The sequence below is a fragment of the Macaca mulatta genome, chromosome 11 (genome assembly GCF_049350105.2).
Source record: "Macaca mulatta isolate MMU2019108-1 chromosome 11, T2T-MMU8v2.0, whole genome shotgun sequence".
Taxonomy (NCBI): Eukaryota; Metazoa; Chordata; class Mammalia; order Primates; family Cercopithecidae; genus Macaca; species Macaca mulatta.
The window spans coordinates 35,632,954-35,777,132 of NC_133416.1; the positions used below are offsets into that span (position 1 = coordinate 35,632,954).

At 36.5% G+C, this 144,179-nt stretch overlaps 1 protein-coding gene and 1 pseudogene across 1 annotated transcript; one reads left to right on the forward strand and one right to left on the reverse strand.

Annotated features, from left to right (window-relative positions):
* Positions 1 to 15,157: 15,157 nt before the first annotated feature.
* On the reverse strand, positions 15,158 to 81,887 carry SYT10 (synaptotagmin 10). The gene is made up of 7 exons (XM_015151419.3): positions 81,051 to 81,887; positions 68,246 to 68,603; positions 50,996 to 51,563; positions 27,333 to 27,453; positions 24,515 to 24,686; positions 21,973 to 22,102; positions 15,158 to 19,096 (listed from the first exon to the last, which is right to left on the reverse strand). The coding sequence occupies exons 1-7, from the start codon at positions 81,199 to 81,201 to the stop codon at positions 19,025 to 19,027; spliced, it is 1,572 nt and encodes a 523-aa protein (XP_015006905.2). The 5' UTR covers positions 81,202 to 81,887; the 3' UTR covers positions 15,158 to 19,024.
* A 14,682-nt stretch (positions 81,888 to 96,569) lies between these two features.
* On the forward strand, positions 96,570 to 97,746 carry LOC100429742 (hsc70-interacting protein pseudogene; annotated as a pseudogene).
* The last annotated feature ends 46,433 nt before the right edge of the window (positions 97,747 to 144,179 follow it).

The window sequence follows — 144,179 nt, forward strand, 5'->3', positions numbered from 1 at the left end:
TAAAATGAGTTAGGGAGGATTCCCTCTTTTTCTATTGATTGGAATAGTTTCAGAAGGAATGGTACCAACTCCTCCTTGTACCTCTGGTAGAATTCAGCTGTGAATCCATCTGGTCCTGGACTTTTTTTGGTTGGTAGGCTATTAATTATTGCCTCAATTTCAGAGACTGCTTTTGGTCTATTCAGGGATTCAACTTCTTCCTGGTTTAGTCTTGGAAGCGTGTATGTGTCCAGGAAATTATCCATTTCTTCTAGATTTTCTAGTTTATTTGCGTACAGGTGTTTATAGTATTTGCTGATGGTAGTTTGTATTTCTGTGGGGTCGGTGGTGATGTCCCCTTTATCATTTTTTATTGCGTCTATTTGATTCTTCTCTCTTTTGTTCTTTATTAGTCTTGTTAGCGGTCTGTCAATTTTGTTGATCTTTTCAAAAAACCAACTCCTAGATTCATTGATTTTTTGGAGGGTTTTTTGTGTCTCTATCTCCTTCAGTTCTGCTCTGATCTTAGTTATTTCTTGCCTTCTGCTAGCTTTTGAATGCATTTGCTCTTGCTTCTCTAGTTCTTTTAATTGTGATGTTAAAGTGTCAATTTTAGATCTTTCCTGCTTTCTCTTGTGGGCATTTCGTGCTATAAGTTTCCCTCTACACACAGCTTTAAATGTGTCCCAGAGATTCTGGTATGTTGTATCTTTGTTCTCATTGGTTTCAAAAAACATCTTTATTTCTGCCTTCATTTCGTTATGTACCCAGTAGTCATTCAGGAGCAGGTTGTTCAGTTTCCATGTAGTTGAGCGGTTTTGATTGAGTTTCTTAGTCCTGAGTTCTAGTTTGATTGCACTGTGGTCTGAGAGACAGTTTGTTATAATTTCTGTTCTTGTACATTTGCTGAGGAGTGCTTTACTTCCAATTATGTGGTGAATTTTAGAATAAGTGGTATGTGGTGCTGAGAAGAATGTATATTCTGTTGATTTGGGGTGGAGAGTTCTATAGATGTCTATTAGGTCTGCTTGCTGCAGAGATGAGTTCAATTCCTGGATATCCTTGTTAACTTTCTGTCTCGTTGATCTGTCTAATGTTGACAGTGGAGTGTTGAAGTCTCCCATTATTATTGTATGGGAGTCTAAGTCTCTTTGTAAGTGTCTAAGGACTTGCTTTATGGGTGCTCCTGTATTGGGTGCATATATATTTAGGATAGTTAGCTCTTCCTATTGAATTGATCCCTTTACCATTATGTAATGGCCTTCTTTGTCTCTTTTAATCTTTGATGGTTTAAAGTCTGTTTTATCAGAGACTAGTCTTGCAACCCCTGCTTTTTTTGTTCTCCATTTGCTTGGTAAATCTTCCTCCATCCCTTTATTTTGAGCCTATGTATGTCTCTGCATGTGAGATGGGTCTCCTGAATACAGCAGACTGATGGCTCTTGACTCTTTATCCAGTTTGCCAGTCTGTGTATTTTAATTGGAGCATTTAGTCCATTTACATTTAAGGTTAAGATTGTTATGTGTAACTTGATCCTGCCATTATGATATTAACTGGTTATTTTGCTCGTTCATTGATGCAGTTTCTTCCTAGCCTCAATGGTCTTTACATTTTGGCAAGTTTTTGCAATGGCTGGTACCGGTTTTTCCTTTCCATGCTTAGTGCTTCCTTCAGGGTCTCTTGTAACGCAGGCCTAGTGGTGACAAAATCTCTAAGCATTTGCTTATCTGTAAAGGATTTTATTTCTCCTTCACTTATGAAACTTAGTTTGGCTGGATATGAAATTCTGGGTTGAAAATTCTTTTCTTTAAGAATGTTGAATATTGGCCCCCACTCTCTTCTGGCTTGGAGAGTTTCTGCCAAGAGATCTGCTGTTAGTCTGATGGGCTTCCCTTTGTGGGTAACCCGACCTTTCTCTCTGGCTGCCCTTAAGATTTTTTCCTTCATTTCAACTTTGGTGAATCTGGCAATTATGTGTCTTGGAGTTGCTCTTCTCGAGGAGTATCTTTGTGGCGTTCTCTGTATTTCCTGGATTTGAATGTTGGCCTGCCCTACTAGGTTGGGGAAGTTCTCCTGGATGATATCCTGAAGAGTGTTTTCCAACTTGGTTCCATTTTCCCCATCACTTTCAGGCACCCCAATCAGACGTAGATTTGGTCTTTTTACATAATCCCATACTTCTTGCAGGCTTTGTTCATTTCTTTTTCTTCTTTTTTCTTTTGGTTTCTCTTCTCGCTTCATTTCGTTCATTTGATCCTCAATCACTGATAGTCTTTCTTCCAGTTGATGGAGTCGGTTACTGAAGCTTGTGCATTTGTCCCGTATTTCTCGTGTCATGGTTTTCATCTCTTTCATTTCGTTTATGACCTTCTCTGCATTAATTACTCTAGCCATCAATTCTTCCACTTTTTTTGCAAGATTTTTAGTTTCTTTGCGCTGGGTACATAATTCCTCCTTTAGCTCTGAGAAGTTTGATGGACTGAAGCCTTCTTCTCTCATCTCGTCAAAGTCATTCTCCGTCCAGCTTTGATCCGTTGCTGGCGATGAGCTGCGCTCCTTTGCCAGGGGAGATGCGCTCTTATTTTTTGAATTTCCAGCTTTTCTGCCCTGCTTTTTCCCCATCTTTGTGGTTTTTATCTGCTGCTGGTCTTTGATGATGATGGTGACGTACTGATGGGGTTTTGGTGCAGGTGTCCTTCCTGTTTGATAGTTTTCCTTCTAACAGTCAAGACCCTCAGCTGTAGGTCTATTGGAGATTGCTTGAGTTCCACTCCAGACCCTGTTTGCCTGGGTGTCAGCAGCAGAGGCTCAGTTGAAAATGCAGAAATCAGTGGTCTTCTGTGTCGCTCGCGCTGGGAGTTGGAGACTGGAGCTGTTCGTATTTGGCCATCTTGCTCCGCCCCCCTCTTTTCTCATTTTATTGAATAACTTCTTCAAGTATCTTGCATTTAGCATATGGGTATGCTATACTGTGAAAACTTGAACATTTAAAAATGTATTTTCTTATTCGTATAGTTGAATGCAAATTTAGCCTTGCGTAGAGTTCTTTTGCTGAAACTCATTTTTACAACACAATAACAACAAAAATAACATTGAAAAACTTCAGAATATGTGACATTAAATACATTAGAAATTAATGTAATTAAGGATTGATTGCCAATTTCATGATAGAACTTTACTAATAATTACAATTATATAATTACAATTAAAATTAAAATATCTAATCACTTACAACAGGTTAAACAAATAGAATACACCTGAAATTAATAGCAAACCATGTTTATATTTAAGAAAGACCAGATGTGGTGGCTCAAGCCTGTGATCCCAGCACTTTGGGAGGCCAAGGCTGGGGGATTGCTTGAGCCCAGGAGTTTGAGACCAGCCTGGGCAATATAGTAAGACCACATCTCTACAATTTTTTTTTTTTTTTTAATTAATAAGGCATAATGACAACTGCCTGAAGTCCCAGTTACTTGGGAGGCTGAGGCAGAAGTGAAGTTGTGATTGTGTCACTGCACTCCAGCCTGAGCAACACAGCAAGACTCTGTCTCAAAAGAAAAACAGATAGTGTATTTTATTGTGAATACTCTCCATAAAAGGATAATTTTTTCAATGTATTAGTTCATAAGATGTTCCTACAAAATTGTGCAAATTCAAAATAGGATTATAAGGATTAGAATGCCGTATGACATCGGTAACTATATCCTTGTTGGCTTATTTATTAGTTTCTGGTGGAAATACAGATGTACAAATAAATGACAGCTGTCACTTCAGGTAAGATAGCTGAATATCAAAATTTATTTAAAAAGAGATTCTTAAATTTTATTGTTGTTGAAAAGGGAGATGCAAACAGTATCAGTAGTTTCTTAGAATGAATCTTTAACAAATCAACATTCATTTGAAATAAAATCTGTGCTTATATTTACGGCATTTACATAGGTTTACTTAGTAGGGATGTAGAAAATACATCCATACTAAACAATTGATTGAACAGTGGTGAGGCTTCGTAAGGAGTAAAATAATTCCAAAATGTTCCAGACTTTAATTTTTTTTTTTTTTTTTTTTTGAGACAGAGTTTCACTACTATTGCCCAGGCTGGAGTGCAATGGTGCAATCTCTGCTCACCACAACCTCTGCCTCCCGGGTTCAAGCGATTCTCCTGCCTCAGCCTCCCAAGTAGCTGGGATTACAGGCATGCGCCACCACGCCTGGTTAATTTTGTATTTTTAGTGGAGACGGGGTTTCTCCTTTTATATAACACTATGCATCTGAGATATGGCAGGCATTTTGTTTCCCAAAATATTTGTGAAAAAGGTAAATGTGTACCATGTAGGAAATGACATCGTTTGTTGAAAACACATATCGAATTGTATATCGTGGATTACATAAAACAATGTTGCAAAAATGAAGCTTGGCTAACTATTGGAATGGTTTGCTGAAATTGGTTTTCAGATTTGAATTTCATGTTATCATTGAAACTTCTATATCACATGTGAAGGGTTTGTAATTTTGCCGTAAAAGTGCCAAAGTAAAAGTAATGTCATTCCCTTCTTTCTTTCCAAAAGTAGAAGCATTAAAGAGAAGCAAACACACTTAGGAGAGTAAGGAGAAGTTTTGCAAAATCAAAAACCAAAACCCCAACAATCCAAAAGGTAAACATAAAATTCTGATATATTTCAAAGTTACAAGAATTATAAATAACAAAATGAAAATTTTAAAATTAAATATTTTGTAAGATTACTTATAAACAATGTTATGTAAAATAATAATACTCTTCCCAATCTCTACTCCACTGTCAGTCTTCATGTGTCAGCTTTTGACCAGCAATGTTTCTACCACCACTCTTTCTTTCCTTTCCCCACAGTCTCTATTATTATTATTATTATTGTTATTATTATTATTTTTGAGACAGAGTCTCGCTCTGTCGCCCAGGCTAGAGTGCAGTGGCGTGATCTCGGCTCACTGCAAGCTCCGCCTCCCTGGTTCACGCCATTCTCCTGCCTCAGCCTCCCAAGTAGCTGGGTCTACAGGTGCCTGCCACCACACCCGGCTAATTTTTTGTATTTTTAGTAGAGACGGGGTTTCACCGTGTTAGCCAGGATGGTCTCGATCTCCTGACCTCATGATCCACCCGCCTCAACCTCCCAAAGTGCTGGGGTTACAGGAGTGAGCCACTGTGCCCGGCCAGTCTATGTAATTATTAAGACTGTAGTGGTAAATGAAAATGGACCAGGTAAATTTTAAAGGAAATATGAATAGGGGGTAGATAGGAACAGTCAGAGAATTAACATGGATGTAGTTTGCCTTTATCTGGGTTGAGTGAGATTTTAGAGATCAATGCCTGTTCATTTTTGCATTTATCATTTTAAGCAGTAAAATTACATATTTTTCTCTCTCCTTTTTATTATTCTATTTTATTTTATTTTATTTTTTTTGAGATGGAGTCTTTCTCTGTCGCCTAGGCTGGAGTACGGTGGTGTGATCTCGGCTCACTGCAGCCTCCGCCTCCTGGGTTCAAGCGATTCTCCTTCCTCAGCCTCCTGAGTAGCTGAGACTATGAGTGCATGCCATCATGCCCAGCTAATTTTTGTATTTTTAGTAGAGACAGGGTTTCACCATGTTGGCCAGGATGGTCTTGATCTCTTGACCTTGTGATCTGCCTGCCTCAGCCTCTCAAAGTGCTGGGTTTACAGGAGTGAAACACCGCGCCTGGCCCATTTTTTCTCTCTTTAACAGAATTAATTAACTACATTTGATTCACTGATCCAGTTTTGTAAACTGAGATGTGATACATAAAATATAACAAGCTAGATGTTAATTATGTTAAAAATGGACCTCAAGTTTATAGAATTGTGTTCATCATAATGTTTGGTTTGTAGACAAATTATTTTCATTGGTCCATGTGAAAAAGAAAGTCCTGTTTTATTTTATGTATGCAGATAAGCGTGTATGTATGTATTTGTTAATATAAAGAGCGACCATGAACTCAAACCTTAATAATTAACCGTACTGTGGCACACACCTGTTATCCCAGCTACTTGGGAGGCTGAGGCACAAAGAATCATTTGAGTTTGGTAGGCTGAGGTTGCAGTGAGCCGATCATGCCACTGCCCTCCAGCCTGGGTGACAAAGCGAGAATCTGTCTCATAATAATAATAATAATAATAATGATAATAATCTAGACCATTCTAGTTATTTGTATGAATATATTTATTCATCTTCATTCTATCATTCTAGGTACCACCTCCCAATAAACTCTGACCTTAATTTTATGTCTATCATTTTCTTGCTCTGTTTTTGATAACAGCATTATTCAAATATAATTCATATAGCAAACAATTTAGCCACATATATATGTGTTTTCATATATATATACTATATATAATTAGTGTTGTATTCACATGGTTATACAACCATCACCACAATCAATTTTAGAACATTTTTATCAATTCAGAAGGTAATGCTATATCCTTTGCAGTCATCCTCAATCTTCTCATCTACTATAGCCCCAGGCAACCACAAATCTACATTCTGTCTCAATGGATTTGTCTATTTTGTACATGTTATTTCATATAAATACAATCCTAAAAATGTGTTGTCTTTGGTAACCAGTTTCTTTCACCTAGCATAATGTTTTCGAGCTTTGCATGTTATGGCATGTCCCAGTATTTTATTCTAAATAATATAGTCCATTGCATGAATATACCATATTTCAGTTATCCATTTATCAATTGTTGGGCATGTAGATCGTTTCCTCTTTTTTGACTATTATCAATAATGAAGGTATGAATATTCATGTACACCAGGAGTCCCCAACCCCCAGGGTACAGACTGGTACCAATTCATGGCCTATTAGGAACCAGGTGCACAGCAGGAGGTAAGTAGCAGGCAAATGAACATTACTGCCTGAGCTCTGCTTCCTGTCAGATCAGTGGCAGCATTAGATTCTCATAGGAGCTCAAACCTTATTGTTAACTGCACGTGTGAGGGATCTAGGTTTCAACCTCCTTATGAGAGTCTAATGCCTGATGATCTGAGGTGATACAGTTTTATCCTGAAACCATTCCCACCCCAGTCTGTGGAAATATTGTTTTTCACAAAACCAGTCCCTGGTGCCAAAAAGGTTAGGGACTGCTGATGTACACTTTCTTTGGTGGACATATGTTTTTATTTCTCTAAGGTATATATTTAGGAGTGGAATTGCTGGTCATATGTAATTTTATGTGTAACTTTCCTACCAACAATTTATGAGGTTTCAAATTTCCCCATATAGATGGCAATGCTTGTTATTATCTGTCTTTTTAATTATAGGCATTTTAGTGGTTGTGAAGTAGTTACTTATTGTGGTTTTGATTTCCCTGGTGACTAATGATGCTGAACATCTTTTCATGTGCTTATTGGTCTTTTGTATCTCTTTTTGGAGAAATGTCTTTTCAGATCTCTTACCCATTTTAAAATTGGATTCTTTGTCTTTCTATTATTGAACTACAGGTGTTCTTTGTATGACTTATATATAATTTCTCCCATTTGGTGGGATGTATTTTCACTTACTTGATGGTGTCCTTTGAACCACAAATGATTTTAATTTTAATGAAATCCAATTTATCTATTATTTCTTTGAAATTATTGCCAAGTCCAAGGTCATGAAGATTTATGCTTATGTATTCTTCTAAGAGTTTCATAATTTTAGTTTTTATATTTAGGACTTTGAATCACTTTGAGTGAATTATTGTTTACGGTGTGAGGTAGGGGTCCAACTTCATTCATTTCGATGTGAATATCTAATTATCCTAACACCATTTGTTGAAAAGATTATTGTTTTCCAATTTCATTGTTTGACACCCTTGTTAAAAAACGATTGACCATAAATGTGAAAGTTTTTCCTGAATTCTCAATTTGCTTCCATTGATTTATCATCTATTCTTGTTCTATTATCAGTCTTTATTCTCTTGCTCTTTTGAATTAGTTTATATGTAGTTTTTGCTTGCAGTGACACAGTATTCTTTAGCAACTTAAAAAAATTTGTGTAAAGGTATAACTATACATATTCTTTAAGGTGAGTGTTTTCAGTCACCATTTTCTAAGATTTATTAAGAGTTTAAATTAAGGCCAGGCACATTGGCTCACAACTGTAATCCCAGCACTCTGAAAGGCCGAGGTGTGCAGATCACTTGAGGTCAGGAGTTTGAGACCAGCCTGGCCAACATGGAGTAACCCCATCTCTACTAAAAATACAAAAACTTAGCTGGGTGTGTTGGTGAGAACCTGTAATCCCAGCTACTCAGGAGGCTGAGGCAAGAGAATTGCTTGAACCCAGAAGGCAGAAGTTGTGGTGAGCCGGAATTGCGCCACTGCTCTCCAGCCTGGGTGTCAGAGTGAGACTCCGTCTAAAAAAAAAAAAAAAGAGTTTAAATTAAGATTTATCCATATTGTAGGTAGAAATAATTAGGTGATTCCACTATTGTTTAATATTTTGTTGCTGAATATACCATACTTTCTTTATCCATTGCGCTTTTTATTGGCATGTGAGTCATTTCTTCTCTCCCTTCATTGATTTTGTGTGGTTTTCCTATTAAAATTTGGTATGTATCTCCTAATCCACATGGTTGAAGGTTTCTCTGGGTATAGACTTAGGAGTGGAATTACTCCATCCCATATATGTGAAAGTTTAATAGATACTTCCAAATTGTTTTCTTAATATCACTCTCCTAATAGAAATGTATTAGAAAGTCTATTGGTTTACCACCTTTTTGGAGTTAGTGTTGTGAGACTTTGTGACATTGTCAATTAATATTATATATTGTTCTCATTATAACCCTGATTTACATTTTCTTGATTATTAATGAGATGGAGTACTTCTTTATGTGTTTACTGCCCATAAGTATTCCCTCCTCCATTAAAACCTTTCATGCTTTTGCTCACTTTATACTGGATTACTTAAGCTCTTCTTATTGATTTGTAAGATTTGTTTACATAACATGCTATGGACTGCTTATTAGTTATATGAGTTGTTAATATCTTATCCTCAATTTGTAGTTTGTTTTCACCCTTTTTTGTTTTTTAATTTTTTTAGAAATGGGGGTCTAGATCTGTTGCCCAGGCTGGAGTACAGTGGCATCATCATAGCTCACTGCATCCTTCAACTCCTGGGCTCAAGCAATCCTCTCCTCAGCCTCCTGAGTAGCTGGGACTATAGGCCTAAACCACCACATCTGGTTGCTTTTTTACTCTAAATGTTTGTTTTGATAATGACAAGTTGTTTATTTAATGTAACAGTATTCATCAGTCTTTTGCAATGTAGAGCACATTTCATGTCTTAAGAAACCATTTCCTCTTTCTAAATTATTTATACTTTACAATATAATTTTGAGAATTTTCATTTGACATTTGAATGCCACGCAAAGTTGAATTTAGTATGTAGACTGAAAAGAGGATCCGTGTTTATATTTTTCCCATTTTTAAAACTTGCAGTTATTAAATAGTTCCATTGTTTTCTCACAGCTTAATATGTCCCCTCTGCTATATTAATTTCCATATCTATGTGGCATGTTTTTACTCTCTTTATTTTGTCAGTTTGCCTAAGTTCATACTGTACCACACTGTTTTGACGACTGTAACTTCAGGAGAAGACATGATTTTTTTTTTTTTTTTTTTAGGTGAAATCTCAACTCCTCTTCTTCCTTTTCAGCAGAATATCTGTTCATAGACCTTTACTTTTCCATATGCCATTTAAGAATCAGCTTATTAGGTTCCATTAAAACAAAAACAAACAAACAGAAATCTTGTTGCAGTTTTGATTAGAGTTGCTTTGAAACTCTGAGTTCTTTGTGGTCCATCTGGAGGAAATTTAAATCTTTACTTTTGTTTGTTTCTATAATTGTCTTTGCTCAGTTCTAAGAAACTAGAAACTTTTGGCCAGGTTTACCTACTCCAAGGTCATGAAGATATCCTGCTTTGTCATCCAGAAGATTTATAGGTTTAAGATATCCATTTAAGTGTGATGTAGATGAAATTAATTTTTATGTATCATATGAGGTAGGGGTCAAATTTTATTTTCTTATGGATTTCCAGTTGTTCCACTATTGCTCATTTTCTTTTAAAGATCCATATAGGGTTTTTGAGTAAAGATATGGGATGCTCAGAGATGCATTTTCTGGAGATGGAGCTGTATAGTGGAGAGTGAGTGGCCTTTAGGAGAATCTAGACATTTTTAAACCAAATAGCATGAGTTATAAAATTCAGAAAAGAGGTTTCATAGCCTCAGCTATGGTAGTGGCAACGGGAGAGGTTTTTTTTCTTTTTTCTGAAGATGATTAACAGGAGTCTATAGAACTTGAACCTATTGTCTAGGCTCCTTCTCTACTCTTCATTGGTTTTTTTCTTTTTCTTTTTTTTTGGTCAGCTCAGGGTCAATTTGGCATTTACTCCCTTCTTAGCCACTTCATCTGCACAAACACCTATCTTACGGCTTTTAAAAATATCCCATCCATGGGTTTTTCCTATTAATGACAGGAATGAAGTTGGTGCAAAAACTAGTACCTACTATTTGCAGAATATTTTACATATTACAAGATGGCACATACATTAACTAAGTGGTAGGTCAGACAGAAATTACTAATCTCAATTTATAGATGAGTAAAGTAAGTGTTAATGAGGTTTATATAACTTTCATCAGTGATTTATCTAAAGAGGCAAAATACCTTTAAGTCTTATTTTGTTTCATAGTATGAAGGCAACCAGAAAAGCAACAGGTCACAAAATGTGCATGTAGTTGGAGGATCAAAGACCTAGATTTGAGGCCCCATTCCACAGTCTACTACAATACGTTGAACAATCTCTCCTTTAATTCTCAACTCTAGCTTTCAATTTTAGCTTCTGGTTGAGTTAACTTTGTACCTATTAGTGCTACTTATATCTTATTATTTACTAATTAGAGGTGGTTAGAGTTGTGTGTTCCTGGAAGCACCATTTACATAGACTACAGGCTGTTTTATTCCTCCTGGGGTTGTGCAATTTTGTGGCCTGTTTGTGCCTTGTGTTCTTTGTATGATTTCTATCTATTAGCTCTTTCACTTTCTGGCTTGAGTTTCTGTTACTGACTCAGGTCTAGCTTCCCATTTAAGGTAAGTTTTTTACTCATGTATGTTCTAAAATTAATTAAAAAATTAGTTGCTCATGAAAATGCACACGATCTAATCAGACTCACTAAACGCATTCATAGTGGGAATTCATTTCTCTTCACATAATTTATACTCATAGCTGGAACTTGAATGACTTTTTTTCACTTGGAGAACTTTTTTTTTTAATTCTAACTATAGCATGAAAATGGAAACTTCTTGTCAAGTGTCCTATTTGTGCTTTCTATTTAGATTTTTGGTTTTATTCTCTGTGGACGTTACTGGATACAACTTTACCCCATTCTGTGTACGAGTGGATAGAATCAAAACTATTCAAATTTAGCACAACAATGGATTTTTAAACAATAGCATAAATAATGGATTATTTTTTTCTGCTTCTTTCAGACACACTGGTGGAAATCATCCTGGAAACTGTCAAGATAAGAACTTGTGCTTTTCAAGAGAACTTTTGTTTAAACTTTGCTTTACATTTCCTCATACATATATTTAATATGTATTTTTTATTTATATATAGTATAAATGTCCTTTATAGAGTATAACCTAATATTTTGACATCTACTTTGAAGAATGATTAGTTTGAGATATGCTTATATGAAAAATTTATCTGCTTTCAAAAATGAAATAAAAACCTTTAAAAATAAATAAGGAAGAAAATCCCAATGGAAGAATGGGAAAAGACTTAATGAAATCCAAATTGCCAATAATTGTGTAAAATATGACCTATCCCACCGGAAAAAAAGGAAATAGAAATTAAAACATTTTTTCATGTTCAAATTGGCAGATTCAAATAATAATGCCAATTGTGGATGAGGGTACCTGGAAGCTCTCATATATTGTTAGTGGGAACACACATTTTAAACCAGTGGGAATATGAACACTTCCTGGGGAGAAATTTGGGAACACTACCAAGAAAATCTTTAAAAGTGGCAATCTGGCTCCTTTTCTAAAGCAGTAACTTAGATTTCACTCAGGCTCATCATACTGCTTGGATATACGGATTTAAACAAGGCCAGACAGGTCAGGTCATTGAGTTTTTATCCTGCATCATTCTGGGAAGAGGCATATATATATACACATACACACACACACACACACACACACATACACACACACACACACACACACATATATATATATATTTTTTTTTTAGGCGGAGTTTCACTCTTTGCTCTTGTTGCCCAGGCTTGAGTATAGTGGCGCAATCTTGGCCCACTGCAACCTCTGCCTCCTGGGTTCAAGTGATTCTCCTTCCTCAGCCTCCTGAGTAGTTGGGACTACAGGTGCCCACCACCATGCCTGCCTAATTTTTTTTATTTTTTATAGAGACAGGGTTTCACCATGTTGGTCAGGCTGGTCTTGAACTCCTGACTTCAGGTGATCCACCTGCCTCAGCCTCCCAACGTGCTGGGATTACAGGCATGAGCCAACACGCCTGGCCATATATATATATATATTAATAAACAATGACTCTAGGTATAGAACATCTGATTTGCCAACAGTTATGATTTTCTTTGAGTCAGTGCCCTGTTTACTGTCTAAAACTAGTAGCTACGCCTATATTCTTGATGAAAATATTTTGAAAATTGGAGGCAAAGCAGAAGCAGACAAATGATCCAGCAAAATATCTGATACACCCCAACTGCTGAATCACCTGCTAAGGTATTTCTAGGGGCTTGGGATTTTTTTTGGAAGGTAAAACAAATTTAGCTGGCATTTACGGCTTTTAACACGTGACTCATGATTGTTTCATTGCTTCTTAGTGGAAATAATAAAAAATTTAAATGAATAATTTTGTGATAAAAATGACATATATTGCAGAAGACCTTTAACATATATTCAATGCCTGAATTATTGGATTATTGATAAACATATCATTCTGCACTACTAATGAATGCCACAAATAATGTCTATTAGAGAAAACCTTAATAATATAAAGGTCACAAAATTAAATCTGGAAAATATATTTTCTATAAACACAGACAAAGATAATTTATAATCACTTTATTTCTTTTGCAAAGTACATATGAAACAGAGTAAAATTATATTTCAAATGCTTTCCATTTTCTTTTACAAAAGTAATCATAAACTGTATACTTCATAAGAGCTTTGAGGTTTAATTGTTACATAATTCATCTGAACCTGACAAATATAGTCACACATTCTAAAGAAGACATTGTAAAAATACTGCATTGTGTAACATCTTTTAAAGGTGGTTGCAAAAATTTGTTCTAAGTAATACAATTATATGCTGTCAAGTTTCACAAATGACTGTTTACAATGTACAAAAGCCAGAAACACGAATTTCAATGGATTTTAACATTTCTGTTCTATAATACGGAAATCAAAGATACTGATTTGAACAATGGCCAAGTATCAAATCACAAAATTCAGCTGAAAAGTCACCTAACGAACAAGGACTAAAGGTACAAAAAATCAGATATAATGGATCCAAATAATTTGATGTTATAAGTGAAATGACGGATTTTAGTGGTTCCTGGCAGTTTAGAATAATTGATAATTGGCAACATCTTGGACTATTCGTTAGTGGACTCATCACATTTACAATGTGAGGCAGTTCTTTTCGACTTTGACTTCTTCATCCTGAAATAAAGGTTTCGCTTCATTGTCCATAATTCTCCATATTTTGCAGGTGAACCCGATCACTTCTTTCAGTCGGAAAGGTCAATAACAAGCTACTGTGAATGACACCTTTTGGGCTGGACATTTTGTCAATAAAACAAACTATAAATGCAAATATTTTGTATATTAGAGTTGGTCTACCTGTTTATTTATACAGTGATAAAATTTATGAAGCTATTCACACTGGAGATTACTATGTTGTTTAAGTGGAAAACTTCCAGGGTATTTTTAAAGAAAAACAAAAATTACAATGAAACTCACAAAATGATCTATATAAATATAAATAGAACAAATCATGCAATTTTTATACAGAATAATTCAATGACCAGTTTGTAAATAACCTAGGGATTATAGGTTGTTTTGGGTTCACAAACTTTATTCTATGGAAAAATCATAGCCAAATATAATTCATATATTGATGCTCAGATTAGGAAAATTAAACAAAAAATTTTGAAAGGGTTGATGAAATAAACAGCTAATGCATTAACCTTCCAATATTGAGATTTATTTCTCTTAACACTTTTGGCTTATATCTATAATATTCATTAATATCTAATAAATTATTTTTGAGGGAACAAAAACGTGAAATTGAATAACTGAAATCCACTACTCTGTGCAGTAAATAAGGGGATCTGTATACATACAACCGATTACACTTACAGCGAAATTTCAGGAGAAAATGGCTTACTTTTACTCTCTGGTGACAAGATAAGGCATAACTTTGCTTTTTGGAGAGGGTTCTCATGGTCCAGGTGAGTTTAGAAGAAATTATTGTCAGTTTGAGATAAAAATATTTCCATACAAATGTATCTATCAATAGCAAGTCATTTCTAGTTTCGCAGTATAGTATCATCCTAATCAATTCCTCCAGGCAGGAGTGTATTTAAATCATTTCAGGCATGAAAAAGGCTACCCTTTCTCTTAAACATTGTCTACTTATTTTTCAGTCACCACTTTTAGTATTCAAAATGTTTGCATTCAATAAACTGTTAAGTCCCACTTCCACTTCAGCCTTTAATTGAGTGCTTTATTTTTTTAAGTCTCTGTAGCATGATGTCATGCCACCAAATTATACCCTGGTTTCTTATGTTCAAGATGAACAGGGTGAGAGGGAAAATAACTTTTTACTTTGATGAAAAGACACTTGAACTGTGTATTAATTAACTGCCACTGTTCAAATACACATCTTTTTGGTTAACTGTTAATGGTAGATGACAACTAATTACTAATACATCTTTTATTAAATTACCATTCACTTTAATTAACAGAATATTGAGTACATATATAGAAGTCTTTTAACAAAACATAAAATTCTTACCTAAAAGGGTATCACTGAATAATGTATTGGAAACAACATTTAGTTTAATTAACTGTTTCTCATAGAAAATACAAGCTCATTCTTTTCTTTGAAATAACGGGTCTTTACAGCAGGTTCAGATGAATGGTATCCTGACCCATGTCACTGAGTTAACAATTAAATGCTCTGTCATAGGTTTTTTGGGAACAATGTTAAATTATATACATTTCTCTAAAAGTTAAAACACATACCTCTTTTGATTTTGCATCTCAATATCATATTTCCATATGCTTTAGTTTCTTTTCTCAACTATCATGTAATTATTTTACTTTCATTCTTTGAATCATGTCTCATTGACAGCAATATATTTTTAGCCTAAAGTTTATAAAAATTTAGATCAAGTAGAGTACCTCAAAACAACCAGAGCAGCTTCAAAAACAAGTGAAGAAAACTCTGCATTTTCTTTTTATTTAGTAGAGGTCAAATGACGCTCTCAAATCCTTAACAACTCCGGGTATTCTTTATTATCAGGCAATTAAATTACCTGGTAAGTATTACAACTAAGGTGGCAAAAAAAAAAATCAGACTAAATTCTACAAAAATATACATTCTTAAATAATTTCAAGTACTCTTTTTGAGGAGCTAAAGAAATTACCACATGTTCAATGTTAAGATTTTGTGTCCCTTTATTTGTAATAGTCTTTGGCTCTTTTGGTAACTGATCCTCAAATAAGGTATATTTTGTTTTATGGATAGTGAAAGTTGACCACAGGGTTGGAAGTCTGGCTTTTTCAATTTTTAGTAATTAATCATTAAATGAATTCTTTAGGAGATTGATACCTCTATATTGAGTTGCAAAAATTTATAATAATAAACATCAGAGGAGAATAAACACAGTTGGGAATGTCAATGAAATATCACCACCAAATAGGTTCAAATATATTTGCTTTTATTTATCAAAAACCTGAGTCAGTATTGATCAGTTGTGATCTCCCTGCAGTAACTACAACGTGCACACACTTCCCAAAACTGCATCAGAAAGTGAGTGCTTGGCTCTGCTTTCCTGTCTTTATTCCCCTAGCACTAGTCTTAATGATATTTGTTGCTGAACTGTGAATATATTCAATATGGAAATGTTTACATGTTAAATGAAGTATCAGAAACACAGGGTTGGCCTGATAAAAACAATTGTTGGGAAAAATATTATTAGGAAACCAGTGTGAAGAAAACAATGTTTTGAGTTTTATGAAAAGATATACTCCACAAACATGAATGTTCTTTTCATATTCAATTTCCTCATCCCCGTGATTGCCTGGTGAATCAGGTAAAAACAACAACACATCCCTCCCCTAAAACTAAAAAGAATATCAGTGTTGTTATGCTAATGAATCAACCCTTACTCTTTTTTTCCCTAGACTTATATTTGGTAAGTCCCTGAAGAAGTCCCTGAAATTAGATATTCATTATATACCTGAACTGCAACTTCATAATGTGTCAGTACTGTCATTAAAATGTGATGTCCCACACAAATGAGAGGAGATTTGTAATATCAACTTATTTTAAATACTGAAACTAAAAATATTTCATCTTCACTTACAAGCAGAAAGATGGTAAGTTATGTGTATATGAATGTGTGGGCTGTAGAGAGTGAGGGTGTGTTGTATTAAAAGTGTTAGGATTACATTTTAATAATATGAACTGTCATTTTTAACAATCATGCCTTATTAATCTGAGCATAAACCTACCTCCTGAATTACATGAAAGATCAGTTGTGGTGAATTTCCTCTTCTTAATCTCTTTCTCAGGATTAACACATATCCTTGCATGATGAGTTTATTCTAACTTCAAGGAAACATTTAAAAAATTATTTTAAAAACTTATTTTAATCTACAATTCCCATATTAGAGTCTTCTGATTGGCCAATGGGTTCACATTTTTTCATCACAAGCATTGGCTTTTTCTCCTTAGGAAGTAAAGAAAAGCGAGTTTCTAAGAATCAACAAAAAGTCCTTCAAATATGTTTTTGGGTGAAAAGAATTATACTCACTTAGGAAATGTAATTGTTAATTTACTTTAAGCTTCAGTTATATCTAGTAATAAAACAATTGTCTCTAAAAATGTCATTCTATTAATAGTATAACTTTGTCTTCCCATTTGAAAAGTTTTATTTCCCAATAAAACAAATAATTTCAAAATGCAAGTGTCATCTTTCATTTTACCTATAGCAAATAATCCTTTTAGGCTTGACAAGGTAGCCAAGTGTTTCCAAACAGCTTTCTTCTATTATTTTAAATGAGAAAATGTTAGCTAGGAGTACCTGTTTTCCCTTAGGGTGGTATAAGCATTCTTGAAAAATCTGAGGCAGAACTATGTTTGCCTTTAAAATGTTAATGTGCAAAATATTTACCTCTTAATTAATAGTAATGCCATCACTACAAGAGATGTCAACAAAATGTTAATGCTTTTAAAACTTTTTTTAATATTTAGAAACAATGGGATTTTACAAAAATAAAAATTTCATAACCGCTGATAAAATTTTCTCATCCAGGTAAATATGTTTTTATTTTCTTGCCTTTTTTAAAAAAACCATCAATTTTGAAATAAGCTTGAAATATATACTATCCACACCACACATCTCAAAAGTAAGGATGGGGTAATTTAGTATAGATACTTTCCAACAGGGCCTGAAAATGGGACAAAATATGTTGACCTGATTTAAAAGAAAGTTCTGTTTTGTAAAAACATTTGCATAGTTTTTACATGTAGTGGCCTGAACCTTGATCCTTATGAAGGCAAATGCCTTTCATGCAAGGACTGGAGGCCTGGGCCTTTAGAATTAATGTGTTTATTATTATTAAGCGTTGAAGGTGTATTATTAATATTTATGGTATATTTCTATATTTTGCTGAAAATAAATCATCTTTTCTTTATGAAAGTACCCAATTCCAATGATTAGCTTCTGACTGGGTTTAAGAGTCACCATTACCGTGTACAATCTAAACGATGATGAACACAGACAGTGTTGTTGTTCCTTTGGTGTCTGTTAGTATGGTCTATCCGAAATACAGGATCTATATGATAGCTTCAAGTCACAAAAAATACATGTCACAGTACTTGAGAACCTTACAAACACTTAAAAAATGAACTTCTGATTCTGTTCACTTAGAAATACTAATGCTACATTTGAGGTGAAGATTATTCGAATTAAAAAAATATCAGTTAAACAGTGCAACAGATATTTGAGCTAATGTTACAGTAAAACAGTATAAAATGGTAGCCACAATGGCTCAGCCTCCATTTTTCAGCCAATAAGCATTACTTCTTAAATTTATATTCAAAATGATTCTTTAAATTTACAGCTTTGTCTGTGTGTTTTAAAGAACAAGCTTGAGAGACAAAGTTTTGAGTTTAGCAGAGCCAAACCTCACCAAGAAAGTAATTTTCTGGGAATGTAAGAAAGTATTATCAGATAAGTAACATTAATTTGATTGTGCAAGGATTTGTTGTGTAAGTTAAGTTCAAAATCTCCTTTTAAGTTTATATAGAACCACATGCACAATTAGAAATGAACACAGTATAACAAAATCAAACCCATACATATGTGACATCTGCTACTTTATACAATAGCAGCATAAACTATATTTAATTTTAGATAAATATGAACTGTTTAAAAAACCATTTCTTTGCTTATGTAAAGAATTACAACATAGTAAAACACTCTGTGCTAACAGGCATTTGACGCGAAGGATAAAATGCCTTATGCAACTAAGGACTATATGTATTCAAGTAAAATGTATTGATGTTCAAAGTTAAAAAATCAACAATAAAAGTAAATTAAAAAGTGCACATCAAGTTCGTTGATTACTATGGATATATTTTAAATGAGGAAATCAAACCTTCCACTTTTTTTTTCTGATTCAATGAGCACATGATCCTAGGTTCTTAATACCATGGTCTTATTTTGGAGGCATTATGGTGTGGAAGGTGGTTTAGGAGAAGGGCAGGATCCTTGACTATCAAAACTGGTCGCCCGGCCAGGTAACTGAAAGACAATAATTTCATAACATATGATCTAGTACAGAAACAGAATACAGTGGTTAATCATTGCTCCCTTTTAGTAGTGAATATTCAACCATAATATGTGAATCTCTGAAGAAAAGAAATACATAACTCCCTTTGGCCTTCAGAACTTACCTTCTCTGCTACCATGAAGGGACATGGATGTCTCATAGAATGTAGGCAGAGCATGGTACACAGACGTACATGGAGCAGCCCTGTGTAGACAACTATTTACAACTGCAGAATAATTTCAAATTTTACAACAGGGTTTTAGCTTTTTTCCTACAAAAAATAAATGGTTTACTTTAGTAAAGTAAAGCCCGGCTAATTTTCGTATTTTTAGTAGAGACAGGGTTTCACCATGTTGGCCAGGCTGGTTTACTTTAGTGAGGGGCAATTTCTAGGAAAGAGCAGTAAGAGACTAAACACAAGAGAACTGAAGTAAACACAAGATACTGCATTCCACTTGCTCTAAGGCAGGAGGTGATCATGGGGGCAGTTAATGAGATGAGAACTGCATTTGGCAGATGGGAGCCCCAAGTGACAGCGATACTTTCGCACAATCCTTCAATGCCTATGTGTATTTAAAAAGTTTAATTACAACAAAATGAATGATTATCTAGATAAAAGGAACCCGATTTTCTTTTTCTTTTCTTTTTTTTTTTTGAGATGGAGTCTCACTCTTGTCGCCCAGGCTGGAGTGCAGTGGTGTATCTTGGCTCACTGCAACCTCTGCCTCCTTGGTTTAAGTGATTCTCCTGTGTCAGCATCCCAAGTAGCTTGGATTACAGGCACCTGACACCAAGCCTGGTTAATTTTTGTATTTTTAGTACAGACGGGGTTTCACCATGTTGGCCAGGCTGGTCTTGAACTCCTGACCTCAAGCGATCCACCCGCCTTGGCCTCCCAAAGTGCTGGGATTACAGGCATGAGCCACCGCGACGGTGGAGGAACCCGATTTTCTACATGATACTTTAGTCTTTGTTGTACCAATGGACACAACTCTCAAATAACTCTTCCCTTCTCATATTTATGCCTTCTGTGACAACAACATATATAATTACATACTTATTTTTCTTATAATGCACAATCCAGCTAGTTCTTAGGTCCCTAGTCCATATATTCTGTTTGACCAATGAATATAGAAACAGGGGTTAAAAGGAGCTATTTTGCTGGAGAATGTATATTTACACAATCTTGTTCTCAATAACTATCTGGGATCTTTTTCTGATGACTATATTGTAGCTTATCTTCCTGTATATTCTATTATGACAAAAAAAGTGTCCACACACTCCCAAACACAAATATGTGCCTATTACAGAATCCCCCTTCATCAGAGAAATGTAAAGCTGCTTATTAAGCACTAATAAATAATTACTATGCCTTGGTCATAAAGCACCTTTCTCTCATTCCTTAAGAGTTCTTGCTCACATTATCTCATTTCTCCCTGCATCATCCCTGTGCAGCCTGTAGAGGCATGCAGTTCTATTTTTGTGAAACATGGAGAAGTGTAGTTGGGGGCGGAGTAAACAGCCTGCTCAGAAGTAGACAGCCAGAGAAACAAAATTAGAATCCACCTCTCCACTCAGAGTGAGTTCCTGCCCAACATGGCTTTACTCTCCTTTTTAGATTTTTAGAATTAATGTTCACTTTTCACACGAAAAGATGAGAATCAGGAAAAGAATACTAATCATACAATAAGCAGTAAAGTGTACTTTAGGCAACATTCACCGTTTGAAACAAATAATAACTTTCTAAGATGTGAGCTACTCAGAGAAGACACGTCTACACTTATGAAGTTCTAGGGGAAAACACCAAGTGACTGGGTATCTCTCTCTCTCTGTGTGTGTGTGTGTGTGTGTGTGTGTAGATGCATTTGTGTGTGTGTGTGTCTATCTTTTATGATTTATACTGAATTATGAAGTCAGATAAAGACTTGACACATTCACATATAAACAGATACTGACGACGACAGTTCACCTGTGTGAACATGCAATGCTCATTCGGTGTTCATCCTATTTCCCTTACAATGGCCTTAGTAACACAGCCGGGGTTGCGTTTTTTTTGTGACCAAACTGAGATTAGAACCTGGTCCCACTGATACTTAGTCAATTATACTGCACAGTCTCTCCCATTCAATCCAGTCCCTAGTGCTGGAACAGGAAGCACTAAGCACTTAATATTCAGCATTTCTTTAGTTTTACTCTGAGTTTACCACTATTTCAGAGTCAGAGCAGAAACACAGAGGGTAAAGCAACTTGCCTGAGGTTTTACAATAAGCAGTCACACAGCAGAGCCAAGCCTTGAACTCGACTAAACTGACACCTCAATATTTTTAAAACCTGTGGGCAGTTTTACTTCCTGATCAGAGTTGAGGGAGACATATCTTCCCCGTTACGCAGAAAAGTTATATTAGGTGACAGCACTTTTATTTAGGGATTGTGGAAAACTCTGGGTAAGGTGACTGTTTCTTACAGAAGAGAAGGACAAAAATGCAGTTTCCAGTTAGTAATAAACTTACTAGATTGCTCCAGCATTCACAGATGTAAGTTTTCAGACTATGCAAAAAAAAAAAAAAAAAAAAAAAAAAAAAAACAAAAAACTAAAAACAACTTGCAAATGGCTTACTGTCCAAAAGAATATGAAGCCCAGAAAATGTAGTGTTTTTTAAAATCCAAGAAGGCACAGAGAACTTTGAATATTAAATGTTAGAGAATGTGGGACAAAAGCAAGAACAATCTTTTCTATTTTTTTTAAACAGGATGAATACATAAAATATCAGATAAAGGTTAGCAGATAAATACTATGTAAGTAAAAGAGACAACAAAAAGAGCAGATGTAAGGAACTCACAAACTTACCTCCAGCAAGGGGTGCCAGTGTGTTATTGGTTTTCGATGATAGGCCAGCATTTCATTCCAGTGGTCTCGCCCAAGACCCTCAGCATCCAGTCCTGTTCTGCATACTCCTATGACCTCATTGTGTCCTACCCTATGATTTGTGGAATATTATACTTTCATTTCCAACATTCAAAGATAAAGGGAGCTTCATAAATCTTGGTAGAATTTTAAACATATGATTAAAACATTAGATTCTATAATTTTGCAGATTATACTACTTCAGACCGAAAGAAATCTCTTAAGTAAATCAACATTTACTAAACAGTATCAACATTCAAAAAATGAATGTGTATAAGAGGCACACACAAACCATTTCAGTGCTTTGTAGTTTAAGCATATTTCATCATAATAAAAATGGCATGAATGAGAAATACCAGTAGGTCTTTAGCTATATGAGTGTCTTTCTTGCAAACAGTCTTATTTAATATAAGTGATGTGAAGCAAATCTTGTTCTTTCCACGAGGCTTAATGTTTTATAACGATGTTTAGATTTCTCACCAAGAAATACAGTACCAATTTTCTTTAATTGGCTCTAAATGATATGTCAGTGGGTTACCACTTGTATTACAATTAAATAGGGCAGGATTATGTTCAGTTGCATGGCATGTGATTTATTTTTGCATAACAGAAAACATACTGGACAACATTTGTGTTTTCTATTCAGGTCCTGCTTTCACAGCAATGAATCAAGATGATAATAATGACAGTTAATATTTTTGAGAGCTTATTATGTGTCAGTGTTCTAAGTAGTTTAAATGTACTGACCCACTTCATTCTCCCACCATGACCATGAATATCATTATTATCATTCTCTCGTTTTACAAATAAACTAAATGCCCAGAAGGTTAGGAGCTGGCCTGACTTTACAACCTTAGTAAGAGGCAGAGACAGGAGCTGAATCAAATGAGTTGTTGACTGAAGAGCACATGTGGTTAAGCTGCTTCTCAAGAATGGAATGTCATTGGAAGGAGCTTTCAATTTTGACAGACATCTCCAAAGATACTTCTGAGATGATTTTAGAACAATTTCATTACTTTTTTCCCATCACTGATGTAGATATGTATATGTAGTATTATTTTCTTTAATATGAAATTTCCCCAACAAGCATGTTTTTAGGTACAAAAATTTTGTCTTCCTGTGCATATCTTGTTAGCATCCATTTCCATAAAACTGCCCAAGTGACAAATGCTCAGTTGCATCTACCTGCACTTACTGCTGTGAGAAATCAATGGAGGTAACTGGCAAAGCAGAATGGGGCTCCTGACAAAAACATCTGCAGCTTTTTTAGGTTTGAAATTCCAACTACTTCAAGAGTTCTCTCTCTTTCTAAATAGTAGTCACAAGTGAACTTTTAAAAAATTATACATTTTTTAAAAATTATAATTTAAATTTTAAATTATAAATGTTCTAATAGATGGTGCTTGCAAATGTTATTTTTCAGTGTTTTTTCCCCCTAGCTCTAAGCCAGAGCTGAGCACATTAATTTCTCTCAGTTATAGGGTCCTGGTGATGATACTATAAAATGGACACTTCGTGTTTGTTTGTGTGTTTTAGAACAAAATAAATGTACTAAGCTACTCTTTATGCGCTGATAATTTTGTAGGTTAAAAACATAAGTATTCATTTCCAAAAATTGTATAAATCTAAAAGGCAAAATAATAAGAGGAAGTATACAGTAAGGCCCAAATAAGAGACACAAACTGTTGATAGGACAAGAGTTCAGAGGAAGAAGAGGATTGGTCAACAAAGCAAGACTTACAGAGGTGCTGACATAAGCAAGGATGTGGGGTGTTGATGGGACAAGATACACGAAGCTGGAGGACAGTCCAGGCAATGGGGAGAGTGGGAGGGCAAAGGTAAGAGCTGCAGTGGGAAGGATCTTCAGAGCTGCATAGGGGAGGCTGCAATGTTTTCGTGAAAGCAGGAGTGACTCAAACTGTGTGATCTGGAAGCACTATCCATAAAGCAATGCTTTAAGATTAATGTGAAGCCATCAAAGCTGTATCCTTATGGCTACTATTCACTTGCCACTCTTATTCCTCATTGTTTACAGTTCTATAGGATGCTTAAGTTTTACAAATAGGAAAAGTGATTCTCAAAGTGATTATGTAACATGTCCTCTCATGCGGCTAGTTAATGAGAGAGCTCGGGTAAGCACCATGATATTCATATTCCAGCCTAGTTGGTAAAACAAATTCTGTTGATTACAATCTCTGTTGTTACTGTAAAAAGACTCCACAATAGTGCTTTCCTGAATATGTTCTATATCACTTCTGGACCCATTCTTTCACCAGTCCCAGGTGAATTTTAATTTAAAGATGAATTCTTTTGGAAATGAAAATCCAGAACTCTAACACAGAAAACAACGAATTTTGAAGGAATCAATATTCCCTCCTCCAATTTAAATTAAAACCGTTGTAGCAGTAAATGACCTGAAAAGCTGAGTTTGGCTTGTGCATGACTACACGTGGCTGCCGTTCAGTGAGTAGAGAGATACACATACCTATCGTAATCCATGACTGCAATGGAGAGGCTGACCTGGTCCACGTTCTCTGGAGGGATGTCAAAAATAATGGCCTCATTGTACACAGGGTTTAGAGTGTTTTTCTTTGTAGTTGTTTTCCTCTTTTTTAATCTTCGACCTTCACACATCAGGGACACTTTGACATAAGGATCTAGGAATAAGAAGATAACTTTATTAGAATAAAAGTAATAGTCCAAAGTATGAATAAAACTGCAGTTTATTTTTACTAAATAAGACATACAGTACTAAGGCCTATGTTAAGACTTTTAGTATTACCAATTTTAAATTTGTCTCCAAAAAAATAATAATTCTAGTAAGGTTAGTTTCTTTCAAAATGGTCTAGAGTAAGAAGATCAAAACTTGGGAAAGACTTAGCAACACTATACCTAGACAGATAGAGATCACAAGAAGCAGCAATTAGAGAGCAAAAAATATACTCGGAATTTCCTTCAAGTACTGGAAAAGGACCTAAAATTAAAAATATCATTTTGCTTAATAAGGAACTTCGATTGAAAAAAATGATCCTTACAAGTGATTTATTGCACACACAGCAGGAAATGATAAAAAAAGGGATATTTGGTTTAAAGATGGCCACACAGGAAGAAGTCTCCTGATAGGACATTGTCTACATCATGCCAATTACAGGAGAAAAATTTAGTTGGGCTACATTTTTATAGGCCAAAGGGAGCAGATAATTGTTAACAAGTTCTGCTACAGCTGACTTGATATCTCTCCTATTACCCTTACCATCTTAAATTGTAAAACTGCTATAGTATTATAGAAAACTATATGATGATTATACAAAATTTCCAACAAGCCTTACTTTTGCACCTTCTATTCAAAGCAGGTATGGTTTTGGGAGGTGATATTGACATTGGGTTGAGCACACTAGATAGTTAAACAATCAATGTCTGCTATCTTATTTTTTTTCATTCTGACCATCCTCCACCTGTAGCACCAATATTTCTTTTTCCCTATTTCCACAGAAATACATTTTATTTCCATAGAATAAACCAAAATGATGACAATATTAATTTATTTGAGCATGTGAATGCTTCTTAAACTCTTGAAATATGTATCTGTATATTTCCAAAGCATTCCCATCAAGAAGCAAGGTATTCGTGGCTGGAAATGGGGTATATAGAGGAAAACAAGATAACAGGGTAATGTTAATCTCTGTTTCCTATTTATTTTTAAATTTTTAAATAACAGGAAGTCCATCCTAAGGAGAAGCTCATTTCTGTGATACAGCTTTGTGTTTGAGCCCACAGGCCTAGGCCTTCTAATGAACAATGGGAATGAGAGGCATGGATTACCCTTTGTAACTCCCATCACGTCTCCGACTGCATTTCTCTGCTTGTGACAAGGATAATTTACTGGCTCTTTAGTGGATTCACAAGCCTGTTGTGAGGATTGATGAGGAGGTGCTCTCAAAGCAAGCGTTTCTCTGATGAAAAGTTTCATATAAGTAAAATGTAATCTTGCACTTAATTATAACTTTGATGTTGTTTTCTTGTCTCAAAATTTGATCTCTTTTCATACATGGTAAAAAAGAGTAGAATAAACAATTTGCAGAGTACACTGTTTATCTTAAATTCTTCAACATTTACTGACCCAAGACTTTTTCACCAAAATTAATGTAGAATTTACTTGTTGTTCTACTTTCACATGCACACTATGTATTGCAAATTTTAAAAAATGAACATCATGACATAGTTCAAAAATCCATGATAGATATACAATAAGTAGTCTCTCTCCCATTTGTCTTCATCCCTCTTCATCCCTTAGTTTTTGTATATCACTTCAGTATTTTTAATACAGATATTAGCAATATGAATATATATATTCCAAATTTCCCCATTCCTACACAGAAGGGTGCATAATATTCATGTTAATTTTTTACCTCTTTTTAAAAATCCACTTGTACTTCTTGGAGCTATTTCCACACTAGAACTTATAGTTCCCTGATGTTTTTTGTGATGCAAATTTAGATTTTGTTGTTGTTCTGCAAAACCACAAATTATAGATCTTCCCCAAATGTCATCCTTTATTTCCACCACTATTTCTTATTTCTGTTTAATACAACAAATGCCTACCAGTCTCCCTACTCTTCGCTTATCATTTTTCTTCCACAGAGTTGTGCCAGTGCTTATGTATTAAATTCTAAATAATTACCCAGAACTGCAGTGAATTAAATAAAGGGATGAAGAAACACGATGTGTCTTTATCTTTTTATCAGAGTTAGCACAAGAGGCATTTCCTTCAAGAATTTCTTTCAGAATCTTCAAGAAGCATTGATTTATTGTATTATTTATTTCAGACACTAGAGATGCACACATTTTTAGTTAGGTGGCAAAAATGCAAATGCAAATGATGGTCGTGGAACATGGTTATTTCTCTGCAGATCAGGTGAGGGGAATAAGTTCAGACTAAAATATATCTTCACATGGCCTCACTCACCACTTAAAGCCTACGAATCTTCCTTTATAAACAACTGACTAGCTGAAAGTAGGGGAGTAGATGGTAAATTACGTATTTTTGAGACAGTACTAAATTGGTAGAGGAAGAAATAGAAACCAGAACCCAAATTCACATCTATTTGATAACATCTTTTAAAAATTTCATATTGATAATGTAAATAAAAGAGATGAATTGGAACATTTAAATTTGTAATCTTGTTTTTTCTTTTGTAGTACCCCATTATAGACAAATAATTCAACAGTCATGTATCATTTTAGATACATGAAATATTTTATTTGGGATTGTGCTCTTGGTCCTATGGCCATTGTGTACATACCTGATGAGCCAGTAATATCCATTGCCTTCAGATTTCTGCACTTAATGACTGTCAATGTCATACGCCCTGCTGTCGGCAAGTAACAAAGGGAAAACATGATTTCACCCAGGTCTACGCTTTCCTAGAAAGGCAATCGGAATGTTAGCAATTTCAAACACTGAAGGGTGAAAACAAAAAATAATGAAAGATGTTGAATACAAAATCACTTTAGTAGAATACTGGAGTGTCATTTTAAATTGTTTTATTGAGGATAATACAGATAACATTGCAAGAAAGCTATTCTGAATGCAGTAAGCAAAATGATTGTATCCCAGCTGCTTATTTGCTATCTCCACTTGTATTTACAACAAGAATCTCAAACTTAACATAGTCAAAACCAGACTACTGATTCCACCCGTGCCCCATCATCTTCCAAAACTGATTCTCCTGTCAGCATTTCCACAATCAACAAATGGCATCACGATTCACCCAAAGGCTGAAGCCGAAAACCCAGTAGTGACTATCATTCTTTTATCCTCACCCCTATGAGCAACCTATGGGTAAGTCCTATCTACACTATCTACAAAATATATCCCAAATCAGTGACTTTCTTTTCGGCTCTATTACTGCCATTCAAGCCACCATCACTGCTTGCCAGGATTACTTCACTAGCCTCGAAAACAAAACTCTCATTCCAGAAGTTAATCTTTACACAGCAAAGTGAACATTTATGAAATGCAAATCTCTTGCTTAAAACTCTCTAAGGGATCACAACTGTAGTGGAATAAAATCCAAACTCCTTACTTCGGCATATAAGTGGAATAACTTCAAGTCCTGGTGTGCCTGGGACATTCCTGGTTCATACCTATTATTATGGGGGTAATTATTAAGAACATCCCCATCCACATTTGTTTTTTGAGACAGAGTCTCGCTCTGTTGCCCAGGCTGAAGTGCAGTGGTATGACGAGTGATTCTCCTGTCTCAGCCACCTGAGTAGCTGGGATTACAGGCATGTGACACCACGCCTGGCTAGTTTTTGTATTTTTAGTTTCGACTGTTGGCCAGTCTGCTCTCAAACTCTTGACCTCAAGTGATGTGCCCACCTCAACCTCCCAATCTGTCCACACTTAAATATGTCTTTGTGTGGCTAATACATTAGAACGTCACACATAAGGTTTACGTCTTCCGGGCCCTACCTTTCTCTCTAATATTTTCTCATTCCTCTCCCCTCCAAGGTCTGATGCAGACACAAATGTCTTTCTGTGTGTGTGTATGTGTGTGTGTTACTCAAACAAATGAAGTTTGTTCCTGCTTTGGGGCCTCTGTTTGTTTTTTTCCCTTTGACTAGCACTTCTTTCTCTTAAATCTTTATATGGCTGACTTCTTACCATGCAGAACTCAATTCAAACAGCATTTCTGTACTTGGGCCTTCCCCCATCATTCATTCTGACACTGCACACCCTTCATATCCTATACTCACCCCACTCCCGGACCCTTCACATACTTTTGGTAGTACTTATTGTCTGATATCATCTTTTAAATTCTTTTTTGTTTCCCTGACTCTCACATATAACACCCAGGACAGCAGGGTTCTTGGCTGTCTTACTCTCTACAACGTACTGAAGAGTATGGTGCATAGCTGGTACATACTAGTACATATTTTTTGAAGAACTGAATATATTATTTAATTAATCTGGATAAAACTTGACCTGTTTTGTTTCATTTTTATAAAGCAGAATGGTCCACAGTACCCTGACGTCGATTTATACGTGGTCTTTTACTGCATAGATGGTGGACAAATGAAAATGAATGTGACAATGGACAATTTAGGATGCCCCTTAAAGAGCGGTTTACAGGATTCAATGAAATCATGCCTGGTAAGAAATTCGTGGCAGGTTTACTTTTGAGGGAAATGACTTGCTGATTATGCACCCAGGTCCACAGAGCTGGGGTCTTAAACTTTTTTCATGATACACTATTAACATCTATTGGGCTTACTCATATAGCTTAGGTTCTGATTTACATGATTCTCATTTCTTTATTCATGGTCTAGAAGTTGGAGAGACCAGTAATTCAGAGAAATAACTTTAATTAAATTTGTGTTTGACCCCCAGTTTTCTACTTTCTAAAAGTGAGATCCTGGGAAATTCAATTAAGTTGTTAATCTCCAAAATTTCATTTGCAAATTGAGAAAAACACCCACTTCACAAGGGTTGTAAGCATTAAAGGAGATAATGTAAATAAAGCATAAGGCATTTTAGACAGTGTTTGGCATGTGATAAGGAATGATGTTTTCTTTACTACTGTATTGCTAGCACATAGAGCAGTGTCTTACATATATCAGGAGTTCAGTAAGTACCGGATAAATGAAAAGCTTAATAATGGAAGTGATTATTATTTTGCAAGAATATTAGCAAACAAAAACTAATTTGAAAGAAAGGTATATCCAACTGGATATCCTTTGGGCTAGTGGATTGCTGTAGACCAAAAATCCCATAGAAAAGCATTGAGGAAAAACAGGAAGAGCACAACCTCCTGCTGAAGAAGGAACATCCTCCTCCTTCTAACCTTTTTTTTTTTTTTTTTTTTTTTTTTGAGACAGGGGCTCTCACTCTGTCGCCCAGGCTGGAGGGCAGTAGTGCAACCATGGCTCATGGCAGCCTCAACCTCTCCAGCTCAGGGGATCCTCCCACCATAGCCTATCTGGGATTACAGGCATGTGCCACCAAGCCCGGCTAATTTTGGTATTTTTTTATAGAGACAGAGTTTTCCCATGTTGGCCAGGCTGGTCTTGAACTCCTGGGCTCAAACGATCCACCTGCCTTGGCTTCCCAAAGTATCGGGGTTATAGGGGTGAGTTACAGCGCCCAGCCACCATCTAACAATTTTTGAGCATTATTTGCCAGGCGCAGTGGTAGGTGCTGCAAACACCAAGATGGACATGGCATGGTTCGGCCCTTGGAGGTCTCAGTTGAGAAGGAAGTGAGTAGGCTTTAAAGGGCTAAGAAAATATGTCTGAATGCCATTTTTATCTGTTGATTCTCTCCTTGTTTCTCTTTCTGCTTCTTCGTCCAAGTGTTTCTTCAGGCTCACTCTAAGGGCTTAAATTTTCCGCCTGACAGCCATTCCCCTTTCCCTCATTGGGTATGTCTCTTTTCAGTTACTATAAATAAGTGTAGGCATATTTTGTTGCCAGCTGGTCAAATAAACGATCTCTTAATGAATGTAGATCATGACACCAAGTTCTACTGAGAAACATGGTGGGGGTGGTAATGGAGAAGCCAGAAACAAAAAAATAGGAGACATATCTCAGGCACGAAATGCTTAGATTCCAATAGGATACAAACCACATGAAGAGAGGGGAAAAAAAGCACACAATGTAATCTATAGGAATTAACAAATAAAACATATTTCACATATCTGACTTATATGGTTTTACTTTTGCACGTTAAACCATCTATGAATGGGATTTTTTTTCTCCTCTAGATACATTACATGCTATTAGCTGGAACAAAGAAAGTTCACTATGTTTAGTTCCATCTTTTAAAGATCTTTTATATGGATTCAGTTGCAAGTTAATTTTGACCATCTGCTATTAACAGGTATTTGATAAACATGGAGAAGTTTGAGGATTGGCCAAAACACTAACCCAAATAAATTTAAAGCACAGATCATCATTAAGGGGCATCTTCCAGCAGCTCTTTAGTACAAGGTGGTTGGCTTTACGCCTATAGCACTAGGAAGAACTCCACTTAAATATTAAACTCGGCTGGCACGGTGGCTCATGCCTATAATCCCAACACTTTGGGAGGCTGAGGTGGGCTGATCACTTGAGGTCAGGAGTTTGAGAGCAGCCTGGCCAAAATGGTGAAACTCTGTCTCTAGTAAAAATACAAAAACACTAGCTAGGTATGTTGGTGCACAACTGTAGTTCCAGCTACTCAGGAAGCTGAGGCAGGAGAATCGCTTGAACCCGGGAGGTGGAGGTTGCAGTGAGCCGAGATTGGGCCACTGCACTTCAGCCTGGGCAACAGAGTGAGACTCCATCTCGAAAAAAAAAAAAAAAAAAAAATCAGTTAGAGATCAGTCTGGCCAATATGGTGAAACCCTGTCCCTACTAAAAATACAAAAATTAGCTGGGTGTGGTGGCTCATGTCTGTGATCCCAGCTACTCAAGAGGCTGAGGCAGTAGAATTGCTTGAACCTAGGAGGCAGAGGTTGCTGTGAGTCGAGATCATGCCCCTGCACTCCAGGCTGGGGAATAGAGCAAGACTCCATCCAAAAAAAAAAAAAAAATTCAAACTCCGTGTAGTCAGGAGTTTTAGAAAATTGAAATGAATTGGGTGGTAAAAATTAACATAAGGGATGCATACATAATAACTACACAAAAATTTAAGTCTTCATTAAACTAATTTTTTATTTCAAGAAGTGTGAATGTGAAAGAACAAACTGCCAACATATTGCAAAGGACAGAGTACTCTCTAAGGTAAATATCAATATTCTTAAGCTTTCAAAATCTGGAAGTGATCTAAAAGATTGCCATGAGAAAATGAAATTAATGAAGGTAAGTGGCTGCATGACCTTAAAAGGGCCCTATAACATATGTAACGCAGAACTCTAGAATTTGGTAACTGCTCTGAGCTACTATGTGAGCTTATTCTCACTACCCTCCACTAAGTCTGTGCCCTTATTGATAGTTCAACTCCAACGAACAGGTAGAGTCTTAAGGGCTGCCTCTTCTGTCTGCCACATACCACTGTGGTTTAAAAGGTCATTCTCATCCCCAACAATCCAAGCACTTTAGTGACCAGTCAAGAACCAAGAAACAAATTGAAGGGTCTCTAAACATATAGCATAAATATAAGGAAATTATACAATAAAGTTATTTATATAAGGAGTTTATATCACTTTTTTCAACACCCATTTGCTATTATTTTAGACAAAATTATAGCAAGAATGTTTACTTGCTATATCAATCTACTGCAGGTCCAATCTCACACATGCAATGTGGAGATGGGGAAATTAACAGCAGTAGGTCTAGTGCAGACAGCAAGAAAAAATAGCTACAAAGACACAAAACTGCTCTAAAAAAAAAAGCAGATATTCTAAAAAGAATAGCAAATTGGAATCATTTTGTATTGGGGTATTAAACAATAATAATGCCTCAGCAACTTGAACTCAACATTTTATTACAGACTTGAACAGTAATTAATATTTAAAGTAATGACCTTGAGTCATCAAGGTAAGGAAATATATCCTATATGTTCTGTTCAAGAAAATAGAGACATGTACACTATTTTTCAGGATTATTTTTATCCAAAATGCTTAAAATGTTTAAAGTGGTATTATATTTCAGCTCAAAATGAGTAAGGCTTTGAGTTTCTGAAAATTGTGTGTAGTCTCATTTTTCTACAATTTTATATAAACATGAGTTTTCCATATCAACCTCTGAAAAATTCTTGTATTTTGGGGCAAATAACCATTTGAAAGCCTATTACAAAGTCTAGGATGCAGTGTTCCATAAAATTTATTTTGGGTAAGAAGATTTTTATTCCATTCTCATACACACTAATTTATCTGGCTGAACAATCACAATAATAATCTTCAGAGTTCCTACTTGGAAAAGGGGCATATGAAAAAAGGGTAACACTGAAGCTGGTTTAGAGGTTATAAATTTGATTTCTTCATGCTGGCTCCACCAAAATGGAGTTGGGTAGATGAAGACCATTTTTTGATGGTTGGCTAGTCAACCTCACAGACCGAGTCACAGTTATACAGTGTTTTCCATGTAGTCTTTTTCCAAAATAAAAATAAAAGTCACTGGAAAGACAAATTGACATGCAAATATTTGCATTGCACATCCTATTACAGGACTAATAGTAAAATCAAGCTGTAGCAATGGAGTGTAAGAGATGGAGAGAAGGGAGATTAAAGGCTCCATAACTAGAAGGTCTATGAACCAAGAGAAGTATTCCTGGAGGGCAATAATGATTAGGTTGGGCTTGAAGAATTAACCAGATGGGATTTCACAGGGTAATGAGGAATAATGTTGTATGTGAGTACTATGATAATACTCAGAAATAAAAATGGTCAGTATGCATTGAGAAATACGGAGTTTGGAAACATGTTGGAGGAGGGTTAAACTTGATGTAGTTGTTTGATGTCTTCTGTGGGCAATAGGGATACCAACGTGTTGGTGACATGAAAGTGCGGGAGCTTGGCAGAGTGGAAAGGGCGTAGGTTCCTGGGTCAAAAAAACCAGTTAAAAATAGCAAATCTTCCATGTTCTATTCCCAAGTACATGGCAAAAATACTTGACTTCTCTGAGCTTGAGTTTAATTACAAACAAAATGGAGACAATAATAAGTAACTTGCAAGTTAGATATCAAACATGTAAAGTGCCTGGTGTAAACAGGTACTCAAAAACAATAATGATGTTAAAGAAAATAATATTTGAAAAAAATTTTCTTTATCTTGAGTAGGCTAGATTAGAATGAAAAAAGACATGAGAGAGAGAGAGAGAGGTCATTGAAGTAAAGTTGGCGTGGGAAGATGTTGGCTGAGGAAAAGTTTGAATTCAGTGATACATTAGGAAGTTAGAATCATTAACATGTATTAAAAAAACTAAACAAACAATTGGTTGCTATGGTGATAGCAGTCATCACATCAACTTAGCATCTTAAACACAGCCTGTCGTCCACATTTCCTTGGTGGTAAGAAAACAGATGGTTTTCTTCACACTGTTAAAAGTGAGATGTAGAACTAGATCAAATGAGCTTCTTCATCAAGTTACTAGTCCTTCATTCACCTGCCCACAAAATAAGCTACAACAAAATACAGACCCAGAGTGGATCTATTGGATTCAAACTACTGTAAAATATATTTCTCCCTGACCTACACTTCTCATTCACCTGAGAAAATCATGGAATTTAACCTTGAACAATCTACTTAACCTCACTTGACCTCAGTTTCCTTGGTATAACATGAGGTGCTCAAAGAGATGAGCTAATTTATTTTCCAGCTCTAAAATTGTGCAATTTTAAGCACTGGTGAAAAATGAGAACTAAATAACACATATAGTTTAGGCATGTTCGAGAATGTCTGGACAAGCCCTTTCAGGTCCTGTTTGTTATAGTCTGGGTGGAGCCTCCTTGAAAAGACCACAAACGGCGGGGCGCGGTGGCTCAAGCCTGTAATCCCAGCACTTTGGGAGGCCGAGACGGGCGGATCACGAGGTCAGGAGATCGAGAGACGATCCCGGCTAACACGGTGAAACCCCGTCTCTACTAAAAAATACAAAAAAATAGCCGGGCGAGGTGGCGGGCGCCTGTAGTCCCAGCTACTCGGGAGGCTGAGGCAGGAGAATGGCGTAAACCCGGGAGGCGGAGCTTGCAGTGAGCTGAGATCCGGCCACTGCACTCCAGCCTGGGTGACAGAGCAAGACTCCGTCTCAAAAAAAAAAAAAAAAAAAAAAAAAGAAAAGACCACAGACAATCATTTGGTGTGAATAGATAAATTTAAAGGTCAAGAACAAGTAGTCATAAAAATGGCTATCATTTAAACTTCCAGATAATATGCTAGAGGAGGAAGGATCCAATCCTCAAGGCTGAGAGTGTCAGGCTTGATCTAGTTGGGGATTCATGAGGAAAGGCCATACAGGATAATAAACGTGCGATGTCATTTATATTATCTTCTGGCTCCACTAAAATTCTCAAGAGGATTATCTGATGATGTGTGCTGAACACACAGAGCATACAATATAAAGTCCAAACTATTTGATATGACACATGTGGCCCCTACTAATATGGTCTCTACATTTTTTTTCTGCCTTCATCTTACAAATTTTTTGTTATGCTCCCACAACCCAAAACCTCTGCCCTCCATATATATAAAATAAGTAACTTGCAAGGTAGATATCAAACATGTAAAGTGCCTGGTGTAAACATATATATATGTATGTATATATGTATGTGTATACACACACACACAATGTCTGGTCAATCTCTAAACTTTCATTCGTTCATTAGCACGGTCATGTTTACTGAGTGCATAAATAATGCCAGGCACTCTTCTAGTCATTGAAGAAACACTGATGACGAAGACACAATTTTTCTCCTCCTAGGGCTTATATGTGATTTCGGACAAGTTGCTTAACCTTGAAGAACACCGTACAATTAATTAGGGGACAAGCTTTAATGGTAACATAGGTCTGCATAATTTTAAATTACTTTTTTTTTTTTTTTTTTTGAGACAGAGTCTCCCTCTGTTGCCCAGGGTGGAGTGCGGTGGCAAGAGCTTGGCTCACTGCAACTTCTGCCTCCTGGGTTCAAGCAATTCTCCCACCTCAGCCTCCTGAGTAGCTGGGATTACAGGCACATGCCACCACACCCAGGAAATTTTTGTATTTTTGGTAGAGATGGGGTTTTGCCATGTTGGCCAGACTGGTTTTGAACTCCTGAGTTCAGGTGATCTGCCCACCTTGGGCCTCCTAAACTGCTAGGATTACCTAGGAGCCACCACCCGGCTGCTTATTTTTTAATTTAATTTAATTTAATATAATTTAATTTATCTTGTGTTGTAAATGTTTTCTAGAGAGATGCTTGGATTTTAATTATGGGAACAGTGATGAAAGATATTTGATTCTTTCCACGACGATCGAGGAGGGCATTAGAGGTGGGTAACAATCTAAATGTTGAAAAATGAGTAAAGGCAAAGGGAATTAAAAACAGAGGGGTCAGCTTATAAGAAGGCTGTGAGGGGAGGCTTACAGTGCTCAGTGATGACCAGAAGGCCAAACAGAAAGCATTGGCTCTGGCAATGCCAGACTATGATTCGAATGGCAACACAGTGGCCTTATTCGAAATGGCCTCTCCTCAGGAGCACATAATCAAATCACCTCTGCAGTCAGGACGAGATCCATTTTTATGGCTAATAACAATTATGTGGAGGGGTTGCGGTTATATTTAAAAGGGATAATACACAAAGATAGCATACGTCAGACTACAGTTTGCAGCCTGACACACAGTACGTGCCAGAAAACATACGGCTTTTCTTTTTTGCTCAAAACCATGTTTCTGAGGTCAGTGATTAGCATAAGGTGAATGTTCATTCAAAAGCTTACTAAATGAGTAAATAAATAATAAGGTGTCAGGCCAGGTCATGATTTCCGTTAGTTGCAGGAGAGGCATCTACTGCTTGAAGGAGTGAAAGTCATCGGCAACTAGACAACAAGTGACAAAGACACTTTTTACGGGTGTTGTGGTTTGTGTGAATGAAATTGCCTACAATTGTGCAAGTGCTTGCCCACACAGGATGACCTTGAGAATACAATAAACCAGTCATAATAGTTTTGAGCCATTTAAAGATACATGCAAGGTTTGGGGAGCTACAGTTAGAGGATACTTATCTATTAGCTTTATTGGACCTTATTTCTCTATAGAGCTCTCTAGTCTTGCGTGACATGGGATTATGTTTGCTGTAATTCTATAGCACACTAAAATTTCAGAATCAAATGCATCCCTAAGGTCTGTAAATTGCTCTTTTTCCTTACATATCTGGTAATTTCTCCCAACCAGCCAGCACATGCAGCCTAGTGACTAAAGATGGCAAATGGGAGGGAGGAAGAAGCAATTTGATGGAGTACAATTAGGAAATGTAATTAACCTTGTAACCCTTTTCCAGTTTCTAGCCCACTTTCTCTTTTTCTTTCAAAGAACCACAATTTTTGCACAACAAGCCCTCCCTGCCTTTCCTCTTCCTCCCAGTGATTCTGATTCAATCAGGTTTCATAGTGTTCCATAGAGGTCAGGGAAGAAACAGGAAAAGGAGGCTTCTATCACAAAACCTAGTGAGATTCCTGGATTTTTACATCATATTTTCATTATTCACTCTTTTCTGCCTTCTCTACTTGAAGATAAAGAAAATGCTCACCAGGTGCCTTTTAGCAGGACTTCCTTGTATTTCTGCATGAAAGAAGCAATGAATTTTATACTAAGCACATAATCTTAAGCATTGTGCTTGGCCACGGCACTAAATTCAGTTGAAGCATAGCTGAGGTCAGGGCAGGAACGGGGCAGAGAACATGGCTGTGTTAGAGACAGTATAATTACAAAACCCCCCTGGACATTAAGCGATTAACAGCAACCACCCAGAGCTACTATTGCCAGCACACTGTTTAAGAGTGCCTATGTCACTGCTCAATGGGAGATCCATTTTCAGTTCCCTTCCAAATGGGAAACAACTACTAGTTTGGTGCAAAAATAATTGTGGTTTCTGCCATTAAAGAAAATCGCAAAAACTGCAATTACTTTTGCACCAACCTCATATATGCCAGAATGGCTTAGCTTTTGTCCTATCCAACACAACCACGGACTGTAGCTATCGGGAGCCACAAAGTGACGGAGCTGAGGCCTTAAAACAATCCTTCCTTGATTTAACTAATCAAGTCTCAAAATTAGCTGTGTAATGAAGACAGTGAAGTAGGAGGGAATAGCCCCACATAGATACTGAGACAAGAGCAACTTGAGACACAAAAAGAGGATACAAATTTCATAACAACTCTTCCCTTCATCATACTGGATAAGAGATAATCATAAGCTTATTGGTGCAAAAAAACAGAGACTTATTCTCAAACTTCCATCATCATTTAAACAAGGGCATGAAAACCTGTGCAATAAACTATACACAACTCTCCTTAGAGTGTTTGATGCTTTTAAATATATTTACAAAATTGTTAATTAAAGGAGTCCCTGTAAGTATTGCTGTATATAGACACCTAGACTGGATGAACTTGACTTCACTATTTTAGAGAATTGATTGACATTGTTCCACTTCTGGCTCTCAAAGTTTATTCTCCACATAATAGCCAGAGATCGTATTGATTCCAAGGGAGTCTACGGCTCACTTCTCAATAAAAGCCATCAATGGCCTCAAACGTAACTCAGAATAAAACCCAAAGCTCTTTCCATGGCTTGAAGACTCTAGATGACCTGACGCTCGGCTATCTCTCTGATTTCATCTCCCATCACACCCATCTGAGAGTTCTTATCTGAGCACTCTATCTAGGGTGACCTCCACTCCACTACCACTGCTTACTTCCTACCCTGCCTCATGTTTCATATAGTACATGCCTTCATTCATGTGCATATTGTATATTTGCTTCATTATTATCTGTCTTCTTTTCTAGAATGTTGGCCTTCTAGAAAAGGAACACTTTATGTCCTGAGATGCTGGGAAGAGTGTCTGGTAAACAGGAGAACTAAACAAACGTTTGCTGGGTTGATGGGGGTAAGATCCTTGCTCCTCTCTATATAAACAGATGCAGTCTACTTGTTATGATAACATTGTGTTTGGGCACAATTTTCTGTGTCCAGTTATCTACATTTTTCTGTAGACTGGTATTTGATAGGGGCCAGCTTCCTTTTACTTACCATGGGATGTGAGACGATAGATATTGAAAAATCTAAAAGCACTGTAAAAGCATGAATAAAATGGGTATCCAGTCAGTAAGGTCTCTGGTTTACTGAATTAAATGTGCAGGACTTAATGCAATATATTTCATGGCATAGTCTTGAATAATATTGTCACATTTTGTTCTATTTTTAAGATTTAGGAAAAGAGTTAAGGCATCAGTATCTCTTATTCATTTTTTCAAAATATGAGGGTAATACATTTAAGAAATCTAAATATTATGGCAAGAACTTTAGGACGTAGAAGTAGCTGGGATATTAGCAGTTGAGTGGATAACAAGGTGTTTTCTTTGTGTGCAGTATGGTAGCATGTCAGGGATAACTGACAATTAGAAACTTTAAATTTTACAAATATTTTACATTTATCATCTAATTTTACTTTCAAAATATTCCTGTTGGGTTGATATTATTATAAATCTCTTTTGGTGGATGAAGAAACAATTTCAGAAATGTTCAGCAACTTATTCTAAGTGATACAGCTAAAGGTAACCATCCCAGGATTCTAATAAAAGTATACTCATTAGCATTTTAACTCCTGTACTTTCCTGCTTCACTCTGTGGCTTTACCTAATAGAAATGGTGCCTACAATTTTAGTGGCCAGAAAAATAAAGTTGTTTTTGTGGTCTTAGATTTCAAAGTCAGCAGATAAAGTACCAAAAATTTTTTTAGAAATTAGAAAATCAGATACTTAATTTATAGCAAACTCCTTACTGCACTCTGTTATAGAGAAGGAGAAGAATTATTCTGAACATTTACATTTAAAAAGCATCTGCATATTCTTGTCACTATATAAGAGTGTGTTAATAACTAATAATTATACCGGTTAAATGCAAAGGAGAAATAGAACAACTTTAAACAGTATCTTTGGAACCACACTAAATTCCTAGAACTTATAACAGGCCCAGCTATGCTGCTGGAGCATTAGGGAACTAAATATCTTCTCTTTATTTCCTACAACCTTCAAGCATTAACATATACCAGGACACAGCTGATAGAATAATAACCCAAATATGAATTTTTTTGTTAATTCCATCTAAGAGAGAAAAATTACCTGGATATTTTCTGAAATAATATTGACTCCAATTGATTTTTAAAACAAGGCAAAGAGAAGCATTGCTTAGTTCTCTATGCATATCAATCACAGTTTTACAAGACAGATTTGACAGGATTACAAGTTTTAAAGGCCTTATGCATACGTTTTTGCCACAAATATTATGTTACAAATTTCTGTAATTCAAACTATATTAGTTTTAGCGATTCCAATTCTGTAAGCCAATAGTTGAACTTCCGTGTTTCACAAAAAAATTCATTTCTTTTCCTTTCTCTTTAGTACATTTCAAGTATGGTAAAACTCTAATATCATTCAGGGTGAACAACTGAACTAGGAATGAAAGATGTAAAACCTAGTTCTGGCTCTTCTACTAATCAGCTTTGTGAATTTAAATTATTTTCTTAACATCCTTGGGCTTCAGTTTTCTAAACTATAAAAAGAAAGGATTAAACGTGGAATCTCTACCAATTCTAAAATAATGATTATGTGATCTAAACATAAGACTCTCAAAATCCTGCCCAGAATATGCCCATGAACTTTTAAGGTAGTATGAAAAGACTTCTGACCGATTACAAATCTTACGTACTTTACTCTGAGCGCAAGATCTCAGGTCATTATTTAAGATATTGATCTTATTTATATACAATTATATAATTTGGGTATTTGATTATTCAACCTGAAAGCAATGAATTGGAGCAGTAAGGAATGCAGGAAGCGTGCAAACTTAAAATAGAGATGAGATATTTTAAATATAAGAGAGCATTGGACAGAAATGAAAATCTGCTTTTTAAATTTATATAGTTAATGGTCACAAAGATCACGACTGTTAATAAAAGGATAATTTACATTCAGAATACTCTAATTAAAAAGCAGAAACATCTGTGGCATTTTATAAGTATTTATATTTTAAATTTCTAAGATAAACTGGGAACATAAAAATATGTTTTGGAACCTATGAAATTAACATAGAGAGCTATTTTTCCAGGCTATTGTATATCTGTGTCTGAAATCTTAATTTTAAGAGGCATAAATTCTTACTTTTTCAATTGCAATGAAATGTGGAATTCCACTTTTTTTTTTTTTTTGAGATGGAGTCTCGCTCTGTTGCCAAGCTGGAGTGTAGTGGTGTGATCTTGGCTCACTGCAACCTCTGCCTCCTGGGTTCACGCAATTCTCCTGCCTCAGCCTCCCAAATAGCTGGGAGTAGTAGAGAAGAGGTTTCACCATGTTGGCCAGGATGGTCTCAAACTCTTGACCTCGGGATCCACCTGCCTCGGCCTCCCAAAGTGCTGGGACTACAGGTATGAACCGCTGCACTAGGCCCAGAATTCCACATTTAAGGAGATCCTTTGAAGTTCTTTAGTGTTTTAGGAATGATCTAAAACACTCTAAGAGTAGAGTGTTTTAGCAATGATCATGGCTCTTTCTTACTTTCTGTGGTTGAAGCCTTGTCTTATCATCAGACTTTACAGGACTAATTTGATTTCTCCTAAGGTAACGAGCATGTAGACGAACAGTCAGATACACAGCATGGTTCAGAAAGGTTATAGGAAATTAACCTGTATGTAATTAGGAAACATTTTCTTTCTTTAGAGTATCAGTGAGAGATCCAGTGGGAAACAGATGGCACACACAAATCAGAGTAATTCCAGAGGGCTTCAGGAAGGGCTATTCACAGAGATGTGAGCTGGGAGGAGGAACCACAAGAGACAGCTACCCTGGAGTGGTAACAGCAGAGGTTGTCTTGACCACTAGCACTTAAAGAGCAAGTGGGGACAGTTACCTGGATTCAGAAAGAAAGTAGTCAGAAGAAAAGCCTGCTTTGAGAAAAACCATACCCTCAGATGAAGGGCAGAGACAGCCTGAGGTTTTCTTGCAGGGGAAGAGAGCAATGGACAGAAATGTATTTCCCAAGGTCATTCTTCCGCCTTCATATTTCTTGCCAGAAGGCAGAGACTCTTGCCTCAGGACAGAAAGTCTGAACCAAACCAATCAGCCTTTTGAGGCACCAAACAGGGTGGAGAACAGCAGACACTGAACCTAAAGACACACCTAGGAGATATCCAGCATCTTCAGCTTCTGAGGTTTTATAAGATGCAGACTGGTGAAGGAACAAAGAGAGAACAAAGTGCCTAACGGAAAGGGAAGAGAGCCCTCTTCCCTTGGGAAGAAGCCCAAGGAGCCCTCTTCCTTGGGAGAATTCTGACTCTCAGAATATGAATCTGAATTGAAAATGAAAAGATGAGTGAGGCTTCCCAGGCAGAAACAGCGACAATGGACATTTCAGGCAGAGGTATCAGTCAGTAAGAAAGCTTGCGGGCCTGGAAACATATTGCTTTGAGTGAGGTGAAACTGATGCAGAGAAGTCACATAGGAGAGTGGTGGAAATGAGTAGGGAAAGTTAGAAGTATCTGCCAGTTCATAAAGAATAGGTAGAGTCAGAAATCGGAAGGGATAGGAAGGATAGGCAGTGGAATATGCTGCTCAGGAGGGTGATACCTGGAGTGGAAGTGGAGAGAAATGAAGATGCCAAAATAATGAATGTGTGAAAAATAATTGAAATACTGTCTCCAGGTGGGAGATGAGGTCCGGGCCAGATGGCATTATGAGTATATACATCAAACCAAACACCGCATGTTCTCACTCATAGGTGGGAACTGAACAATGAGATCACTTGGACTCGGGAAGGGGAACATCACACACCGGGGCCTATCATGGGGAGGGGGGAGGGGGAGGGATTGCACTGGGAGTTATACCTGATGTAAATGACGAGTTGATGGGTGCTGACGAGTTGATGGGTGCAGCACAGCAACATGGCACAAGTATACATATGTAACAAACCTGCACGTTATGCACATGTACCCTAGAACTTAAAGTATAATAATAATAATAAATAAATAAATAAATAAAAAAGAAAAGGAAAAAAAAGCAGCAAAAGTGTCTACTCACTGAATCACAGCACACAGTAACTAAAAAGATGTAAAGGAGCTCTAACTCAAAACTTTCCAACTTGAATAGAAACATATAAGACCTAAAATTATCCCTCATGATATTACTATAAGTTTTAGTATCAAGGTCTTTACTCCTATTTAATATGATGCTACCTAAACAATAACCAAAAACCCACCATAAAATACATCCTATGTCATATATGGAACATTTACAAATATCCGACGGTGCTAATCACTTATGTTACTTAGTCCTAACAACCAACTATGGTTAGCCTTCTCATAATTCCCATTTTACAGATACTATAATTAACACTTAAAGAGATTTAGTAACTTGGTCAAGCCATACACAGGTAAGTGACACAGCAGGAATATAAAGCAATGTGGGTTTGTTACAGAGACTTCAATGCTTCATTAAGCACTTAGAGGCTACATTGCCTCTTAACTCCAGACACAGAGAAAGGGATAGTCCCAAGGATATAGTGGGGAAGCTTGATGGGAGTTATAATATTTACCAGTACAACCATGTAGGAATTTAAATGGGAAATTATACAGATATGATGAATTTAGGCAAAAACCGTCCTCTTGTTTTTCAAACAACCCCAAATATTATGACTAAAATATGATTGGGAGCTATTCCTTAGGTGGCTGCTTGATACTCATTTTTGAATGACACCCTTCCAATGTGTCTAAATATCATACAGTGCTTACCCAGCAATTCTAGATTTATCTAAAAAGTATGGCATCACTGCTGAATTACTTTTAAAACTGGTGGCACAAATTTAAGTTCAGATTTGCATTAACTTTGACTTTTTTGTTTTGTAAAACAGAAGCCTGTAATCAATGTTACAGGAAGCTGCTGTTTAAACTGCTAATATAAGTCTAATACAATAATTGTTGTGGGCTATTTTATAGCCACTTACCTGCAATCTTTCCCATGAAAGTAAAAGTAGTCAAAACACACTGATCAGACAACAAAACCTTGTTCTCTAAATGTGCATAGATGTGATCTAACATGAAAATAACATAATAAATTATGATGTTACTTAATATTACTCATGAGACAAAGCTCCTTTAAGTAGGCTGGCTGAGTTAGGCACATGTTAAGGCCAAGAAAAATCATACTTTGGAAACTGAATTCCCATGGTCTTATGATAGTATGTGAAGGACTCTACTATTTTTAAACTGAAGTTAAATTTAATTCTAAATTAACATAGATGCTTCCCATCAATTCTAGCAAAATAAAAGACCGTACATACAGGTTCATGGAATTTACTTGCATCATTTGAGTTAAATCTATCATCAGTTACTGGTGGCCCATAAGCAGATGTGTAATCTGTGACACACCAAGGCCAGGTTTATTGCAGAGATGAAACAGAAAACTAGGAATGTTCATAGAGGAGCAGATGTGGGTTCATCGTCCCAACTTGCAGGTCAATAGCTACAATACTGTCTGTTACACACCAGGAAACCTGGTAAGACAGACAGCCCCTGACTAGAAAGGTTTGCTTCCTACTGCCCCACTTTCCATCATACTCTTTTCCTTAAAATAAAACTGGAATTTCACCACTCTTTAAAATGTTCTTAGCTGACACCTATTTCATAGTTAATGAACTTTGGAAGACAATTCATTGATAGCTAAATGTGAAAAATATATAGTATTCTTCTGATCCTATGATTGATCCAGGATGATTGAGGGTAGAATTAAAAAGACATCTCTATATTAAAAAGAATTTTAAATATTAAAAAATTTTAGTAATGTGTAATAAAATGTGTTATTTCAAACTGAAGCTCAGCAGGTGCATCCAGTACCCTGAATGGCTGATACGATGAATACAACAGTTCCTTTGTACTTGTCCTGTCAAGGTCTACTCTTTCAAACAATACCTGGCAGATGCTTAGTTAGAATATACTAGATTCAAACATTTTATACTTGTAATCAGGTCAATGTGATATACACAAGCAACTTCCTTACTTGCAAGAACTTTAAAGTGTGTAGAACACAGTTGGTGCAAAAAGAAAATTTCACTGAATAGGTAAGTAAATAAATATGCAAATGAAGGTAGTTCTGCTCAAGAAAAAGGAAATCTTTTCCTTGTCTACCTATCTTTTCAATGGCTTCTTGAGTATGCACAGGAAAACTACATTCAAATATTCCAAATACATTAGTCTTGGTTGGCTGTGGTGGCTCACGCCTGTAATCCCAGCACTTTGGGAGGCCGAGGTGGGCAGATCACCTGAGGTCAGGAGTTTGAGACCAACCTGGCCAACATGGTAAAACCACGTCTCTACTGAAAATACAAAAACTAGCTGGGCATGGTGGCACATGCCTGTAATACCAGCTACTTGGGAGGCTGAGGCAGGACAGTTGCTGGAACCTGGGGGGGTGGAGGTTGCAGTGAGCTGAGACCACACCACTGCACTTCAGCCTGAGGGATAGAGCGAGACTCTGTCTCAAAAAAAAAGAGAAAATAGTCTTTATAGTGATTGACATTTTAAAAAAATTCAACGTTCCAATAATATTATGCATAATAGCTTAAATATAAAATGTATATAAAGCAACATGCTGCAAATAATTCTTTTTCTATAGTCATTCATCCAGTTACTACCATATATTCATTCTATCTGGTTGCCAATAGCTAACTCCTACTACTAAATTCTTGTGTGTCTTTACACAGACTTTTTTTGTATATATAATTGAATATGAATATATATTTCTCCTTTACATTTCAGAAATAGCAGCACAGGGTACACACTGTTTTTTAATATCTATTCTATAGATGTTTCTATGCTAGTATTAAAGGTGGTTGGCTTGCCAGATTTGTGATATATAGTAAGATGATTGCTAAAGTGAAAATGAAATTTTTGCACAGAATAAAGATTCACCTTTATGGTTTCTTTTGTCAATATCAAATTTCAAAACAATTGCTGCTTCCTGAAAAATATTAATCCTTCTTATATAATTTATTAATGAAATCATAAATATGAAATATGTGCCTCTTGTTTCAACCTGATAACATTTTTGTTAATAAATTTAAAATGTTCCCGCTTTATTTCATATATATATGGGTGCCATACCCTGAATATTAAAAAAAATTTGTCTACAAAAAGTAGCTAACATTAACAAAGTACACCTAAGCATATCCTTGTTTACTTGTAATCAATAGGGTACAACATTGCATTGTTTTCTCCTCTGGTAGTGGCAGATCTGTATTTATACAACTCTATACTTAACCCGATATGAAAATTTGCTATGTTATTTATTCAAAAAGCATTTATTCATTAACCACTAAGCGCTCATATTACGTAAGGGATGCAAGAGATATACAAGATGATTTCTGCTTTCCAGAAGCTGAGAGACTAGTGGCAGACATAAGACAAACATCTGCAGAATGTTTAAATAAGTGCAGCAGACAATGCTTTCATTAGCATATATTAGCTTCTTTCCATTCTCGTTGCTACCAGCCTCAATCAGGCTTTGCTCATCTCATCTAGTCTGTGATGTTACATTCCTACTGAGCACCACATTTCACAATCTCCCATTCTGATCCACTGTACACACGGGTTGCCAGATGAGGTAATGGCTTCACTGATTTCACTCTTCTAATAAAAAACAGAATAAATAGAAACTCCTATGACATTAAATGTCTTCTTGATTATAGATAAAATATAACATTCTAGTTTGGGTTCCCTTTAGTCTCTTCATTTCATATTCACACTTTACTTTTCTGCCCCCTGAAAACATGTTACAGTCCCGTTTATTTCCTTTTCCTCATGCTGTTTTTTTCTTTGAGAATCACCCAACTCTTTTCTTCAGAAATCTATCATCATGGAAAGGCAATCTGAAATATTTTCATATGGGATACAGTCAGTACCAAAAAGTGTGTGTGTAGACAAGACCACATTTGTGGAGGCTATCAGGAAACGGTTATATAATAATTTACACTGAGGCATATACTCTATTTCCTTGCTGTTTGTCTCCTTTGTTAAAGTCCTTGCGTAAAACTTGTATTTTACTAGTCTTTCAGTTTTAGAACTAAATATAAACTTCATTCATAGAAAGTTCTCAGTAAATATTTAATCAAATTAAAGTTATTTGAATCAAATGCTGTAGAACAGAAAATTTTGGGGGATGAACTGTTCTAGGAAGATTTTTTTGGATAAGGCCTTGGACAGGCCTTTGCACCTGTGGAAAAAAACATGATAGAGACTCTGTAATGAAAATTTGTGGGAATGCGACACTTAAGACCCTTAAAAACAACAATCACAAAAGCCGCTAGGTCTGATTTTCACTGAGTCTTCTCTGCAACAATTATGAGATATAATTATATAATTAGCATGAAGAAGGAAAAAGACAGCCATGGCATTTACAACAATATGATAATAAAGCAAGTCTTAATGATTCTAAGAAGAATCATAAAAAATTAAAGATACACCAGCTAGTGCTTTTCAAACTGATAGCAAAATGGTATTTTTTTTTTCCCCAGTAAATTTTGGTTTAAATTAAATTGGAGATTTGCAATTATATAAAGGCACTCTTTAAAAATCTCATAAATGATTATTTCAAATAAAAACTTTAGTTATAAGAGTTCTTACAATTACAAAGTTATAAGAATTAAAAGAATATTTATATTTGTCATCATTGTCTTCTAATCTGATAGTTTTTTTTGTTTGTTTGAGACAGAGATTCACTCTGCTGCCCAGGGTGGCATGCAGTGGCGCCATCTTGGTTCACTGTAGCCTCCCCTTCCCAGTTCAAATGATTCTCCTGCCTCAGCCTCCCAAATAGCTGGGACTACAGCTGTGTGCCACCATGCCCAGCTAATTTTTTATTTTTAGTAGAGACGGGGTTTCACTCACCATGTTAGACAGGCTGGTCTCAAAATCCTGACCTCAGGTGATCCACCTACCTTGGCATCCCAGAGTGCTGGGATTACAGGCATGAGCCATCGTGCCCAGCCAATAGTCTTTTAATCCAGTATTTATTTTATTTGTTACATAAACTCTTTTATATCTGTGTCTGCACAGTTTGATTTGCCTTTGTAGGTTTCCACAAGACTTAAACAAGTGAGAGCATATCCTACATTGCTTTTTATTTCTTTCCTCTTATTCTCCATTTTTCTAGAAGACTCAATAATTTCTGCATGAAATTCTTAAAATTAATGATGTGTGAATAGAAAAAGAAAGTTTCTTAATGAAATTTCCACCTACATCTTTTTTTTTCATTTTTACTAATAATAAGATGTAACATTGCTTAATGATTTTCAAAGGCTGAACAGAAATTTTAATTAAATACTACCCTAACCATAATATTTGGCCACATGGTCTAGAAATTCAGGTTTCATTACTATATTTCCAAGCAAAAATCCAGAAGCAATATTCCGAACAATGTGTGGTTCAATATTCTAGTTAAAGGAGAATGCTCTTTTATTAGAATAATCTAAAAATACGTTTTATTTTCTGCCAACTTCTTTTTATATTCAGAATTCTGAAATGAGAAAGTCTGCAGAGGTGGCAGGTGGAATAAAGGTAGCCCCAAAGATGGGCATACCCTAATTCCTGGAATCTGTGAGTAACGTTACTTAAATGGCAAAAGGGGCTTTGTGGATGTGATTAAGATTATGGACTTTGAGATGGGGAGATTTTCCTAGATTATCCACTGGGGCTCAATATAAGGCAATGAATGCCTGTGGCCTCTAGAATCAGGAAAAAGCAAGAAAATGGGTCTCCCCAAGAGCCTCCAGAAAAGAATGCAGCCCTGTCAACCACATTCATTTTAGTTAGTAAGATCCATGTCAGATTCTTATTTTTATTTTTTTTTTTGAGACAGAGTCTTGCTCTGTTGCCCATGCTGGAGTGCAGTGGCCTCGATCTCTGCTCCCTGCAACCTCCGCCTCCCAGGTTCAAGCAATTCTCCTGCTTCAGTCTCCCGAGTAGCAGGGATTACAGGCATGTGACACCATGTCTGGCTAATATTTTGTATTTTTAGTAGAGATGGAGTTTCACCATGCTGGCCAGGCTGGTCTTGAACTCTTGACCTTGTGATCCACCCACCTCAGCCTCCCAAGGTGTTGGGAATTACAGGCATGAGCCACTGCACCTGGCCCCATGTCAGGTTTCTAACTAAACTGTAAAATGTTTGTGTAAGACTAAATTTGTGGTAATTTCTAACCAAACTGTATTTCTAACCAAATTATAAAAGATTTCTAACCAAATTGTAAAATGTTTGTGTAAGATAAATTTGTGGTAATTTTTATAACAGAAGTAAAAACTAACATTCAAGCCATATGGGAAAGTTGAAAATAAATTTAAGTAATTTATTAATATTAACAAACAATGAATAAATATTATTGGCAATGAGAAACTAAAGTTTCCATAAGGAATCCTACTTTTTTCTAAGTAGAACCAGTTTGGAAAACGTATGAATGTTTAAAAAAAAAAAATTCACTGTCAATCTCCTAGTCGATTATACTAATTTTTAGATTTTATTGGCAGATTATATACCTCTGAGCCTGAATATATGTACAGAACATACTTCACTTTTTAATAAAAAAATGTGTTTGTTGCAACCCTAGTACTTAGAGCATACCAAACATAAATAGGTACTCAGTAAATATTTGTTGAATAAATAAAAAGTAATAATAAGACTGAGGAATCAAGAGAAATAATCTAACAATTAACTGCCATCTGCATTTCTAGAATTCCAGAAGGTGTTATTTTTAAAAACAATAAAAATCATGTTTTCCCTGTGGGAATATAGGTAATAAAATGAACACAAATGTGAAATCAAAAGAGCCCCACTGTGCATTTGAAATATGATCCACTTTCAAAATTCCTTCTTTGTTCCCTAATAGATATCACAATAGAGATTACAACAGAAAAATTCAACAACTAAAAATGTTATGATGCTGGAATACAATATTGAACTGGCAGCATAAATTTTCAAATTAATTTATCCACATAATTTACAATGACAATATAATTATCCCACATACTGATTGTAATTAGTAAAACATTCATAACTGGAAAAACACAAAAGGACCTATTTTGAATACAAAAGTATCCTTATGTTTTAAATAATCCCTTGTCTCTGTTCAAAGCTTCAACGCTTTAAACTTATAAGATGTATTACAACTCAAACAAAAGATGGTAAATATGTAAAAACAACCTGTTGATAAAAAATTAAATGTCCCCATTTAAAAGCTAATAAACTAAAGCAAGCAATCTAACTTAAGAGATCACTTCTCTAATTCCACTTCTATAATTCTATACCGGATGAATAATCTTGAAAAAACCAGATTTACAAAAAAAGAACACAATTTTTCATATAACAAAATTTATGCCTAACTTAAGTGTCTAACAGTAAGAAAATGGTTAAGTAAATGGATCATGTATTTCAACATCATGTGCTAAAACGAATATAGAATGAAAGAAAATTGGTGTGAAAAAAATTAAGCTTAGTATGGTCTTAATATTCTAAAGTACGCATAGCAAAAAGTTGGAAAGCAATATGCCAAAATATTATATATAATTGGTAGCACTGTAGATTAATTTAATTTTATGTTATGTGCTTTTACTCTGTTTTTAAAATTTTCAATACTGAAGTTGGTATTATTTTATAATCAGAAAAAGCATTTTGTAATGAAAAAGAAAAGTTTTAATGTAAACAATGATTATTTCTTGATCATTGATCATTTCATATATTGTAATTGTGTGTACTCTATGAAAGCTTGTGAAGTAATGGGTTGTTTCATATCAAACCAAGGACTTTTCAAATAGCATCAAAGTACATTTTAGGTTTGATTTGATGAATTATCTTAAATAATGAAGTCATTATTCTTAAAGAGTGAAATAATTTCTAAAATAATGAAATTAACAAAATTATCTTAAATAATGAAAACCAATACTAACTATGAGGAAACTGGGTGCTGTAGATAGGATATTTATATCACAGATAAATATTTTAAAGGAGAAATAGTCTACAAGTTCTGTTAATTTATAAGAGTTTTTTTTTATTTACACAATCACTAGGGTTACCAATATATTCAGCATTAGGTGACTGAATTATTAGTAGTAGAAATGAAATCCTACCTTTGCAGGATCTTAGACATAAATTCCATAACTCTGTAAGACTTATCCCAATAATTTGGGTAATAATTAGTCATATATCATTGTAAGTCAAATAAAAACAATATATTGGTGGAATTACTACTTACTGTGGTAGCACAATGAATATCTTTCCATACTGTGGCTTCCCTGGAGAGATCAGAGACTTCAAACAAATTATCAAGAATCACTTCCCCAATCATGTCATGTCTAGAAAATCTGTCAAAATCATATACACTGAAATGTAGTTTTCGGTTGCTTAGTTGATCGTATGCTACAGGAAATTGAAAAGTTTCATCAAATAGAGGATTTAAAGTCTTTCTGTGCACGCGGGTCTGAAATTTCTTTTTCCTGTCTGGAAGAAGATACATCTTCACATAAGGGTCAGAAGTTCCTGTGAAGTCTTTAGCAGGGAGATCTAAGGCTTTGATAATTTTAACAACTAGAAGTTCATTTTCATAATCATACTGGAGGGTAAAGTTAAGTTTCCCACAGGTTTTGACATCTTCTTTTTGGTTGCCCTCAGAGTCAACTGATCTCTGTTTGTAGAGTTCTGGCTTTATCCTCCCAATGCTGGTTGTTGTTTCTCCTCTTTGTAAAACAGGTTCCGTGCCCATGCTAAAATCAACACTGGAAACCTGCATTTGCCTCGGCAGATGTCTTCGGAAGGAATTGTGGCTGAACACACACACATATACACAAAATCATTGAGGGAGATCATTTCGATGAGAATGTTATACAGTGGCATATAAACTCTCCCCCACCCCCAGAACAGTGAAAAGATATCTATATCTACATAGATAGACACAAACATATACTCAAAGAGGTACTTTTGAAGAAAAATAAAGAAGTACAATATTCAAAGAGAGGTCTCCTAAAATTCCAGAACACCCAAAACACTTAAATGTTCTTTGTGTGTGTGTGAGTGTGTTTGTTTTTTTGAGACAGGTTCTGTCACCCCAGCTGGAGTACAGTAGTGCTATTATAGCTCACTGTAGCTTAAAACTCCTGAGCTCAGGCCATCCTCTGGCCTCCACCTCCTGAGTAGCTGGGACTACAGGCATGCGCCACCTTACCTGCCCAGTTAACTTTTAAATTTTTTGCAGAGACAGAGTCTTGCTGTGTTGTCCAGGCTGGTCTTGAACTTCTGGACTCACAGAATCCTCTCACCTCAGTTTCCTAAAGTGCTGGGATAACACATATGAGCCACAACATGTGGCTGGCAAATGTTAATTTTCATATGCTTTTGGAATTTTGTACTCTCAATCATAAGCATATAATTAAAATTAAGCACAAAATTAAAAACAGTTCTAAAAAAACCTGATTAGCAAAAAAATTCAATATTCCACAGAAAATTGTGAATGTTATCAATCATCTGGGTCTATCTAGATTGTAAGCATTATACAGACAAAATCATTCAGATGGCTGGTTTCTTTTCATCTGGATATTTGGGTCTCATGAATTTTCACGTTTTAGTGACTACAGTATTAAAACAAAAACATATTATAAGTCCACATTTTCTTATAATGAGTTGTTTCTAATTCTTAATCTTACTAAATTAATGTTTACTTTTAAAAAGAATATATGGTTGTGACTGCCAAAAATGAGTACATTTTCTTTTTTTCAACATGCTGTGGTCTTCAGAAACTCTAAGGATAAAAACAAATGTAGAATTTTAGAATTTGAGCCCAACAAAACAAGTTTTTAAAAATTCAGACTGAATTTCCTACAGTCACTATTACTACTCATCTAGTCAACATTTCCAGAATATTAAATATATAAGCTTACTAATGTCTTCTACATGTGACTTGCATTAAAGATCTGCTTCTTTTATACTTCCTCCAAGCTTTCTGGCATGAACTGTGCCATATCTCCTCAAAGCTTAGTCCCAGGTCTTCGGTTACATTTCTCATCAGTCTGTCCATCAGACTAATCATCAGTTCTTGGACTATAATTATTGTCTTGAATCTGATGGTTTCTCAGATAAATCCCAGCTACATAAATCTCTAGTCCCATATGTCTAAATTTCTAAGGAAGATTTCTAAACAGATGTCTTCATTTTGCCCCAAATGCAAGAAAACTCATCATTTTCTCCCTTTTGCTTGCAAATTCGTTCTTTATCCCACAATCTCTGACAATAGTAGTAACATTTTTATCAGTCACTCATGCTTCCAAGCATGAAGTATGCTTTGAATCATTCTCCCTTTACACATAGCATTTACTCGGTTTTCTAAATCCTGTTGCTTTTCCTTTGAAACAACTTATATAATTATTCACTCCACTCCTTTTCCATTGCTATGGAGTCCGGATCCTTATCACTATATACTTTGCTTTCTCCTGTCACCTTCAGCTGGCTTTTTTTTTTTTCCTTCCAGCTCTGTCTTACACTTAATATCCAGTCAGTACACCCTCAGAACACTGATTTCAAAATACTTTGTTCACTTCTGTTGTCTATTGCAGCAGGTCTACACCTGTTACAGCACTAAGTAATATGGATGACATTGCATGATTAATATTTGATTCACTGATGCACAAATGAAGCTCGATTTATTTTTTTTTTTTCGAGATGGGTTCTCACTCTGTCACCCAGGCTGGAGTGCAGTGACATGATCTTGGCCCACTGCAACCTCGATCTCCCAGGTTCAAGCGATTCTCCTGCCTCAGGCTCCCAGGTAGCTGAGATTAGAGGTTCCCACCACCACACCTGGCTCATTTTTGTATTTTTAGTAGAGATGGGGTTTCACCATGTTGGCCAGGTTGGTCTCGAACTCCTGATCTTAAGTGATCTGCCCACCTTGGCCTCCAAAGTGCTGGGATTACAGGCGTGAGAAGATTGATTTCTTTTTTTTGTTTTGTTTTTTTGGGACGGAGTCTCGCTCTGTCGCCCAGGCTGGAGTGCAGTGGCGCGATCTTGGCTCACTGCAAGCTCCGCCTCCTGGGTTCATGCCATTCTCCTGCCTCAGCCTCCCGAGTAGCTGGGATTACAGGCACCCGCCACCACACCCGGCTAATTTTTTTTTTTTTTGTATTTTTAGTAGAGACGGGGTTTTACCATGTTAGCCAGGATGGCCTTGATCTCCTGACCTCAAAGAAAAGTTTACAAATTAGTGACCATCCAGAAGTGAGATGCCTGGGCACAATACCATTTGAGAAGTAGTGACAGGAGCTGAGGATTTTGAACCTAGAAAGGAGAAGCAGTTGAAAAATAGGGTAAAGATGGATTAAGGCTAGCTGTCTTCTAATGCCCGAAGGACTGTCATGACAGCATTTAGGAATTTATGGAAGGGACAGAAGATAAACTTTAGCTTAATATAAAGGAACGTTTAAGATCTAGAGCTCTCCAACACAGTGAAGTAGTGAATTTCCTCAAGCTGGAAATGTAGAACAAAGGTTAGATGCTGTAGAAAAATATTCCTGCCTCAAGTAAGATTTGGCCTGAAGTCTAGCATCACACTTGAGGCAGGAAGCATTAAGTGTTTTCTAACCTTAAGTTTATTCTGTGATTCTCTGTCATTCTACAGTCTTTCAGTAATTTTACGGGCCTAAATGTTTACAACGCAGCATCAATATTATGTGCATTAATACAATGGAATTTGTTAAAATCAGAATTATAATCTAAGGTGTTGCCAAGTTCATTCTCTTACATTTAATTTACTTATTTACTTTAACTGTACTGAACTGTTGAGCACTAATTCAAAAAACACCATAGAAAATGCTTAGGGCTGTATTGAAACTAATTCAACCTCTCTTTATGGTCCCCTTTCATACAGATAAGGAAGACAAACCAAAATGAGCCGTGAGAGTATCAGTAGCTCTGCTTGTTTCTACTGTACTATTCACAGACCTTTCAAACATGGACCTATGGTTCAGTACATACATTGCAAATTAAAGATTCATACAAGTAAAGTGGTGGAAGGGTGTCACAAGTGAAAGTAAAACTGCAGTGTTTTTGAAAGATCTTGTCCTCCACATTCTGCTCAGCTTCACCCCCAGAATGAGAAGCTTTTAGTGTGCTGTCACAGAGAATTATATGGATAAAAGGAGAAAGCCTACGGAAAAATGATATTCCAATATCAGATTAGTGCTGAAGTATGCCAAGAATTAGAATATGAAAAAAATAATGTCTAATACAATTTGGAAGAAAATAAAAAGGAATAATAAAAGATGGGAAAAAATAAAGAAATATACACTACAACATTTTCACGATAAAAAGTTAGGATGCCTTTGCTCTTCAGATTTTGCCAGTAAAAGCTAGTACTTATGATGTTGCAGGTACGGGTGTAAATTCTTTATCAATTCAACTGAGCCTCATGTAACCCAATCAGGCACTCACTATTATGTTCCCAAATGAGGACACTGAGGCACAGAGAAGTGAGTAATGTATTCAAAGTCTTGCTGGTAGGCAGGTGCTAACATTAAAATTTCACTGAGGCAGTCTGGGTCTAGTGGCCACACCCTTAGCCACCATGCTATATATACTGTTATATTAATGGTTATCCTATTTGAATAAATTACTTCAAAAATCAGTTATTCTACTAAATAACCATATAAAATATTAAAGTATCAATTTATATATATTTATATGTTTTCCACTTAAATATTATATATAACATAATTATGTAATCCACTAAGATCTGAAATTTATTTGGTTAAAATAGCTTGAGATATCTTTTTAGAGGTTTTAACTTATTTGACTTGTTACCAAAAATTGGAAGGGAGCACAAGTGTTTAATTTGTAAATGAAAATGATCAGACACTGTGTACAAATTTCTTATTGAGTCTATAGTTATGATACATTTTATTAGAAATGACATATTTTGGAAATAGCAACAAAGTAAAATTTGTAAGGCGATTTGTGGTATATCATATATTAAAAATGACTTTTAAAATTTGACTATAATTGAAAAACTGTTACTATATAGAGAAACATACTAGAATTACTTTATCTCAGGTGAGAAAATTAGCCCCTAATTTAAACTACACTGACTTTATGACTCAATATTTTAGTTTCTGTATCTAAATGAGTATACATGTAAAAAAGTCTTTGCTAACTTAAATCTTGAAGTGATTTGTTTCTTCAGATATATGTCACTCTATTGCATTAGGCATGACATGAAATGTATTTTGACCTTGAATCTACCCCAGATATTAAGGATCCGGAGCTTAAACTAGGGTTAGCAAAGGTCAGAGAGAATTTATGAAAATGAAAAGAATAGAAAAAGGAATATAAGTGGTATATATTACTGTGAAATATTAAAAGGGTCTAGTATAATCTAGTTTGCATATTCATTATTCTTAAAATATTTAGGATATTTTATTGAACAGAAAATCAAATATTCTTGCTAAAGTCACTTTTAGTTATGCAACAAGCTTTTGATTTTTGGGAGCAAAATCCCTAAGAAGTTAATTCTTTATTTTTTTTAATAGATTTATTCCATCATTTCACACTCCCTTGTGCTTTTCAATATTATAAAACTTCAATTTTCTATCCTCTGTGCCAAAATTAGTAATTTCTTCTTTATGACTCTGATTATATTTTTGCAGCTGTAAAGCCCCTTATGAGAATAAAAAACTAGTAACATTTTTGTTCTAGTAAGTCAGTGTCCTAATTATAGGGTAAATAGCACATATTCTAAGTCACAGTTTAGCTAGTCAGTTAAGACAAGCTTTAATGAGTACAATGTTAAACTATTGCCATGACAACACAGATCTTTTTCTTCTGGCTTTTTTTTTTTTCTTTTATAATGACAGTGATTAGTGGCTATACAGTCTCACACAAATATCCAACCAATCACAGTGCAAGTCATTTGACTGTTACTAACCCCATTCTTATCCTTCAAACCTAGTATTAGGTTGGTGCAAAAGTAATTGCATTTTTTGCTGTTGAAAGTAATGGCAAAAACCGCAATTACTTTTGCACCAACCTAAATTCCATCTTATTCTTCAAACCTAGCACTGTCCAAGCATTCTCCCAGAGAAGGAAAAACTTTCCCCATCTAACCTGGAACTCTGAGGGTAGCTAGATATCGTCAATATTAGTTGATGGCACTGGAATATAATGTATTAATATGGTCACTTTCAAATATTTACTACCAATAGATCCTTTTCTTCCAATAAAATCTGAGGATAGAATTTGACTATGTAAAGACAGAGCTGCTTTGGTTGACATGTGGTTAGAGTCCTGGAAACTCACTGGAATATGAGCAAATTCTTCCCAACTATGAGAAGCAAGTGTTTAAAGATTTTTACAGAGAGATGAGGTGGAAAAAGTGCTGGACTAGAATCTGACTACAGTTTGGTTCCAGCTTCCCTATGTAGTGAGGGCAAATTTGGCACATCACTTAACTTGTTTGAGCTTTATTTTTCTCATTTATAAAATGGTTCTTTTACAGTTTTTGAGAAGATTAAATGATATATTGTATATGACTTTCCCAGCTATCATTTTTCATATTGATATTAGTTATTACTATTATAATTCAGGACACAAGGAGCTGAAGTGCAAATGCCATAATGAACTCTAGTTTTGACAAAGTCAAATCTAGGCTTCCTGGGGATGTACAAAGTCATTTCTATGTAAGCATGTCCTGGGCCACTACCCTGGGCTAAAGAGACCACCTGACTTCAAATCTCAGCATCTAATGGGAAACCTATATCCTCTTGCTCTAATTTGCAATGTCTCTACTATCTATTAAATCAACCTTAGATATTGCTTAAGAAATTACAGAAGAAAAGTAAAAATATCTTTAGCAGCTTTCTATTTATTTAATAATTAAATGTTTAAAAGAAATTTATCTCCATTTTAATATTAAAATCTGCATCAGAAATTCTCATTATATATTCAGTTAGATCCCGATTTCATAGTTAAAGAAGCTTGAGTAGCAAGAATAAATCAAGTTTCTGGTAAACAAAGTTTTTATTCTCAGTTTCCTATTTTCTTCCATTCAGCTTGAAACAAAGACAAGGTGATTCATTCATTACACAAATATCTGAGCATATACCATGCAAAAGACCATAAGGAGAGTAAACTGTATAAAATGCCACAGTGGATTTTTAAAAATAACCCATTGACCTCTATATTCTTAATCCCTTTTTGGAATGTTTTTTCACCTTATTTACCTGGTAGAAATTTGGCTCTTCCCCAAGGACATCATTTCCTATGCGTTCCTCTCACATGGTGGCTGTTATTTCCCATGGCCCTTATTCCACCAGCTTGCCAGTGAAGTAACTGTTTCTTCTTGACCCCCATTATCACTTCACACCATTCTCTTTTTTGTTGTTGTTGAGACAGAGCCTCACTCTGTCACCCGGGCTGGAGTGCAGTGGCATGATTTCAGTTCACAGCAACCTCCACTTCCCTGGTTCAAGCAATTCCCCTGACTCAGCCTCCCAAGTGGCTGAGATTAAAGCCACCACACCCGGCTAATTTTTTTGTAGTTTTAGTAGAGACGGGGTTTCACCATGTTGGCCAAACTGGCCTTGAACTCCTGACCTCACGCAATCCACCCGCTTCAGTCTCCCAAAGTACTGGGATTACAGCTGTGAGCCACCAAGCCTGGCTCACACCATTCTCTTTTAAGCTACCACTCCCATCTCTGAAGCTCAAGTCAAGAAATCACACTCCCATTACCATTTACTGTTAGTGATCTATTGATATCCAAAACCCTCTCTATAAAGTCTTCATTATCTTAGTCTTCCGGTTCATGAACATTCTCTTTTACAATGTTTCTGCTCTAATTCTGGCAATCAAAGTATTTCTTCCAACCCTTTGGCCTCAAGGTTCAATGAACTCCTCTTTTCCAATGATGTTCTCTACTTAACCTCAGTCACTATTATGTAAATAGCCAGATTTTGTCATCATCAACTGCAAGCTCTCCACAACCGCAATTTCAGGCATGCTTCCCTCTGATCAACACTTCCTACCTTTTCAGGTTCCTTTAAGATGGAAGAAATAATGGTATGCTCTTGTGCTGAGAGTACCAATAAAAGAGAGGGGGAGAATTAATAATGCAAACATCAGAGAGGAGGATTCTTAGAAGTGACAGGAGGCAAAATGGGATCTAACATGAAAGTGGAGGGATTAGTTATAGATAGGTGCATTGATAGTTGACATAGTATCAATCAGGAAGGCAAATATATGGGATAGATGCTGGTAAGAGGGTTGATGATGTGGTGGGAATCTGTGGAAGGTTTCTGCCCTTTGCTTCAATTTTCTTAGTAAAATGGGAAATAAGGTCATTAATTAAAACTGAAAACTGAGAATGAGGAAGAAGGTGATAGAAGTTTGAAAAAAGGTGAGAAGGTATAAAATGATGTGGTTTGAATGTTCCTTCCAAAACTCACATGGAAACTTAATCCCTGATGTGGCAGTATTGAGAGGCAGAGCCTGTATTGTAAGATGTGACTAGGGCATATGGGCTCTGCCCTCATGAATGGATTAAATCCATTCATGAATCAATGGATTAATGAGTTAATAGATTTGTGGATGATCACGGGAGTGCAGCTGCTGGCTTTATAAGAAGAGGAAGAGATTGCTGAGCTAGCATATTAGCATACTCTGCCCCTTTGCCTTGACATGTTCTGCACCACCTTGGGACTCTGCAGAGTCATCACCAGCAAGAAGACCTTTGACAGATGTGGCCCCTCAACGATAGACTAAAGCTTTTCTAACTATAAGAAATAAATTAGTTTTCTTTATAAATTATCCAGCTTCTGATATTCTGCTATGAGCAACAGAAAATGTATCAACACAATAGTCTTGTGACTCTCAAAGATTGAGAGGGAAAACAGATTTTTGTTTTAGCACTAGATAGCTAAATGAGGAATGTGGTCATGAATTTCAAGTGGATTCATGAGAGTTGTTTATATTTTTTTCCAGTCACATTGCACATGTGCAAGTGTACAGGTGACAGAGCAATGAATTCAGGTAGGGCTGTGGTTTTGCCCTGCAAATACAAAAATAGAAAGCAACAAGAGAATTGAGGATGTACACAAGAGTGACTCTGATTGACCATGGAATTGAAACTGAGTAAAGAAGAAAAAATAATAATATCAAGGCTATAGGAATTATGACATAGTGACAGAATCAATGGATTGGAGGTTTTGGTGAGTTGGAAGGGTTGTCTGAATTGGGATGTAAAGTTAAAAGAACTTTCTATTCACCCCACTTTCTCTGTGCTGCTCTGTTTCTCTAATATATTTGCAGCAAAACTTTTTGAAAGAGTTAATTACAGTATATTCACTGTCCAGATTCTATTTAAACTTACTCTAATCAGCTTTTCATATACTGTACCACAATTGCTCTTGAAAATGTGAACAATGTTGCCCCCGCATTGCTAAATTCAAACAGGTCCATTCACAATCATTCTACCCAGCCTTAGCACACTCCCCTGACAGCTACTCCCTCCTGGGAGCTTAGTTACTCTCCTCATTTGGCTTCCAGGTTCCACCCTCCCGGCTTCCCTCCTACTTTACTAGCCTCTACTTCTCAGTCCACCTGGCTGTTCCCAATCTCTCAACGCTCAGAAATTTATCCTTTTTCTTCTTTTTCCCATCTACTCTCAACTATTTGATGATATCATCTCCTGGCTAAGGACATAATCTACATGCTCAGGATCCCAAATTTATATATATATTATAGATTCACTTCAGAGTTCCAGAGTCATTACCTAGTTGCCCACTGAACTTGTCCACTTAGATTTCTAATAGAATCCTTAAATGCCACAGGTCCAGACCTCCTCTTCTTGCCTCTCAAACTCACTCCATTCACAGTCTCATCTGTCTCAACTTGATTTTCTCAGATGCTTAGTCCAAAATCTTCAAGTCATTTTTGCTCTTCTTATTTCACTCACATGCCCCAGCTCATCTATCAGGATAGTCTGTTTCTTATACCCTCAAAATATATCCAGTCAGTTCTCACGAACATTATTAACTACCACTTCCCTGGTCTGAAACATCATCACCTCTGACCTGGATTAGAGCCTCCTTAGCGGACTTTCTGCTTCTATCCTTGTGCCTTCCTCAATGTCTCTTTTCAATACAGCAGGCAGAATCATATTTTAAAAACAGGTCATGCCACTCCTTTGACTTCCTCTAGTGGCTTCCCATATTACTCAGAGTAAAAGCCACAAATAATGTAGCCCCCTCTACCTCTGCTTTGTCTCCTAGATTTCTCTTGGTGGGAACATGTAGCACAGGTTCTAGCTTCAGGGCCTTTGCAGCACCTGCCTCCTCTATATGAAAAGCCCTCCCAGACTCCTCAAGGCCTACCTCTCTACCACTTTGAGTCTTCGCTCAATTTACCTTCTTAGGAAGATCTATCCTGACTACAATGTTTAAAATTGCAACACTGCCTCCCACTCAGACTTTCCAACCCCTTTGTTTTGTGCTATAATTTTCTATAGGACTTATTACCTATTATAACCTCATATAATTTATAAGAAGGTGTGTGTGTGAGGGAGACTTTTGACAGTTTTGTGCCAAATGTGTATCAAATTTCAAGAAAAATGTCTATGACATAATAAGTGTTCAATAAATATTGTTGAAGAAAGAAAATATTTTCTCTGAAAAATTTAGCCGTGTGACTAAATAGCAATTGAATAATAATAATAAAAGCTAGAGAAACAACTAGTTTTCTTCTCAATTATTTAAAGAGATGGCTAAAATCCATTCAGTAATTTACCTTTATTCTATTCAAGAATTTACAGGCAATTGGTTCTTTAATAAATTTAATGAAATAAATGTTCACTTATTCTGAACTTAAAACCTTCAGATTATGAGAATAACATACTGCCTATCGTGCTAAGGAGGCAATTCAGTTATTCTCAAAATACTTACTTTGACTTCTCTCCATGTTTAAAAAAGATACAAGATATAAACATCATAAAACAATGATAAGCAATTGCTTTTGATGTAGCATATGTTTAAATAAATGTGTATGAAGTAATGAGCTTGGAAAATACTTCTTCATAGCTTTTGATCTACAGATAATGTTCTGAGAACATAACATATATATTACAAGAAAAGAAGTAAATATAGACTGAAGCCTTAAACCTTAAAAAATTCTCAATAACAACTGGTCAAAACAATAAATCCAAGAACTTATATTTTAGCATTACTTGATTCCTAGAAGGTCATTTGACCATAATTCTAGCTCTGGATTTCTATGCTCAGTGTGCAATTTTATGCCTTCTTTTACTTTGTAATATGTTTCTGACTCTCATGAGCTTACCTCCTGGTGAGCTCAGCTAGGTTTTGGAGAAAAATAGTCATAGCTCTATAACCGGGTTCATGTACCAGTCTTGATGACCCTTCGTCTGTGCCTCCACATCTCCTTGACCTTACTGCACACAGTGTATTGAAATTACCTGTTTTCAGATTTGTCTTCCACTCTCCAAGACTTTCTTCTAAATTGTGGTCTTTATCATAGCAGAGACTAAGTATTATTCATATTTTAATGTATTTCATCATAAACATTTGCTAGGAACTAAGAAAATGTATGTTGGAGTTTGTATGAAAATAATTCACCATACGATTCCTGTGACTAATAAAACCAAACTTCCCAAGCATTATTCATATTATATAGAAGAGACTAAGAAGCTGAGGTGGGAGGATTACTTGAGGCCAGGAATTCAAGACCAGCCTAGGTAACATTTTGAGACCTCATCTCTACAAAAAAATTTTTAAAAATTAGCCAGACCTGGTGGTGCGTGCCTGTAGTCCTGGCAACTTGGGAGGCTGAGGCAGGAGGATCACTTGAACTAGCAGCTCAAGGCTGCAGAGAGCTATGATCATGCCACTGCACTCCTGGGCAACAAAGTGAGACCCTGTATCAAAACAACAACAACAACAACAACAGCAAAAAAGAACCGAATCAGTGTTTGTGTATAAGACAATATTTATAAGTGCCAGAAAACAAACTTCAAATTTCAATCATTTTGTTAAGGTTGTGACTCTGGCTTTAGTTCAAAGAGTCATCTCTTTTCAGAAAAGAAACAAGGGTGTACACCTAATACATTTCTTTCATGAAGGGGATTATTTAACCACCTCAAGTTCCTGCAAAGCATGTTTTATGAACTTCTATTTCGGGGAGACAGATCTCAAGTCTTTCCATTGTTCTGGGGAAGTGTTGCTACTTGATACCCTAGCTAGCCATACATCTTTTAAACTCCTCCTTTTTGTAATATCTCATTTTTCATTCCTTACAGTGTTTTAGCATAGATAATTTCAATTTTAGCTATCTTTTCAGAGAAATTCAATTTTTAAAAAACATTCTTACAGTAAAGTTAACTATGGAATCTCATTTTATGTATTTTTAAATAATTTTTCATTTTTCTTATAATAATGTACATTAAGCATTCTTTTGGATACTATGCATGATGATTTTAAGCATTACTCTTCTAATCAACCATAGCTAATTGTAAATATTGTAAATTCATCAGCACATATAAGTCAGTGATTTCTTCCCATGTACATTTTCCTGCTTTTGTTTCATGCTCAATTGTTTCTGCTATTACAGTTCCTAATTATTTTCAATAGGTACTTAGAGTCCTAAAGGTCATAAATCTACATAATTCCTCATCCTCAATACATTATTTTGCCAGTTACTATTCACCTTGTCTTTACACCATTAATAAATGCACATAAAATTGATTCTCATACTCATCCCTGTGAGAATACTATCATTAACCTCTTTCTAATATGAACACAGTGTATCTCACCACTCATCAGCTGGTGTGGCTTTTAAAGACGATGTATTTAAAAAGGGAAAATAAGTGGAAGATGATCAATCAATCAAAAGCATTCAATTGACATTATATACCTACACATTGGTGGAAATTAGGAGGGCATAAAAGTAGGTTATACACCCTTGTTCTCTGAAAATTTAGCATCTCGTTTGGAAACAGCTGGAGCTCAATATTAAGATACAAAATAATTGCTAGGTTGTAATTAGCAATTACAGTTTTAACAGCATTGCTGTTTTAATATAGCAATTTGTTATTTAATATAGCAATAACAGCTTTAAATAATAAAGGATAATAGTTAATAATTGGGCAGATAAAGTTGGACTCTCAGATGCATTTTCCTTAAAGATCTTATAGTACATAAAAACGAGGTTGTTACTCCACACAAGGAAAGCAGCATGAACAAAAGCACACAGGCAAAGAGAGTCAGGTCTTTAGGATGATGGTAAAAAGACCAAGCACCCTTCTAGTGAGCAACCATGGAAGATCAATGGGATAAACAAGATGAGGTCATTGAATTCATTTATTGATTCTTTTAATTCAGTAAGTTCACTTTGAGCTCCTACAGTGTTTTGTTAAGGCATCAAAAAGCAATATAGAAGTGAATACGGCAGATTTTCTGCCTAAGAAAGCAGCATACAACTCTATATGTGGGGGTATATAGAATCAAAATGCTAATGGTAGCTTGGTATAATCGTAGTATAACAGCCTTGAATGACTTTTAAAAGATTTGGACTAGACATGGAATTACTGAATTGCCACTTAATGTTTTTTTACAAGGGATCTTAGATTTTCCTTTACAAATTTTCTTAACGTTTCTTTTTTGTTGTTGTTGTTTTCTATTTCCTGATTTTTATTACGCTTGAACATAATAAAAAGTAATTACAAAATAGATATCTTCTCCTATAGTCTGTGTTATAAAATGTTGCCAGGTGAATTATCCTAAAACATGACACTTATCCATAGAACTCCTCTGCTACAAATACTTTTTGACAAGAGAGACTCTGAACATGTTGGCCATGATTTCAAGGTTTCACTATATTTCAATTTCAGCTGATTTTATCGTCCATTATTCCTTCACTTTACTCTATTTTTTGATCAGAGTACCTTACCTGCTGTTTTCTTAGCAAAACTTCCTACTCTATGATTTTTCACATAATATGTTTCTATCTAGGATGCACATCCTTTCCCAATTGCCACTTACATGAATTTCCAGTTTCCTTCGACTCAGCCTAATGGCTCTTCTCCATGCCTTAGCTGGAAATAATGTTTCAATGTCCTGAATTCCACATTCTCCATCACATAGCTGGCATTTGTAATTCCTTATATTGGTATTGCATGTATTGTCTCCACATTATATTATAAATTTACAGAAGTGGTCACAGATCCTTAGAGTTTTCAGAGTGGAAGGAGTAGGATACATTGACTATACCCAGGATTAAATATATGTTGAATAAGGTTATTGGATGCATAAACAATCAATCAAGATGACGCTTAAAGAATATTAGTAACGAAGAAATACATAAATGCCAGCTGGGTTGTTTGGTTGCCTGGCAGGCTGATAGGGCAAAATGTCCAGGTATTTGAAAAGGGAGACGAGAATTTGAGAAATGTGTGTTTCTAGCGATGCTGCTAACTTCTAGGCCCATCAGGATGCTATTTAAATATAGAGACAAGTAAAACTTGAAAGACTATGATGTCTGAGCCAAATTAAAAGGAGTCCCACAGACTGGAGCTGTGACATACTAATAAGGTGAGGAAACAAATTATTAAAGTTAAATTCAGTGTGTGTGTGTGCGCGCATCTGTGTGTGTCTGTGTGTGTGTGTGTGGTGTGTGTGTGTGTGTGTGTGTGTGCCTGTGAATGTAGGTTTGATTTTGCTACATCTCAGTGAAAAGTTGGCATATGAGCAGAATAATTTGACTCATAATGTACCCTCGATCTCCGTGTTCATGTGGACTACATAATGAACTCAGCAATTTCCTCTTCCTCTCTCTATAAAGGTAATTTCTAGTATGATTAAGTAATTAATGTAGATGAGGGTTTTGAGAACTAGAAATAATCATGTTTTCTGCAAGGAATTCATCCCAAGGCTAAACAGATTCAAATCATGACTCTAGTCATTCATGATAATCACATAAAATTCCAGATTTTTAATTGAGTAGGATAAACAGGAAGATGCTTTTCTCCAACCTCCCAACTACCTGTCCTAAGCATACTTTGTAACCAACATATTTAATTGCAGGAAAACTACATCCCTGTGGCATTTATGCTTAATTTGTGTTCTTCCATCTGGATACATTTGAATTTTTACTCTTCCCAGCTTCATGACTTCAGGCAACTTTTTAAATCTCTCTGGGTTTCATTTAACTCACATGTACTGGGGATAATTAATAATACTTTCTTCATGCAGGTTGGGGAAGGATTATCAGGAAGGGTGCCTTGGCATAGTGACAAAATTTCAAGTGCTCAAAATTCTTTTCTTCTTCTTCTTTCCCCAATCACCCATATGAACAATGAAAGTCAGAGGCAGGTGAAATGATATCAAATTTCTAGCAAAACCCTGAATGCGTGTTGCAGTTTTTCCTCTTAGAAAATATCAGATATATACAATCTAATTTTTATGATTTTAAGGTTGAAATTTTTATGTTTTTCTGAGTTGTTCAATTTCACATAATTACTGAGAAATCCATAGCTAGCAAAATGAAGCCTTCACTCACGTGTTTTCATTCTCCTCTAGCTAGGGATAATCAGACAAGTGGTCTCTTTATACTCAACAGAAAATATTTTGGAGACAGTATTTTGTTTTTCTGAGGTTCCAAAGAAACACTGATTACCTGAATTTGTCTTCATTGAGTATCTTTATATAATCTGTACACATCAGCTAAAGAGTTGAATAATTCTGAATGCTAAGCTAATATATATTCACAGGGGTTGGTATTTTTAAAATGTTTTGCAGATTAATTGAAGATTTTTACCCTGAAATTTCTGAGTGTCTTAAGTCTTCGTGGCTATAAAATATCATATTTGGCCAAAGTTTTCAGGGACGGTAGTGATAATCAAGTAAATACATCAGGTAATTTTACAGAGGTTTTCCCCTATAAGTATAGTGAGATCAATGTCTTGGAAAAAAGGAAGTTCCTCCCAAAGACATTTTTCCCCTATTTGTAAAACATGTAAAAAAAAGTGGTTTATTGGACAATTATTTTATAGTTCAATAAATATATATATAATTCAATAAATATATATATAGTTCAATAAATATATAATAAAAGTTAACATGGATATTTATTGGGTTACATTACACAAAAATCATAAATAAGAAAATTTAAAATGAGCCTAAATATCATTGCTCAGGAAAACTTGTCAAACTAAAAACAAAATATGAGGCATTCCTTAGTTATAAAATTTAAGTAGCACAGAAAAGTGTAACATGAAAAGGACACCTCCATCCATCCTCCTTATCCCAAAGTTCCTTATCTCAAAGGGAACAATTATTCTTATCCCTCTAGAATACATTTGAGTAAGAAGTGGATTTATTTGTAGATACAATTCTCTTATTTACACATAATACATATTGAACAGCCTTTCAATTCTAGTAGCCAATATGTCCCAGTTTTTCAATTTGATAGATTTCGAAGCCCACAAAGTATTACCATGTTGGAAAACATGGATGCACCTTCAGTTTAGAGAGATAAAAAGGTAAGATTAGGAAGTCAATCAGTTTGCAGGAAATAGCAGTTTCCTCTCAATAAGAGATCATTGATTTTACCCTACCCTGGAATAAAACTAGTTGCTAGTTTTGGTAACCCGAGAAAAACTGCTCTCATGCAATTTGTTTTAAGAATTGATGCCTATACTTAGCAGAAAAAAATGCCTCTTTACAAGAATCATTTTTTCCTGTACAGTTAATACAGTTAGAATATACTGTGGTGAATTAATTCCAACAAAGTTTTGTTGATTTTCCCAGGCTGAGTTAAAATGTATTTCCTTAAGGAAGTCCTCTTCTTCCTCCCTTTTATGTACACTCCTCCATATGCCCATGATATTTGGCTTCTTGTGGAACTTATACTTTGCCCAGTTAAGAATCTGGTCTACATGAGCTCAAACACACAATGAAGTTTCATGTTTTTGGTATATGTGTTAAATAGCTGCAGACTAAATATGAATCTGTTAGTTGTGATTGTGAAATTCTAGATGATTCCTGATTGTATAGAGCCTCCATGATATGCATTTCAAATGGCTTTCTTAATATTTATTGGTTGAATTAAATTAAGTTGAAAGACCACAAATAGCAGCTATCAACTGATGATATTTCAAAGGAGAAAGTTTAACAATAATCTGTAGTTACACGATTTTACTGAAACCTCACAGTCTGCTAAGCCCCTCTCATAGTCCTGCTCCCTATTTGGCTTCTTTGTCCTTAGTTTCTCTCTCTCTGCCCATATGTACTCTGTCCTACCCTTTCTCTCTTTATTTATCTATTTCCTATGTCTTTCCCATTTCTCCTGTTTCTCTTTTCTTCCAACTAAAGTTTTTCTCTCTTATGAAATTTCATACACACACACACACCCACACACACACACACACACCAGTTTTATATATTTAATCTTTCCTTACCGAGATGATGATGTAGGTTCAGTAATTTGTCTTTGCACACGTGCATGTTTAATTAAATGTTCTTTTAAAGCAGTTTGGACTTCTGCTGGGATGTCAGGGGAAGTGTGGCTGATTTTTATTGCAGGCTCAATAGCTTTTACGGCTGGCTTTTCATTTTCCTTAATTTCTTCTTTCTCTTCAGTCTCAAAAACTTCAGTAGGAGCACTTGAAATGCTCTGTGGAAGGGTAGTGACGTTGGAAGTCACAGGTTTGCTTTTCCAGCATGGCCAACACAGCTTCCAGAAGACAAAAAGTGAGACAACCAACAAGGCCAGTCCACAAAAGCTGACAACGACTGCTAACAGGCTGACTGAAATATCTGGAAAAATTATAATGTAAAAATGATTAATTAATATTGTACATTAAAAAGCAGAAATGAAAAGAAAATTTTACATCATAATTGTTATTATTTCCTGAGTTAGAGTTTCAAAAACTCAATTTTAATTTATCTTTGTAGGAAGAAAAAGTTAATAATCATTCCTGGAAATTCTCAAAGGAGATAATTGAAAAGTTCCACCCCAGTAAAAATTCTAATTATATACAGGAAAATTATGATGTATGCGTATCCAAGATTTTGCAAACTCCATTGATTCTTTCTGATAATTTTGTATTATTTTTGTTCCTAATTTCTCTTAATTTCTTGAGTCCTAAATTAATCAATGAATTGTGCTCTGGTCTGAATTTTTGTATCATCCCCAAAATTCATATGCTGACATCCTAATCCCCAAGGCCATAGTATTAGGAGGTGGGACCTCTAGGGAGGACATTAGGTAGTGGGGGAAGTCTTCATGAGTAGGATTAGTGTCCTTATAAAGTAGGCTAAGGGAGCTCTTTTGCCCTTCCACCATGTGAGGACATAGCAAGAAGGTGTTAGCTATGAACCAGGAAATGGGCCCACAGGACTAGTGCAGGCATTCTCCATGGGGACTTGACCCTGTACATTTTGCAATATAGAGAAGCAGAAAATTTTCATTTCTTGAAGATGTCAAGCTTTTTCCTCAAAGAAGGGGAAATTGATATATCATTTCTTAAGGATGGGGGTTGGTCAAAATTCCATCATAATTACAATCTTGTAGCTTCTTGCATCCAGAGACATAAGGCATGGGGGAAAGGGAATTCCGCTTAATAGAAAACAGTGCAAGAAGTTAGATTAAGTAGAATTTTATCCTGAAAAATAAAACTAAAATTATGTAAGCAAGCTTATTGTCTTTTATTTATGTTTTGCATTGCTTGCCATAGCAATTATGACTAATCATTAATAGTATTAAAAATGAAATCAAGTGCATAAGGCATTCTTTGTGACATATTTTTTCCCCCAATAACAAGCCTTGTTTAACAAAATAAAAAGAACCTATCAAAAGATTGAGTGAGGATCTAGGAAAATTTATAAAGTCAACAAAAATTTTTAAAGACATTTTCATATTTGTGATTCATTTAACTATGACATGGAATACACATTTAATTCAAAGAAAAATGAGGGGTCCCAGAAACATTTTAAATCGAGGTGTTGAAATGAAAATTTGCATTTCAGAACTAACATTTTGGCTAAGAAGAAGACAGAAGTGAAGGCAAGACTGGAAGAGGAAATACTAGTTAATAGATTACAACAGCTATCCTTGTGAGAGACTGTAGTGGTTCTGAACCAGGGTTGCTGAAATGGGAAAGAAAAGATTCCAGAGAAAATCAAAGCCCTAGTGAATTTGTGTGAAGATTAAAAAGGACAAGAATGTGACTCACTGGGATGATGAAGTAAGGAACACAATGACTTCAATTTTGGTTGTATTGAGTTTGAAGTACTTACAGTCATGCAAGTAGAAATTTTGAGTAGGCTATTGGTCATGCATAAATGCAAGTTAAATAAATTGCAACTAATTTAACTTCCTTAAGTAGTGGGATCTGAATCCGTAGAAGATAAATGCTCTTTAACAGAATTCTGAGTACACCAATATTTAAAGAAAGAGAGTTTTAAGGAATAAGAAACCTGTACAGAAGAATGGGGGAAAGGAGAAAGAAAGATATGGAAAAAAATCAGGTCAGTCGGTTTTCACAGAAGCTAGGAGAATATTTTAAGAAATGATAGTGTAGATCATTAAAATAAGTTCAATTAAAACAAGAGTTGACAAGTGACCATTAACTTTAACAAGTATATCTTTAGTGAATTCTATGAGACCAGTGAAGCAGACGTTGTGTTAATCAGATTACTCTGGATTAAGAAATGACTGGCGGCCGGGCGTGGTGGCTCCCGCCTGTAATCCCAGCACTTTGGGAGGCCGAGACGGGCGGATCACGAGGTCAGGAGATCGAGACCATCCTGGTTACCGCGCTGAAATCCCGATTCTACCAAAAACACAAAAAATTAGCCGGGCATGGTGGCAGGTGCCTGTAGTCCCACCTATTCGGGAGGCTGAGGCTACTCGGGAGGCTGAGGCAGGAGAACCCAGAGGGCGGAGCTTGCAGTGAGCCGAGATTGCGCCGCTGCTCTCCAGCCTGGGCCACAGAGCAAACTCCGTCTCAAAAAAAAAAAAAAAAAAAAAAAAAGGAAGTGACTGGCAGTGTGGAAGTGGACTCTGTGAGAGTAGATAATTCCTTCAAGAAATTATACCTAGGAAAGGAGGAGAGAGAGGGAGCAATAACTACAGCAGCACAGAGTTGATGAAGGTGTTTTTATTCCAATGTGCAATACCTCACCATGCTTCAGAATAATGAGAAGGAATCAGTGGACAAGAAAGGATAGGCAATTAAGCAGAATAATTAAGAGTTAAGTCCCATAAAAGGTGACAATGGATGAGATCTGAAGCAAAGATCAAAGAATTGGATTGCTTCTTTCTTTGTAAGAAAGAGAATTGTTCCGGATGCCAGTAAGGTTATAGGTCTGGAGGCAGGAAGTCAAGTGAATTCTTGTTTATAACTAGTATTTTTCTCTCCAAAGGAGGAGTTAGGGTTAACTGCCAATTATGTTGGAATATTTGGGAATAGTTTGGGATATCTGAAGAGCGTGACAACAATTTGAAATAGGAACTATAGAGAATAGGAGAAAATTGAATAGGAAAACATCAGATGCCTGGTCAGAATATACATTTCTTTCGAAATTAGAGACTAATAAAGTGATGCTAGTCTGCCTGGTTTTAAAATCTTCTAAACATTCAGCAGCTTTGGTGTAGGGGCAGAGAGACAAATAAATTCATCCATGGATGAGGTTTTTGGTTTGTTTGTTTTTCCAGAAGAGTGTGATAGACCACAAAGGAGAGAGTGTATTGGACAGATAAAATGATGCATCATGAGTAGGATGCCATATTTATTGAAAGAAAATTCAGAGATAAATAGGAAAGTTAATAGACTGGAGTTTCTAAATGAGAAAGATGAACTCATAGGAGATTTTGGTTGGGGATTGAAATATTTGGATTTACAATGCTATGGTAGTATCGTTCACCATAATGACAAGGGTTTGAGTATGATCATAAAATAAAAGAGGTAAGGTAGACTAGAGAAGATCACTGGAGGAAGGTGGCCAATCACCAGGAGGCCAGGGAGATGAATATGAATGTCCTGGCTTTTCTACATGGACTTTCAAGTTACCCATTCCAATGGGCAAACTTGGTGACTAGGCTCTCTAGCTCTAATTTTCATGTCTCCAGATAATTCAAAAGAATCCATTACATAACATTCATCCTATTATATCTGGAAAGATTAAGAGTTAATGAAATATACAGAAATTAGATTAGGCTCTGAGATAATTAGGTTTAAAATTGCTCAGACTCTGGTTTGATTACATACATATGCATAAACATTATTCTGCCACTGTCTGTCCATATGTCTGTCGGTCTGTCTGACTATATATCTCTAATTTTAGTTAGAAACATTTTACCCTTTTATCATGTCTTAATATCCCAAAATAAAGTGACACAGTTAGGAAAAACTGAGAAAAAGATCACTGTCATCAGAAAATACAGGGAACTTCTAAAATGCGACTTCCTCAGAAACTTTTAGTATGGCACAACTTTGCTAAAGTCTGTAAAACCAGGCCATAACATTTGCATGATCTTGTCCACTGAGACTTAAAAATACTGCTGGGTCCAATTACCTACTACCCATACAGCTACTACCCATACAGCTAACCATGATCATGCAGAAAAGCACAGGCCAAGTGTCCTGTTCTCAAATCCAATTACCACTGCTTGAATTGATACTCTTCTCTGTGTCCCTCTGTATCTTTTGAAAAAGTTTGAAATTCTAGTTCATTTTTAACTTTTCAAAACGTACAAAAATGTGATTTCCAATCATTAATCAGAAATTAATATAATTTAGTTCATCGATATTCCAAGCCTTTTGTTTCTTTCCTGCTCCCGGTTGTTGCCTGACCACACTACATGTTTGCTTATGGCACCATTTCACAGAGAAAGAGGGGCAATAAAACTCAAATCAGCAACTCTTAGTCAAAGATGAAATTTTGGGATTATCTCTGAAGTTAATTTATTTATACTATACATCTGATATTACCATTATAATAATTAGGGCATGCTTCTGATTTCTATAACGTGGGACCAAATTAATAGTGACTGAAACAAGATGGTTTATTTCTCTTTCATGTGAAACGAGACTGTCCCAGCATAAACAGGCCACAGCAGATTTATCACCTCCAAGGTGCCTGGAATTCTGGTTTGTTTTACATTTTTGCTCTGCTATTAAAAGGTCTTTGCTTCTCTTTAACGTCCAAAATGGCAAGGTACTATGTCCATATTTCAGGCAGCTGGATGGAAGAAGAAGATAGAAAAAGGGAAGGCTATGACAATATTTCAGGCAGCTAAATGGAAGAAGAAGATGGAAAAAGGGAAGGTGAAGGTATGTCATTTCATTTTAAAAGTACAAATTTGAAGTTGTGCACATCACTGCTAACTTCCCAAGGGTCAGGACTTAGTCATGAGGCTATACCAAACTGGAAGGAGACGGAAAAATGTTCTTTTAAAATGTTTTATGCTGCCATATTCTTAAAAAAAATAAGAGATCCTATTGTTGTGAAGTAGAAGCAGGAGATGAATATTGGGAAGCAACTAGTAGTCGCTTTCTCATCGATAAATCTAATACATAATATAATCAATCACCAACAATCCTTGCATGTTGCCTCTTATAATGCCCATTTTAAATGTATTGATCTTTGCTTTTCTCTTGAATTTCAATAAATGATAAAAATTATATTAATACTATATTTAATCCATTATCAAATAAATACTTTAATACATTTTGCATTTTTGAAATCAGGATGTTATCTTAGTATTGATGGCTTGTCACAATAGCTAATAGCCAGGCAATAATTGTGTCATAATTTTCGTTATTTGTGTATGTGCTAAAGCAAAAACATCAGCATCAAAATTTATAGAAGTCCAAGTGGCTCGTAAGAGAATATTGGAGAAAATACTGAAGCATATCCTTTAACCTTACAAGTCAATTTTTTGGAAATGTGTGGTGAAGGTGGTGAGTCAGATGTATTTAGAAATACTGATAACATCCCACATATTTGCACAGTTAGCTTTAGAGCACAGTACCATTGGCCTGTATATCTTTTATCAATTCTTTTAAGAAAAAAATGTATCATTAACACTTTTTATGGCATAGAATATGAAATGTATGGAAAAGCAAGGGCATCATTAATTCTGAATCAAAAAGCCGTTCAGAAGAATCAGACTCAGAATTTTAGTTTTAAAATCACTTTTAACGTATGTATTTATTTTATGTTTTCCTTTTATATTTGTGCCAGAGTGATATAAGACTTCTTTAAAAGTCTAATTAAGTTTTAAAAGAGGTTATTTCTATACATATAAAATAAAATCCCATGTGATTAAAAAGCATTGTGCCATAGTTTATTTGGCAACATTCTCTTTCCTTTCTTGGTGCCACATAAAATAATGGTGCATCTTATAATAAAGGCATCTCCGATTTGATAAAACATGGTACCAAATATGGTATTCAAATATCTAAATTTATTAAAAACCTTTACATATGCTCATAATTGAGTAAATTATAATGTGTGACTGTATATTACTCATATATTTACATTAACTTGAACATCACACATAGCATCACATACATTTAATTGATGGCACTAGTACATTTAATGCTTGGCACAGTGGCTTTCACATCGTAAGTGCTCAATAAACATTGCTTGAATAAAGGCATACTGCTAACCCCACTTCTCAGGTACATTAACAGCTCATATTGTAGCAGATTAGAAATGATAGGCTTGTGAATATTGTTTTGTCCATTAGTCCTATAAATTCATGACTACTAAAACATCACTAAGGGAATAAAATTAATAAATACTGAAGAGAAAACAATAGTCCTTTTTAATTAAGACAATTTTGTGGTATGGACAAATTGACATTTACAAGGTTTTAAAAATTGACTGTTTTCTAATCGACAATGGAATAATAAATTAGATACTAGATCATAACATACATCAAGGTCCATCTAAGTAAAAAAAAGGTCATTAATATCAGTTCCTTTCTATTCTCCTTAAGATGATTCCCCCCTTCTGGCTCCAAGGCCATTACAGCAGAATTCCATAAAGAAACAAAGGTGTTAAAGACTTTTATTAATTTCCGGCAATAAACCCATAAGAGCTTCCACTTTTTTCCCTTGATAGTCTACGTGAGGCATGTTGATGTCAGCTCTTATAGCTTCAGTGACTACTTAGGATGTATTTAACATTATGAAGAAAAAGAAAATTACCCTATAAAATAATAAAAGAAGTCATCTGTTTAGTCAGCAACTCTGTTTGTAAGCTTGGTCAGTGTTAGGTGTTCCCCCAACAGAGGAAACTGGCATTGTGCAAGTTAGACGAAAGACCTACAATCGTAACACTCCTTATCTGAAGGTTCAGTTTCTTTGATACATTCATACTAATGATGCTCTGAGATCTTTCAGTGGGTGACTCTCAGCTCTTTTTCCTTGTCATATTTTGTCTCCAATGCCTCATAGTACTGAATTTTTAACAGTATACACTGTTAAGTACTTAACTTGACCAAAATATGGTAGGAAAATACAGTACACAAGATTTTAATGAGTTATTTTTTCTAATTACAAATTAACAAAAACAATGTAACTGGTAATTTAATATCTGTTTTCACTACAGACTTATTTATAAACATATGAAAGGAACCATATTTGGGATTATATGAGTTCAAAGTTGTGCATTTCAAACACACTAAAAACCTTTTATGTGATTTTACAGTTGACACAAATCAATTGTATTTGGCCAAGAATATGTAAACACCTACTCATAGACTGAAGTACACATGTGTGCATATAGTCAAGTTAAGAAAAATGAAAAACACTGCTTGTTATATTTGGATGACAGAAAATCTAATAAAAATGTTTCGGATTTGGGTCATAATTGCACACTAAGAAATTTTATTAGCCAGTAATTATAGCCAATAATATAATAATAATAAGAGCTTATCTTCACAGACATTTTTTCCAATGCCCTTTGGCGCCAAGGATGCCCCCAGAATCTCCTCTTCCTATTCCTCCTCTTCGTTAAACCTAGGTTAAAATCTAAGAAGCCCTGGTTTCTTAGCCTATCTCCAACACTAACTAGTTGTGATTTGAAGGGAAGTTAAATTTCTTTGCCTTGGTTTTCACATCTGCAAAATGATGATTCCCACTTTCAACTGGAATGATTAACAGCAATCCGAATAATGAGATGGTTACTTTTCCCCTGTCACTTTCTACTTAGCACACTAACAATGCTTTCCTTTTACTGCCATACATGAATATATTGAACAGAGATTCTAGAACTTGTAGACCCAGCGCTTTATGCAACACTTACAAATTTGCCATGGAATTATAGCTCCACCTGAACACACTCTGAAGAAAGTCAATGGATACCTATATCAAGTTCAGTTGCTTTTTCATGAGTATATTGCTCACTGAATTGTAGCTTTTAAATGTTTCAAATGCTCTAATTTCTGCTGTTATCATAAACTAAATATTCTGTATGTCTATATAGCATATTAGACACTGGTGACACAAAAATACAGATGTATACAATTTAGTTGCAGAAGGGATTTGGAGGTTATTAAGACAGACTCATTATTTTACAAATAATAAATTTGAAGCTTCTTGATAATAAATCCCAAGATGCATTCATTCATTTAAAAAATATTAATTGGGCTGGGTGCGGTGGCTCATGCCTGTAATCTCAGCACTTTGGGACGCCGAGACGGGTGGATCACCTGAGGTTGGGAGTTTGAGACCAGCCTGGCCAGTATGGAGAAAACCCCCGTCTCTACTAAAAACACAAAATTAGCTAGGTGTGGTGGCACATGCCTATAATCCCAGCTACTCGGGAGGCTGAGGCACTAGAATCGCTTGAACCTGGGAGACGGAGGTTGTGATGAGCAGAGATCCCACCATTGCACTCCAGCCTGGGCAACAACAGTGAAACTCTGTCTTAAAAAAAATAAAATAAAAATAATAAGCAAATAAATAAATAAATAAAGTAGCTAGTATGAACCACAGATTTTTCTAGGCACTGAGGATAAAATAATTAACAAGTCCCTGCCCTCAAAGAGCTGACATGCTATTGACTTAATGTGTACATCGTTAGTGGAATAAAACGTAGATCGGGAAGAATATAATCATATGTTCAAAATAGAAATGATTTTAATTGACATTGGAAATTACATTAAACATTTATGGTAATGATTGTTTTCTGCCGGAATTTTGTATTTAAAAAAGCTTGTAAATGAATGCAGGTGCATCTCAAACAATTACCAATTTTTTTCAGAAAACCAAAATTTAAAAATTTTTTAAATGTGATTTGAACTTGGTATACAAAATCACTCATGAGAATTAGATGTCAGAGACTCATAGTTCATAGAAAAAGGAAATACAGCTTTTAATTTGTCACAAAGGGAAAAGAAAAGGTTAAAGCCAAAAGAAATTCCTGCCAATACTGCTAACATACTGGGAATTAAGAAGAATAAATGTTTGCTGAGACCTCTTTGGTTTTGAAGATAGGTCTCCATTTCCGTTTGAAGTAAATCAGACCAAGCACAAGGTGTATTGATGATCATGTGACAATGAGGCTAGACATAGCAGAAGCTGGCCACTCTGCAGTGGAGTGACAATGTGGAGGAAGGAAAAATACCCTCTTATATATCCTTCTTCAAATGGGCCTATCATTTTGAATTCACTGTGGCTCTATTATTCTTTTACAGACCTACAAGTCTCAAGGAAAAAGTTCTGCTGATAATATGTTTGTAAATTGGAATTCTTTATACAATCACTAGGATGTGTAAAACTCTGTTATGGTGATTAAAAAAATGATAACTCAATTAATTGGGTAGTCATTTGGTTTGTCCCTCTACTATGAAGTCCCTCTACTAATTTTAAACCTTTATCGTAGACCCACTATGCCTTGATCTTAGAGGGAAATTATGATGTAATTCTTAAAATTTTACTTGACTATCCCTTTTCTTATCAGGTAAGTACTTTAATAAAATTATTTGCCATATACCTATTTATTATCCCTACCTCTAAGAAACGGAAGAACACACGTATGAATTTAAAAGAATTTTGTATAAATTTTTATTTTAGAAATTTTAGTCCCAAATTAAAATTGTGTAAACATGCAAAATTAGAACATGAATGAATGAAATGCTTACGAAAATCTTTACATTAAGGTTAGATCTATACAATTGTGATGTGAGCTCAAGTGAATGAGCTTAAGTGGGCTTGATTAGCTGTGATTTATGAGGTGTGCCTTTTAAGCAACATAGGTTCCTTGAAATTGATAAGCATTCAAGCAGCAATTAAGGAGTAACCAGACATTAAGCTAAATCCAGTTTAAAAACGATTATATATATTCAGTCACAGTATGCCTGAAAAATAACTTTTGAGCCCAATATATTGCTTTGTATTTTCCCTAAGCATTCTAATATCAAATCATATTGTGCATTGAGATGAATTTAGTGGGTGATATATTTATTTGGGGAGAGGGAGAGAATCTGTGGTAAAAAGACTCAACATATCTGATATTCTAACAATTGCACATGGTGAACTTTCTAGAATATTAGTAATGCTGGCACATATAATGACTCTGATAAACTACGCCAAAAGAGTAAATGTACCTGTGTTGGCAACTTTAGTGTAAGTCTTCACCAATTTCATTAAAGTATGAGATTGGTCATATTGCGATCATACTGTGATTGTGAAATCCTCAATGGCAACAATACTGCTGCTGCTTCTGCTACTGCTGATATGGTAAAAAGAATGGTGATGCTTGCACTTCACTGACATTTACAAAACCAGTAAGATAATATCTTACTTATATATGTGATTTGTAACTCCCTTCATGTAGAATGACTTTAACTGGAATTACCTGAATTTCTCTCCCTCTATCTCTATGTGAAGGAATTAAAAATATACACAATTTTGGAGCTTGTAATTATTACTGTAATGTTAGAACAACTAATACCATGTGGGCAGTGCTGATTAACTTTCAAAGTAAATAAGCACTGTGCCATTCAACATTGTTGATGTCTTCCTACCAAAAATGCCCTTCTCATTAAACAATGAGTAGAAGGATCACTGGAAGTGCTTTATTTAGGAACCTATAATAACAAGCATGAGGGCACAAAGTTATAAGAAAATCTACTTTGAAGAACAGTGTGACGCTGAGTGGCTAAGAAATATATATTATGTAGTCTATTTTTCCTCCTAAGGGGAGGAAAATATTCTCGCAATTGTTTTAGGCTAATTTTCTCACTTTTTATTCCCAAGGAGAAAAGTTCAAAAGGAATTCAGACTACAACTACTTCTTGTGGTGATTAGGAAAAACTGAGAACCATTTCTATAATTCATATACTGTATTTTATCTGAAACTGATACAGTTGTGCATTTTGGACAGATTTAGAAGTTGGGATTTGGTTTCTAATTTTCACATATTTTCCTCATTACTAGCCAATCTGAGACCCGGGCAACCCCTATTTGGTGTGTGATCACAAAAGGGCAGGAAAGAGGAAAATCAGTAGTTTTATTCACAGCATCAACTATTCAATTACCAAAGCACAGTCTTCAAACTTAAATACTCTAATTTCGTCCAGCGTAGCCTCTTCTCTCAGTGTTACCTTTAGCACGTGTGTCACTAAAGACGTTTCAGAAAAGCTTACCTAATATCACCACAGAGGACTCTGAGGTCACACTATACTGGTCTTTACCTCATACTTAGCAACGATACACACGACACAGAATACAACATGCCCACCAGTGCCTTCCACTGAGTTTCATACACTCCTAGGAATTTAACACCTACTGAACGAATGGAAATGATTATCAGTTGTGTTTATACACTGACAAAATTTTAAAGTTTTCCGTTCCAGGGTCCAAACAGCGGCATCTCTTCAAGCTCTGCCAAGTGCAGACAGAGCCCCCTTGGCTCGCGTTGCCGTGGATCAGAGAATTCCAAATCCTGCAGCTACTCATGTGAACGACGGAACGTAAAAGCTAAACTAAACCCATTCCCGCTCCCCGCTTGGCTTTGACGCAGGGGTAGTGGTGGAGGAGATTCACAAAATGTGCCCAGCTTTGCTCCCTCCCAGCACGCAGGGCTCCATGTTGTCCTGCTCTACCCCGAGCCTGGCTGTTCAGCTCTTGTTGCCCTGACTACCTTCAACGCTTCAAATTCCGCCAGGAGATCAAAATGACAGGAAAAGCAAAGGGAAAGAACCTAGAGAAGGAATGGCAACCTTCCAGCCGAAAATCCCGAAAGCAGTGTTTTTTGACTCCTAGTGCAACAAGTGACCCTCCCAAGCGGCTCTGATCCACCTCGCGTGCGCCCGAGCAGCACAGCAGGCTGGACACACCAACCTTTTCCCCAATGGTGACCCAAACAGTGACTCGGATTCGATTCTTTCCACCCCCAAGCCTTGAGGAAAATCCACTTGAGACTTTTTTCCATCTCCAGATTTCCGACGGTCGATATCCTCCTCCATCCAGCCCACTTCCTAGTTTCCTGAAGGGAGGACGTCTGTGAGTTGGATGTATGAGAGCGTGCGTGTGCTAGGGATTTTAAACGTTTCCCCTCTCTTCCACTTCTTCGATATGTGCTCTGAGCTTTAGGTGTCGCCTCACAAATGGGATCAATAATCCCTGCTGTTTTACCAACTTTGTCATGAAACCCTAGAAAATCACATATATTAAAAGGGCTTTAGAAATTGTCAAGTACCCGAAAGGTTGCAGCCGCGAGTTACCTCGGAGGCCAAGGCAGCCACCTCTGCGAGGGAGTTCTGCGTCCAAGCATAGATTGTCCGTCCCGCCTGGCCCCCATCAAAAAGGCCGGGACCAGAGGCTGGTTAACGAGCGAGAGCAGCCCCAGTCCCACAGGTGAGCCGCCCCCACAAGCAGCCGAGCCGCGAGCCTTCCCGGCGCAGTCACCGCCCGCACTCACCTCTCCACTCCGGGAGCGAGATGGGAGGCGTGGGAGAGCGCCGAGAGGCGCGGCGAGCCTGGGAGCGGGAGACGGCGCCGGGAGGCGGGAAGCGGACCAGAGAATGGGAGAAGCCCTGCAGGTGGACAGGAGGAAACAAAACCCAAACGCCCCACCCTCGAAGTCGCCAGAAGCTGAGCGAAGGAGGGAGCGAGGTAGGAAAGCGCGGCGCCCCAAATATGCCCCGGGAGCGGCGCGGGAGGCGCAGAACCCCGGAGCTTGCAGCCGAGCGCTCGGGGTCCCAGCGGAGCGCGAGGAGGCGAGCGGAGCCCTCCCGGTTACCTGTGCTGCCTCCGCCCTGGCTGCCCCTGTCCCGAGGGAAGATGCCCAAGCACTTCTCCCATTCCACCTGGCCCGCGAAGCACAGCTCGGTGACGATGTGCAGCGCCTTCTGGCACAGACCGTTCACTCCGTCCTCCTTGTGGAAACTCATCGTTTGGCTTTTCTTTCGTTTTCTCTTTTTTCCCCAGTTAGCCGTGTTTTCTTCTTCCCGACCTCTAGACTAACCCCTCGGGCGTCCTAAGCCATAGTCCGCCTGCCGTGACTTTAGCTGGAGAGCGCGCAGCTGAGAGCCGGCAACTCTTAGGAGCCCCACGTTAGTCCCATAGCGGGAGCGGAGGGCGCAGGGGAAGAAGAGGCGCGCGAGGAGGCGCGGCTGCGGCGAGGTTTGCGCCAACTCTCCCGCCGCGCGAGCGAGCCGAGGCGAGCTGGAACTAGAGACCCGGCATGGAGTGCCGAGGGGAGGGGGGAGCCGTAAAAAAGCCAAAGCCCTCGACTCGCAAGCACGCCCCCCTCCTCCCCCCAGCACACTGGTGTTTCTGGCGGGTGCCTGGCGGCGACGCGTCCAATAGCAGCCCGGCGCGGGCGCGGGGTGACTGGCGGCAGAGCGCGCAGACCCAGCTCCCCGCGTCCTCTGGAGAACGGACTCGCGAGGGAGGGCTGGCGGCCCGGCGCCCCTGCCGAGGCTGGAGTTGCTCATCGTTGCCCAGAGCTGGCCCGAGGAGCCCTCTCCGTTTTCCCAGTACTTTTCCCTGCATCAGTGCAGCCATCCCCGCCGCCTTTGTCTCTCCAACTTTTCCACGCATGTATTCTACTTTTTGTGCTATCTGCTTCTGCCCTTCTGGAAAAGTCATCCCAATCGAAGAAAAACTGAAAAAGTTAATTTAAAAAAATGAATGCATGAATAAGCAAACCCTCTTAGGTAGGTCACAAAATAAAATGTTATTTGTACTAATAATCAGATAAGATTCTGTTGATTAATCCGTAATTGGAGATTGAGAATGCACAACTTGACTCTCTCCATCTACCTTCTTAGCGACTTAAAACAAGACATGGGTGTTAAAGGGAACAGGATTAAGTTCAAATCTGTCACACATCTCAGCCTAACCTTGAAGCTGCTTTCAGGTCTTGGTGTTCCTCCCACTTCAGCCTCCCTCGTAGCTAGGACTCCAGGGACTCCAGGCGCCATTTTTTTTTTAACTTATTGTAAAGACAGGGATCTCACTATGGTGCCCTGGCTGGTCTCGAACTCCTTTGCTCAATCAATCCTACCGCCTTAGCTTCCCCAAATGCTGGTATTACTGGCACTAGCCACCGTGCCCGGCCTGCTTTCGGGTCTTTGCCTGAGTCTGTGAAATGGGAGATTTTGATTCGTATGTCTTAAGCTCACCTATTCTTGTAATTCTTTAATGCAAATGCGTGCAAATCACTAGAACTAAAGCGACAAAATAAAATTAATAAACACGGGCTTCAGGATATAATAATGTGTTTACATGGTTTTTAAACTGTTTTCGGGCGGAGTTTCATCCCATATCATAACCTGAGGATTGATTTAACCCTCTTGTGATGAGGGATTCTTTATTTTTGAAGTGGGATGTATTGAACTTGTTGGCATGTCTATACTAGTAGAATAAGTAGTCTTTTTTAAAAACGGCTAAACAGTTCATGGTAAATTATTTCCTTTGCACGGGCACTACGGTAAACCTACTATAAATATTAGCCATAGCACTCCAGTAGGGAAGCATTCATTAGTTGAATAATTTTGACCTGATCCATAGGATAATTGGTTTAACTAGGACTATTTTTTACCATGAATTAAGACAAACTAAAATCTGCAGTCTCTATTTGAGTTTTGTTTTTATGCACACTGACTTGGGTGGTTTTTCAGTCATTGTCTAAAGAAATAATTTCACTGTCAATCAAAAAAAAATTAAACATCTACTGTATCTACAAAGTTAAGTAACACATTTTAATAAGGCCCTTTCCAATTGCCTTTTGCCCCCCATTCTGCTACAGTCTACACAGACAGACTGGTAGAAAACAACCTGCAATGCAATGCTGTACTTTCATATTTACCATATGAACTAATTGCTGTGTAGGAGGACCAAATGAGTAATTATCTTTATACTACTTACAGAATCTAATTGCTTAAGTGGAGTAATGCAGAAGATCTTCCTAATGACCCTCTTGTGTTTGATTTCAGCATTAAATATTAAGTAAACAAATTCTGAAAATAACTTTCCTGGTATTTGTTTATGCTGTTCCTGGCCTTACTGTTGTGTTTTCACAACAAGAAGAGTTAATTTCACTTGGATATTCGATTTTCTGAATTCATTTCTCTGAAAAAAAATTTCTTTCACCTAAAATGAATATCACAGGTTTTGATTTTTTTCTTTGTTCTTTGGACTATCTCACAGCTCATTAGCAGGTGAATCAAAACAGTTTTTTTTTTTTTTTTTGTCACTAACTAAAAGCTCAGGCAAGAATTTTGGGCAAAGTAAAAACTGCATTGAAGATCATCTTTTTCAATGCTGAAGGATAAGATGACAAGAATTTCAACTTTCAGTCTTTAAATTTTTTTTCCAACTATTTCAACTACCAAGAACCTAAAAAGCAAACCAAGAAATACAGATTTGTATTTACTTCCCCACTCACACTCTGAAGGAATTGGTGAAATAGTAAAAGGAGAGGAGTGCAGGTTAGACTGATATTTACCGAGCACTGTAGGCTGTGCTAAGTACTATAGTAGCCATTGTTAGTCAAAAAAATGCTGGCTGTAATGATCTCTGTCACAGCTTCCTTCTGGATGACCTCTAAGTTATGTAGAGGAGGGACTGGTTTGGAAATAAGGAGCCCAAGAAAAACCCACGTGAGCTAAGCATATCTGTTTAAGTGACAATTTTAAACATTCAAAACTCTGTGATTTCCCTGCTTGCTCAATCCTCTTCCAATTTCTTCTTCCTCTTTCTCATTCACATCGTGGAGGAGTGAGAGTTAGCTTGTTAGGCAGAGATCTCCCTAAGGTGAGGGGAACTTGGGAATCACTCTAAGACTCTAATTTTAAATATTATTTGACCTCCAAGACAGGAACTAAGAGAGTGGGTAAATGAAGAAATCTCAGAGCAGCTAAGCTTAGTCTGAATGAAGATCACAGAAAATTATTAAATTTTAACTTACTTAAAGTGTTACTGCTTTCCTTTTTTGTATTTTATTGGCAGCTCAGATTCATAACATCCCAGTTGTAACTTTCTGTATACACTTGGGGCCGCTCCTGTATTCCTCAATTCAGAAAATGGAATTGCCACTCACTCCCCGCTGGTGATGATGACAAAACTTCTGTCTTGCACAGAAGGGTGTCCGTACTAAGAAGTCCAGTTCTGACTCCAGATCCTTCCTTCCTTCCTTCCTTCCTTCCTTCCTTCCTTCCTTCCTTCCTTCCTTCCTTCCTTCCTTCCTTCCTTCCTTCCTTCCTTCCTTCCTTCCCTCCCTCCCTCCCTCCCTCCCTCCCTTCCTTCCTCCCTTCCTTCCTTCTTTCCTTCCTTTTGACAGAGTTTCGCTCTTATTGCCTAGGCTGGAGTACAATGGTTCGATCTCGGCTCATTGCACCCTCTGCCTCCCTGGTTCAAGCAATTCTCCGGCCTCAGCCTCCAGAGTAGCTGGGATTACAGGTGCCCGCCACCACGCCCAGCTAATTTTTTGTATTTTTAGTAGAGGCAGGGTTTCACCATGTTGGCCAGGCTGATCCTAAACTCCTGACCTCAGGCGATCAGGCCACCTTGGCCTCCCAAAGTGCTAGGATTACAGGCAGTAGCCACTGTCCCCAGGCCTCCAGATCCTTTTAATACAACCCAATTCATCACTCTGGAAGATTTGGTGTCTTCTCTTTTTCCATTATGTTCAATTTGTTCATTTTTCCTGATGGATACCCAGTGAGCATTTCAATCTGAGACTCAGTTTTGAGTTCTTTAATTCTGAGAAATTCTATTGATTTATTCCTTCAGTAATGTTCTAACTTCCATTTTTTCTGTGCAGTCCCTTACTAGAACTCCTTTTTTGTTGGATTTTTGACTATCAGGACTAAATTTCCAATTTTCACTTCTCTTCTATTTTCCATTTTTGTCACCCTACTCCTTGTGCTCTAATTTTGGGGAGATTTCCTTGACGTTGTCCTCTGAGCCTTCTATTAAACTACTACAATTTCATGTCTTATAGTTCTAAGATCTGCACACTTTTTGGGTTAGTGATTATTTTTTCTTATTTCATGAATGCAAAATCTTTTCTTCTTTCTCTGACCATATTCATTATGTATATTTAACACCCTTTCACCCTCGTTTCAGTCTTGTCATCTTTTTCTCTGAATAATTCTTTTTGTTGTTGTTGTTCTGTTCTTTATGTTGGACGATTTTTTTCTCAGGTGTCTGCTGATCCCTGGGCTTCCATTTAAAAACACTGTAATATGGATTTGCAGGACCAAGTGCATCAGTAAGACATAGAACCAGTGAGCATCACTGAAGGGCAATTCATAACTGAGCTGTATTTTTAATTGGAACACCCCAAATATCAGTATCAACAGCTTTATTCTCTGGAGTGATTAAATTCTTTTCAGAGAGGGACTATCTAGTCTCTCACCAGGGATGTAAAGGTAATAATTAAAATCTGCGTGCTTTTACTTAATCCTCCTTCTTCAGTATGTCCGCTGACTCTGTCCTTTTTTGGGTCTGATATCTGGGATCTAGAGCCTTTCAAGGTTAATATTTCTGGGCAAAATAAAACACAAAAAACAAACCTATTTTATTTACAATTTGGGGAAGGGTAATAATTAAGGATGTGTGGGTGGAGACTTAAGCTTCAAGACATCTTAAGAATTACATTGACCCCCAACCCCTGCCTTTTTAGCCTCTTGTCTTACCTCCACCTTCTTCAGAATGAATATGAGGTATCTCCATCTCTATTTTTTTCTGGGTCTCTCTGGGGTGAATCACTAGCTTCTCATTGCTGTCTGCCTCTAGAGGTTTAAGCTCCCTCTGCTTAGCAAGTTAGTGACTGCTTCTTCACCGACTTCCATCTTCTAAATCTATTAACATCTTTTGTCTTTTTAGTCTTTTTGTTCTTTGGGGTTTATAGCCTTTTATTGCTTTACTGTCATTGCAGTGTCATTTCAGGAGCAGGAACACAAGCACGCAAATTCTTAATTTATCATGTTTAGCTATTTAAAAAGGCAATTCTCATTGTGCCACTATTTAAAACTTTCCTGTGGCTTCCAATTGTGCTTTGGATTTATTGAATACCTTCAGCGTGGTCTGTAAAGCCTTACTGACCTGACTTCTGTCTGTCTTCTTTATTGTTTTCTGAGTTGACCATGTACTTTCTTTTCATCCTCAATTTCTCCTTTGCAGCACAAATCATAAAGTCAAATAATTTCTTGTAAGCTCTGGAAGGAAGGGAACATATATTGCTTTATCACTGCTCTTTTTCTAGTGCTTCACACTGTGCCAGCAGTAATAGTTATTCAATAAGCATTTGGTAATGAGTAGATTAATATGTCACTTCTTAACCCTATCTCTTTCTCTGTAGTTATCATCAGTAATAAGAGCCATTAGTTACTTATTTCAGAAATATATAGTATATTAGTCTGTTCTCACACTGCTAATAAAGGCATACCTGAGACTGGGTAATTTATAAAGGAAAGAGGTTTAGTTGACTTACAGTTCCACATGGTTGGGGAGGCCTCCCAGTCATGGCAGAAGGTGAATGAAGAGCAAAGTCATATCTTACGTGGTGGCAGGCAAGAGAGCTTGTGCAGGGGAACTCCTATTTATAAAACCATCAGATCTCATGAGGCTTGCTACCATCAGAACAGTATGGGGGGAACCACCCCCATGATTCAATTATCTTCACCTGGCCCAGCCCTTGACACATGGGGATTATTACAATTCAAGGTGAGATCTGGGTGAGGACAGAGCCAAACCATATCACCAGGGTATGTAATAGAAGCTAGTAAACTGTTCTATTCCCAGGGAGGAAGAAGACCCAGAAGGAAAAAGATGTCCATTTGTATCTCAGGAACAGTCACAAACTCTTGATACCTGTTTTGTGTCATGTCTGTGTTATATGTTTTATATCTATGCTTAATAATCATAATCATAATTATTATTAGATATATAAGCTATAAAAAACTAAGTACTTTCAAGCTAATTGTTATAGTATTAATATCTTATATATTAGCTCATTTAGAATAGTGACAGACATAGTTCTAAGCTTTTTACATACATTTACTATTGAATTTTCACAATAAACTTGTGTAATAGATATTTTTATTTGTTTTGTACAGGTAAAAAAAAAACACCTCAGAGAGTTTAAGTAGCCTTTCTTAGGGTATATAGCCATTGATAGTAGAGTCTGGATTCCAATTCAGACCTTAAGTTGCAGAATTAGGGTCTTAGCCATTGCTGTATGCTGCGGCTTCTCATCTATCCTCATAAGGTGTCTACAGAGTAGGCAGAAAGGTATTAAGGGATCAGTGAGCCAGGAAGGTGAATTGATAAAAGAGTGAAATGATAAAAGTATGGCCTTTATCTACTTCTTCATTCACATTAGCAACCAATCCATGACCCTACTAGTTATACCATCTAAGAACCTAGAATGAACCTTGTCATATTCTTTTCCTCTCCCATGTAAGTAAATAAGCATATGGATACACAGATGTATACGTGTTACTCTGTTGTCTATTTTCCAAAATGATGCAGTTTTTACCTAACTATAACTAATGAAAATCCCTTCAATTTAACTGTGGTAGTTTAATGAATTATTTTTTCTTGCTTTTTTGAGGTATAATTGACAAATTAAAAAAGTACACATTCAGAGTGTATAATGTGATGATTTGCTATAGCTATACATTGTGAAATGATTACAATTAATTTAAATAATATATCCATCATTACTCATAGTTACCATTTTGTGTGTGTAGAGTAAGTTAGTGAAGACACTACAGATCTCCAGGAATACCTGGGAGATATTGTGGATTTGGTTCCAGATCACCTCAATAAAGTGAATATCGTAATAAAGCCACAAAATATCATCAAAAAGTCACAGTACATTTTTGGTTTCCCAGTGCTTATACAATTTATCTTGACACATACTGTAGTCTATTAAGTGTGCAATAGTACTATGTCTAAAAAGCAATATACATGCCTTAATTAAAAAATACTTTATTGCTAAAACATTCTAATGATCATCTGCGCCTTTAGCGAGTTGTAGTCTTTTTTTTGCTGGTGGAGGGTCTTGCGTTGGTGTTGATGGTTGCTGATTGATCAAGGGTGGTTACTGAAGGTTGGGGTGGCTGTGGCAATTTCTTACAATAAGACAGCAATGAAGTTTGCTGCACCAGTCAACTCTTCCTTTCACAAAAGATTTTTTCTGTGCTTTGTGATATCATTTTACCCACAGAAGAATTTTGTCCAAAATTGGAACCAATCCTCTTAAATCCTGTTGCTGCTTTATCAACTAAATTTATGGAATATTCCAAATACTTTGTTGTCATTATAACAGTGTTTCCTGCATGTTCATCAGGAATAGATTCCATCTCAAGAAACCACTTTCTTTGCTCATTTGTAAGAAGCAACTCTTCCTGTGCTCAGGTTTTATCATGAGAGTGCAGTAATTCACATCTTCAGGCTTCACCTCTAATTTTAGTTCTTTTGTTATTTGTACCACATCTGCAGTTACTTCTGCCACAGAAGTCTTGAACCCCTCAAAGTCATCCATGAGGGCTGGAATCAATTTCTTCCAAACTCCTGTTCATATTTATATTTTGGCTGCCTCCATGAATCATGAGTCTTCTTAATGGCATCTGGAAGGATGAATCTTTTCCAGAGGTCTTTATATTTACTTTGCCCAGATCCATCAGAGGTTCACCATCTATGGCAGCTGTGCCCTTATCAAGAGTATTTCTTAAATATTCATGTCCTTTGCAGCAACAAGTATGCAGCCGGAGGCCATTATCCTGAGTGAGTTCATGCGGGGACAGAAGACCAAATACTGCATGCTCTCACTTATAAGTGGGAGCTAAACATTGGGTACTCATGGACATAAAGATGACAACAATAGACACTGGAGACTACTGGGTGGAGGAAGGAGGACAGAAAGGATTGAAAAATGAACTATTGGGTACTATGCTGAGTACCTGAGTGATGGGATCATTTGGACCCCAAACCTTAGCATCATGCAATATACCCCGGTTACAAACCTGCATATGTACCCCCTGCATCTAAAATAAAGTTAAAAAAAAAAAAAGAACCTCGAGAGCCATGTACAGGAAATGTATCAAAATGGAAGAAGAACAAAAGCTTAATAAATCATCATTTATAAAACCCCCAAACAACAACAACAACAACAAAACGTATTTCTGAAATAAAAGATTTGAAAATCAAAATTACTCCTTGGTACATGGGCAGCAGTCGTGAAAACAACATTAATCTCTTTGTACATCTCCATCAGAGCCCTTGGATTTCTAGATGCATTGTCAATGAACAGTAATATTTTGAAAGGACTCTTTTTTCTGAGCATTAAGTCTCAACAGTGGGCTTAAAATATTCAAGAAACCATGCTATAAACAGATGTGCTGTCATCCAGGCTTTCTTGTTCCATTTAGGGAACACAGGCAGAGCAGATCTAGTATCATTCTTAAGGATCCTAAGAGTTTTGAAATGGTAAATGAGCCTTGATTATCACTTAAAGCCACCAGCTTCACTAGCCCTTAATAAGAGAGTCAGCTTGTCCTTTGAAGCCGGGCACTGACTTCTCCTGTCTCCTATGAAAGTCCTAGATGGCATCTTCTTCTAATAGAAGGTTGTTTCATCTACATTGAAAATCTGTTGTTTAGTGTAGCCACCTTCATCCGTGATTTTAGCTAGATCTTCTGGATAACTTGCTGCAGCTTCTACATCAGCACTTGTTGCTTCACCTTGCACTTTATATTGTGGAGATGGCTTCTTCCCTTAAACCTAATGAACCAGTCTCTGCTAGCTTACAAGGTTTCTTCTGCAGCTCCCTCACCTCTCTCAGCCTTCAAGGACCTAGAGCAAGTTAGGGCGTTGCTCTGGATTAGAGTTTTGATTGAGGAAATATTGTGGAGGTTTGATCTTCTATCCAGACCAGCAAAACTTTCTTCATATCAGCAATAGGCTGTTTTCTTTTTTCTTTTGAGAAGGAGTCTTACTCTGTTGCCCAGGCTGGAGTGCAGTGGCGGGATCTCCACTCACTGCAAGCTCCGCCTCCCGGGTTCAGGCCATTCTCCTGCCTCAGCCTCCTGAGTAGCTGGGACTACAGGCGTCCGCCACCACGCCCGACTAATTTTTTTGTATTTTTAGTACAGACGGGGTTTCACTGTATTCGCCAGGATGGTCTCGATCTCCTGACCTCGTGATCTACCCACCTCGGCCTCCCAAAGTGCTGGGATTACAGGCGTGAGCCACCGCACCCGGCCTGTTTTCACTTTCTTATCATTTATATGTTCACTTGAGTAGCGCTTGTAATTTCTTTCAATAACTTTTTCTTTGTATTCATAACTTGGCTAACTGATGCAGGAGGCCTAGCTTTCAGACTGTCTTGGCTTTAGACGTGCCTTCTTCACTAAGCATAATCATTTCTAGCATCTGATTTAAAGTGAGAGATGCGGCCTGGTGCGGTGGCTCACACCTGTAATCCCAGCACTTTGGGAGACCAAGGTGGGCGGATCCCTTGAGTTCAGGAATTCTGGACAACATGGTGAAACACCATCTCCATTAGCCGGACATGGTATTGCACTCCTGTAATCCCAGCTACTTGGGTGACTGAAGCAGGAGAATCTCTTGAACCCGGAGGCGGAAACTGCAGTGAACTGAGATTGCGCCACTGCACGCCAGCCTGGGTGATAGAGTGAGACCCTGTCTCAAGAAATAAATACATTAAAAATAATAATAATAATAAATAAAGTGAGAGATGTGTGACTCTTCCTTTCACTTAAACACTTGAAGGCCGTTTTTGAGTTAGTAGTTGGCCTAATTTTAGTATTGTATCTCAGGGAATAAAGAGACCCAATGAGAGGGAGAGAGATAGGAGATCGCGGGTTGATGAAGCAGTCAGAACACACAAAATATTTATTAATTATTTTGCTGTCTTTTATGGGTGTGGTTTATCGTACTTCGAAACAATATGGTAATATCAAAGATCACTGTGTTAGGCGATTGTTGCATAGCTATAAAGAAATACTTAAGACTAGATAATTTATAAGAATAGAGATTTAATTGGCTCACAGTTCTGCAGGTTGTAGAGGAAGCAAAATGCCAGCATCTGTTTCTGGGGATGGCTTAGAGAACTTTTACGGTGGAAGCTGAAGTGGGAACTTGCATGTCACATGGTGAAAACAGGAGCAAGAGAGAGGGAATTGGGGGTAGAGGTGCCACACACTTAAACAACCAGATCTTGTATGAACTTAGAGAGAGAGCTCACTTATCACTAAGAGAATGGCCCAAGCCATTTATGGGGGATCTATCCTCATGATCCAAGCCCCTTCCATCAGGCCCCAACTCCAACACCGGGGATTACATTTCAGCATGAGATTTGGTCAGGACAAATATCCACACTGTATCAATCACTGATCACATATTATCATAAAAAATATAATAATGAAAATGTTTGAATATTGCAAAAATTATGAAAATGTGACAGACATGAAGTAAGCACATGCTGTTGGCAAAATGGTGCCAATACACTTGCTCAAGGCAGGGTTGCCACAAACCTTCAACTTGTAAGCAGCACAATATCTGTGAAGTGCAATAAAATGAAGCACGATAAAACAAGGTATGCCCGTCTTCTCAGCATATTTCAAATAAATAATACGGTATTGTTACTGATAGTCACTATGCTGTATATTAAATCTCCAGCATGTACGGCATGATGAATAATTATTTTTAATGACTAGAAACATTTCAAGATGATGATATACCATAATTTATTCAATTATTTCCCTACTGATGCAGATTTTTTTTTTTTTTTTACTTTAGCTATTTATCACAATGGGCCATGTTGCAGTGAATTTACTTGTAATATTTACTTAAATACTGATAATTTTATTTACATTATCTATATTTCCAAGGAAGATAATTCTGCCATGTGAAATTACATTTAAATTCACATTTCTACCAGAAACATATAAGATTATCCTTTTTTGTGCATCCCCGTTTATAAAAATAGATGTTAGTACTTTTAAATTCCTGACATTGAGTGCATTATTTTCAAAGACTGCCCTGTGTTTTTATATGTAAACACTTATGCAAATATATATAATGTATATGCCTATCAAATAAATTAAAATTAAAATGCAAAATATTTTTATTTTTAATTAAAAAAATAAGGAATCTGAGACTAACCATTGTTTCTTTTCTAAACTTGTGATCTCAAACCTTAGCATGTGTAAGAATCATTTGGAATGGTTGTTAAAACATAAGTTGCTAGGCCCCACTCCTGGAGTTTCTAATTCATTTGATTTGAGTTGGGGACTGAGAATTTGCATTTCTAAAAATTTCCCATGTGATACAGATACTGCTGGTCCAGGGACCACACTTTGAGAACCACTCTTCTAGATGGGTTCTTTAGACCAAAAAGTATCCTTAAGAATTTACGTAGTATACTTACTTACTTTGGGTGTAATATCTGGTCAACTCAAAATAAGCAATTTAAAATAACAATAGGTTGAGGGCATTAATTGAAATTAGGTAAAAAACAAACAAACAAACCCACAGTTCTGTTTTAAGTTCCATAATTTGCCAGCTGTGTAATGGATAACTTACTCAAACTCTTTGAACTTAGCGTGTCTTTTTTTACCGATAGAATAATATCATGTTTTACTTCATCAAAGGATTGCCCTGATGCTCAAAAGAGGCAGTGAATGTGAAAGTACTCAAAAATGCTATGCAAATATAAATTATAATCGTCACTCTGTGGATTAGGATTATTTGATATATAAATCAGTTACAGCTCAGCCTTTTTACTCTGTGTCAAATATTTTTTCGAATTGGTGCCTCATTAATAAGTAAAATAATTGGGCCCCCTAGAAGTCTTAAGAAGTAGCAAAATACCTTTCTCAAGAGGCAACAAGTGATGAATTACCTCACGTAGCACATCATTAACCTCCCTAAAATTCCCATTTACACCACGTTCTTCCTCAATTCTCACAGAGGAAGTTCTAATCATTCTAAATCATATTAGAATATTCTATTATCTCTGCAGCAGTGGCCTCTCTCTGAAATTATCTTGCTGGTTTATTTATGTGTTTACTATCTATCTTTCCCATACTAGATCACAAACTCCCTGACAGCCAGGTCTGACTTTTTCACCACTGCATCCCAGAACTGAGAATAATTATAGGCACAGAGCAGGAATAAAATGACAATTTAGCTTTTTAGTGACCATGTGAAGCGCTATAATAGTTTTTAAGTAGGATTTATCTGGTACTGACAAGTTTGAATTAAGTGCTTAGAATGTACTGTGTCAATTTCTAAACACCAAAATCACATAAACGTTACTGGTTATTTTGAGAAGTTCAATAAAGAGGATATATTGATTAAAATGATTTGTAAATCACTAGGATTACAATTCTTTCACTCAACAAAGTTATATAATTAATACATGATGATATAAATAGTATGTAAGTTCTGAGGAAATTTTTATTCTCAGTTTCTCTCTTGGCAGAAAGCTGGCCTAGAAAATTTCAATTTAATTTTTTGAGTAAGTTTTCTGCAGAAGAATTTGTAATATTTTTTATTGTAAACATTAAAGAGTAAGTGCTAGAATATGGAATATGACTATAAAGTAAAATATATTGTTTGTCTGCATAGTTGCTTTTATGGACTCACCAACAATTTCAAAATGCTGCATTTACGCAAATTTTTTTTGGAGTGCTTCTTTTGGGATTAACTTCAAAGCCAACTCACATGCTACAAAATACAAACAAAACAAAAAACAGAGAACTTAAAAATGATTCAAGTTTTTTAAAAGTTTTTTAAACCTAAATCATAATTGTGTATATTGATTAAATATTTTATTTACCAATCTTGAATTCTGGCTGTTAAATCTTTACTTTAAAAACAAAGGGATTCATGATAAAAAAAAAAAAAAAAAAACACTAAACAAACCAGGAATACAAAGGAACTTTCTCAACCTCATGAAGGGCATTTACACAAAACAAAAACCAAGTATTGCCCTCCTCACAGCTCTCCCACACAAACAAACAAAAATCCCAACTAACATCGTACTTAATGGTGAAAGACTGAAAGCTTTACCCAAAGATTAGGAAAAGACAACAATGTACACTCATGCCTCTTCTATTTAACATTTTACTGGAGGTTCTAGGCAGGACAATTAGGGAAAAATAATGAAACAAAAAGCAGCCAGATTGGAAAGGAAGAAGTAAAACTATCTCTGTTTGTAGAGGACATCATCTTATATACAGAAAATCCTAAGGCATCCATATTGAAACTACAACAGCTAATAAATGAATTTAACGTAAAGTTTCAGGATTCAAGATCAATATAAAAATATTGTTGCTGTACAATAGTAATAAGCAATCCAAAATGAAATTAAGAAAGCAATTTCACTTAGAACATTAAAATAGTAAAATACTTATAAGACTTGAGCCTTGTAAAATACAAATATTGCTGAAAGAAATTTTAAAATATCTTAATAAATGAAAGATATGTTCATGAATCCAAGACTTACTATTGTTAAGAAGGCAAAGTCGCAAAGTTGGTATACAGATTTAATGTCATCTATATGAAAATCCCAGCTGCTGTTTTTGCAAAAATTAATCGAATGATCCTAAAATTTAGATGGAACTGCAAAGCACCCAGAATAACTCAAACAATCTATAAAAAAAGAAGAAATTTGAAGGTCTCATACTTCCAATCAAATTTACTATAAAGCCCTAAAGTAATGCAGACAGTGAGGTGCTAGGATAAGGACAGATATACAGATTGATGAAATGATAATCCAGAAAAAAACCCTTATATTTATGGGCAATTGACTTTTCAATAAGGTTACAAACACAATTCAGTAGGGGAAAAATCATTTTTTCCACAAATGGTGATGAGACAACTGGTATACACATGCAAAAGGATGAAAGTGTACTTCTTCCTCACACCATACATAAAAATTAATTCAAAAGAGATCATAGACCTAAATGTAAGAACTGAAATTATAAACCTTTTTGAGAAAAACAGGAATAAATTTTCATGACCTTCAGTTAGACAATAATTTCTTAAATTTGACACCAAAAACTCAATAGACAAAATTTTAAAAAATAGATAATTTGAACTTAATGAAAATTAAACCTTTTTTACTTCAAAAATGCATCAAGAATGCAAAAAGCTAACTGATAGGTCTGGAGATAATATTGTAAAACACTTATATAATGAGGGACTTTAATCTAGAAAATATAAAGAATGATTATAAGTCAACAACAAAAAGACAGATAACTCAATTTTAAAAAAATGAGTAAAGGATTTGAGTAGATATTTCCCCAAAGAAGATATACATATGGTCACTAAGCACATTAAGATATTCAACATCATTAGCCATTAGAGAAATGCAAATTAAAACCATAGTAACATATCACTTCATATCAACTAAGATAGCTATTATTAAAAGACAGATATAACACATGTCAGTAAGAGAATGTAGAACCCTTATGCACCTCTGGTAGAAATAAAAATGGTACAATGACATTGGAAAACCAAGTATAACTTCCTATGAGTTATCTACTGATTCACTTCTTAGTATTTAGCCAGGAGAACTGGAAACATATTTTCACACACAAAAATGTATACACTAATATTCATAGCAGTATTATTCCTAGTTTTCAAAAAGTGGTAATATCCATCAGCTGATTAATGGATAAACAAAATGTGATGTATTCCGTACCATAGAATATTGTTTTGCAATACAAAATAATAAATTACTGATACAAGCTACAACATAGATGAGCCCGGAAAATATTGTGTTAAGTGAAATAAGCCAGTCACAAAAGACCACATACTCTGAGGCACCATTTATACAAAGTCTCCAGGGTACCTAAATTCTTAGAGATGAAAAGTAGATTCGTGGCTTTCAGGATCTGGAGACGGGGGCAGGAAGAACTGGGGAATGGGCAGTGGCTACTAATGGAAAGGTTATTTTTTTTGGTGATAAAATGTTTCAAAGTTAGTAGTGATGTTTACACAACTCTGTCGATACTCTAAAAACCACTGAATTATACACTTTCAAAGATTGAATAATAAATGTGAATAATATCTCAATAAAGTTATCTTTAAAAAACAACAAATGCTTATTTATCACCACACAGAATTTAATTTTCAATGCCTTATATATTTAAAATTGTAAAAATTAATTCTAAAATAAAAATGTTTAGATCATTTTTAATGTAAAAATTGAAACCATAACACAGGATAAAAATATACTGAAAAACATTATAAAAAATGAACTGAGGTCATGCTGAGCCAGGGTCTGGCCCGTGAACTCAGCAGCAGCCCTTCAGCTTCACCCACCACCTACCGACCACGGACGGACCCCTGCAAAGTGAAGGAGCTTCCGACCTTCGTGAAAATGTGTAAGCAGGATCCAAGTGTTCTGCACATGAAAAATGCGCTTGCTGAGGGAGTGGGTGAAGAGCATGCGGGGTAAGGTGCCATCTGCTACTCCGAAAGCTCAATCAGAAGAAAATATCAAGGAAGAAAAAGCAGATAATAAGAAGGCGGAGGAAGACTTAAAGACAGACAAACCATCAAATGAGGAAAGCGATCTAGGAACTGATAATGAAGGTGTGATGGAACTAGACACTGATGCCCCTCAAGAAATGAGAAATTCAGAGATAGCAGAGGAGATGATGGATCAGGTAAACGATAAGAAAGTGGCTGCCATTGAAGCCCTAACTGATGATGAACTGTAGAAAGCCATCAACTCATTCATAGATTCCATCAAGCTGAATCCTCCCTTGGCCATTCTGTACACCAAGAGGGCCAATGTCTTTGACAAATTACAGAAACCAAATGCTGCCATTCAAGACTGTGACAGAGCCATTGAAATAAATCCTGATTCAGGTCAGCCTTACAAGTCATGAGGGAAACCACACAGATTTCTTAGTCCGTTGGGACGAAGCAACCCATGATCCTGCTTGGCCTTGCCTTTTAAGTGGATGATGATGAAGATGCTAGAGCAGTGCTAAAAGAAGTTCAACCTAGGGCACAGAAAATTGCAGAACATCGGAAAAAGCGTGAGAGAAAACGTGAAGAGTGAGAGATCAAAGAAAGAATAGAAAGAGTTAAGAAGGCTCCAGAAGAGCATGAGAGAGCCCAAATAGAGGAAGAAGCCAGAGGACAGTCAGCAGTTCAGTATGACTCTTTTCTGGGTGGCTTTCTTGGGGGAATGCCTGATAATTTTCACAGAGGAATGCTGGGAATGGGAGGTGGAATGCCTTGAGTGGCAGGAATGCCTGGACTTAAAGAAATTCTTAGTGATCCCGAGGTTCTTGCAGCGAAGCAGGATCCAAAATTATGGTGGCCTTCCAGCATGTAGCCCAGAACCCAGCAAATATGTCAAAATACCAGAGCAACCAAAGGTTATGAATCTTATCAGTAAATTATCAGCCAAATTTGGAGGTCAAGTATAATGCCCTCCTGATAAATAAAGCCCTTGCTGAAGGAAAAGCAATCTAGATCACCTAGAATGCTTTAGATGGGTATCACAATAATATGAACCAGTGTACTTCTGACCTCCTCATCAAGAGAGCTGGGTCACCTTGAAGATAATCACTATCCCTCGACCCCAAATGCAGCTGAAGCATTTTACAGTGGTTTGCCATTAGGGTATTCATTTACATAATGTTTTCCTACTAGGAATTACAAACTTTAAACACTTTTTAAACTTTAAAACTATTTAAAACAAAAAAAATGAACTGAGAAAAATGTGTGTGGCATACATACCAAAAGATTAGTAACAATAATATCTCAATAATAAAATATTTCATAAATTAATTAAAACAAAAGTCAAATTTTAATAATGAAATAGGTAACATGAATTTTAAAAAAATGTAGCCATGACAAATTAACGCATAAAATAACCTCATTAATAGTCAAGTAACTGCAGAATTTAACAATATAATCAGCTTTTAAAAAAATTGTAAGAGCCAGTGTAGGCAAGATAACTGGGTAGTTGTGTACACTGTTGGTAAGAAAATAAGTGGATGTTATATTTCTCTAAATTACTCATTTTTGCATGCTTTCCTTAGAAGTATACTTCTAACAGTTTATCCTAAAGAAAATATCATGAGTGAATTAACTGATTTAGCAAGAAAAATATTTATCAGAACATTGTTTGTAATACTAAAAATGTTAGAGCAATTTACATTTCCAAAATGGGGGATTTATTAGATCATGTGTGTCATATTGGCAAAATTGAACACCATTCACTTATTCAAAAAAGAGCTATTGGTGAGAGGAATCTGAGATGATGGAAACAGGAAACACCAGGAATCTGTTTTCCCACCTAGACAACAATTGCGTTAGCAGAATGGGTCTGATGTAAATATTTTGGAACGCTGGAGTCTGTTGAAGGCTTGTAACTTCCAAGGGTGGCTTGGATGGTAAATTGCAGTTAATTTAGGTCAGTTTTAGCTCTTACCACCATAGAATCTGTCTCGCACCCCCAACCCCATGACAGGCAGCTTGCATGTGTTCATGGAACAACCTGCCCATAGTTTGCAGGAGCTGTGTTGGGCAAAACATATCCTGTCTTCCAAACATCAGGTTCTGTGTTCTCATTACCAATTGCTATTTCTGATCACAGAAGTGCAGATGGGGTGGGGGGATAGAGAGGCATTGTTGTTGCATCTCCCCCAGTTGTTGCAAGCCCTCCATCTGTGACTGAAAAGACTTCCAGGTGATTTAAAAGGCCAGTGATTCTTGCCACACCAATTTTTCTCCTTTTCCCCGCTTGGAAGCCAGACATTAAAGACTAGGACGTTAAGAAGCAATTGCATACATGGGGAAAATTAGAAAGTTACCATGCATGTGTAAGGAAAGGTGTGGGCTGAGAAAAGACTTGAGAAGACCTGAAGTTTACACCACAGGCTGATATTTGGCACAGAGACAGCCTACAACAACAGCAACAAAAACTATAATAAAACTGCAAGCCCTGGGAAAGGGAGAGGATTTGATTTCCAGAGTTAACCATTTTATTAGATTCAAATGTCTAGTTTTCAACAAAAATATCAAAAGACATACGAAGAAATTGGCAAGTATGACCCATTCAAAAGAAAAAAATAAATTAACAGAAATTGTCACTGAAAAAGACCTGATGGTAGATCTACTAGACAAAGATCCTAAAACAGCTGCTTTAAAGATGCTGAAGGAACTAAAGGAAGATGTGGAGAAAGTCAAGAAAATGATGTGTGGAAATAAATGGAAATACCAATAAAGAGATGGAAAATGTAAAAGGAAACCAAAGAGAATTTCTGGACCTGAAATTATAATAATGGAAATGAGAGAAATCACTACAGGGATTCAGAGAGATTTGAAGAGAAAGAAGAAAGAATCAATAAAGTTGAAGATAGGACAATGGAAACTATTGAGTCTGAGGAGTAGAAAGAAAAAAGATCGAAGGAAAGTGAAAAGAAACTATAGGACATGTGGGACAGCATCAACCAACATATGCATTGAGAGAGTCCCAGAAGGAGAAGAAACAAAGAGAGAAAGGTAATTTTTGAAAGAATAATAGCTGAAATATTCCCAAATGTGATGAAAAACATTAAAATAGTTATTTAAGCAGCTCAATGAATTCCAAGTAAAATGAACTAAAAAAGACTTACACTGAGGCACATTATAGTAAAATTTTTCAGAGACAAAAACTAAGAGAATCTTGAAAGCAGCAAGAGGGATGGAACTTGTCAGATATAACAAATCCTCAACAAGACTATCAGCTGATTTCTCAGAAAATTGAGGCCAAAGCTCAATATAGTCAAAGTGCTAAAAGAAATAAAAAAAACCTGTCAACTAAGGATTCTATATCTGGCAAAACTTTCTTTCAAAAATGAGGGAGAAATTAAAATGGTCTCAGAAAACAAAAGCCAAGGGAATTCTTTACCAACAGGCTTTCCCTGTAAAAAATACTCAAGGGAGTCTTGCAAGATAAAATGAAAGGACACTAGTCAGTAACTCAAAGCTGTATGAAGAAATAAAAATGTCAATAAAAATAAGAATGTGAGTAATTATAAAAACTAGTGGTATTGTAACAATGGTTTGTAACTGTACTTTTAATTTTCTACAGAATTTAAGAGACTTTTAAAAAGTAGTCTAAAGGTGAGTATTACTGAAACTTTGCTTTGTAACTCCAAATTTTGTTAGAAAACAAAATTGTGATTTAAGAGACTAATAATTATTAGTGTATGTTTTGGAACACATAAGGTATAAAAATGTCATTCTGTGAATGACATAAAAAGGGTGGAGGCAGAACTGTTAAAAGAGTAGAGCTTTTATATGTTACTTAAATTAACCTGGCATAAATGTCAATTATAGTATTATAACTTTAGGGTGTTAAGCATAATCCTCATGGTAACCACAAAGAAAACAGCTATAGAATATATACAAAAGGAAATGAGCAATGAATTTTAACATTCCACTACAAAAATTAAACTAAACATAGAAGACAGTAACACAGGAAATGGAACACCAAAAAGTTATAAGCCATATAGAAAACAAATAGTAAAATGACAAGTAAGTCCACCCCTGTAAGTAATTACTTTAAATGTAAATGAATTAAACTTGCCAATCAAATGACAGCCATTGGATGAATGGATTGAAAAAACATGTTCGAAATATATGCTGTTCACAAGAGACTCACTTTAGATCAAAGATACAAATAGATTGAAAGTGGACAAAAGGAAAAAGGTATTTCATGCAAATAGTAATCAAAAGAAAGCAGGGGTAGTTATATCAGACAAAAATAGACTTTAAATCAAAATAAACTTTAATCTTCTTAAAGATAAGAAGGAAACTTTATATTCATAAAAGGTTTAATACAAGTAGGAACACACAACAATTACAAACATGTAGACACTTAATGGGACTAAGAAATAAAGAGAGAAGACTCAAACTACTAAAATCAGAATGGAAAGTGGGCATATAATTACTGATTCTACAGAAGTAAAAAGGATTATGAGAGTGCTATGACAAATTATATACCAACAACTGGATAATTTCAATGAAGTGGACAAATTCCTAGAAACATGAAACAAACAATACTAAATCATGAAGAAATAGAAAACATGAATAGATCTATTACTAATAATGAGATTGAATCAGTAATCGAAAAATCTTCCAACAAAGAAAAACTTTAGACCTGATGAATTCACTGGTGAATTCTGCCAAACATTTAAAGAAAAATGAGCACTAATCAATCTGTTCAAACCTTTTTTAAAAAATTGAAGAGGAGGAATTGAAGAGGAGGGAACATTTCCTGTCTCATTCTATAAGGTCAGCATGAATGTGATACCAAAGCCAGACAAAGACACTGCAGGAAAAGAAAATTACAGAACAATGTAATTGTTTACAACAATTGTCACTGAAAAAGACCTGATGGTAGATCTACTAAACAAAGATCCTAAAACAACTGCTTTAAAGATGCTGAAGGAACTAAACAATATAAACAATGATTCAGCAAAATATTAGCAAATGGAACTCAGCAGTATATCAAAATGATTATACATTATGACCAAATGCAACTTATTTCTGAATGCAGTAATAGTTTAATATATAAAAACTGATCAATGTAATGTATCACATAAACGGAATGAAAGAAAAACCTACATAATTATCTCAATTGATGCAGAAAAATTATCTCACAAAATTCAACATCTTTTATAATTAAAACATTCAACAAACTAAGAATAGAAGGAAAGTACCTCAATATAATACAGGCCATATATAAAAATCCTGCAGTGAACATTATACTCGACTGTGAAAGATTGAACATTTTTCATCTAAGATCAGAAACAAGGCAAGGAAGACTGCCTTCACCACTTCTATTCAATATAGGACTGGAAGTCCTATTTAGGGCAATTATGCCAGAAAAAGAAATAATAGGCATCTAAGATAGAAAAAAGGAAATAAAATTATCTCTGTTCACAGATGATATGCTTTTATGTGTAGAAAACCCTAGATTCCACAAAAGAACTATAGAATCAATAAATGAATTCAGCAAAATAGCACTATGCAAAGTCAACACAAAAATCAGTTGAATTTTTATACATTAACAGTAGGCCATCTGAAAAGAAAATCACAAAAATAATTCCATTACAATGACATCAAAGAAAAGAAAGTACTTAGGTATTAACTGGGCAGTTGAAAAATTTGTACAATGCAAATGATAAAACATTGCTGAAATTAAAGAATACATAAATAAGTGGGAAAATGTCCCACATTCCAAGATTGGCAGACTTAATACGGTTAATATGTCAACACTACCCAAAGCAAACTACATATTCTATGCAATTCCTATCAAAATCTCAATGATTTCTTTTTGTAGAAAGAGAAAGCCCATTTAAAAATTCACATGGAATCTCCAGGGACCCTGAATAGCCCAGAATATCTTGAATAAAAGGGAAGAAAGCTGAAGCACTTACACTTCTCAAAAGGACAGATATGTAGGCCAATGAAATAGAATAAAGAACCCAGAAAAATAGCTGGGCGCAGTGGCTCATGCCTGTGATCTCAGAAATTTGGGAAGATGAGGCAGGCGGATCACCTGAGGTCAGGAGTTCGAGATCAGCCTGGCCAACATGGTGAAACCCTGTCTCTACTAAATATACAAAAATTAGCCAGGTGTGGTGGTGGGCGTCTGTAATCCCAGCTACTCGGGAGGCTGAAGCAGGAGAATCACTTGAACCTGGGAGGCGGAGGTTGCAGTGAGCTGGGATCAAGCCACTGCACTTCAATCTGGGTGACAGAGTGAGATTCTGTCTCAAAACAACAACAATGACAACAAAAAACCCAGAAAAATCTTCCCACATATGGTCAAATGATTTTGATATGGTGCCCACACCATTCAATGGGGGAAAAGATAGTTTTGGTTCTAGAAAAATCGGATATCGACGTGCAAAGAAATGAAGTTGGACTTTTACCTAGCACCATAATTCAAAAATTAACTCAAAATGAACCAAAGACCTAAATAAATGTAAGATCTAAAACTATAAAACCTTTAGAAGACAATATAATGCAAAAGTTTCATAACATTAAACTTGTCAAAAATTTATTGGATATGACACCAATTTAAACAGACAATAAAAGAAAGAGAAGTTGAACATTATTAAAATTTGAACAATTTTATGTATTAAAATAACAGAGTAAAAAGGCAACACACAGAATGGGAGAAAACATTTGCAATTTGTTCTCTGCAATTGATCACTGATATGATTGGATTATTTTAATTTTTATCCTTTAGCTTGTATACCTATATCATCTAAATTTTATATGACAACCATGTGTTACTATTATAATATGAAAGAACTACTTAGATAATAATAGTTTCAAATAAATCTAAAGTTTAGAAAGGGATTTTTTAAAAGATTGCAATAATTTTTGGAACAGGTAGTCTTAGTCTGTTAGGACTGTTTATACCATAAAATGGATTGACTTATAAACAACAGAAATTATTTTTCACAGTTCTGGAGGCTGAGAAGCTCGAGATAAAAGTGCCAGGAGATCAGTGGTGAGTACCCACTTCCTAGTTCACAGAGAGCAGTTTTCATCTTGTGTCTTCACATAGGAGAAGGGCCAGATATGCTCCCTTAGCCTTCTTTTATAAGACCAAATTACCTCCCACATCCTAATACTATGATATTTGAGGTTAGGATTTCAAAATATGAATTTTGGAGGGACACAAACATTCAGACAATAGCAAAGGTTTAATAACTATAGTTTAATAGTTATGAGCTTGGCTCTGGAGTTAGCATAGGTTCAAACCCTAACCCTGCCATGTCTTCCAGCATTTTAAGCAATAACTATTCTAAAAGTTCAGAATCTTCTTCTATTAATTTAGAATTATAACACTTTATTGTATATGGATTAATGATGTAATATATGTAAAGCTCAGATTCCAATGCTTAATATTTTGCAGAAATTCAATAAATGGTGGTAACCTTCCTTTAAACTTTCACAGAGCCCGTATTTCTTTATTTTGATCTTAAGAACATAGGTCCATATCTTTCTTAAATGCTTTGCTTTGAACTTCATTTAATTATAGTAAATCAAAATAAATATAGAAAAATGTAATCTCATTTAAATTAGATGCAAGGAACATTACAAAAATATTAAATGAAAATTGTTTCTCCATGTGAGCTTGTATTTCATTATCATTCAAATTATTTAACAAAACAAATTTTTTAGGTTTAAATGATTTTAGATTTTTTCCAGCCGGCTGATTGTTTCAAATTGAAACAATTGCCAGCCTGGTGTTCAAAATACAGTAACATATCAATGTCTGATAATTAAATTAAAGAGTCTGTGCTTCCTTGGATTCATATGCATAAATAGCACTTAGTAAACTTAATAGTAAATGAGGGATTAAAATGATTTTCCTATGAATCTAAAACAAGGACATGCTTCTGAACTGTTTTCAAGTATCCAGACTACAGAGGGTAAATATTACTTTTAAATGAACACCTTAATATTGTGTACTTACACTTTCTGTGATACACACAGATAATTGAAAACTGTCAATGAACTCAGAGCACTTTGTCCAGTAAATCTAATGGTTTCAGCTGATTTAGTTGCAGTCACTTTATTCTTTTGCAATGTTAAGTTGCCTAGAAACAGGAATGCGGGATTGCTGGCAAGATGGCCAAATAGGAACAGCTCTAGTCTGCAGCTCCCAGTGACATCCATGCAGGAGGTGGGTGATTTCTGCATTTCCAACTGAGGTACCCAGTTCATCTCACTGGGACTGGCCAAGCTGAAGCAGGGTGGTGTGTCACCTCACCAGGGAAGTGCAAGAGATTGGGGAACTCCCTCTCCTAGCCAAGGGAAGCCATTAGGGACTGTGCTGTGCATTCCTGCACAGATACTGCATTTTTCCCATGATCTCCGAAACCGGCAGACCAGGAGATTCCCTCCAGTGCCTACGCCACCAGGGCTCTGGATTTCCAGCACAAAATTGGGCAGCCCTTCGGGCAGACACCAAACTAGCTGCAGTTCTTTTTTCATACCCCAGTGGCACCTGGAACGCCAGCAAGACAGAGCTGTTCACTCCCCTGGAAAGGGGGCTGAAGCCAGGGAGCTAAGTGGACTGGCTCCAATGGGTCCTACTCCCACGGAGCCCAGCAAGCTAAGATCTACTGGCTTGAAATTCTTGCTGCCAGAGCAGCAGTCTGAGCTCCACAGACTGGGGATGCTCAAGCTTGGTGGGGGAAGGGGCATCCACCATCACTGAGGCTTGGGTAGGAGGTTTTACCTTCACAGTGTAAACAAAACCACTGGGAAGTTCAAACTGAGCCCAGCCCACCTCAGCTCAGCAAGGCTGCTGCGACCAGACTGCATCTCTGGATTCCATCCTCTCTGGGCAGGGAAGCGCTGAAAAAAAGGCAGCAGCCCCAGTCAGGAACTTATAGCTGAAACCCCCACCTCCCTGGGATAGAGCACCTGGGGGAAGGGGCAGTTGTGAGGAGAGCTTCTGCAGACCTAAACGTTCCTTCCTGGCAGTTATGAAGAGAGCAGAGGATCTCCCAGCACAGTGTTTGAGCTCTGATAAGGGACAGACTGCCTCCTTAAGTGGGTTGCTGACCCCCATGTATACTGACTGGTAGACTCCTCCCAGTAGGGGCCAACAGACCACCAGGAGAGCTCTGGCTGGTGTCTGGCAGGTTCCCCTCTGCAACAAAGCTTCCAGAGGAAGGAACAGGCAGCAATCTTTGCTGTTCTGCAGCCTCTGCTGGCAATACCCAGGCAAACAGGGTCTGGAGTGAGCTTCCAGCAAACTCCAGCAGACTTGCAGCAGATGGCCCTGTTAGAAGGAAAACTAACAAACAGAAATGAATAGTATAAACATTAAAAAAAAGGAGGTCTACTCAAAGACCCCCTCTGAAGGTCCCTGACTTCAAAGACCAAAGGTAGATAAATCCATGAAGATGTGGAGAAACCAGCACAAAAAGCCTGAAAATTCCAAAAACCAGAATGCCTCTTCTCCTCCAAAGGATCACAATTCCTTGCCAGCAAGGGAAAAAAAAAAAAAAAAAAAAAACTGGACAGAGAATGAGTTTGATGAAGTAGGCCTCAGAGGGTGGCTAATAACAAATTTCTCCAAGATAAAGGAGCATGTTCTAACCCAATGCAAGGAAGCTAAGAATCTTGAAAAAAGGTTAGATGAATTGCTAACTAGAATAACCAGTTTACAGAAGAACATAAATGACTTGATGGGGTTGAAAAACACAGTATGAGAACTTCATGAAGCCTACACAAGTATCAATAGCTGAATCAATCCAGCAGAAGAAAGGATATCAGAGATTGAAGACCAACTCAATGAAATAAAGTGAGAACACAAGATTAGAGAGGAAAAGGTGAAAAGAAACAAACAAAGCCTCCAAGAAATATGGGACTATGTGAAAAGACCAAATCTATGTTTGATTGCTGTACCTGAAAGTGACAGGGAGGATGGAACCAAGTTGGAAAATACTCTTTAGGATATTTTCCAGGAGAACTTCCTCAACCTAGCAAGGCTAGCCAATATTCAAATTCAGGAAATACAGAGAATACCACAAAGATACTCCTCGAGAAGAACAACTCCAAGACACACAATCATCAGATTCACCGAGGTTGAAATGAAGGAAAAAATGCTAAGTGCAGCCAGAGAGAAAAGTCGGGTTACCCACAAGGGAAAGCCCATCAGATTAACAGTGGATCTCTCAGCAGAAACCTTACAAGCCAGAAGAGAGTGGGGAACAAAATTCACCATTCTTAAAGGAAGAATTTTCAAACCAGAATTTCATATTCAGACAAACTAAGCTCCATAAGTCAAGGAGAACTAGAATCCTTTACAGATGAGGAAATGTTGAGGGATTTTGTCACCACTAGGCCTGCCTTACAAGAGCTCCTGAAGGAAGCACTAAACATGGAAAGGAACAACAGAACCAGCCACTGCAAAAACACACCAACTTGTAAAGACCATTGTCACTCTGAAGAAACTGCATCAACTAATGGGCAAAATAACCAGCTAACGTCATAGTGGCAGGAACAAGTTCACACATAACAATATTAACCTTAAATGTAAATGAGCTAAATGTCCCAATTAAAAGACACAGACTGGCAAATTGGATAAAGAGTGAAGACCCTTCAGTGTGCTGTATTCAGGAGACCCATTTCACGTGCAAAGACACATATAGGCTCAAAATAAAGGGATGGAGGAATATTTACCAAGCAAATGGAAAGATAAAAAAAAAAAAAAAAAGAGCAGGGGTTGCAATCCTAGTCTCTGATGAAACAGACTTTAAACCAACAAAGATCGAAACAGACAAAGAAGGGCTCTACTTAATGGTAAAGGGATCAATGCAACAAGAAGAGCTAACTGTTCTAAATATATATGTACCCAATGTATGTGCACCCAGATTCATAAAGCAAGCTTCTTAGAGGCCTACGAAGAGACTTAGACAATAACACAATAATAGTGGGAGACTTTAACACCCCACTGTCGATAAGAGATAGATTAGCGAGACAGAAAATCCATAAGGATATACAGGATTGAACTCAGCTCTGGACCAAGCATACCTAATAGAAATCTACAGAACTCTGCACCCCAAATCAACATAATATACATTCTTCTCAGCACCACATCACACGTATTCTAAAATTGACCACTTAATTGGAAGTAAAACACTCCTCAGCAAATTCAAAACAATGGAAATCAAAACAAACAGTCTCTCAGACCACAGTGTAATCAAATTAGAACTCAGGAATAAGAAACTCACTTAAAAAATCCACAACTACATGGAACTGAACAACCTGCTCCTGAATGACTACTGGGTAAATAACAAAATTAAGGCAGAAATAAAGATGTTCTTAGAAACCAATGAGAACAAAGACACAATATACCAGAATCTCTGGGATACATTTAAAGCAGTGTGTAGAGGGAAACTTATAGCATTAAATGCCCACAAGAGAAAACAGGAAAGATCTAAAATTAACACCTTAACATTAGAATTAAAAGAACTAGAGAAGCAAGAGCAAGCAATTTCAAAAGCTAGCAGAAGACAAGAAATAACTAAGATCAGAGCAAAACTGAAGGAGATAGAGACGTGAAAAACACTTCAAAAAATTGATGAATCCAGGAGCTGGTTTTTTGAAAAGATCAACAAAATAGACCACCAGCCAGAATAACAAAGAAGAAAAGAGAGAAGAATCAGATAGACGCAATAAAAATGATAAAAGGGATATCACCACCAATCCCACAGAAATACAAACTACCATCAGAGGATACTATAAACACCTCTACACAAATGAACTAAAAAATCTAGAAGAAATGGATAAATTCCTGGACACATGCACCCTCCCAAGACTAAACCAGGAAGAAGTCAAATCCTTAAGTAGACCAATAACAAGTTCTGAAATTGAGGCAGTAGGCAGTAATTAATAGCCTACAAAGCAAAAAGAGTCCAGGACCAGATGGATTCACAGCCAAATTCTACCAGAGGTACAAAGAGGAGCTGGTACCATTCCATCTGCAACTATTCCAAATAATAGAAAAAGAGAGAATCCTCCTTAATTCATTTTATGAGGCCAGCATCATCATGATACCAAAACCTGCCAGAGACACAAGAAAGAAAGAAAATTTCAGGCCACTATCCCTGATGAACATTGATCCGAAAATCCTCAATAAAATACTGGCAAACTGAATCCAGCAGCACATCGAAAAGCTTATCCACTGCTATCAAGCCGGCTTCATCCCTGGGATGCAAGGCTGGTTCAACATATGCAAATCAAATGTAATACATCACATAAACAGAACCAATGACAAAAACCACATAATTATCTCAATAGATGCAGAAAAGGCCTTCGACAAGATGCAACAGCCCTTCCTACTAAAACTCTCAATAAACTAGGTATAGATGGAATGGACCTCAAAATAATAAGAGCTATTTATGTCAAACCCACAGCCAATATCATACTGAATGGGCAAAAGCTGGAAGCATTTCCTTTGAAAACCAGCAAAAGACAAGGATGCCCTCTCTCACGACTCCTATTCAACATAGTATTGGAAGTTCTGGCCAGGGCAATCAGCCAAGATAAATAAGATGGATTAAAGACTTAAACGTAAGACCAAAACCATAAAAACCCTAGAAGAAAACCTAGGCAATTCTATTCAGGACGTAGGCATGGGCAAAGACTTCATGACTAAAACACCAAAAGCAATGGCAACAAAAACCAAAATTGACAAATGGGATCTAATTAAACTAAAGAGCTTCTGCACAGCAAAAGAAACTATCTGCAGAGTGAACAGGCAATCTACAGAATGGGAGAAAAATTTTGCAATCTATCGATCTGTTGAAGGGCTAATATCCAGAATCTACAAAGAACTTAAATTTACAAGAAAAAACAAAACCCATCAAAAAGAGGGCAAAGGATATGAACAGACACTTTTCAAAAGAAAACATATATGCAGCCAACAAATATATGGAAAAAAACCTCATCATCACTGGTCATTAGAGAAATGCAAATCCAAATCACAATGAGATACCATCACACTCCAGTTAAAATGGTGATCATTAAAAAGTCAGGAAATCACAGATGCTGGAGAGGATGTGGAGAAACAGGAATGCGTTTATACTGTTGGTGGGAGTGTAAATCAGTTCAACCATTGTTGAAAACAGTATGGCGAGTCCTCAAGGATCTAGAACCAGAAATACCATTTGACCAAACAATCCCATTACTGGGTATATACCCAAAGGATTATAAATCATTCTACTACAAAGACACATGCACACATATGTTTACTGCAGCACTATTCACAGTAGCAAACACTTGGAACAAACCCAAATGCCCATTAATGATAGACTACATAAAGAAAATTTGGCACATATACACCATGGAATACTATGCAGCTGTAAAAAAAGATGGGTTCGTGTCCTTTGCAGGGACATGGATGAAGCTGGAAACCATCATTCCCAGCAAACTAACACAAGAACAGAAAAGCAAACATTGCATGTTCTCACTCATAAGTGGGGGTTGAATGATGAGAACACGTGGACATGGTGGGAAGGGGGTGCCTCACACACCGGGGCCTGTCGGGGTGTGGAGGGCTAGGAGAGGGATAGCATTAGGAGAAATACATAATGTAGATGACGGGTTGATGGGTGCAGCAAACCATCATGACATGCGTATGCTTATGTAGCAAACCTTCACCTTCTTCACATATACCACAGAACTCAAAGTATAACTAAAAGAAAAAAAAAAAGAAAGAGGAATGCAATATGTGGCCACTGCTTAGAGAGAAAGAAAACAACCACCTTTTGTATAAGCTAAAACTTACCACCTTGGTTTTACTGACATAAATACCAACAAAGTTGATCTGGATGTCTCAGGAGCTGGGGATACTGTAGCTGTCAAAAAGTAGCAATCTTTGTTTTCACAGAGCTAACCATTTTTCAGTAAGTGTTTATTGAAACTGAAAGCTTTTGTTCTATGTTTGAGCAAAGGTTTATCCTAAATGAAATTATTACTGGTCATTATAATTGGAGGACCACTATACAGATATGGGAGGATCTTGCTTGTATAATGTTATATAAAGAGTTTAAAATAAACAGGATAGGTTGGAGTATGACAAAAGAAGAACATTTCCTTCATTTAGGATGAAGGAAATAATCTGGGAGCTTTTTGAAGTATGCTTTTCTATATTTTTACATCAGAATTTCATGGAAGATGACTGTGACCTATGGAAAGTTTTGGGAATTAATGTAGCAATTAATGTCACTTTGTGCCTGTTCTCATATTGGAATATCAACGTACCTGCTGATGACATTTTCTAAAGATTTTGTTTTGGGATAAAATGACCTACAGTGATTTTCATAAAATATAACTTGTTTGTGGAAACAGATGTAAACATTAATGATAAATTAGATGGAACATCTAAATGATTTAAACAGAATAGTTAGATGCAATAAATTAAATATTGCATAATAAAGAAGACATAGGGCTTATGAAGATGTTGAGGTTGACTTATGGTTGACCTGTAAGTTGTTATTTTCATTTCCAGATGTAGGGGTCTGCATTGGTTAGTTTTATGTGTCAACTTGGCCAGCACGTAGTACCCATTTATTAAATCACACACAAATCTAGTATTGCTATGAAGGTATTTTTGTGTGTGTGGTTAACCTCTAAAATCAGTTGACTTTAAGTAAAGGAAATTATCCTCAGTAATTTGGAGTGAACTCATCCAATCAGTTGAAAGGCCTTAAGAGCAAAACTGAACTTTCTCTGAGGAATAATACAGTCTACCTGTGGGAAGCAACTTCAGCTTCTGTCCCAGCTTACCAGCCTTTCTGACAGATTTCACACTAGCTAATCCCTACAATTCCATAAGCCAATTCCTCGAAATAAATATATTTATCATATCTATCTTTCTGTCTATATCTATTCTAATTCCAGGAGACCCAAAATGTTATTGTGTTCTACCAGTCAGAGTAGTGGCTTATGGAAGTCAAGTTAAGGGCTTAAGGAGTCAGAGTAGGAGATTATGGGGGTCAGGTTATCAGTGGGATTTTAGCTCAAGCCTGTGTCTGAGTTGAGCAGGTCCACAGACCAATCTTGTGGTTTTTTCTCCAGTTCCACAATGTGTAATTGGGACAGATGTACTCAGCAACTGGTAGAATCCCCATCTTATTTCCCTGACCTCTGGAGTGAGGGTTATTGTGGTAAGAAAGGCAAATGGAAACCCCTAGAACTGCTTCTATCTAAGAAAACAGTAAACAAAAGACAATATCGCAATCCTGGAAGAATTGCAGAAATTTATGTTACCCTGAAGGACTTGAAAGATGCAGGGTTGGTGATTCCTACCAAAACCCCATTTACCTATTTGGCTTGTGCAGAAAAAAAAAAAAAAAAAAATTGATCGTGTGTGTGTATGTGTAAATATATGCATATGTGTATGTGTATGTTTATAATGTACATATGTTTATCATTAACTTATAGAATTAAAAATAGAGACACAGAGAGTTTATGCAACTTGCCTGGGGTTACCCAACTGGGAAGTGTGGGGCTGGAATAAAAAAGTGGTTTATTCAGACTCTAAAACCTATGAAGTTTAAACTGCATGAACAGTAGTTTTGTCATGATAGGTATCTGCAGCTGTTCCTTGGAAGTCTGCTCTTTTTTGGTGAGAAACTCTAGGAGTTGTTGTCAGCCTATTCAGGGAGTGACTGTTGCTTCATCATTACGCTGATGCCCTTCCAAATGTTCTAGAATTAAGGTTACCCTTCTGTCCCAAGTGGCTACTCTTAAGCTGTTAATAGAGTCAAAATTAGATTTTAATTTCGTATTTACATTCTTATTCGTTATCAGGAGGAAGAAAGGTCCTGGTGCTTATAATGAAATTATACTGAGAAGCCAAAGCAGGCTGTGACAAAGGAAATATTGCTTCCATGTCAGAAATAATAGGAAATGAATCTGATGTACATCAAGTTTTGACTTTTTAGGCAAAGACTCTGAGGTTGGGGCAAACTTGGTAATTTACAGTAAGTAGTTACCGAATGTTCGGACTTGATGACATGCATTTATACATTACCTAGTTTTCTACTTTTTATTTAATCATTAAATAAAAATTTAGCCCACAAAATAAATATATTAAAATTCATGCATTTATTACTATTTTGAAGTCCCCCAGAAGAACAGAGATTAGAATTTTGCCTAATGAAATGGGTTCAGATATATAAAAATAAAGACATCTATCTATCTATGTATCTGTCTATCTAATTTACATGGAACATCCAAACAGCTGAGTCAGCAGTATACACTCCTGGTCGTGCATCAGAGTTGCCTGCAGGGCTTTGTAAAATACCCATGTCTGAATCATACCAAAGACCATGATTAAGAATCTCTCAAGGGAGTACCCCAAAAGTTGGATTTTCAGAAAGTGATACAGGTGGCATCAATTCATGGCTGGGACTGAAAACTATAAAAGTTGGAAAAAAGTCTAAAATTGCATCAGTTAGTTGAGTCAATTGATTTTCTAGCCTGCTCATTCTTTAGGAGCCGAATCCCTCATCCTACACATACATTCCTAATCATTTTTATTGGATTCACCTTTGCCTACCCTTTTATTTTGGACTTCCTGTTTAACTTCATTGTCAAAATTAGACACTGATGGGAACATTTTCTTTAATTCTGGCTTCTTACCAGAATCCTTGTAAGGATTTTGTAAAGCTCTGGCATATATTTATTCTGATTTGGTTAATCTATTTTTTTAAACAAAAATTTTTTATTTATATATATGAACATATAAATTTAATGGGTCAGACTAGATTACTTTCTGGAGTTAATTTGTTAGCTTCCTGGTTGGAAAGGAACAAACAGCATTTTTGAGAACAGATACAAATGGCTTATGTTCCATCAGCTGAGTCCTGGAAGAACATCAAAAATCAGTTGTGCAGAGCCACTAAATTGAAGAAGTGCACTCATTCCGAATGTTTTTATTTTAAACATGTATATAATTATTTTTTAATTGTATTTTTATTATGTGTAAATAATAAAATTTAGACACGAACAACATGTTTCCCATGCTTCGTTTTTTTTTTTTTTTTTTTGGTAATGGGAATGTTGGCAAATAGGAATGTTGTTAAGACGTAATCATGTTTACACTTTTAGTCAGATTTGGCTAGCACTAGAAAACAAAATGAAATATAATTTAAAAAAATAATTGTAAATACAGTTCTCTTCTTGAGCTTATTTATCATTTGAATTGAAATAAGAGGTAGAGGAAACAGAATTTTATGGTATACTAGTCTGTGTTATGTGACACCACTATTCTTCAGTTGGGTTTCTCATATTCTCTGGAGGAGTGACATGGTTTTTTAGGAGAGCCTTTAAATATTAGGCTATAATCACTTGTAACCTAAAATTTCAAGATGGCCAGTCTTGGTCTAACCAGAAAAAAACTTGTATTAATGATGACATTAAAGAAAATGGTAAATCTCTTTAAATATTTTTGCAATGAATAGTTATATGTTACTATATTCTTAATTTCAATAAGAAAACTAGAGAACATCAGATCCATTTGAAAAAAAACCTGCTTGAGGATATTACTACTTTTAAATTCTACTGGATACATTTTCAGAAAACATCATTAAAAGGGCAAGCATGGAAAATAGCTTGATTACATTATTGAGATCCAATAGTTTAGCAAAGTTTGTTGATCACCTAGATCCTAAAGGTAATATGTTTCTAAGTAAGTTATGAATGGAAATAAATCACTATTTTCATTTGTAACTCATGGAATCTGTCTTTATATTTGTTAAACATTTTTTTAAAAATATGAAACCGTTAAAAAACACAACTTAGGAGGGATAACCTAAAAAATAGCAGAGTAGGGAGCTCTCTATTGAAACAAACATTAAGATGAAAAATAGCTAACTGAAACAGCTTTTCAGAACTCTGGAATCTAATAAAAACTAATCCAATAGGAAACTTGTAGAACCAGAGAAGTGCTTAATGAAAGAAAACACTGCTAAATTTCAGCAGTTAAGGAAATCTCTGTCAAGTCACTGGCTGAATGCTGTGGTAACGGAGCAGATTTCAGTGACTACACACAGCAAGGAATAAGTTTTTGAAAAAATAGGTTTAAGAAGTCACTAAACAATTGGATAACAGCAGCCCTCAACAATAAAGTTTGGGGAGGGAGAATATTATTTCCAGATTTTCCATGTTACAATTTTCAAAGTTTTGATTTTTCAACAAAAAACTAAAAGGCATACAGAGAAACAAGAAAGTATGCCCCTCACAGGAAAAAGTGTTGATTGACAAAACCATCACTGAGGAATCCAGACATTGGACTTAAATCAACTGTATGCTCAAAGAGCTAAAATAAACTATGGACAATGACTAAAGGAAACCAGAAGAATTATGTCTCATCAAATATGGAATATTAATAAAGACATGGAAATTATAAAAAAGGAAACAAATAGAAATTCTGGAGCTAAACAGTAAAGTAGCTAAAGTGAAAGATTCACTAGAGGAGATAAGCAGTATATTTGAGCAGACAGAAGAAAGAATCAATAAACTCCAATTAAATTATCTACTCTGAGGAGCAGAAAGGAAAAATAATGAATTAATATTAATAAAGCCTAAGGAATCTTTTGGGCACTCTCAAGTATAACATAACATTCTGGGATTCTCAGAAGTTGAAGAAAGAGATAAAGAAGAAGAAAGAATATATAAAGAAATTGTGGTTGAAAACTATAAATTTGATGAAAGTCTGAATTTACCAATCCAAGAATCTTAATGAACTCTGAGTAGAATCAACTCAAATATAGTCATACTGAGACACACTATAATCAATCTTTGAAGCAGCAAGTGAAGTGACTCATCACCTACAAGGAATTCTCAGTAAGATTAATATTTGTTTTCTTATTTGAAATTATAGAGGCCAGAAGACAATGGGGCAACATATTTAAGGTGTTGAAAGAAAAAAGACTGTCAATCAATTTTATATTTGACAAAACTCTTCTTCAAAAATGAAAGAGAAATTAATATATTCATGGATGGACAAAAGCTGAGAGAGTTTATTGCTAGTAGGCCCACCTACAAGAAATATTAAAGGATACTAGATAATAAATCAGAAGCACAAACAGAGATAAATAACTAGTAACGATAACTACATACGTAAATGTAAAACAGTGTTGTTTTGGTTTGTAACACTTCTTTTATTATATATGATTTGAAATATAAATGTATAAAACAATGATTATGGGTATTTAATATAGACACACGAGGCATACAAATGTAACTTTTGACTATAAAAGCGTAAAGGGGGCGATGGAGCCAGATAGGAATAGAGTTTTTTTAATGTTACTGAAGCTAGGTTGGTATCAATTTAAACTAGCTATAAGTTTGTGATTTTAATTGTAAAAGAGAAATTACTAAGAAAATTACTGAGACTATATAGAAAAGAAAATGATGAGGAATTAAAATGGTTCACTGGAATTAATCAAACACAAAAAGAAAGCAGTCTTGGAGAAATTGAGAAACCTTAGAAAACACAAAGCATAATGGCAGAAGTAAGTAAGTCCTTAGTTTTTACTTACCATGAATCACTTTGAATGTAAATGGATTAAGCTTGCCAATTCAAGGCAGATTTTAGCAGAATAGATTTTAAAAAATATAATCTAGCTATATGCTGTCTATAAGATATTCATGTTAAATCCTTACCCAGTCTCAGAGATTTTGTAATAGCAGCATAAATGAACTAAGACAAATTGGGACTGATAAATCGGGTGTTGCTATAACAAATATCTATAAATGTGGGAGCAGCTTTTGAACTCAGTAATGGGTAGAGGTTGGAAGAATTTGGAGGTATGTGCTACAAAAAGCCTAGATTTTTGCCCAATGTGGAGTGTTAAGGGCAATTCTAGTGAGGGCTCAGAAGAAGAGATCTGTACAGAGAGCCTGAATCTTCTAAGAGATTATTTAAGTGATCATAATCAGAATGCTTGTAGAAACATGGACAGTTCAAAGCCATTCTGATGAAGTCATAGACAAAAATGAGGAGTACCTTATTGGAAACTGGAAGAAATGCAATCGTTATTACCCACAATGTGGTAAAGAACTTGGCTGAATCATGTTCATGTTATAGTACTTTGTAGGAAGCAGCTCTTCAGAGGAATTAACTGGGATTTCTGGTGGAAGAAATCTCTAAGCAAAGGTTCAGGGTGCTGCATTGCTTCTCTTAACTGTTTATAGTCAAATGTGGGAAGAGAGAAACACATTAAAAATGGAATTTATGATTAAAAGGGAAGCAGAACTTAAAGATTTGGAGAATTCTCAGCCTAGTCAGGTTGAAAACACATTTGGGAGAGAAAACCAAGGGTGTAGCCAAGTGACCATTTGATAAGGAAATTAGTATTGGAAGAAAGCCAGATATTATCCATCAAGACAATGGAGCAATGACCCTGCAGGCATTTCAGAGATTACTGGTGTCTCTCTGCACTTCCCATCAGAGGCCCAGGGTGCCAAAGCCTAGGAGACATAACTGTGTCCAAAGAGGGGTCCTGGGTACCCACAGGGGCGAAGTTGCCATAGAGAGTCCTCACTAAGGCAGTACTCACTAGAGCCATGGGCTTGGGGCTACCACGGAGAACCTCTAGTAGGGTGATATCTAGTGGAGCCATAGGCACAGGGCCACTCCCAAGATTCCAGAACTGTGGAGCCACCAGCATGCAGCTTCAACTCATGAGAGCTGTGTCATGGGCTGTACCCAGCAAAGCCAAAAAGGCGGGGTCACAAGGAGCCTTGCTGATCCAACTCCTACTCTAGTATGTCCAGAAGGTGAAACATGAAATCAAAGAAGATTGTTCTCAAGCCTTAAGATTTGCCCTGTTGGATTTTGGACTTGGAACCTGTATCACTTTCTTCTTTCGTATCTCTCTAATTGTCATGGGAATGCTTATTCTATGCCTATCCCACCATTGTATTTTGAAAGCATCTAATTTGCTTGGTTTTATAGTGACATTGCTAGAGGGGAATTTGTGTTAGCATGAAACACATCTTTGAGTCTCACATATTGGATTTAGATGATATTTAGATAAGACTCTGGACGTTAGACTTTTGAGTTAATGCGGGAACAAGTTAAGAATATTGGGGCTATTGGAATGGAATGAATGTATTTACATCTGAAAAGAATTTTTGGAGCCAGAGACAGAATGTGATGGTATGTGTCCCCCCAAATTTATATGTTGACACTTAATCACCAATATGATAATATTGAGAGGTGAGATCTTCAAGAGGTGATTAAGTCATAAAGGCAGAGCCTTCATGGGTGTTATTTATAAAGGGGCCTGAGGAGGCAAGTTCATTTCTCTCATCTTCACTCTTATGTGAGGACATAGCACACATTCTCTCTGGAAGAAGCAGAATTCAAGATATCATCTTAGAGGCAGAGATGGAGCCCTCACCAGACATGGAATGTGCTGGCACATTGATCTTGGACTTCCAAGCCTCCAGAACTATGAGAAATAAGTTTCTATTATTTATAAATTACCCAGTCTAAGATACTTTGTGGTTGTAGCACAATTAGACTGAAACCCAAAGACACAAATAGGTTGAAAATTTAAAAAGATGCAAATTTCAATCAAAGCTGGGGTAGGTGTAATAATATCAGAAACATACCATTTAAGTAAAAAATCATTAAAAGAGATAAAGAATGATATTATATATTGTTAGTATTAATTCGGCAAGAAGTTATAATAATTATAGGCATATAGTGATCAAACAACAGAGCCCTAATATATATGTAGCAAACATTGACAGAATTGAAAGGTGAAAGAGACAGTTCTACAATGATAGTTGGAGATTTTAAAACCCTACTTCAATAATAGATAGAACATCTAGACTGAAGATTAATAAAGAAGTGGAGGACTTGAAGAACACTGCAAAATAACTAGATCTAACAAACATATGTATAACATGCTATTCAACAACAGCAAAATATACATTATTCTGAACCTCACATAATATTATCTACAATAGACTATAAACTAAGTGAGATATCATGTCTTAATAAATTTAAGAAGTTGAAATTATATAAAATATCTTTACTGACCACTTGGAATGAATCTGGAAATTAAAGGCAGAATAAAAACTGGAAAATTCACAAATAGATGGAAATCAAATAACACACTCTTAAACAACTAATGGGTCAGAGAAATAATCATGAACGAAATGAGAAATTATTCACAGATGAATGAAAACAAAGTCATAACATACCAAAACTTACATAATGCAGGGAAAGCAATGCTTAATAGAAAATGTACAGATTTAAATGAGTAAATTATAAAATTATAAAGATCACAAACCAATATTCTAATTTTGTACATAAGGACTTATAGAAAAACAAGAAAACTAGACCCAAAATGAATGGAATGAAGCAAATAGTATAATGGAGGTACACAAACAGATAATGGAAAAACAACAGAGAGAATCGATGATATTGAAAGTCAGTTTTGGGAAAATATCTACAAAATTGACAAAACCTTAGCTAGATTGACTAAGGAAAAAAGCAGCAACAGAGAATATGCAAGTAACTACCATCAGAAATGAAAATATGGATATTACTGCTGACCTTTACAGATATTAAAAGGATTATAAGGCAATACCGAAAATAATTGTACAGAAACAAATTATATATTATAGATATAAATTAGAACAAATTCCTAGAAACACACAAATTATCAAAATGGACTGAAAAAGCATTTAAAAATCTAAACAGACCCTAGCAAGTAAAGAGATTGAATTAGTAATCCAAATTCTACCTACAAAAACATCTTGAGTCTGATGCCTTTACTGGTGAATTCTACTAAACACTTAAAAAATAATTAACACCAATTCTTCTCAAACTCTTCCAAAAAAATAAACAGAAAGGATAATTTCTAGTGCATTCTATCAGACAGCATTACCTTATTATCAAAGCCAAAATAAGACGCCACAATAAAAGAAGACAATAGACCAATATCCCTTATTAATAAATATGCAAAAACCCTCAAATATACTAGCAAATCAAATCCAACAGCATATTAAAAGGATTACACATCATGACCAAGAGAGATTATCCTAGGAATGTAAGGATGGTTCAACATAAGAAAGTCAATATAATAAATCACATTACTAGAATGAAGGGGAAAAATTCCATGATCAAATCAATTGACTAAAATAAAGCATTTGATAAAATTCAACCCTCTTTCATGATTAAAATACTCAGCAAACTTAAATAGATGGAAACTTTCTGAATATGAAAAGGACATTTATTAAAAACCCATAACTAACATCATACTAAATGGTGCAGGAATGGAAGCTTTCTCCCTAAGACTGAAAATAAGACAAGTATGCCTATTCAATGTTGATCTCCAACATTGTACTGGAAGTTAAGTCAGGGCAACTAGCAAGAAAAAGATATACAAATTAGAAAAGAAGAGGTAAAATAAATGACATAGTGTATATATAGAACCCCCCCCCCCAAAATTAATAGAGCTACTGAATGAATTCATCAAAATTACAGGGTACAAGATCAACACATAGAAATTAGTTGTGTTTTTATAGAAAAGCAATAAACAATCTGAAAAAGAAAGTAGTAAATTTATTCCATTTACAATATTATCCAAAAGAATAAAATATCCACAGGTGAATTTAACCAATGAGGTGAAAGACGTTAAAGAAGACCCAAATAAATTGAAAGACATCTTGTCTGTGTGGATTTGAAGACTTAATATTGTCAAGATGGTAATACTATTTAAAGTGATCTACAGATTCAATACAATTCCCATCGAAATTCAAACATCCATTTTTTTTGCAGAAAATGGAAACATCAATTTATGAATTCACATGCAATTGCAAGGATCCTTGAATAGTCAAACCATAATGAAAAAGAGAAATAAGATTGAAGGATTCACACTTTCTGATTTCAAAACTTACTACAAAGCTAAAGTTAATCAAAACTGTGGTACTAGCATAAATATAGACATTTAAACAGTAGAATTAAGAGTCCAGAAGTCAACTCATACATCTATATCCATTTGATTTTTGACAAGGTTGCCAAGTGCATTCAATAGGAGAAATAATAGTCACTTCAACAAATGATGCTGACACAACTGAATATCCACATGCAAAAGAAAAAAAATGATATTTACCTCATACTATATACAAAAAGTGACTCCAAATGATCAATGGCCTAAATATAAGGGTTAAACTGTAAAACTATTACAAGAAAATGTAGGAGTAAATCTTCATGACAGGGAATTAGGCAGTCGATTCTTCAATATGAGCCCGAAGTATGAGCAACAAATGAAAAAGATAAATTGGACTATGTAAGAATTTTAAAACTTTTGTCCATCTAATGACATTACCAAGAAAACAAAAACACAGCCTACACAATGGGAGAGAATATTTGTAAATCACATATCTGAAAAAGATCTATTATCTAGGATATTTAAAGAACACATACCTTACCAACAAAATGACACACAACCCAATTTAAAATTAGGCAAAGAGGGCCGGGCGCGGTGGCTCACGCCTGTAATCCCAGCACTTTGGGAGGCCTAGACGGGCGGATCAAGAGGTCAGGAGATCGAGACCATCCTGGCTAACACGGTGAAAACCCGTCTCTACTAAAAAAAAACCAAAACATTAGCTGGTGGTGGTGGTGGGCGCCTGTAGTCCCAGCTACTGGGGAGGCTGAGGCAGGAGAATGGTGTGAACCTGGGAGGGGGAGCTTGCAGTGAGCAGAGAGAGCACCACTGCACTCCAGCCTGGGCGACAGAGCGAGACTCTGTCTCAAAAAAAATAAATAAATAAATAAAATAAATAAATAAAAAATAAAATATGGCAAAGAATACATATAAATGTTATATATCTCTACAATTTTTAATCAATAAATAAAAGGTAAATCTAAAAAGAGGCAAAGGATTTGAAGACAGATTTCTGTAGGGCAGATATGAAATCATCAACAAGCACATTCTGAGATGCTCAATATCATATGCATTAGGGAACTGCAAAACGACAATGAGATACTGCTTCACATCCACTAGAATGGCTGTAATTTAAACAATGGAAAATAACAAAAGAACATGGAGAAATTGGAGCCCTTGTATATTGCTGGAGGGAATGTAAAATGGTGCATCTACTGCAGAAAACAGTTTTGTGGTTTGTAAAAAAGTTATACATAGAATTAGCCTAAGATTCAGCACTTCTACTTCTGGGTATATATCCTAAAGATTTAAAAACAGGTACTCATACAAATACTTGTACAGGAATATTCATGGAAGCATTATTCATAACAGATAAAAGGTACAAACAACCCTAACGTCCTTCAGTGGATGAATGGATAAACGAACTTGGTGTATAAAATAGAATGTTACTTAGCTTGAAAGGAATGAATTACTGATACATGCTGAAATATGGATAAACCTTGAAAACATTATGCTTGTGAAAGAAGCCAGAAACAAAAGGTCACATATTGTATGGTTCCGTTTATGTGAAATAATTGGCACATGAAAAGACATACAGTTAGAACACAGATTGGTGATTGCTGGGGACCTGTGGGGCAGGGAGGGGAAATAGGGAGTGACTGCTTAATGAGTACAGGTTTATCTTTTGGGGTGATGAAAATGTCTTGGAACTAGATAGAGGAAGATGGTGGTTGTACAACATCGTGAAATGTTAAATGTGCTGAATTATACACTTTAAAATGGTTAATTTTGGTCGGGCGTGGTGGCTCATGCCTGTAATTCCAGAACTTTGGGAGGCCCAGGCAGAGATCGCTTGAGCTCAGAAGTGCGAGGCCAGCCTGGGCAGCATGGTGAAACCCCATCTCTACCAAAAATACAAAAAAAAAATTAGCCAGGTATGGCAGTGCGCACCTGTAGTTCCAGCTATTCAGAAGGCTGAGGTTGGAGGATCACTTGAGCCTGGAAGGTTGAGACTGCAGTGAGCCAAGATCCTGCCACTGCACTTCAGCCTGGGTGACAGAGTGAGACCCATCTCAAAAAAGAAAAAGGTTAATTCTATATTACGTGACTCCTACCTCAGTGAGAAAATCTATAAAGAAGCCATTATATTCTGGTAACATTTAAAAATGGATGGGGTGAAATGGAAAGTTGTATTATTCACTGACCAATTAGGACACAGAAGCCACACAGTAATTTTAACAGGGGAGGTTAAATGTAAAGAGTTAATTATGATGGATTACCTACTAATGGAAAAAGAAAATTTTGAAGAATACAGGAAGAGCAGAAATAGGGAGGAGCCCCTGCCTTTATAGTTGAGGCAAAGCAACCCAGGAAGGGACATAGATGGAAGAACCTACCTCTCAGGCCTGAGATCCAGACCTTGTTGGGGAGGATGGCAGTGGTCTGAAGGAAGGTGGAAGTGTTTGCTGAGGTCCCCACATTGTGGAACTCACTGGTAACACTCAGCAAGGGTCATGCATTGGGAGGCTCCCTTCCACCACGACCCACGGTGATGTGTTTGGAAGGTGCCTTCTGGGGGAAGCTGCTCGTAGAGAAGCGCTGTTGACGCTGAACACTGCGGAAGTTTACATGAACTAACAAAGTGCAGAAGTTACACTGCACTAACAGACTTAATATTTTCTCCACTGACGAAGAAATTGTTACAAGGTTTTCCTCCATTATTGTACAGCAGGATTAAAAGGGGGATTTTCAGTTGAGAGACAGATAAATTAATAATTGGCACAAAATTATTCTAATAAAGTGAGTTTAGATAAAAGAGTTTACACAGGGGATCTCTTGCTGCTATAGTAGCTTCCTGTATTCATGTGATTACTGAATTGTCACCTTGGTTTGTAATGTTACCTTCAATCATCTGGAAGTTGAAAGGATACATTCCTTAGAAGAAAAAAAAGTTATTAACAATCATTTTTTTTTAAAAATGGGCATATCAAACTATAATGCTCGATTGAAGGTATTAGATTAAAATGTAATAATTAAATTAAAAATATTTGTATCAGTGACATGTTTATTGATAATTAAGAATATAATCTGCCATTCAAACTTTCATTATTTTTAAGGGTGCCTATATAAGTAGTAAGATGACAGCTAGTTATACTGGAAAGCACACTAAAATAATTATCTCTAAAATGCTAAAAATAAAAGCATCCAGATTTTGATCCAGTTGACTACCCATAGCGTTAACTATTATACAAATAAATGTTAGGGCACATTTGTAGCATCCCTATTAAAAATGATTACTTTTTCTAGCATTTTTAGAGCAAAATATACTGTATCAGAAATACATTATTGCAATAGAACATTGTTTAAAGGTTAATATTTTATGGGTTAAAAATTCCTGTCTCAACTTTGACATTTGTTTTTGAAAAATGGGCTTCAGTTCAACATTTATATAGCAGCAGGAGACCGTTATCTTGTGACAACACTTCATCGCATTGACATTATCTGTTAATTATCTTTGCCATCACTAATTTTGAGCCTGGTGTGCTGTATATGCTGGCTCTTACCGTTGTATGCTTGCTCTTTCTTTTCTCACTGATGAGTCTGGAAAAAATACAAACCTTAATTAAAAGTGAAACTCAGACAAAGATTATACTTTGCACAAGATTTCTGGAGACACTACGGTCACCCAGAGTAGTTTAAAATAGTCTTCAGTATTCAAAATTGCCTCTAATATGCACTGTCTAGGTTGTACTCTATAATTCCTCTCTCCGCAACACATTTTTCCCTTTCAAATGACCTCTGAGTGTAATTCCATATAGCTTTACCTAAATGTCTCCGATTTCATGATTATTCTCTACAGATATTTAATGAGCATTTATTCTTTAGGAGTATAATCAATCATAGGTCATTTTGGGGGATGATAGACCACATCAAAAATAGAAAAATGGATAAGAAAAAACCTGTTCTAAGAAAATTACAGCCTTGTAGAAGAGATACATCTTTTCCAAAGTATATAAATAAATGTATATTGTCCTTAGAATTGTCATCTTGCTTCTGGCAGCCTCTGCTTTAATTCCCCTATCCCATCTTCTTGTCTCTTTAGACCAATTTGTTTGTTCAGATCTTCTTGTTCTCCTTAGGGCAGGATACACTACATCCTTTCACCTGTCATGCTCTCTAGAAGGGAATATATTGTACCATGTTTCTAAATTCTGCCTTCTTAACCACTCATCTCTGCCATAGACAGTCATCCTTGGTGCTCTAATTCTCAACTAAGGGGAAGGGAATGTGATTCTGAGCCTGAGCTGTACACTTGCCAGTGCCTTGACTGGCCCCGTATCCCTCCCTTTATCTTCCTGTGACTGCGTCCTTACAATTCTGTCTCTTCTCAGTTCACATGTCCTTTCCTGGAAGAGACATTACCCAAACGCCCTATCTTAAGTAGCTTATTTTCCCAACTCCCAAGTTTCAATCTCCCTCAATTCCACTATTCTGACTTACATTCTTCATAACATTTATGACTCTCTGAAATGGTAATATCTTTTCAAATACTTACTGATTAATGTCTGTGTTCTTCCATCACAATGTCAACACTACAAAGATGAAAACTTCTCTTACTTGACTTCTCTATTCCTACTACCTAGAATTCTGCCTGGCACATGGTAAAAACTCAAATTATGTTTGCCAAATGCATGAGTGAGTGAGCCTCATCCTAACCCCACGAGGGGAATGTTTTGTATTTGGACACAACATCTTTCATGGGTGACTGTGTTCCTTCATGGAGAATCCTTCCCGTTGATTGAAGATCCCCAGAATTGGAAGTCTTTCGAATTAGCACTGACCAGGAGTGTTACTTGCAGAGCAAACAATCCTATCTTAGTCACATGCTGTTCCCAGATTTTGTGGCTGCACATACAGGTTTCGTACATTAACTCTTTTGGGTCCTTCGGAGTACTACTGCCCAGTAGTTCTTTCTGAAGAAAACCTTTAATAGACAGTTCTGCTTTGGAAAAAAAAAATGCAATGAAAGCTGCTGGAGATTGGCAGAAGATAAAGAAAAATAGACACATGTGCTTGCAGAGTAATCTGAAAGAAAGCTGAATGCGTGGTGGAATGGATTTCATTTCTTCAGTTTATGAGAGTAGCATTTCATACACTAAAATTTCCTTTTTGCATTACTTCCTAAGTTACATTAATGATCACTTTCTTGTTCTTTCATTCAGCACACATGGGCAATGTAGAATTATAGAACATTTTATTTTTAAGAAACACAGTCTGGCCAGGCATGGTGGCTCACGCCTGTAATCCCAGCACTTTGGGAGGCCGAGGCGGGCGGATCACAAGGTCAAGAGATCGAGACCATCCTGGCCAACATGGTGAAACCCCGTCTCTACTAAAAATACAAAAATTAGCTGGGCATGGTGGAGTGCGCCTATAGTCCCAGCTACTCAGGAGGCTGAGGCAGGAGAATCACTTGAACCCAGGAGGCGGAGGTTGCAGTTAGCCAAGACTGTGCCAATGCACTCCAACTTGGCGATAGAGTGAGACTCCATCTCAAAAAAAAAAAAAAAAAAAAAAAAGAAAGAAAGAAAAAAAGAAACATGGGTCTTTTTTCATTATATAATACTCATTAGCAGTTCTACAACAATATTCTAATTTTATTTCCTATTTTCTTACTTTCATACATCTTTAGATGAAAACCAGTTGGTTAGTATGCCTAAGTAACTGTGACTCTTGAAACTTGTCTTTTTCAAGCCTTTACTGAGATATTGTCTACATATCTAGAGCCTCCCAAACTGCTTTTTACAATTTCAAAAATCCTATATTGCATATTTTCTAAGACTGTCTATGTTGAATATGGTATGGTAAAGTAACCATGACTATAGGAGGAAATGAGAATGAGGTTTGGAAGGAAGAAATTTATTACACATACAAGTCCCAGTAAGGGGTTACTGCATGCCTGCAGGGCCACCAGAGAAGTGTCAGATTTTGGTTGAGGTGGTGGAAGACAGTGAGGGGAAAGTTGACCAGAGCCTGTATTAAAACTAAAATATAAAGGAAAATGCCTAATTACCAGTATACAAAAACATTTAGTAAAGGAGGAAAACTCTGTAAATACAGTAATAAAGCACAAACAAATGATTGCTATAAAAGGAGATTCATTTTAGTGAACAAGTAGATCAATAAAATCCTGGCAATGAGCCCATCAGTTACTGATGCTATTAAATTGCCCTTTTATCAGTCTTCTCATTACTTGGAAACAGTTTTAAAGAGCAAAGTGTAAGTTTTGTGTGTGTGTAATAGTACCTTTAAAACAGGTACAATGGAAGGCTTACTGTGTTTTTCTTATGACTCACATGTATTTAGTATAAACATACAACACCATAGTGTTTTAAAAAGCACTTAGACTTTCTTAATCTAAGGAATATTCACAGAACAGTATATTTCTCATAAGTTTATATTACTAAAAAGCAACTCGGAAGACTGATTGATATTACTGGTTTTTTAAAGATGAAAAATTTGAGGTAAAGGAAAAAGTCAAATAACCTGCTCGAGTTTGCATAGTTACTGAGATTATACATACACGATTTATAGCTTAGTGCCTGATTCATAGGAAATAATCAACAGATTATAGATAGGCATTATTTAAAAAATAGCCAAGGTATAAAAATGTACTATTTGACCACAAATGTGAAATATTCCCTGGATAGTTAATTGAAGTGCAACTGAACTTTCTTACTTTTTGAGATATATATATATATATATATATATTTTTTTTAATTATACTTTAAGTTCTAGGGTACATGTGCACAACATGCAGGTTTGTTACATATGTATACTTGTGCCATGTTGGTGTACTGCACCCATCAACTCTTCAGCACCCATCAACTCGTCATTTACATCAAGTATAACTCCCAATGCAATCCCTCCCCCCTACCCCCTCCCCATAATAGGCCCTGGTGTGTGATATTCCTCTTCCCAAGTCCAAGTGATCTCATTGTTCACTTCCTACCTATGAGTGAGAACATGTGGTGTTTGGTTTTATGTTCTTGCAACAGTTTACTGAGAATGATGGTTTCCAGCTGCATCCATGTCCCTACAAAGGACACAAACTCATCCTTTTTTATGGCTGCATAGTATTCTATGGTGTATATGTGCCACGTTTTCTTAATCCACTCTGTCACTGATGGACATTTGGGTTGATTCCAAGTCTTTGCTATTGTGAATAGTGCCTCAATAAACATACGTGTGCATGTGTCTTTATAGCAGCATGATTTATAATCCTTTGGGTATATATATACACCCAAAGGATCATATGGTACTTCTAGTTCTAGATCCTTGAGGAATCGCCATACTGTTTTCCGTAATGGTTGAACTAGTTTACAATCCCACCAACAGTGTAAAAGTGTTCCTATTTCTCCACATCCTCTCCAGCACCTGTTGTTTCCTGACTTTTTAATGATTGCCATTCTAACTGGTGTGAGATGGTATCTCATTGTGGTTTCGATTTGCATTTCTCTGATGGCCAGTGATGATGAGCATTTTCTCATGTGTCTGTTGGCTGTACGCATGTCTTCTTTTGAGAAATGTCTGTTCATATCCCTTGCCCACTTTTTGATGGTGTTGTTTGTTTTTTTCTTATAAATTTGTTTGAGTTCTTTGTAGGTTCTGGATATTAGTCCTTTGTCAGATGAGTAGATTGCAAAAATTTTCTCCCATTCTGTAGGTTGCCTGTTCACTCTGATGGTAGTTTCTTTTGCTGTGCAGAAGCTCTTTAGTTTAATGAGATCCCATTTGTCAATTTTGGCTTTTGCTGCCGTTGCTTTTGGTGTTTTAGGCATGAAGTCTTTGCCCATGCCTATGTCCTGAATGGTACTACCTAGGTTTTCCTCTAGAGTTTTTATGGTATTAGGTCTAACAGTTAAGTCTTTAATCCATCTTGAATTAATTTGTGTATAAGGAGTAAGGAAAGGATCAGTTTCAGCTTTCTACTTATGGCTAGCCAATTTTCCCAGCACCATTTATTAAATAGGGAATCTTTTCCCCATTTCTTGTTTTGGTCAGGTTTGTCAAAGATCACATGGCTGTAGATGTGTGGTATTATTTCTGAGGACTCTGTTCTGTTCCATTGGTCTATATCTCTCTTTTGGTACCAGTACCATGCTGTTTGTCTTGTAGTATAGTTTGAAGTCAGGTAGCGTGATGCCTCCAGCTTTGTTCTTTTGACTTAGGATTGTCTTGGCAATGCGGGCTCTTTTTTGGTTCCACATGAACTTTAAAGAGATATTTTTAATTGTGCATTTTAATGTGTGTATGACTGTGCTTGTCTATTTCAGTCATTTTCAACATAAAATATTTTATGGTTCAATCCTAAAGTAGAAGACACAGGACAGTCTGGTATGTAAGGATATAATATTTCCAATGGGAAAATATTTTTCTGTACTTTTAATGAAATGCAGGCATAGTCTCTCCTAATCAGGCTTTATTTAGGCTTGAACTGGTACGTTAAGTGGGAAAAAGTTAATATCACTTAAAATTACCTGCTTTTACTTACTTAAGGAATATTTGAGTCACTGTGTCATGATAAAATGCATTTTAAAGTAAAAACGTTGTTAAGGAAAGGTCATAATGTAATGTCAACAGGTTCAGGTCTTCATAGACATAATTTATTTCCGAGCATTAAGTTCATAATAGCATAACCTCTGAATATATGCCAAAAAAAGACATAACTATAAACATCGGTGGACAAAGTAATCAACATCATGTGAGATTTCAACATACTCTTCTAAATAATTGACAGATCAAGCAGACAAAATTAATAAGAATATAAGACAATTAATAACCTTAATATAATGGATAAATATAGTAAAAAGTAGGAAGCCCATAACTCTCTTAAGCATTCATGGAATATTTATCATGTTTACCAAAATTGACAATTAATGTGTCATAGATTCTCAAACTTTTCAGATAACTGATAAACATTAACTATAGAAACAATATGCTCTGATTATGTAGTTCAGTTAATTATAAATGAATAAGTTAAAAATGGCATTCTAAATATGTTGTAGAGCAAGGAAGAATTTATAATGCACATAACGTTTTCAGCAATGCACTTAATATACTGCATTACAACATGTGGAGTGCAGCCAAAATAGTACTTTGAAGGAAATATGTAGTCTTCAATGCATATAAAAGACAAGAATAAGTACTCAAAATCTAGAAGGTAAGCATCTAAACTAAGAAGCTAGAAAAAGAGAATGCAACAAATGCAATAATAGAAGGAAAAAGAAAATATAAAAATAAAATTTAATGAAACAGGAATTTTCAACTTTTGGCATGTCAGAACAGTTGGTACTATAGACTTGCCTTCTTATTGCAAAAATAAATAAATAAATAAATAAGTAAACAAACAAACTGGAAGATAAAATGCAATCATATGCTACATTATAATGTTTCAGTCAATGACAGATTGTATATATGACAGTGGTCCCATGAGATTATAATATTGTATTTTTATTGCACTTTTATATGTTTGGATATGCAAATACTTGACATTGTATTACAATTGCCTACAATATTTAGTACAGTGACATGCTTTATGTGTTTGTAGCCTAGAGCAATAAGGTATATCATATAGCTTAGATGTGTAGTAGGCTAACTGTCTAGGCTTGTGTAAGTACACCTGATGATATTCAAACAAGAAAAATCACCAGACAACACATTTCTCGGAACACATCCTTATTACTAAGCAATGAATGACTGTATATGAAACAACGATTTTCAGACATTAGGCAACAGGCATCAAAAGATTATTCTCCCTGAGAGAAAATAAAGTAATGAGGTGAGTTGCAAAGAATACTTTAAGTTTCTGTCTGAAGGCACTTCCTGAACCTTGGTCCCAGAAGGGCCCAGCCTTGCAGTAAGACTAAACTGATGTCAGAGAAAAGGCAGCACTAGTCTCTCTCTAGCAAAGTGACAAACAAACAAAAGATCAAGCTTAACTTAACTGACTGATAAAGTTTCACACTATTTAAAGGAAGACCAAAAAATCAAGAAACTAAAAAATACACTGTTTAATTCAAAAATTACTATGTATTCTGGATATTTTAAAAAGTGAAAATACTCTCATATTATTTTACAAATTCAGTATAACCTTGCCAGCAAAACCATATGCAGAGAGCATGGCATGTAAAAATTGTAGGCTAATATTAATCATTAAGGTAGGTCCAATTATCCAAAGGAAAATATAAACAAACCAGTAATAAGTGAAAAGGAAAACTCAACAGTACCAAGTAAATTTATTTTAAGAATGGAAGAATGATGTAACATTATGAAAAGCAGCATATTATTGTAATTCCCCACATTAACAAATCAAAGAGAAAAGTATGGGAGGGAGGTGGGGCAAGATGGCTAAATAGAATATCCAGCAATTGTCCCCCACCTGCCAGAGAAACACCAAATTAAACAACCATCCGCACAAGAAAGCAACTGCATAAGAACCAAAAATCAGGAGAGCAATCACAGTACCTGATTTTGACATCATATTAAGGAAAGAGGCACCAAAGAGGATGGGAAAGACAGTCTTGAATCACCTACCCTAACCGCCGGCAGCAACTCTGTGGTGCAGGGAGAGAATCTATGCATTTACAGGAGAGAGAGCACAGTGATTGTGAGACTTTGTATTGGAACTCCAGGTTGCCCTGTAATAGCAGAAAGCAATATAGGGCAGAATTTGGATGGCATCCACAGAAAGAGCATTTAGACTAGGTCTAGCCAGAGGGAAATCTTCCGTTTCAGCAGTCAGAACCTAAGTTCTGGCTAGCTCTACCACCACGAGCTAAAGTGCTCTGAGGTTCTAAATAAACTTGAAAGACAGTCTAGGCCATAAGGATGACAATTCCTGGGCAAGTCCTGGTACTGTTTGGGGCCTGGAGATAGTAGACTTGGCCTGCATATGACCCACCGAGGCACCAGTTGTAGCCAAGGGAGTGCTTGTGTCACCCATCCCTCAACTTCAGGTAGCATGGCTTGCAGCTCCAGGAGGAGAGGGAAGCATAAAAAGGACTTTGTCTTGCAACTTAGATACCAGCTCAGCCACAGTAAAATAAGGGATCAAGGAGAGTCCTGAGGCCCCTATTCCAGGCACAGCTACTGGATGACATTTCTAGACCCACCCTGGGCCAGAATTCCCTGGCCCTGAGGGGAATGATGCAGTCCTGGCAAAATTTACCACCCACTGACTAGCGAATCGTTGATCCTGGAATAAATATCAGCAGTAGTCAGAAAGCAGTTGCCATGGATGTTGGGCAAGATTCAGTATTGTGCTAGATTCAGATCTAATCCAGCACATTCTCGGCTTTGGTAGTCACAGGGACATACTCTTTCTTTTTGAGGAAAGGAGTGGGAAGAATAAAAAAGACTTCGTCTTGCAACTTGGATGCCAGCTCAGGACGGTAAAATAAAGCACCAAGCAGACTCCTAAAGTCCCTGATTTTATGCCATAGCTCCTAGAGGGGTTTTTAAGATCTAATCTGGGTCAGAGGAGAACCAGCCCTGAAGGGAGAGACCAGGCCTGGCAGGACTCATCACCTTCTGAGTAAAGAGCACATGGGTCTTGAATAAACATCAGTGGTAGCCACACTGTAGTTGTCACAGGCCTTAAGTGAGACCCAGTACTGTGCTGGCTTCAACCTACTGTGCTGGCTGAGCACAACCTTAGTGGTGATGGCCATGGGAGTGCTTGTATTTTCCCTCTTCCAACTACAGGCAGCTGAGCATGGAGAATGAGAGACTCTATTTGTCTGAGGGGAAGTAAGGGAAGAGAAGAAGAGGCAATGCATGGTAATCCAGGAATTCTCCTAGCTCTTGCCTGAGACCAGCAAAGTGATACCTCTATGAGTCTACAAGAGTCACAGTATTACTGGACGTGGGTTATGCCCTAATGTACATATGGCTGCAGTGACCAAAGACTTAGGACACAACAATCAATTCCCTTTGAATACTTGGAAAGCATTCTCAAGAAGCACCGGTACAGACAAGCCAAGACTATGAAGATTAGAATAAATTTCTAACTCTTCAGTGCCCAGACATCAATAAACAATGATAAGCATCAAGACTTAAGGAAAGAGGCACCAAAGTGACCTCACCAAGTGAACTAAATAAGGCAACAATGACCAATTTTGGAGTGACAGAGATATGTGACCTTTCAGACAGAGAATTCAAAATAGCTGTTTTGAAGAAGCTCAATAAAATCCAACACAGAGAAGGAATTCCGAATCCTATTAGATAAATTTAATAAGGAGATTGGGATGATTTAAAACAATCAAGCAGAAATTCTTGAGGTGAAAAATTCAATTAATAAACTGAGGAATGCATCAGAGTCTCAACAGCATAATTGATCAAACAGAAGAAAGAATTAGTGAGCCTGAAGACAGACATTGAAAATAAGGTCACAGGAGACACAAAAAGAATAAAAAAGAGTGTAGCACACCTACAAGATTAGAAAATAACGTCCAAAGGGCAAATCTAAGAGTTACTGGCCTTAAAGAGGAGGTAGAAAGAGAGAGATTAGGGTTAAAGTTTATTCAAAGGCATAATAACGAGAGCTTTCTAAACCTAGAGAAAGATGTCCATATTTAAGTACAAGAAGGTTACATTGTAACACCAAGCAGATCTAACCCAAGTAAGACTGCCTCAAGACATTTAGTAATCAAATACCCAAAGGTCAAGGCTAAAGAAAGGATCCTAAAAACAGCAAGATAAAAGAAACAAATAACATATAATGGAGCTCTAATACATCTGGCAGCATATTTCTCAGTGGAAACCTTACAGGCCAGGAGAAAGTGGCCTGACATATTTGAAGGGCTGAAGAAGAAACTTTTACCATGCAATAGTATATCCAGTGAAAGTATCCTTTAAACATGAAGGAGAAATAAAGACTTTCCCAGACAAACCAAAGCTGAGAGATTTCATCGACACCAGACTTATCCTACAAGAAATGCTAAAGTAGTTGTTTTGTCTGAAAGAAAAAGACATTAGTGAGCAATAAGAAATCATCTGAAGGTACAGAATTCACTGGTAATAGTAAATGCACAAACACAGAATTTTGTAACAATATAATTGTGGTGTATAAAATATTCAAATCTTTGCTAGGAAGGCTAAAAACAAAACTATTAAATGTAGCAACTACTACAACTTTTTAAGACATAGAAACTGTAATAAGACATAATTAGGAAGAACAAAAACTAAAAAAGTGGGGAGATGAAATTAAAGTACAAAGTATTTACTAATTTTCTCTTTGCTTATTTGTTAGTCTGTTTTCGTAATCACAGTTAAGTTGTTATCAGTTTATATAATGAGTTGTGAGATGTTATTTACAAATCTCATGTAAACTGAAATAAAAAAACTCACAGCAGTTGCACAAAAAATATAAACCAGAAAATAAAACACAATGCCCATGAAAAATCACTTTCACATAAAAGGAAGACAGGAAGCAAGGAGGGAACAAACAAAACATGAAATAACCAGAAAACAAATAACAAAGTGGCAGGAGGAAGTATTTACTTATCAATAATAACATTGACTGTAAATTGGTTAGGATCTTCAATGAAAATGCATAGAGTGGCTGAATGGATTTAAAAAAAAAAAGTAAGACTCAATGAACTGTTGCCTAGAAGAAACACACTTCACCTGTAAAACAAGCATAGACTAAACATAAAGTAATGGAAACACATGTCTCATGTAAGTGGAAACCAAAAAAAAGCAGGAGTAGCTATACTTATATTAGATAAAATAGATTTCAAAGAGAAGAAGGTGGCTGGCAAGATATGGCCAAATAGGATCAGCTCCAGTCTACAGCTCCCAGTGATATCAATGCAGAAGGTAGGTGATTTCTGCATTTCCATCTGAGGTACCCAGCTCATCTAATTGGGACTGGTTAGACAGTGGGTGCAGCCAACAGAGAGTGAGCTGAAGCAGGGTGGGGCAACACCTCACCTGGGAAGCACAAGGGGTTGGGGAGCTCCCTCCCCTAGCCAAGGGAAGCCATGAGGGACTGTGCCACGAGGAATGGTACATTCTGGCCCAGATACTACGCTTTTCCCATGGTATTCACAACCTCGTAGATCAGGAGATTCCTTTGGATGCCTATACCACCAGGGCCCTGGGTTTCAAGCACCAAACTGGGCAGCCATTTGGGCAGATGTTGAGCTAGCTGCAGGAGTTTTTCTCATATCCCAGTGGTGCCTGGAATGCCAGTGAGACAGAACCGTTCTCTTCCTGGAAAGGGGACTGGAGCCAGGCAGCTGAGTGGTCTAGCTCAGCAGATCCCACCCCTATGGAGCCCAGCAAGGTGAAATCTACTGGCTTGAAATTCTTGCTGCCGGCACAGCAGTCTGAAGTTGACTTGGGATGCTCGAGCTTGGTGGGGAGAAGGGTATCCGCCAATACTGAGGCTTGAGTAGGCAATTTTTCCCTCACAGTGTAAACAAAGTTGTCAGGAAGTTTGAACTGGGTAGAGCCCACCACAGCTAGGCAAAGCTCTGTAGCTAGACTGCCTCTCTAGATTCCTCCTCTCTGGGCAGGGTGTCTCTGAAAGAAAGGCAGCAGCCCCAGTCAGGGGCTTATAGTTAAAAATCCCATCTCCCTGGGACAGAGCAACTGGGGGAAGGGGCAGCTGTGGGCGCAGCTTCAGCAGACATAAAAGTCCCGCCTGTTGGCTTTGAAGAGAGGAGTGGATCATGCAGGACAGTGCTTGAGCTCTGCTAAGGGACAACCTGCCTCCTCAAGTGGGTCCCTGACCCCTGTGCCTCCTGACTGGGAGACAGGTGTCAGCAGGAGTCAACAGACACCTCATACAGGAGAACTCCAGCTGGCATCTGCCAGGTACTCCTCTGGGATGAAGCTTACAGAGGAAGGAACAGGCAGCAATCTTTGCTGTTCTGCAGCCTCCACTGGTGGTATCCAGGCAAACAGGCTCTGGAGTGGACCTCCAGCAAACTCCAGCAGACCTGCACCTGAGGGACCTGACTGTTGGAAGGAAAACTAACAAACAGGAAGCAATAGCATCAACATCAACAAAAAAGAAGTCCACACAAAAACCCCATCGAAAATCACCAACATCAAAGACCAATAGTAGATAAATCCATAAAGACGAGGAAAAACCAGCGCAAAAAGGCTGAAAGTGCCAAAGACCAGAATGTCTCTTCTCCTCTGAAGGATCACAACTCCTCACCAGAAAAGGAACAAAACTAGACAGAGAATGAGTTTGATGAATCGACAGAAGTAGGTTTCAGAAGGTGGGTAATAACAAACTCCTCCAAGTTAAAGGAGCATGTTCTAACCCAATGCAAGGAAGCTAAGAACTTTGAAAAAGTTAGAGGAATTGCTAAATAAAATAACCAGTTTAGGGAAGAACACAAATGACCTGATGGAGCTGAAAAACACAGCATGAGAACTTCGTGAAGTGTGCACAAGTATCAACAGCCAAATTGATCAAGCGGAAGAAAGGATATCAGAGATTGAAGATCAACTTAATGAAATAAAGCATGAAGACAAGATTAGATAAGATAGAATGAAAAGGAACGAACAAAGCCTCCAAGAAATATGGGACTATGTGAAAAGACAAAACCTACATTTGACTGGTGTACCTGGAGGTGATGAGGAAAATGGAACCAAGTTGGAAAACATCCTTCGGGATATAATCCAAGAGAACTTCCCCAATCCAGCAAGTCAGGCCAACATTCAAATTTAGGAAATAAAAGAACACCACAAAGATACTCCTCGAGAAGAACAACCCCAAGACACATAAGCAGCAGGCTCACCAAGGTTGGTATGAAGGAAAAGATGTTAACGGCAGCCAGAGAGAAAGGTCGGATTACCCACAAAGGGAAGCCCATCAGTCTAACAGTGGGTCTCTCAGCAGAAACCCTATAGGCCAGAAGAGAGTGGATCCCAATATTCAACATTCTTAAAGAAAAGAATTTTCAACCCATAATTTCATATCCAGCCAAACTAAGCTTCATAAGCAAAGGAGAAATAAAATCATTTACAGACAAGCAAATGCAGAGAGATTTTGTAATCACCAGGCCTACCTTACAAGAGCTCCTGAAGGAAGCACAAAACATGGAAAGGAACAACAGGTACCAGCCACTGCAAAAACATAGCAGTTGTACAGACCATTGACACTATGAAGAAACTGCATCAGCTAGTGGGCAAAATAACCAGCTAGCATCATAATGACAGGATCAAATTCACACATAACAATATTGACCTTAAATGTAAATGGGCTAAATGCCCCAATTAAAAGACACAGACTGGCTAATTGGATAAAGAGTCAAGACTCATTGGTGTGCTATATTCAGGAGACTCATCTCACATGCAAAGACACACAAAGGCCCAAAATAAATGGATGGAGGAATATTTACCAAGCAAATGGAAAACAAAAAAAGAGCAGGGGTTGCAATCCTAGTCTCTGAGAAAGCAGACTTTAAACCAACAAAGATCAAAACAGACAAAGAAGGGCATTACAAAATGGTACAGGGATCAATGGAACAAGAAGAGCTAATTTTCCCAAATATATATGCACTCAATACAAGAGCACCCAGATTCATAAAGTGAGTTCTTAGAGACCTACAAAGAGAATTAGACTCCTACACAATAATAGTGGGAGACTTTAACACCCCACTGTCAATATTAGACAGATCAGTGAGACAGAAGCGTAACAAGGATATTCAGGACTTGAACTCAGCTCTGGACCAAGTGGACCTAATAGACATCTACAGAACTCTCCACCCCAAATCAACAGAATACACATTCTTCTCAGCACCACATCACACTTATTCTAAAACTGACCACAGAATTGGAAGTAAAACACTCCTCAGCAAATACAAAAGAACGGAAATCATAGCAAACAGTCTCTCAGACCACGATGCAATCAATTAGAATTCGGGATTAAGAAACTCACTCAAAACTACACAACTACATGGAAACTGAACATAGTGCAATCAAATTTGAACTCAGGTTTAAGATACTCACTCAAAAACGCACAACTACATGAAAACTGAATGACTACTGGGTAAATAATGAAATCAAGACATAAATAAATAAGTTCTTTGAAACCAATGAGAACAAAACCACTTGAGAAAGTTCTGAAATTGGCACCCTAACATCAAATTAAAAGAACTAAAGAGGCAAGAGCAAACAATTTCAAAGCTAGCAGAAGACAAGAAATAACTAAGATCAGAGCAGAATTGAAGGAGATAGAGACACAAAAACCCTTCAAAAAAACCAGTGAATCCAGGAGCCGGTTTTTTTTAAAAGATTAACAAAATAGATAGGCCGCTAGCCAGACGAATGAAGAAAAAAAAGAGAAAGAATCAAATAAGACGGAATAAAAAATGATAAAGGGGATATCACCACTGATCCCATAGAAATACAAACTACTGTCAGAGAATACTATAAACTAAAACCTCTAGAAGAAATGGATAAATTCCTGGACACATACACCCTCCCAAGACTAAACCAGAAAGAAGTATAATCCCTGAATAGACCAATAACAAGTTCTGAAATTGAGGCAGTAATTAGTAGCCTACAAACCAAAAAAACCCCCAGGACCAGATGGCTTCACAGCCAAATTCTACCAGAGGTACAAAGAGGATCTGGTACCATTCCTTCTGAAACTATTCCACACAATAGAAAAAGAGGGACTCCTACATAACTCATTTTATGAGGCCAGCATCATCCTGATACCAAAACCTGGCAGAGACACAACAAAAAAAGAAAATTTAAGGCCAATATACCTGATGAACATTGATGTGAATATCCTCAGTAAATACTGGCAAACCAAAAGCAGCAGTTCATCAAAAAGCTTATCCACGGCCAGGCGTGGTGGCTCTCACCTGTAATCCCAGCACTTTGGGACACTGAGGCGGGTGGATCACGAAGCCAGGAGTTCAAGACTAGCCTGACCAAGATGGTGAAACCCTGTCTCTACTAAAACTACAAAAATTAGCTGAGCACAGCGGCAGGCACCTGTAATCCCAGCTAGTCAGGAGACTAAGGGAGGAGAATTTCTTGAACCTAGGCAGCAGAGGTTGCAGTGAGCTGAGATTGTACCATTGTACTCCAGTTTGGGCCACAGAGTGAGACTCCATCTCAAAAAAAAAAAAAAAAGATTATCCACCACAATCAAGTTGGCTTCATTGCTGGGATGCAAGACTGATTCAACATATGCAAACCAATAAATGTAATCCATCACATAAACAGAACCAATGACAAAAACCACATGATTATCTTAATAGATGCAGAAACGGCCTTTGATAAAAATTGACACCTCTTCATGCTAAAAACTCTCAGTAAACTAGGAATTGATGGAATGTATCTCAAAATAATGAACACTTTATGACAAACCCACAGCCAATATCATACTGAATGGGCAAAAAAGCTGGAAGCATTCCCTTTGAAAACCAGCACAAGGCAAGGATGCCCTCCTTCAACACTCCTATTCAACATAATATTGGAAGTTCCTGCCAGGGCAATCAGACAAGAGAAAGAAATAAAGCGTATTCAGATAGGAAGAGAGGAAGTCAAATTGTCTCTGTTTGCAGATGACATAATTGTATATTTTGAAAACCACATTGTCTTAGCCCCAAATCATCTTAAGCTGATATGCAACTGCAGCAAAATCTCAGGATACAAAATCAATGTGCAAAAATCACAAGCATTCCTATACACCAATAGTAGACAAACAGAGAGCCAAATCATAAGTGAACTCTCATTCATAATGGCTACAATGAGAATAAAATACCTAGGAATACAACTTACAAGGGATGTGAAGGACCTCTTCAAAGAGAACTACAAACCACTGCTCAAGGAAATAAGAGAGGACACAAACAAATGGAAAAACATTCTATGCTCATGGATAGGAAGAAGCAATATCGTAAAAATGGCTATACTGCCCAAAGTAATTTACAGATTCAATGCTATCCACATCAAGCTACCATTGACTTTCTTCACATAATTAGAAAAAAACTACTTTAAATTTCATATGGAATCAAAAAAGAGCCTGTATAGCTAAGACAATCCTAAGTAAAAAGAACAAAGCTGGAGGCAACATGCTGCCTGACTTTAAACTATACTACAAGGCTATAGTAACCAAAATAGCATGGTACTGGTACCAAAAAAGATGTATAGACCAATGGAACAGGATGGAGGCCTCAGAAATAATGCAACACACCTACAACCATCTGATCTTTGACAAACCTGACGAAAACAAGCAATGGGGAAAGGATTCAGTATTTAATAAATGATGTTGGGAAAACTGGCTAGCCATATACAGAAAACTGAAACTGGACCCCTTCCTTACACCTTATACAAAAATTAACTCAAAATGAATTAAAGACTCAAATGTAAGACCTAAAACCATAAAAACCCTAGAAGAAAACCTAGGCAATGCCATCCAGGACACAGGCATGGGTAAAAACTTCATGATTAAAACACCAAAAACAATGGCAACAAAAGCCAAATGGGATCTAATTAAATTAAACAGCTTCTGCACAGCAAAAGAAACTATCATCAGAGTGAACAGGCAACCTACAGAATGGAAGAAAATTTTTGCAGTCTATCCATCCGACAAAGGGTTAATACCGAGAATCTACAAGGAACTTAAACAAATTTACAAGAAAAAAACAACCCTATCAAAAAGTGGGTGAAGGATATGAACAGACACTTCACAAAAGAAGACATTCATGCTTCCAACCAACATACGAAAAAAAATTTCATCATCACTGGTCATTAGAGAAATGCAAATCAAACCACAATGTGATACCATCTCATGCCAGTTAGAATGGCGATCATTAAAAAGTCAGGAAATGACAGATGCTGGAGAGGATGTGGAGAAATAGGAACGCTTTTACACTGTTGGTGGGAGTGTAAATTAGTTCAACCATTGTTGAAGACAGTGTGGCGATTCCTCAAGGATCTAGAACTAGAAATAACATTTGACCCAACAATCCCATTACTGGGTATATATCCAAAGGATTATAAATCATTCTGCTATGAAGACACATGCACGCTTAGTTTATTGCAGCACTATTCACAACAGCAAAGACTTGGAACCAACCCAAATGTCCATCAATGTTAGACTGGATAAAGAAAATGTGGCACATATACACCATGGAATACTATGCAACTATAAAAAGGATGAGTTCATATCCTTTGCAGGGACACGGATGAAGCTGGAAACCATCATTCTCAACAAAGTAACACAGGAACAGAAAACCAAACACTGCATGTTCTCACTCATAAGTGGGAGTTGAACAATGAGAATATGTGGACACAGGGTGGGGAACATCACACACAGGGGCCTGTCATGGGGTGGGGGAATAGGTCAGGGAGAAATACCTAATGTAGATGATGGGTTGATGGATGCAGCAAACCACCATGGCACGTGTATACCTATGTAACAAACCTGCACGTTCTGCACATATATCCCAGAACTTAAAAGTATAATAAAAAATATATTTCAAGACAAAGGTATAAAAAAGACAAAGAAGATGATTATTATATACTAATAAAGGGATCAGTTCAGCAAGAGGATATAAAAATTATAGGCACATATGCACCAAACCCTGAAGCATGCAGATATATCAAACAACTATTAGAGCTAAAGAGAGAGCTAGGCCTCAATGTAATAATATCCAGACTGCACCACCCCACTTTCAGCATTAGAAGGATTATTCAGACAGAAGATCAACTAACAAACATCAGATGTAACCTGCACTACAGACCAAGCAGACCTAATAGATATTTGTTTAATATTTTATCTGATGCCTACAGAATACACATTATTCTCCTATCCCATATGGATAATTCTCAAGGATAGACCAAATGTGAGGTCACAAAACAATTCTTAAAAATTCAAAATGATAGAAATTATATCAAATATCTTCTCTGACCACAATGGAATAAAATTATAGATGAACAGTTTTATTCTTTTTCATATGGATATCCCGTTTTCCCAGCACCCTTTGTTGAAGAGACTCTCCTCTTCAACATATGTTCTTGGCACCTTTGTCAGAAATGAGTTCACTGTAGATGTGTGGATTTAATTCTGAGCTCTCTATTCTGTTCCACTGGTCTTTGTGTCTGATTTTATGCCAGTACCATCCTGTTTTGGTTGCTATAGCTCTGTAGTATAACTTGAAGTCAGGTACTGTGATTCCTTCAGTTTTGTTCTTTTTGCTCAGGATGGGTTGGCTACTCTATGACTTGTAGTTTCATATGAATTTTAGGATTTATTTTTATTTCTGTGAAGAATGTCACCGGTATTTTGATAGGGATTGCATTAAATCTGTAGATTGCTTTGTGTAGTATGGACATTTAACAATATTAATTCTTCCAGTCCATGAGCCTGGAATATCTTTTTATTCATTTATTTATTTATTTGAGGTGGAGTCTCACTCTGTCACCCAGGCTGGAGTGAAGTGGCACGATCTCGGCTCACTGCGACCTCTGCCTCCCAGGTTCAAGCGATTCTCGTGTCTCAGCCTCCTGGGTGACTGGGATTACAGGCAGATGCTGCCATGCCTGGCTAATTTTTTGTATTTTTAGTAGAGACGGAGTTTCACCGTGTTCCCCAGACTGGTCTCGAAATCCTGAGCACAGGCAATCCACCCGCTTCAGCTTCCCAAAGTGCTAGGATTACAGGAGTGAGTCACCGTGCCCAACCCTTCAGTTATCTTTTAAAAGCTTTATTAATTATTAATTTTATTTTATTGTGGTAAGAACATTAACGTGAGATCTGTGATCTTAACAAACTTTTAAGTATACTATATAGTATTGTTGACTACAGGACTGATGTTATGTCACAGCTCTCTAGAACTTACTCATTTTCTTTAAGTGAAAGTTTATGCCTGTTAAATAATAACTCCCAGTTTGCCCCATCCCCTGCTCCTGGCAACCACTATCCACTCTTAGATTCTATTAGACTGTTTTAGATATCACATATAAGTAGAATGATGCAGTATTTGTATTTCTGTGACTGGCTTATTCCACTTAGCATAAAGTCCTCAAGGATCATCCATGTTGTCACATATGCTTTTTTAAAGAGTGAATAATATTTCATTTTATATATATATATATATGTATACACCACTTTCCTTTTATCTATCACTCCTTTTATCTATTCTATCAGTATTATCATTATATTCCTTTTATCTGTCATATTAGAATCCTAATACGTCTTCAAAATGCTGACTTCAGTTCTTCTGGATAAATACCCAGAAGAAGCACTGATAGTCATTTGGTAGTTCTATTAATAATTTTAATTTCTTGAGGAACTTCCACTGTTTTTATAGTAGTGGAACATTTTTACATTTCCACCAACAATGTACAAGGTTTCCAATTTCTCTACATTCTTGTCTACACTTATTATTTTATTTTTTTAATTTAGACATACACTGGTTATCCTAATGTTGGTAATGCAATATCTCATTGTGGTTTTGATTTGTTTTCCCCTGATGATTAATGGTATTAAACAAGCATCTTTTCATATGCTTTTTGACCATTTGTACACCTTATTTGGAGAAATGTCTACTTAACTAATTTGCCCATTTTTTGGGTCAAGTTACTCTTATTGTTCTTGAGTTGTAGGAGTTCTTTCTATATTCTGAATATTGACTTCTTATCAGATATATAGTTTGAAATTATTTTTTACCATTCTGTCTGTTGCCTTTTCACTCTGTTAATTACTTCCTTTGTTTCACAGTATTTTCTGAAGTTAGATGTACTCCCATTTATATGCATTTCGTTTTTGTTGCTAGTGCTTTTGATGTCATATTCAAGAAATCACTGCCAGATATAATGTCATGGAGGTTTTCCTCTGTTCTTTTTCTAAGAGTTTTGTAGTTTCAGGTTTTACATTTAGGTCTTTAATCCATGTTGAATTGATGTCTGTATGGGGTGTAAGTTAAGGGTCTAACTTAGTTTTCTTATGTGTAGATATCCAGTTTTCCCAGGACCATATTTTGAAGAAACTAGTCTTTTCCCATTTTGTAGCCTTGTCAAAGATAATTTGGCCATATGTATGAGAATTTATTTTGGGACCCTCAGTTCTGTTCCATAGATGTGTATGTGTGTCTTTATGTCAGTACCATAGTATTTTCATTACTATAGCTTTGTTATGTTTTAAAATCAGGGAGTGTGAGGCCTCCAGATTCGTTTTCTTTCTCACTGTTATTTTTGATTCTTCAGTCAAAAATAATTTGTTCTTTGAGATTCCACATAAATTTTGGGCTGGCTCCTTTTTAGTCCTGCAAGACTTTTATTTAATTATTTATTTTTTTAGACAGAGTCTCACTCTATCACCCAGGCTGGAGTACAGTGGTGGGATCTCAGCTCACTGC

Excerpts from the sequence above, each read along its gene's own strand:
- SYT10 (XM_015151419.3), bottom strand. The coding sequence starts at position 81,201 with ATGAGTTTCCACAAGGAGGACGGAGTGAACGGTCTGTGCCAGAAGGCG. Across the intron at positions 27,454-50,995 it reads ATATTCATTGTGCTACCACA|GAAAGCGTAGACCTGGGTGA; the intron begins GTAAGTAGTAAT and ends TTGCCTTTCTAG. Across the intron at positions 22,103-24,514 it reads GCAGTCATGGATTACGATAG|GGTAGGACACAATGAGGTCA; the intron begins GTATGTGTATCT and ends CACAAATCATAG.